Below are 144,179 nucleotides of genomic sequence, written 5' to 3'. Positions count from 1 at the left end.
GAAAGTGAACTGGGCACCTTCTGCATACAAGGCAGAACCTCTACCGCTGACAATTAATCATTATGTCAAATGCAGTCCAGGATAAGCAGTGCAAAATATTGTCTGGTTAACAGGCAAAATATTCTTCCTAAATATTCCCTAAGTGACTTGCTGCTCAAGCATTATGGCCCCAGGGACAGTGAACAGGTATCAAGACTGTTTAAAATGTGCAGATAAGGAACAGGTGTTGACCTTATAAGCCTCTTTATAAGCTTTGCCTTAGGTCACTCTGGAGTTCAGGGAAGGAGTGGAACTTCCATAACGTAACTGAAATAGGGGCCCACATAGAATCATAGAATTGTAGAGTTGGAAGGGACCCCCAAGTCCAACTCCCTACAATGCAGGAATCATGACAGATGGCCATCCATCCTCTACTTAACAAGTCTCCAATGAAGGAGAGTGCATCACTTTCTCAGGGAGTCTGCTCCACTGTTGAACAGCTCTTACCATCAGAAAGTTCTTCCTGAGGTCTAGTTGGAATCTCCTTTCTTGCATCTTCAAGCCATTGGTTAGGGTCTTACCCTCCAGAGCAGGGTGAAATGAGCTTGCCCCATCTTCCATGTAACAGCAGCTGTGGCGCTTGCCTCCTTGGATGGGTCATAAGGAAAGGGTTAAAATGGGTGTGATGTGATTGGCCAGTGAGAATGCAAGGGGGGAATAAAAGTTAGAGTGGGAGGTTTTGAAAGTTAGTAGAGTTGAGGTTTGGGAGTTGAAGAAAGAAGAGGGAGGAGTAGGCAGTGGGTTGGTCGAGTTGTATTGTGAGAGAGTGAGAGGAATTGTTAGGTGCAGTCAGATAGATAGTTGGGAATAATCAGTTTGAAGTTGTTAGGAACTAAGATTAAGAAACTGTCAAGAAAAACTAACTGAAACCATAAGCTTGTTCCTGCATTTAAAAATAAACTTGATTATTTGTTTATGGTAACAAGTGACTGGACTCCGTGTGTCCCCGTGAGACACGGGGTGGTGGCAGCGGAAAAATCGCAGTGGTGGCACAGGGTCAATAGACCATCAAACGTCCGGGGGCCCTGTGTGTGATCGCCACAAGATCCCTTTAGATATTTGGAGATGGCTCTCATCTCTCAGTCTCCTTTTGGAGCTCCTCTTTTGGTTTTCCAGAGAGTTAGCATGTTATTGCAAAGCAATGACTTCCTCCTCTCTGCAACTCCTAACCAGGTTCATCTGTCCTCTCTGCCCATTCCCCCTCTCAGGTTTGCTTTCCCCTCTAGGCCTTCTGACACTGGACTCATCCTCATTTTCTAGGGTTGCCCTCAAGAAGTTGGACTACAATTCCCACCAGCCCCAGGCAGCACAGTTAGTGGAAAGGGGTGGTGGGAATTAGAATCCAGCAACATCTGGAAAGTACCACATTGGCGACCTTGCTTTCCTAGCCCCGCCCCCTGCCTCCACTTCATTGGCCATACTGCCTGCTCCTTCTGTAGTCCCATCTATCTCTTCCTTTTTGCTCCCACAGGGGTGGGGGATCTCCAGATATTGGCGGACTACAACTGGCCATGATGGCTGGGGATTATGGGAGTTGGAGTCCAGCAACATCTGGAGAGCCACAGGGTTCCCCACCTCTGCTCTATAGGATCAAAGCAGCTTACCGTTGTTGTTTTGCTTACTGCTTGTGAACAGATCCTCTTTCCCATGTAACCGTCTTTCTCTGCCGTCAAGTCGACCTGGACAGCCTGGCTGGTGCTGAGCATTACTCTAGGTTTTCCTCAATACGACTGTGGCATTTTCAGTTAGACCTCAAAGCACTGAACTGGTAATAAAGAATGTTCGTCTTAATATTTATCTGTACATAATGCAAACTGTGTACCCGTAAGGCACAGTTCCACATTTTAAATGATTGCTTGTCTGTATTATAGATGAATGATTAGAGTCACTACATGGGAGCTGTGGGATGGAGATTCACCAGTCTGAAATTTATTTATATGACTCGGTGAATGAATCTGTCAGGAGCATAACTTAGAAATGTTTTTAAACCACAATTCCAAGTATCTCCTGCCTCTTTACATTGTATCAGCCCATTTGCCTAGAACTCTCCCATCTCTTAATGAGATAGATGGAAAATGAATGGGAACAGTCCTGTGTATGTAATTAATATTGTGTGGGTGAGGGAGGGAGGGAGGGAAGAGTATTATTAATGGCTTTCAGCTCATTTATAAATCTGCCCTACAATTGCCAACCATTATATCTGGGTCTTATGGGCCAATCCTATGAGTTGCTGCTTGGAAGCACTTAAGATCAGGAATATGGACCCTAACTTGAGAATGCAAGCATATTTGGCTCACACCTCAGGTTTCCTCTGTATTTGATTACGGTTCCCTTTATGTGTAACTGCTGAACATGTGAACCGATTCCACTGGCAAGCATTGGGATATTGGTTGATAATCGAAGCTCTGTCTGTGTTGATGGTCCACTATGCATGCAAGCCATCCCTAAATCAGGTGAGAAGCACACATGTGTGGACCAGTATCTTTTAGCAGCACCTTTTCCTGTAGATGGCATCCCATAATACCTTCTGCCAGGGTGCTTGCCTTCTACCGTGTTATAGGGCGACTATGCCATGCAAGTTATGGGGAACTTGTGCAGCACATGGTGACTGGACCTAACAGTCAGGAGTTCCTTTACCTTTACCTTTACAAGCAAATTGGTTCCTTAGCTTATCTTATTAGCTAAGATTAATGGCAAATTTAGTCTTTAAACACCATTGAATATTTGATTCACTGTTCTAGAGCTGAACATAATAGTGTGTGTGGTTTTTTTAAAAGGTAGACTAAGGCTGGAATTTCCATATAGTTTCAGAAACTTTGAGTCAAGCGAAACATGGAAGCTTGCATACCTGAGCTGGCTTTGTAGGATCTGCAGAAGTCATTGCGACAACTCACAAGCTGACTGCACTGAAGCTCCAGCCCTTTCTCCAGCTCAAAATGAGTATTTGTCTTTAAAGTACAGTAATACAAGCCAGCTGCCTATCAAGTAAAGAAAGACATTTGCACATCCAAACTTTTGTTGTTGTTTAGTTGTTTAGTCGTGTCCGACTCTTCGTGACCCCATGGACCAGAGCACGCCAGGCACTTCTGTCCTCCACTGCCTCCCACAGTTTGATCAAACTCATGCTAGTAGCTTCAAGAACACCATCCAACCATCTCATCCTCTGTCGTCCCCTTCTCCTTGTGCCCTCCATCTTTCCCAACATCAGGGTCTTTTCCAGGGAGTCTTCTCTTCTCATGAGAGGGCCAAAGTATTGGAGCCTCAGCTTCACGATCTGTCCTTCCAGTGAGCACTCAGGGCTGATTTCCTTAAGAATGGATACGTTTGATCTTCTTGCAGTCCATGGGACTCTCAAGAGTCTCCTCCAGCACCATAATTCAAAAGCATCAATTCTTTGGTGATCAGCCTTCTTGATGGTCCAGCTCTCACTTCCATACATCACTACTGGGAAAACCATAGCTTTAACTATACGGACCTTTGTTGGCAAGGTGATGTCTCCTTTTTAAGATGCTGTCTAGGTTTGTCATTGCTTTTCTCCCAAGAAGCAGGCGTCTTTTAATTTCGTGACTGCTGTCACCATCTGCAGTGATCATGGAGCCCAAGAAAGTAAAATCTCTTACTGCCTCCATTTCTTCCCCTTCTATTTGCCAGGAGGTGATGGGACCAGTGGCCATGATCTTCGTTTTTTTGATGTTGAGCTTCAGACATCCAAACTACAGTAGTCTTATTTCCACTTCTGCTACTCCTGTTTAATGTTTAGTTCTTGCTGTTGTGGTAAAGGTGGCCTTATTCCCACCCAGAGCGGCACCCTGATTTTCTGCCGTAATGATGAATCTCACATTATAAAGTTTCCAGATTTGATGTCGACAGCCTGGATCTATCCTCTCTGGAGCTCAGCCACATTTGTGGGAGTGGATCCTAACAGATCTCAATGGAGCCCTTTCATTTCACTCCCTCTTCCCTGCCAAGTCCTTGGCCAGACATGAGTGCATGGCAACATGCCTGGTCATCTGGGTGGGAAGTCCTAGATGCATATGTACAGCATATGTACATCCAGCCATCTGACTTTTCTCTAATGCCACACATAAGATTACTCATTGTACTCCAACCTGAAGAACTGACTCAGGGTAGGATCCCAGAAGAAATCGGAATAAAGAGAAGATTCCATTGCTTGGGAAGAGTGAATTGCTCAGTCAGTGTGCTTCATTGTTTAAAAGAGATTGCCCTAAGGGTTGGCTCACACTTATATACATTCTGTAACTCTAATAACAAATAAACTGCTGAAATTCACATTAATTTATTTACTGATGAAGATTTTGTGGAAACAGGTCCAGTGATCAGTCGTTCACTGAGTATAGCATTCATTGTATTTTGTAAAAAAAGGTAAAGGACCCCTCACAGTTAAGTCCAGTCACAGACGACTCTGGGGTTGTGGCGCTAATCTCACTTTACTGGCCAAGGGAATTGGCGTTTGTCCTCAGACAGTTTTTCCGGGTCATGTGGCCAGCATGACTAAGCCGCTTCTGGCAAGACCAGAGCAGCACACAGAAACGCCGTTTACCTTCCCACCGGAGCGCTACCTCTTTATCTACTTGCACTGGTGTGCTTTCGAACTGCTAGGTTGGCAGGAGCTGGGTCAGAGTAACGGGAGCTCTCCCCATCACAGGGATTTGAACCGCTGGCCTTCTGATCAGCAAGCCCAAGAGGCTCAGTGGTTTAGACTACAGCGCCACCCGCGTCCCTTTTGTATTTTGTAATCTTCCCTATTTATTGTCAAATTAACCAAGGATATTCATTTAGGGACTTCATAACACATAGGTTTCTACCCCCCTTTTTAAAATTAATAGCCAAGTGTATCAGTTCCTTGTACATTATCAAAAACTGATTGTTCCAGTTTTATACTGAAATAATTATATATATTAGTGGTCTTCGCAGATGTTTTTCACCTTTGGGGTATGTCAGTAAGATTTCGCCTCCTTTTTTCCCCTTCTTGTGGGTTAACACAGGTGAAATCCAAATACAGTTGTACCTTGGGAAGCGAATGGGATCCATTCCAGAGTCCTGTTCGCATCCCAAATAGAACGTAAGACACGACGGCGCATCTGCGCGTGCGTGGGTCACGTTTTACCGCTTCTGCGCATGCATGTGACATCATTTTGAGCATCTGCGCATGCGTGAGCAGCGAAACCCAGAAGTAACGCACTCCGTTACTTCTTCAACCCAAGGTATGACTGTAAGTCATACTTGCATACTGATCTACTCTGGGAATAGTGGGTTAGTGTAATTTGGGTAAAAGAAATCCTATTTGAATCATAGTAAACAACCTACTGGGACACAGGTGGCCTTTCCGTGTGCTGCTCTGGTTTGCCAGAAGTGGCTTAGTCATGCTGGCCACATGACCCGGAAGCTGTACGCCGGCTCCCTCGGCCAATAAAGCGAGATGAGCGCCGCAACCCCAGAGTCAGCCAGGACTGGACTTAACGGTCAGGGGTCCCTTTACCTTTACCTTTAAACAACCTACTAAGAAGGAGGCAAGCTGCATAAACAAAGGATCTCTTATCGGCCTTTGGTGCATATAAAAATTAAGTACATTCCCCTAAGAAATTTGTTGAAAATATTTCTTCCCAAGGATTCAAAATTACTGGATCTTGTTTGGAAAAGACTCAAATTGTCAAAATGGACTAATAAGTGGCATTACATGGTGTACGTCCATTGCTCTCTGTGCACCATTGTTTTGGTTGTTCCATTTTTTGTATCCATTTCTTGAGTACACTATGGTATATTTTCATATTTTGGATCTGTATGTTGCTTGTGCATTTCTGTGGTGAGCATGGCCAATGTTGGTTATCGCGTGTAGAGCACGGAAACCCATTTCAGGTTCACTTCAGTCCTTGGCATGCATCTGCGCATATAGAAAAGTTATGTCCCTTTCATGAGGAGATAGAGTTCTAGAGTGAAGCATAGACATGGAGAAATGTATTCAAATACTTGCATAGTCACATTTAACAGATGACAGTTAGGAGCGGTGAGCCCAGGACTTCCTCTCATGTGGTGCCATGACCTGGTGTATGAACTGTCCTTGTAGCTTTCTCCATAAGCATTTTACTCCTCTACACAAAAATGTAATCTGCCTATAGGATTTTGAACAAATACTTGCTGAAATGGAGCCTCACATCAAATTTCCATATTTTTACAGCACCCTTCAGAGTAATTATTATCAAGGGGATATGATTTCAAAGACAGGAATAAAAGTGGATTGCCTAACACCAAGGGACTTTTATTAAAACGTAGGTGTCCGACGCCTTTGAATATCTCCCTCAAATGTCAAAATAAATTAACAAAGTACCTTTTTAATGTTTGCTCATTTTGTTTGATAAATTGCCAGGCTGTGAAATTCCACTGGGCCTCCCAGTCATTAGGGCAAAAGAGCAAGTTCTCCTGTATTTCTGAGCTGAGCAAAATGATGATCAATAAAGGATTAGGGGCCTTTTTATTATTTGAACTTTAACATTCTTCAAGTCTGGATTTCTGCATCTTCAAAAGAATACCATCTTTTCATGGAAACTTACGAAATGTGAATTATTTATTTCTCCTGTAAATATGTAATTAGGCACATTTTTAGAATCTCTAATTAGTCCCTCACCCCTTAAACCCATAAGAAATGCTAATATGCCTCTAAGGTAATGGCAAGCTTTAAAAAAAAATAAAAGGGGGGGATAATGTAAGCTGTTCTTATGTGTAGTGTAATTATGTTTGCTGTCTGTAAAAAATTGGGGGGGGGGTTTAAAAGGACCCAGTGAGAATTACTGTGGGGGGGTGAAGAAGAAGGTTAGCTGCTCCTATTCAGGCTATAATTAGTAAGTGAAAAGATGTGAAGCTTTTGAATATGCTTCCTGCTAAGTTTCCAAAAGGGCTTAATGCTTGAATCCAGCAGAGACACTATATCGTAAATTTTGAGTTAGTGGGGATCAAATGGGTGGCAAAGCCTAGATACTTTTTAGGGAGAATAAATGCAAAAGAAGACAAGATTCCTATCATTTTAATTGTCACAAAAGGAGGAGTTTTATTTAAATATTTGCACATTGCCTTTGGGAGTTAAGCCCTCTCGTGGGGGCTTACATGAAACCCGCAAAACAATTTTTAAAATCCAGTTACAATAACTAAATCACTACAGTTGTAATGCCACCCGCTTTGAAACGAATGCATTTTAAGTAATGAAGAAGAGCAATTATGTCCCAGTTCTGGAGAGAGAGTTCCAAGGAAATGTAGCAGCTACTGAAAAGCCCCTGCCAGTCTGATGGTGGGATCCTGCAAAGGTGGCCTCAGCGGTCAGTCTGGATGTTTTCTAGCCATCTTGAACAGCAATCCCACATACGGTGCATCACAGTAGTAATACATTATTTTTAAAAATAATAATAATAATAATATTTATTAAATTTTTCCAATCAAACCAAATGATATATTCCAAATTATACAAATTATCCAGTAATCAAACAAATCCCAATGTTATGCCTAATTATAAATTATTATTGTTTTTTAGCTGACTTCCCATGCTTCGAGATTGGAGGAAATCCTAATCATCTCATAGTTCTACTGCATTTCAAAATATTACAATAATTCCCTTAATACATTCTGATGTTAATCCTTCATGATTTTCAACAGCCTCTGCGTTCATTCTGCAAGTGAGTTGAAGTCCAAATAAAATGTTTCTGTGTGGATTTTATGTCTTTACTCTTCTTCTTTATAATCCACATCTGTAGTCCAAGATTCCCCTCTGTAAATTCACATCCTCTCTTCGCAAACTGGTGCTTCTGCCGAATCAGTCCAGGAGCCTTCCACTGCAGGTAGCTGCCATATCAACACACAGTCCAGATAAAATCAAATCATGGCATCTGCCCAGTGTTGTTCCTTAACCAGCTGCTATTCAACCAGTAGTAATGCATTCTGAGCCACTTACTCCACTTGTGTTTCTGGAGATTTCATAGAGTCCAGGGAACTCCAGACTGCAAACATATTCTTTCAGCAGGAGTGGAATCCTTTCCAAACCAAGGTTGTAGGCCTCCATTCATTATTATTTTTTTAATGATATTTATTAAGATTTTCCACCATAGTACAATAAAAAATCAAAAAAGAGAAAAAACAAAAAAAGTTTAAAAACACATACAGTTCACAATCCTTATTTTCTATAACATATTTCCCTGACTTCCCCACACCTCTCCCTCTTGTATTCCAGGTCAGATTGTTGGTTCAACAAGTTCTTATCCCTATTTTCAAACCTTTTTATATTTAGTTCTTTTTTAAAAAAAGACCAATTTTGCCTTATAGACTTCATATTTATACATCATTGCTTATTCTTTAAACCTTTTTCTAAAGTCGGCCTAAATTCCCTTCCACGATTTCCCCAATTTTCATACAAATATCCAAACAGAATAAAAACAGAACAAGTTAGATTATACGCCCTTTGGATTCCCAAACTCCACCCCCCCTTTCCCGGTTTCAATCCCCAACAAACGTCCATCAGTCCATCTACTATCAGCCTGGAGACCTCACGTCCGAGGCTCTTAATTCTCTCTCAATTCCTCTCTGCCGGTTTTTTTGGTAGTCCTTGGTATTAAGCACCAAATCTCGGAGAAGCTCTAGTCCAATAGGGTCCATGTTTCTTCCAGCCAGACCTCCATACTGTAGGCCTCCATTCAGATCAGCAGACTTCCCTACCCACTGCCCTTCCATTATTATTATTTTTTTCTGGCTGCACCTTATTTGCTATAATCCATTCAGGGTTCCCACAGCATCCCAGTAGCTAGAAGATGGACGTCTTCTGTGAGAGTGAGGAAGGTTGAGGTAGAGAGAGCAGGGGCGCCTTCTCCACAGATGGAGTTAAGAACACAACCTGGAAACTACAACTAATCCAGAAGGCAGCAGCTAGACTGGTGACTGGGAGAGGCCGCCGAGACCACATAACAATGGTCTTGAAAGACCCACACTGGCTCCCAGTACGTTTCCAAGCACAATTCAAAGTGTTGGTGCTGACCTTTAAAGCCCTAAACAGCCTCGGCCCAGTATACCTGAAGGAGCGTCTCCACCCCATCGTTCTGCCTGGACACTGAGGTCCAGCGCCGAGGCCCTTCTGGCGGTTCCCTCGCTGCGAGAAGCCAAGTTACAGGGAACCAGGCAGAGGGCCTTCTTGGTAGTGGCACCCGCCCTGTGGAACACCCTCCCACCAGATGTCAAAGAGAAAAACAACAACCAGAACTTTAGAAGACATCTTGAAGACAGCCCTGTTTAGGGAAGCTTTTAATGTTTAATAGACTATTGTATTTTAATATTCTGTTGGAAGCTGCCCAGAGCGGCTGGGGAAGCCCAGCCAGATGGGTGGGGTATAAATAATAAATTATTATTATTATTATTATTATAACTTGAGGTGGAGCAGACCAACAACAGTTCTTTGAGGAGATTCTACTGAGTGTATGCTCAGTGTCCTACGCTCAACAGTTGCCATGTAAGCAGGCTGCAGCAGCTTTAAATAGCCATAAAATGCTTGAACAGTTTTGGCCTAAAATTTGCTGTGCCACCCGGAAAGTGTTTTAAGATGGACCATTCCAGTTCTCTACGCAAGGGCTGAAAACGTTAAGCCAAAAATAGTAATCAATGTTAAACACAGAGTAAGACGCTATGATGGCACTGCAGTGAAGACCAGCACCACAAGCAGATATGCCTCCACAAGTAGGATTGGGTTGTAAAAATAAGCCTTAAAACAGTTTGGCGTTATATGCTAAAATAGAAATTAACATATCTTTAGAGTTGCAATAAACAGAAAACCAAAAAAGCCTTTCAGGCTGATGTTTTGGAGTGGATTGTAATTCAGGGTATTACCACTCCAGTAATAGCAGGAAATATGCTATTTTAATCTGAGACTGCTTAAAGTGATGGAAAAGCAAACCTGTTAATAGAATGCATTCTCAGCACCCAGAAGTGTTATTCATCATCACACTATATTTGAGAGGCGGGAGTTCTATGCATGAAACAACTGGAGTGTTAAGTCCTGTCACCTGGCTTTCATGTTGCTGCTCTCTTGCCACAGCTAGGGAAATACTGGCAATTATGGTATTGTTTCTATAGAGGAATTTAGCATCAGGTGACATGATAATAAAAATCAAGAATAAGAGCATCTTGTCTGCGCTCTTGAACTGGAGAATGTTGTAGCTGGCAGATATTCTCTGGTCCACTCTCCTACATGATAAAAGGAAGAATCAAGCCCAAGCCACTGGCCAACAGAGATGTACAACTCAGTACAATTTAATCTTAATTGCTCTACTATAAATTATTATTATTATTATTATTATTATTATTATTATTATTATTATTAATTCAACTTATACACCGGCCTATACCCAGAGGTCTCAGGATAGTTCACAACAAGTCCCTATCTTTAGGCTGAGACACCGCAGGTAGTAGGTGTTGAGGAGCAGAAATGAGGGTGAGGTGTGGGGGGAGACAGCTGCGTGTGCCCCCTAAGCTGCCCTCTAGAGTGGCGGAGAACACTGTCCCATCACCAGTAAAGTTAAGTTTCTGTGATGGAAACAAACTGTCCTGTTGCTCGAGTGTCGTAGAACGAGCCGTGTTTAATGTTAGGGGTGCTAGGAGAGAGATAATACACATTTGGGGGTAGTTTGTCCACCTTTGGCGCCCACCCCGCACTCAGATCTCACCTGTAGCTCCTAGAAGTCATCAGCATGCAACAGCGGTCATCCCCCAGGAAATGGCTTCGACTGGTGAATTAAACCAGGTGAGGAGAGCCAAAGGGTCTCAAACCCTCAGTGAGTGATGGACTTCACCTGCGTGCAGAGACAGGCTCTGGCAGATTGAGTGGCTGAGAGCAATAGTGCGTCCAACGGTCAAGAAGGCAGTTTCTGCACATGCTGTAGAAGGGAGTGAGAGGCAAATGGGGCTCATCAACCTGGGAAGGTAGCCCACCTAGTAGAAGGAAAACTCTTATCTAAACTGCATATCTTTGGGAGATGAAAAGGCTAAGGAGTAAACCCTACAGAAAACCCTAAGGAGGAAGTCCAGAGTGGAGATCCCTAAGACAGTTGGGTGGTCCCTTGTATGCTTCCTTCTGGCAACTTCTGCAGCCAAGCTGGTGCCAAACATATCGCTCTCTTTCCTTTGGATCACGTCAGTGAGGTTGAGAGGGGGTCTTGTCATCTGGGCAGCCCAGGACCCCCATACACACTGCTCAGGCTTATGCCCTGTGAAGGGCCAGAGATTCCCAGTCCCTTAATTTTCAATGGTAAGAATCCATTGCGGAACCAAATAATTCTGTTAAATGGAATAATTCATTATCTGATGTTTTTCTACCTGCAAGCTTCTGTATTAGATATGCTTTTCTTTTAAGCCACCTATCTACCTCACAATCTTATAATGTGCGGTCTCCTCCATTTCCAGCTTATGGTACAGAAATCTAAAATAGATGACAAGAAAGCGACTCAAAGGTCATGAAACCAGACTGTTCCTTCAACTTTCTGGGAATAGCAGTGTTGCATCAAAGTCAATGATGCCCTTTGTTAAATATGGAGGAATCGCAGCTGACAAATCAAAAGCTACTTCTTGAGCCCAGTTATGAAGGATCTGTTTTTATCAAAAGGCACCTCTCCAAATTAGTCCTGTGTGCTGAGCCTCTTTAGACCAATTTTATAATATCTTACTATACCATAAAAACACACATTTGTCTATATTTGGTTTGTTTCAGTTTTGGCCTTTTTATTCCATGAAACAGGTTCTTTTAATGAGACCCAGAACTCCTGTGAGTAATTTTAATGTATTTGTATAGCCTGAGTTAAATTACAGTTCAGACGCAGCCCGAGAGCTGGCACAATATGGAGGAGATATAGCTTAAGAACACACCAGTGCACAACAGACGAATAGTTAACTTCCATTGGCTTTGCAACCATATCTGACTTAAACGCTCCTCTAAGGGGTAATTGTGAGCGAGTCAATGCATGAACCCTCCCCAAAGCTAAGAATGTCACAGCGACAGCACCTTCCCCAAGGCTGCGTGTCACCTCCAAAAGAATGCTAACCTCTCTCTCTTCTGTGAATGCCGGCCTGGAATCCAACTCCTGGATTTGTAGCTGTTATACCAATTAAGTCAGTCAACAAATGTTTTCTTAATGTTATCTCTTTTAGTCATTGTGGTAAACTGGGCCTTTTGAGCTTTAGGAAATGAGAATGGTCTTCTTGTAGCCTGCAGTGTGTGATATGTCCTGAGAATTAACCTTCCCTTTCCCTCCATCAAAGGGATGGGGCTGTGCAATAAAGTAATTTCCATAATTGCCTGCTGCAGTTACATTTATTGCTCAAGACTTGCCTTTCAATAAATATCCCTTGATGCAAAAGTTTCCTTGGTCAGCAGATCTCTCCTGTTCTCATTTACTTAAACCACCATTGGAACAGGAACAGTAGTATAGGCTTCTGTGGACTAGCGCCCACCTTGTCAGATGCAAGGGTGTCAGTTGGCAGGAGGGGGTGTGTTGAACAAATGATAGATAAAGATGGGGGGAGCTATAAACAGTACTGGAAGAAGCAAAGATCACCAGTGTTGAAGCAATGTTTCTTCAACATCAACTTTGTTGGACTGGTCATGTTGTGCGGATGCCTGATGATCGTCTTCCAAAGCAACTACTCTATTCAGAACTTAAAAATGGAAAAAGTAATGCTGTGGTCAACAAAAGGGGTTTAAAGACTGTATCAAGGAAAATCTTTAAAAATGTAGTATAAACACCAACAACTGCGAAACACTGGCCTGTGAGCGCTCCAGATGGTGAACAGCCTTGACCAAAGGTGTCATGGGCTTTGAAGACACTCAAACTCAGGACCCAAGGGAGACACATGCTAAGAGGAAGGCACGCTTGGCAAATCCACACCGTGATCAACTCCCACCCGGGAGCCAATTTCCCCACTGTGGAAGGACATGTGGGTCCAGAATTGGCCTCCACAGTCACTTACAGACTCATTGTTAAAAACGTGTTTATGGAAGACAATCTTACTCGGCTACGAGTGAACGCCAAAGAAGAAGAAAGAAAAGAAGGGTCAAATGGCCATGAAACTGAAAAAGTACTGTCTGTGACAATTTTATGGCTATCTAAGCAGGGCTTTTTTCGGGGGGCACAGGGGTAAGCATACCCCCTAAACATTTTATGAACCTTTGTACTTTTGTCCATTTACTGTATTTGTTTTTCCCAATTTGAACTACAATGGGACCTCTGGATGCGAACAGAATCCGTTCCGGAGCCCCATGCGCATCATGAGCAGAACACAACCCGCGTCTGTGCATGCGTGGGTTATGATTCACCGCTTCTGCGCATGCATGTGATGTCATTTTGAGCGTCTGCGCATGTGCGAGTGGCGAAACCCGGAAGTAACCCGTTTCGTTACTTCCGGGTCACCGTGGGACGCAACCTGAAAATATTTAACCTGAAGCAAATGTAACAAGGGTTATGACTGTAAAAAATTGTCAAAATGAGAGTACCCCTAAACATTTTTTTTTAAGGGAAAAAAGCACAGCTCTAAGGTGATGATGCACATTTTGCTACCATGGTGAATAACGTGCTTACCTTGTGTACACTTAAACTTTACATATTGGTACAGATTCTCCTTATTGCCTTCTGTTGCCAATTGGACCCTCCACTGTTGACAGTTTTTTCTCTATACCTGTCAGCTGGGGATAACACTTAATGCATTTCATTAAGTGGGCTAGTCCATAAAAGCTTATGTCTATAATAAATCTGTTAGGTTTCGGTGCCACAAGACTTCTTTGTTGTTCTTGCCGAAACAGGCGACCTTCCTAGGAACTATAACCATAGTGTACCAGAGCATGATCACTTATTGCTGATGGAAGTTTCCGCTTAGTTTTAACTTTTAATTAATTTGATAAAGTCATAGTCTCTTAAAGATATCCCATAACAGATAAATGCTACACTAATGTACGGCTGCCAGTAGGTTCCCATTAGTTAATTTGAAACAAGAACAAAACTCCATCAGTATATACATTTAAAACTGTGTATGAGAGGGATAGGCTTTTTGTAGCTGCATTCTTAGATTATCCATACATCCATATTTGCTTCCATGCCTAAACCAAGGCAATTTCTGTTAATCATAAAAAGAAAAAGATACCTCCCTTTTCTTTATCCTCCCAGTTCTCCTCCAGCACATGGAAATTTGGTAGCATCCACATTCATAATTACAGCAAATAAAAGTAGAATGTTCCTAAAGCAAAACCCTTCATTTTAACAACTTTGCTAATGTGGGAAGCAACTTGTGCAGAATAAATATGCCCTACAATTAGTTGTGTGCTGTCATTATTTATGGTTACCTTATACATAAATAAACTCAAGCCTCTGACATTTTCAGCCTGGGGGCTTCTGTCTCCATAGCCCCAGATCTGCAGACAGATTTGTTGTAAGTAACACTATCATCGTAATAAGTTTGAAAATCCATTATTGTTCAGATTCATCTGCTTTTGCATCTGCATAGCTCCAGGCTGAGCCTGTGGTTCTGATATTGTCTGTATGATTAACAGTCTTCAAGTCACCATTGCAGCTACAGCTCCCCAAAGCATGTAATTTGACTGAGGCTAACAGGAGGTGACTGGGCAAAAGCAGTTTCACCTGAGGGTGGCCGGGGTCAAAGGCCACTTGTAATAGCTTCTACATGCATCTCCAGACCTGTAAATGAGACCAGAGCCTGCCTCACTCGACTACACTTTCTTTGTCTTAGACGGATGCTCTAATCAAACAAATTACCTAGCTCGTGATCACAGTCACTGATCCAGAGATGTTTTTGCAGACGCTTGTCTGGAATGTTCCAAGTCTCCTCAACCATACAGCATTGTTTAAAAAGAAAGGCTAATGTGTTCAACCAAAGGTAATAAAAGATGTGCATTTTCTTGGTTAAACCAGCCTCAAAGAAATCCCTCGGGACACTGCATGACACATTTGACACTCTCTGCACAGCTTACTTAACTGAAGGGCATGTCTACTGCCTTCCAGTAACGGTGGGGGGGGGCGTAATATATTACAGACTGGCAATCTTCCAGAACCAAAAAAAACCTGAATCCTAATGCTCCCTTCCCTGCCCCCCCCCCCGCCGCCAGTTGCCATGCTAAATCTTACAACAAACCTGTAAGGTAGAACTGCATTACTTACTAGAGCTGAGGGAGGGGAGAGAAGGGGTTAAGAGTATGCCTCAGACTACATTGGTTGTACACTTGTCTGCCCAGAGAACTACTGGAGGAATATATTATTATTATTATTATTATTATTATTATTATTATTATTATTTCTATACTGCTTTATATTTTAAAGAAAAAAACCTCAAAGTGGTTTACAACACATTAAAGCATCAACTAAAACAATCCAGAATAAAACATCACTGAAGAAAGTCAAATATACACTCAAGGCATTAACAGGAAGCGAAAATGTTGTCTTAAAGATTTGAAAATAAAGCATTGCAAAGGAGGTCAACTACAGAATGCACATTTAACACAGCATAGTTAACAAAAAAAGCTACCTTCGACATTTCAAAAGAAAACATAACTGAAGGAAGTCCAATATAAAATGCACATTTAAAACAGCAAAATTAGCAAGATAATAAATATTATCACAAGTATAGAACATAAAGGCAAAGGGACCCCTGACCATTAGGTCCAGTCATGACTGACTCTGGGGTTGCGGCGCTCATCTCGCTTTATTGGCCAAGGGAGCCAGCGTACAGTTTCTGGGTCATGTGGCCAGCATGACTAAGCCACTTCTGGCGAACCAGAGCAGCGCACGGAAACGCCGTTTACCTTCCCGCCAGAGCGGTGCCTATTTATCCACTTGCACTTTGACGTGCTTTCGAACTGCTAGGTTGGCAGGAGCAGGGACCGAGCAATGGGAGCTCACCCCGTCACGGGGATTCAAACCGCTGACCTTCTGATCGGCAAGTCCTTGGCTCTGTGGTTTAACCTGCAGCGCCACCCCCATCCCTCAGTATAGAACATATCTGCTGCTGTTTGCTGCCAACCCTGCCAATGGCGGCTCATGGTGGGCGGCGGCTGTGGAAGCTGAGGCTCAATGAAATGGGTCTGAAGTAAGAGACAGCCAGGATTTTGTTTAAAAGATGTTTAAAAGACATATCTTGGATGCAACATTATGGCTGCAATCAGTGAAGATGCGATCTCTGTATATGCTCATCTGCACATGTGCAACAGCCATCTGAAATGTACACACCTCAGCTTCACCACGGCTTATGTTTTCCAGTTGGAGGGAATCTGCCTTGAGGGGAAATGCAACGTACAGCAGTATTTTTCAAGAAGGTACAGATACATACGGATTGTATTGCTAATGTTATGTGAACTTGGCATCAAACACCAGCAGTGGGAGTGCGCTGGAACCGAAGTAAATGGCCGTGTGTACACAGCCTTAGTCTTCTGCATTGTAACAACACAAATGCTGATTTAACAGCAGCAAAACAGCCTGTTTTTATGAATCAGTTCTAAAGGGCTGGTATCAGCCTTACCAATATTCATGTTCCTCAATGAAATGGCTATGCAAACCATTTGGAATATCTGAAACAGCTGATTGACTAACTTACAATTGTGTGTCAAGGTCCCCAAGTCACCCCTCAAATAACTCACAACACACACATAATTTTTGTTTAAGGTTTTTGGCATAATTTTGGCCACAACTTTATTGAAATACATAAATGTGAGTGCTTGTTTAGGCATTGGTTAAGACTATCTGTCCTCCCACCTGGGGACAGAACTGACTTCCGGACACCAACGAAAGCCAGTAAGGGAAAGCAATATTGGGGAGATATGGGGCTGAGGCATAGACCCTCACCTCTCCCCGCATGCTCCCCAGGGCTTGCCGGCCTTAGCCCCATTCCAGGGATTCGGACAAAAACATGGCAAGCCCCTGGATTCCTTTAACGGAATTCCCTTTCCGCAGCAACCTTGGAGGGGCAGGCCCAGCCAATCCTAACCCCTCCTCCAACCAATTGATAACCAATGCCTAACCACAACCTTACAAGTTGTGACGATTTTCTACGCAGTAGACAAAAAGCAGTAGGGACGCGGGTGGCGCTTTGGGTTAAACCACAGAGCCTAGGACTTGCCAATCAGAAGGTCAGCAGTTTGAATCCCTGTGGTGGTGTGAGCTCCCGTTGCTTGGTCCCTGCTCCTGCCAACCTAGCAGTTCGAAAGCACATCAAAGTGCAAGTAGATAAATAGGTACCGCTCCGGCGGGAAGGTAAACAGCATTTCCGTGCACTGCTCTGGTTCACCAGAAGCGGCTTAGTCATGCTGGCCACATGACCCGGAAGCTGTACGCTGGCTTCCTCGACCAATAAAGCGAGATGAGCACCGCAACCCCAGAGTCGGCCACGACTGGACCTAATGGTCAGGGGTCCCTTTACCTTTTTAAGTGTGCTGAGCATTGTTAGGAGCCCCCTATTCCCCCTCACAGAGCTCCAATTTCCTGAGTGGTTGAACAATCAAACCCTCTTAAGAGGGAATGCTGGCACTGTGGCCTTGGGACTCTCAGTGCCCTTAACAAACTACAGCTCCCAGAATTCTTTCGGGGGGGAAACTAACGACTGTTTTAAAGTGGTGTTATAGTCAGTGCTTTCAATGTAATGGTGTGGATGGGACCACAGCATGCTGCCCACTTCACACTGCGACATGAAAAGGAACAGATTAGGGGAGACATAATAAGGTGGGTGTGAGGAATGTCAGGACAGGCAGCTGTCAAAACAGACAACTAAAATGTGCACTTTGCTGCCAAGTCTGGATGAGCCCTAAGTTAGCCATTCAAGAGTGATCTTCCGCCCACTCCTGGTCAAAGCATATGGGTTCAGCTGATATGACCATTCCAAAGTGCTATTCTTTTCCAAAGTAAATGAAGTGAAGTGCAAATAATGCTCCACGGGGATACATAGAATATCCCTCCCAAATATTCTAAGACGCTTGACATCCTTAGGCATGCACTCTCATATGTTTACATGATTTTAAACAGGCTTGCGGGATCTGTACTGAGGCATGAATCTCAATGAGCTGAAACAAGCAGGGCTTTTTCCAATAGTGAATAATATTTGCATTTTAAAAGCTCTGACAAACCTCAGTTATGGCTGCACACATGCATTGTGGGCCGAGTATGTACAGAGAAGAATGAGTCGCAGCTATCCACTATCTAACTCAGACTCCTTTGAAGGCCAGTTCACATGGCCCAGTTGGTGTGATAATGAAATGGGTTCGGAAGATTATTCTGAATTTACACCACCCTAGTTAGCCCATGAACCAATCCTCATTTAGTGCTTCTTCTTCTTCTTCTTTAGCGATCACTCGTGGCCGAGTAAGATTGTCTTCCATAAACACTGTTTTAACAATGAGTCCGTAAATGACTGTGGAGGCCAATTCTGGATCCACATGTCCTTCCACAGTGGGGACATTGGTTTCCGGGTGGGAGTTGATCACGGTGTGGATTTGCCAGGCATGCCTTCCTCTTGGCACGTTTCTCCCTTGCGTCCTAAGTTCGAGTGTCTTCAAAGCCCATGACACCTTTGGTCAAGGCTGTTCTCCAACTGGAGCGCTCGCAGGCCAGTGTTTCCCAGTTGTCAGTGTTTATACTACATTAACCCAATTACAACAACTCCCATTCCTAAGAAGGACAGAACCCTGTTTAAGGCTTGGTCATACTTTGCTTACAGCTGGGCATCTGGCATGCTGGAGACCTTGGCTGTGCCACCCAGGAATGGTAGATTGTTGATGGGAAATGTGTTGTGAGCCCCACAGTGCTGTCAGGATGGGGTCTGGACTGTCAGGCCCTGACACAGGAGGAGGAAGAATCAGGTGTGAGGGGGCCTGAATGATGGGAAACTTGATTGGAGGGGAGGGGTCTCCTCTTTCCGCCTCCACTTTAACCACTTTGGAAGAGAAAGAAAGGGTGTCAGCTATTTCCCTTGACCTTCCTGTGGAGCAGAGAGCCTCACTGGATGTTGGAGTTAGCTGTGAGCAGCTGAGGGAGGAGTCAGTACAGGAAGCATCAGTGACTGAACGGAAGCCTGAACAGCAAGGCACAATCCTGTCACTTAAAACCAGCTGCTCCCAAAATATGGTGTGTGGAATAATTTAAATCTATGTTTAGTGTTTGGTGTAAAATGAAAAGTATAAAGAATTTTTTAAACAACAAACAAACCAGTTGCTCCCTATGCTGGGCATTTGCAATGCTAACGTTTCCACAGGGCAAACAAGTGTTGTGAGTCAGTATGCCGTGCCTCATCTTTAAAAGCTTGGTTGGTGGGGTACGAGAACTCATTGGGACGTCTTCATAGCTTCCATCCAGCCCTGAGCTTCTTGGCTTATTCCTGAAGTCCTGAATTGTGATGCCTGAGCTCTGTGTACTGTTACTTGCCTAAATAACTATCTATTTATTTACTGCACGTAAGAGCCTCTGCCTACTGTGTTGAGTGGCAGCAGGTTAGAATGAACAATATTGCAGCATATCGGTCTGTGGCTTTTTTTCACAACTGCAAAGTCCTCTTGCTGCCACAGAGGGTCTTTTGGAAGTTTCTTGTCAGGGCTGCTCTTTGGCCCTGGGTCTATGTTTAAACTGTACTAGGTCTGCCTCAGTCAGAGCTGTGACAGTCAAATGAGTTAGATGCTAGCTACTGATATGGGCATTTCAGCCTTTAATATGACCAAGACATCTTTTGTGGCTGAGGCTGGGCAACAGACCATGCAGATGGAACAAAGCACTCTTTCTTACTTCTTCCTGTCTATTCAAATATAAGTCTTAAAGACCTTGTCCATAATTTATCTGACGGTGAGCAGATTGTATATCAATATCTTGTGAAACCATGCTGTAATCTGATGTCCATATTCAGAATACCAGATTTTTTAAAATGAAAATGCCACTTTGGCCTTGACTGTGCTGCTTTAAGTCTACAAGGGCCACTATAAATACATACATGCAATTTATATTGTCTATTTATTATGCTGCTGTGCATATTATTTATTGCACACAGTCCATATTTGGTAGATGAAAAATGACTCCGTATCTAAGTAGGTGAGCAGAGTCAGGTATGAAAATACAGCCATGCATCCATGTGATCATATTTGGCATTCCTCTCCAAAGGCCAGCTCAGATTCTGAGTTTTCAAATAGGGTAGGAAAGGCTTGCCATTTGTTGTGCTACCCTACACCCCAGTATAGCTGTGCCACCCTTTCTGGCAGATTCATCACACTTTGCAAATAATGTAATTGTCTAGGAGAAAAGGAATTCAAATCCACAATTCAAAAATATTTCAAGAGCTGCAGGAGACCCAATTGCATTTCTTAACTTCCAAAAGGGAAGAAAAAGGCACACTGATCTCTCCAAGTGTTAATCAAGACCAGCCCTTCTGCACAGTTGGCATTTTAGTAAATTCACGTCATTTCTTTCTTTTTCTTTGTTGATTTGTCTAGGGGGTAGGAATTCATCTCTTTTCGATGCAGATTTTGTCATGCAGTTCACATCCACTTTTTATAGTTTACACTTAGTCAATGTAGAGGAATCTCAACCCTCTCTCCCAATCCAGCAATATGCTTGAGTAATCGCTATGTAACAATGATGATCTTACCCAGTGGATATCTGTGTATAAATCTGAGCAAAATTATCTGCTTGTGTTTGTGGTGCAAATGATCTCAGAGCTTCATTTCTGTTCAGAAATAATATCCATATTTTAAAATAAATGCCTGGCAACTTCCAGCAAGCTGCATGTAGCTCTGCAACCTCTGCCTCAAAAGACCAATTGGGAGCAATAGCACAAGATAATATAAAGGTGTAGTTGGCATATATGTCATGTGAACAGGATGAAGAAGATTCTGTGCATTGGCAAGGCCACATTTGAAAACACCATTAAAATAGTTCTTGCTCTATGATACGTTAAAACCAAGAATATGCACAAGATGACAAAATCAACCAGTTTAGAAATGCTTCCACCCTAATGATCTAAGTGCCTAAAACCAGCTTGTAGAACAGGAGAAACTTCTAAACAAGGTTAATGGGATTATTTGAATAAGGTCTGTAGGGAAGGGCCCCTAGGATAGAGATGGAGAACTTCCTTCCTCTCTAACTATTGGCCATCTTGACTTTGAAAGGAGCTGGAAGGCCACATGTTTCATGTTCCTGCTATGGAGCTGTGGGAGTTGGTCTTCATGGCACTCACAGTGTAATGCAGCTCAACATTAGACTTAAGAAAAATTCTGTGCAACTTTTGTCTCCTGTGTGCTTAGGCAGAGTACACAACCTGTCTCTTCTGTTTTATGCTTCCAGACCTCCTAAGCCAGGGGTCAGCAAACTTTTTCAGCAGGGGGCTTGTCCACTGTCCCTCAGACCTTGTGTAGGGCCAAACTATATTTTTTTTGGGGGGTGAATGAATTCCTATGCCCCACAAATAACCCAGAGATGCATTTTAAATAAAAGGGCACATTCTACTCATGTAAAAACATGCTGATTCCTGGACCGCCCGCAGGCCAGATTTAGAAGGCAATTGGACTGGATCAGGCCCCCAGGCCTTAGTTTAACTACCCATGTCCTAAGCCCTAGTCCTGCAAAAGTCATGCTTAAGTCCCATTGAGTTTTGTAGGGCTTAAGGAAGCTGTGGCATTTTCATTTATTCATTATAGGTATTTTTAGACTGCCCGTCAGTCATTCCAGGGAACAATCAGCAAGATTAGTTATTTTGTTTATTTACTTAAAATTTAGAGTAGGACAAGTATACAACAACGAACACTACAGTTCCAGTAATGTTGCATAATATGATTTAAAACAGTGTAGACACTCAATTTAAAATTGTCTCTGAACATTCGTGAAAACCAAAAGGTCTTTGCCCTGATTCTGAGAAGGTGAGCCGCTTTGGGAAGAGCATTTTACAGCTGGTGTGTTTCCACAGAGAAGGTGCTTTCTCCAAGTGGAACTTAGTATCACTGATTTAAAACAGACAAGCTCAACTCACTTTTATTTGGGTTGATTCAGGCCCCTCTGCTATGCTACCCTAGCAGTGGTACACCAAAAAAGAAAGAATCGAGAACATGACCTGTCTGCTACCCTGACCACAGAACGCTAGCAGTGCTTCAAATACTCCAGTGGCTTTACTGCCCTGATAATCCCCTGGGCAAGGATAGGATTGTTCTGTTTGCTGTTGAGAATAATGAAGTATGTTTTCCTAGAGGTCTTCACTATTCAGCAGAAAGCACACGAGGTTAGCCCTTGCACCATATTGTAGCGCAACACACAACATGGCAGCAGACCCTCCAAGTGTCCCTATTTTCCAGGGACAGTCCTGGATTTACAGAAGCCATCCCAGTTTCTGATTTGATCCAGGAATGTTCTGCTTTTCCTTAGGATATTCCTATTTTATCGGAGAAATTTTGGAGGGTATGGAGTTATGTGACCCTCCCCCCCCAAGCTGAGGAGATAAGCTAAGGATATACAGCCTTTAGAAGACATCTGAAGGCAGCTCTATATAAGGGAAGTTTTTTAATGTTTCGTGTTTTATTACGTTTTTATATATGTTGGAAGCCATCCAGAGTGGCTGGGGCAACCCAGTCAGATGGGCGGGGTACAATTATTATTATTATTATTATTATTATTATTATTATTATTATTATTTAGGTTGTCACTATTTTCGTAGGAGAAATGTTGGAGGTATGTGGGAGTGTGAATGGGCCCTCTGAATGTACTGGTGTATGTGCATAGAGGGGAAATTTCCCATGAGGGAAAATCCTGGGCCAATCACCATGAGGGTAAAGGCTAGCCAGTGTAGCCCCATAACTCCCTCATGCATGCTTTCTAATGGGTTGGTTGGTTGTAAATCACTTTGAGTTGTCCTGAGCTAGACTACAAATTCTAATTCTAATTCTTCTTATTCTTCTTATTTTGACGCTTGAAGCAATTCATGCGGACCTCGCTCAGTAGATCTTTCTTTGTCAGAAGAGTTTTTGGAGGCGAAGAAGAGCCTGCTTCTGCAATCTGATTTACAGTTATTGTATGGAAACCCATACAAGAAGCACCTAGATAATCCAACGCATAGGCCCTTGTACATGGATGGGGAATGGAAATCACTTTTAAAGTGGCTTCAGATCTAATATGCTTCCTAGAGTAAAATGTAAAAATGAATAAAAAGGAGCGGAATTGGGGCCATTATGTGGTTTTACGGATAATTAATAAAAACATCAATATTTTACCTAACTTGGAAACGTCTCTCAGACAAGAAGAATTGGTGTTAGACGGTTATTACAGCAGAAGCGATAGATCTTCCGGATCTTTCTTGCAGAATACCCTTTGCTCAAAGATCATCATGAGCACATGTGGGCAAGCTGCTTTCACTTTAAATGGGGAATGTTCACAAATAATGTTGCAGTTAGAATTTGATCCAATGGGTGGAAACAGGGAGAGAAATCTTTCACACACACATAAGATTTTTCACACCCAGAATGCGCTTACTTGGAAGCCTTGATGTCAGTGGAATTTGCTTTTATGTCAGTGTACAAAGCATCACTGCCTGTGTGTGGCATATGCATGCTTTCAATTTGACTCTGATAAAATGATTGTTTTTATTGCTAAAGCTGCTGTAGGTAACACAGAAATGCGCAGTGTTCTGTGTGATGTACATACAACAACTTTGTATTGATTCAGCTTGTGCTGTGCTCTTAAACTGCCTCTTTAAGACCAGGATCTTTGGAATATTTACAGGGGAACTACAAATTGCTGTCGTATTTCAATTTGGGGAAGCACCTTTCCCCTCTCAAAAATAAAAACCCTCCACCAATCCAAACTTCCATATTTTTCTTGGAAACCAAGCCAAGGATTATGGCTTTGAGTTCTAGGTGACATACACCATGTGTGCCCCATAGGAATCAGCAGTATGAACATGTATAAATATTATATTTTATTATGACCACTGCACAACAGCATAGAATCAGGTCGGTTTACGCCAATCTTTCTGAACCTGGAACCATCTAGATTTTTTGGACTCCCACCAGCCTTTGTCAGCATAGCCAATTAACAAAACTGATGGGAGTCATGGTCCCATACAACCAGAGGGCACCAGGCTGATGAAGGCCAGTTTAAGCCCATTGATTACAATTGGGTCAGCTGGACTCAGTGTACTCTTAATTATCCTGACCAGAATGTGGTCTTGAATCCAGTTCTCTACCAGAGGTTTTCATACCTGAAATGTGTTCTACCACCAAACTGCCCTTTCAAAGCCATAACATCGCCCACTGCATAATCATCACTTGAACCATACATAATCTTTCTTTTGTTGGACATCCTATGCATTCTCCAAATAAGTCATATATGCTTTCATTTTGTAGTGAGATTTGAGTTGTTTCATGTTCTGCTTTATCCAAGAATATATCACCAATTACAGGCTACACTCATGATTTGAAAATGACTCAGTAAAAGATGGCTGGCTTCCTTATATAATATCATTGATTGATTTAAATGCCATAGATTACTCTGAAATGGACAAAATATATAAGAAGAATGTGCCCTGCCAGGTGGCATGGCTACCACAGCGTCACTTTCTGCAATGCTACTGTGGCCATCAAGTAAAAATGTGGCACTGCTGTCTACGCTTAGATTTACTAAAGCCAACTACAGTGGTACCTCGGGTTACATACGCTTCAGGTTACATACGCTTCAGGTTACAGACTCCGCTAACTCAGAAATAGTACCTCGGGTTAAGAACTTTGCTTCAGGATGAGAACAGAAATCGTGCTCTGGCGGCGCAGCAGGAGGCCCCATTAGCTAAAGTGGTGCTTCAGGTTAAGAACAGTTTCAGGTTAAGTACGGACCTCCGGAACGAATTAAGTACTTAACCCGAAGTACCACTGTGCTTCAACCCTTTGCTCTAGGGAACATATCCAGTGCAATACTCCATGCAACCCTTTTTGCAGACAGCTCCAGTTCTCTGCAATGGTGTTCAGATGCATTTGCTAAAACCAGAGAGAGAGAATTGTCAATGTCATAAATGCTCTGCATAATTTAAAAGGAAAAACATCTGCAGTTGATTTAAATGTAAGTATAAATTATAGTTTCCTTCAGCACTCCTAAAACAAATAATGTAATGGAGCATTTGAGTTCCAGGGCTCCACTGGCAAGCTATATGTTTTTGTACCACATCTTCTGTTTATATATGTTCTTGCTTGTTTGACTACAAATTCATTAAGCAGCCAAAGCAGAAAAGCAGACCATCAGTGTTGGTCATCAGTTCTGGGGCAATTACAAACGCAGCTCTGGTATGTCGTCGTCTGTTGATGTGGATTCAAAAATGCTTTAAGTCTTAAGTCAGCAATGTGAAGCTCTTATTAGTCAACAAAATATTAACCCAAACTCTATTTTGCTGCTGCTGTTCTTACTAAAGTCAAGTTTGGATATTTAGATAGATTTATTGGGCCACACCGTTCTTTTTTAGAGTGTTCACACAGCATGAAATTGGTCCCTGGATCAACTCAGCTTGATGGTCTCTGAAAGCTGTTTTCATGATGTGTAAAAGCAATAAACACCCACCACCTGATATGCATCTTGTCTATTAGCTGTAGAAGTACTCTAAATTCTCTTGATTGAGCTCTCCAGAGGAGTAAAGGAGTTATAATTTAGCTAAGGCAGAGTTGTACATTCATTTGCGAAAGTATTAGTTTGTTCATTAAGGCCATCATTCCAACTCAAACTCTCACCATATGTATTTATTGTCCTAATCTGATTAAAGGTATAATAATCAGATTCCCTTATGTTTGTCTCTTTGGCTGAGGTTTAAAGTAATCTAGACCTAGAGCTGGCGTAATTGGTTTTGAAGATTTCCTCTATTTCTGGGGCGCAATGGCACCTTCAGGCAACCCCCAATTTTATCACATGACCAGGATATTACAGCACACAACTCTCACCATTTTCTGGGTTAAGGAAGTTGCAACAGATTTTTTCTAAAAGCAATTAGTGCAGAAATGAACACCCAAGTAACATTAGATTTAACTAGGCTTTTACATCATGTGAATGATCACATAAAATGTGGAAATTATCAGTCAAGGGAAAATTGAAGTTTTGTCTGAATGCAGCCATAGACTTACTTATGGCACAGCATAGTAGAAAATTATGCTAAAGAGTTCACGGAAAAGGTGTGTTTTGAGGAGGGATCAGAAGGACGTGAGATGAGGAACATAACACGGGTGTTCTGCGAGGAAGTTTTGGGGATAATAGGTAAAAAGGCAGATGACCTATATGAGTAAGGAGGAAACATTGAGACAGCTGAATTGCAATCCCTGAGGAGATTTCACCCCTCCCATATCCAAGAATCTGCTGATGTTCTCTGCTGATTCTCCAGAGAGGAGGGGCGGTTTCTGCTCTCTACTTATTCCGCTCCAGCCTCACATCAAAGTGTCGGGGAGAGAGAGAGACTGAGTGTTAGAGAGAGATCGTGTGTATAGATAAGGTTGCTGCTAAGAGCAGCTGCAGACACTCAGTGCAGTTCAGCTTTTCAGTTTAGACCTCATTTAGCTCTGCATATAGTTGTGTATTGTAGCTGTAGATAGAATAAAGAAGATATTCTACAGAGCTGCTCTCCGAGTCGTTTATGCTCTGCTATACTCTGCTATACTCTGCTGTGCGACGACTGTCTTCTTGTGGAAGTGAATCCGGTGCTCACAACTCTAAGCTGTGAGTCCACAGCACTTTAACCTGTTCCTGTGCTGAAGGTCGTCTCTGGAAGTGCTACCCAGCTCGCCTAGCCCAGTCGAGGCTGAGTGGATGAGTCCAGTTGGTGACACTGGCTCAAGGGTGATGCTGACAATCCCCTTATCCTTTTAGGAGATGGGATCCATTGAAGTATTCTCAACCAACTGGAAGTTATTGACAAAATGGTACCGCATCCATTCGCTTCTAGTCCCTATGTAATCAAAGATCCTCACGTATACTCCCAGGGACAGGGCACAAGTTATGAAATTGTTTCATAAATGCATTCTAAAAAACCTTAACTCAGGTTGCCATATTTGAACAGATTAAGTTAATGCAAACAGCAGATGAATTTTGCAGCAATGAGACAAATGTTCAGCTAAATTAAAGTTATTCACATGCAGTCTCCCAGGAAATATTTGCATGATATTTTACTAATTGCTCGGAAATCTGATTGAGCTAAACAAACAGAGGGGGAGGAGGGAGAAACCAAACAAAGATTAGCCCCAGGCCTCTTCAGTTATGAGTTCCCAAAGCCTATCTCCAGCCACGAAGCTTTTTCCCTCTCTGTGAGCCTGATGTTATTTCCCAGTCTCCCAATCACTCTTTTTCAGGCCCATTATCCTTCTGCGGACACTCACAGTTTTCCCCCGGTGACTAAATTTCTTCCAAAAAGCACTTGGTTTTCTCCCTTCCTTGGAGTCCAAATCTCCTCTCACAGACTTCAGGGCTGTCTGCTTTGGTTTCCTAACTCCAAGCACATACTGATACGCTGCTTTTATACTATCTGAGTCCAGCTTAATGTTCGTCAAACTTACTAAAAGTATTCAAAAAAAGACTGCTTTGGGGTTGTTGTTGTTTTGTTTCATTTTGGTTTTTGAGACCTATGGGCTCACCCACACTGAAGTTTAATGTGGATTTGAAGCTGCTAATGTGGATTTCATACTCTCTCCCTTATTTTTTTCCTTTAGGCATCCAAGTGGCAGACTCCACTTGCGTCCAACTAAATCAAGATGTTCCTGATGCACCGATAATGGGAAAAGGGGGGGAGAATCCAATATAAAGGACTTAACCGTCCAGGGGTCCTTTACGCTGTACGGAAGTGCCGTATTTTTCGCTCCATAAAGATACACCTGACCATAAGACACACCTAGTTTTTAGAGGAGGAAAAGGGGAAAGCCCTGTTTTGGGGGGGATCAGCTCACAGTTGTGCAGCTTCTTTTGCAAAGGGGAAAAGCCCCCTTTTTTGAGGATCAGCTCAAAGTTGTTGAGCTTACTTTGCAAAGGGAAAAAATCCTGTTTTGATGGGCTTTTACGCAGTTCTGCAGCTTCTTCAGGAAAGGAAAGGGAGCTGTTTCTACAGTTTCCAGACAGATAATCTAACCAGCCAGTTACATGTCGCTGGGGAAACGAACAGCCTCCATCTGCAGAACATTCAGTAATGGATGCCTGGGCAAGGGGGTGGGGCCAGAAAGGGAGCCAGCGATCGGCCGTGCATTCAACTCCATAAGACGCACAGACATTTCCCCTTACTTTTTAGGAGGAAAAAAGTGTGTCTTATGGAGCGAAAAATACAGTGCAGTGGTACCCCGGGTTAAGAACTTAATTCGTTCCAGAGGTCCATTCTTAACCTGAAACTGTTCTTAACCTGAAGCACCACTTTAGCTAATGGGGCCTCCCGCTGCCGCCGCTCTGCTGCCGCACGATTTCTGTTCTCATCCTGAAGCAAAGTTCTTAACCCAAGGTACTATTTCTGGGTTAGCGGAGTCTGAAACCTGAAGCATCTGTAACCTGAAGCGTATGTAACCCGAGGTACCACTGTACCATTGTAATAATGAGCTACTGAATGTTCCACTGAAATGACTGACTGATTAAAACTGTACCTTTCAGGAGCCTAAAACACCTATGTACCATTTGAAGGAAGTCAACTGAAGAATTTGGGAAGTCTCCGCAGCTCTCTACCACCTGTGCCCTTCAAAGCTGTCTGTGACAAACATTTCATACAAAATACAAGGTAAGGTCATTTAAAGAAGAAAAAGAAAAAAAGCCTGTCTTCCTAGATGCAGCGGTTCATTTTTAAGGACAATAATTTACAATTGACAGCCAATGGGGTAGGTTGGGCTCCACGGTCAACACACCATTACTTGTAACACCATTCTCACTGCAAAGGTAAGCTACACGTGGTTTTCTTGTAAAGTGAATAGTTGACATAGCTTGCTGTAAAAAGTGAATGCGCTGGATTTGTTGAGATCAGATTTGGTGAGGTGGAAAAGACAAATATGTTGTTGTCCTAGTTTCCCTTCTGCAGCTTTCAGAATTTTCCCCAACCTAATCCAGAGTCTTCTGAGTAGGAGGAAGAGAGAGATTTTCTGTTCCTGAACTATATGTTTCCAGGTTGTCATAGTCTTACTCTTTTCCTCGCCTCCAATTTCCTCCGGCTACTAGAGAAGCACAAAGAAAGGATATGTTTTATTGGGAATCACTTGAAATGAAGTACATGAAACACACCCTTTCCTGCTACATAACATCCCTGATGCCAAATCACAGAAATGAACCACAACTTCTTATTTCAATTATGGAAGACAGCCCAAAGTGTAATATTCTTTCAGGAACCATAAATTGTATTGCTGGAAGTAATAGCAATCTCCTTCATAGAATCCCCTAGGAATCCCTTTATTGTCTTTAGTCAAGGACTGCATTCATATGCCTGTTGCATGCACTTCAAACAAGATGAGTGTCCTAAAACTTTGCTGTAGGGTACAGACAATTGGAGAAAGTTCTAAAAAGCTGTGTTCATTGCTCTTGCTAATAACCAAAATTATAAGTTTTGGAAAGGCCCAGCTTGATTGCTTTGGACCCTGTTCTTATGTGGAATAAATAATTGAAAGAAGGAGGAGAAGAAATTAAAATGCAAGAATGTTAAAAAGGTAAAGGGACCCCTGACCATTAGGTCCAGTCGTGACCAACTCTGGGGTTGTGGCGCTCATCTCGCTTTATTGGCCGAGGGAGCCAGCGTACAGCTTCCGGGTCATGTGGCCAGCATGACTAAGCTGCTTCTGGAAACCAGAGCAGCGCACGGAAACGCCGTTTCCCTTCCCGCTGGAGCGGTACCTATTTATCTACTTGCACTTGACATGTTTTCAAACTGCTAGGTTGGCAGGAGCAGGGACCAAGCAACGGGAGCTCACCCCGTCGCGGGGATTCAAACCGCCAACCTTCTGACCAGCAAGTCCTAGGCTCTGTGGTTTAACCCACAGCGCCACCCGCGTCCCTAATGTTAACTATCTGTTAACTATCTTATTAATGTTAACTATCTGTAAATAGTTAACTGAAAAGGGGGGAAAGACAGGCAGTTTGCTTCTAGGTGAAGCCTGTGAGATACACTGTGTAGAGGTTCCTCAGCCTGGATCTAGACACATCAAAGAAATGTTTCAGAAACGCGTTGTAAATTCAAACAGGGAAAACAGGTAGAGAAAAATGGGACTCCACAAAACCATCTGGTGGCACAATGTTATATCACATATACAATGCATATAAATAGCTTTTCCTTTACCAATCTTGCTGAGTCCTCTGTTAGCAGTCCACCAAGACTGACACAGTTACTTAAGAAGTGTGTAGGTGTCTTGTGAGGTGCTTATTATCATCATCATCATCATCATCATCATTATTATCATTATCATTATTATCACAGTAGTCAGTGGACCTCAGCTTGCATATGAATCAGTAGAATCCCAAAAGTCATGCTGTGATGTCATACACTATTAATTGGATATTTTATCAGAGGTCCTTAGTTATACTCCAGTCAGATGGAACCTTTAATTAGTTAGATGGTTCCAGATGGAGACAATAAAAGTATGACACTGTTTGGAGAAGACTCTGAAGAGAGTCCAGTTGGAGAGAATGAAGAAAACTGGAGCTACAGTAGCAAGCAGGGGAAGGAGCTGAAGGACAGTTAAGAGCAGGAGTCTTCAACCTTTTTCAGCCGGGGGCCGGTCCACCATCCCTCAGACAATGTGGTGGGCCGGACTATTTTTTTTTGGGGGGGGGATGAATGAATTCCTATGCCCCACAAATAACCCAGAGATGCATTTTAAATAAAAGGACACATTCTGCTCATGTAAAAACACACTAATTCCCAGACTGTCCGTGGGCCGGATTGAGAAGGCAATTGGGCCGCATCCGGCCTACGGGCCTTCGGTTGCCTATCTCTGGTTAAGAGCTTAGTGTCCTAGGTGACAGCAAGCTGCTGTTCAAGAACAAGCAGCTGGGACACAAAAGCTGAAATCACTGAAGTTAGATACTCCAGGAACAGTCCTTCAGCAGAGAGAAAGACAAATTGTCAATTGGTGGCAGTGTGTTGACTCTCAGATCTACTTCTCCATTTCATCAGAGTCAGATAAGGCCATATGAACCCCTATTGTTTATTAGAGCCAATAAACTGAAGCTTTATGCCAGCAACGTGAAGTTTAGTTGGTCCATAGTTTATCTGACTGGGTAGGTGGTTTCCAACCTCTCCTGGATAAGTTTTTAGGCTTCTTGAGGATAAGGTCCACAGTTTTAAGGGTACCGGTAGATCAAGCATTGTCAATGGATATCCAGGTAGTATCTATCACGTATTGTGTGACTGGTACAACAGCTGCAACTCCTTCAGAGTGGAATTAGCTTGGACAGAGTTACCCATTCTCTAGTAATCTCTGCCTCTGATGACCTCTCAGAAACTTCAGTCAGCATAAAACCCAGTTGCTAGGCTGCTAACTGGGATGAGATATAGATTAGATGTAGATATACAGCACCAGTGCTGGAATGGGTACAATCGTTGCCAGTCTATTTTGAGGCACCATTCCAAGTCTTGTTTTTCACTAACTATAAAGCCTAAATCACCTTGGAACGCGGCTGTGGAAGGGCCATTTCCTACACAAGCCTATCTGAACCTGAACCCTCTGTTCTTCATCTGGGACCCTCTGCCAGGTCCTCCTCCTATCCAGGTTTCAGCAGGTAGTAACTAGAGAAGGGACTTTTTCGGTTGTGGTTCCCCTCATATGAAATGCCCTCCCCAGGGAAGCTTATTTGCTGCCTGCCTCATTGTCCATCTGGCCCTGTGCAAGGTTTTTTATTTATCTTTTGCCCAATTCAGAATGTTTTGCAGCTGATTTTGGATTCTGCTTCTTCTCCTCCTCCTCTTTATTCTTTATATCTCTTCTGGATTTTTATTGGGTTCCTGGCTACCCTTACTGTGCTTTTCTCTTTGATGTTTTGGGCGGAATTAAATATTGCACTACTCCAATCATTCCGTCGGGGGCAAGCATTTAAGCCTGCAAGGTGGTGTGATCCACCCTCTGCCTCCCCCCTTACATGGGGGCTTTCCCAACACATGCACCCTCAGCCAATGTTTTGGGTGGGGGGCACAGATAGAGGGAAGCACCGCTGCACAAGCTAAAGTCCTTGTGCACGCCTACCTCTAATAGAACTCATCAACTGAACCCCGCTCTTTTCTCTTGTGCTTTTTCTTAAAATGCAATTACCTGGGATTTTTATATTGCGGGGATCCTAAAACAAACAAATGGCTGGAGGTTTTAAGAAAGGCAGGGCCGTCTTAAGCATATCTGGCGCCGTGGTGCAAAGATCCCTCCGGGGCCGCCCCTGCCGTTTTCCAGAGTTGTCAACTTGTCGACCTTTTCCCAAGCCTCTGCAGGGATCGCTCTCCTCCTGCGGAGGCTTGGTTGATGGGGCACAGCTGGCGGGCATTTAGGTAAAGAGGAGGCCACTGGCAAGCCACGCAGCTCCCCTACTCGCTGGGGTGCCCCTGAGAGGCCAGCGCCCTGGTGCAAGGTGCCAGTAAGCCCAATAGGAAACACGGCTTTGAAGAAGGGGCTTGGTGGCTATCTGTCAGGGAATAATATACCTATTTTTCGCTCTATAAGACACACTTTTTCCCTCCTAAAAAGTAATGGGAAATGTGTGTGCATCTTATGGAGCAAATGCAGGCTGCGCGGCTATCCCAGAAGCCAGAACAGCAAGATGGAGCGCTGCGCAGTGCTCCCTCTCGCTGTTCTAGCTTCTGGCTTAGCCTCCTCAGGGCACGGGGAGCCTTCATCCCTCTGCCCTGCAGAGGCTTCACGCAGCTATCCCTGGCTTTTGCAGCCCCCCACCTCCCGGAAAAGCCTGCAAGAGACACGCTCCCTTTAAAGAGCCACGTGGAGTGTGTGTGGGGCTCTTGGGGGTTTTTCCCCAAGGAGGGAGAAGTGACGGGCTGCCCTTCTCCCTCTGTGGGGAAAAGCCTGCAATCGCCGCACACACACACCTCGCGGCTCACAAAAGGGAGCACTGAGCAGAGCCTAGGGTGTATACAGGCTCTGCTCAGCGCTCACTTTAAAGAATATTTTTTTTCCTTGCATTCCCCCTCTAAAAACTAGGTGCGTCTTATGGTCAGGTGCGTCTTGTGGAGTGAAAAATACGGTAATTGCATCCTGCATTTCAGTTCCTCTACTGAGCAGTAGGGTTGAATATGATGTCCTTCGAGGACTCAAACAAACAAACAAAAGACATGCAACTTAATTCCCGCCCCCATAATACTTCCACATGCATTTTGGAATAATAATAAACTGCCCCCTGCATTGGCCCTCCTGACTGAGCCCTGCCTGGGGCCAGGAAAGTGCTTAACATGCTAATATGCGCTTTATAAGGGAACAAACAGTATATTTTGGGTGTGCAGAGGAAACATTCCAGCGTAAATACTCAACTGGCAGCTAGTTGGAAACTTGCCACTTGAAGAGAAATGGCTCATCATGGCCAATGGTGTCAGGTTAACATTTTCAATCTGGACAACGTACAAATGGTGTTCTTGGAATGGAAATAGAAATAGATTAAAGTGATCTCTCTGCAGTGCAAAACCCAAAGTGGCATCCAGCTGGCCACTGGAAAAGAAAAGGCTGCTGCTATGGGAATGTGCTTAATGGCAGAAATATTTTGTTTTGGAGATAAGGATTAACAATAGGGATAGGAGAAGGAGAGTTCTTTAACACAAACCATATTATCCTATCTTGCAGCCCTTTCCATGAAAAGCAGTTTATCTCCTGTCTTCAGTGAGAGTAAGTGCACCTCATTTTTCCTTGGAAGAGGAAATATTTGAAGGCATATCTCACCATCTCGGATTATAATGCAGGTTTTTTGGGTCTTTTCAGAATGACAGTGGTCATCTGGGTTAAACGTGTTCATTGGTAAACATGCATTTAAAAGGAGGAGGAGGAGGAGCACAGGGATGAAGAGACGACCGAGGGAAAAGAGAATAAAACTGAAGACAAAAGAAATCATCAGAAAGGACTTCCAAGCAAGCGTAAGGCAATCTTTGCCAACCTGGTGCCCTCTAGGTGTTTTGAACTGCAACTTCCATCAGCCACAGCAAGCATGTGCAAGGCTTCATCCACCTGCAGCACCAACTCTGCATCCATCAGGTCCTCTAAAGAAGTATCGCCACTGACTTAACTGGAAGTATCTCCAATCTGTGTCAGTTGGTTATGATCTAAGTTGGATGATAAATGCAGGCTAGATATACTCAGAGACACTATTGATTAGAAAACAGTTGAAGAGCTAGGTAACCCAACTAAATGCTATGTCTAGATTTTAAAAAATGAGGAGGCAGCATGTATTGCATGGTCTTTAATGTATGTTCAAGGTTTGGGCTATATCCTCCTCATCAAATCACCTCCAGAAATCACAAGAAAATCCACCAGACAAAACTTCTAGTAGGACACAGAGGTAAGGGTAAAGGGACCCCTGACCATTAGGTCCAGTCATGACCGACTCTGGGGTTGCAGTGCTCATCTCGCTTTATTGACCGAGGGAGCCGGCGTACAGCTTCTGGGTCATGTGGCCAGCATGACTAAGCTGCTTCTGGCAAAGCAGAGCAGCGCACGGAAACACCATTTACCTTCCCACCGGAGCAGTACCTATTTATCTACTTGCACTTTGACGTGCTTTCGAACTGCTAGGTTGGCAGGAGCAGGGACCGAGCAACGGGAGCTCACCCTGTCACGGGGATTCGAACCGCCGACCTTCTGATCGACAAGTCCTAGGCTCTGTGGTTTAACCCACTGCACCACCCGCGTCCCTAGCAAATACCTGTAGAATTTATAACTTGGGGTATTTGTATTTATTACTACATTTATATTCCTCACAGTCATTTCCTCACTAAAACAGCACTGTCAGGTAATTTAGACTGAAAGATGGTGACTGACCCAAGGTCACCCAGTGAGCTTCATGGGAGAGTGAAGATTTGAACCCTGGTCTCCCAGTTCCTAGTCCAGCACATCACACAGGCCACACCCCAATAGAACATGGTTATAAAGCAGCTTCCTATGTTGTAGTGCAACTAGTGAACAACCAGAGTAACTAGTGAATCTCCAGTCCATTGTCCAACTCCAACCGCTCAAGGGCAAATGATATACCCTAACCAATTTGATATCTGTTTGGAATGGGGCATTTCCGTGTTGCCATGTTGCCAGCCAATATCAGTGACAGAAGCCTTCTATTGTTGCATCTAGACAGATGTGTGCTGTCCAATTGGAAGTAACTATGAGAGCTCTGGGATGTGGGTAGCCTGCCCAGAAGGAAGCCACTGTGCTCTAAGGTACTGCCACCCCAAACCCCTCCAAAAAAGGGGTGTGCTGAATTCCACAAGCACGCTGTGTATACTTTTGCAAAAGCACAGAAATTTTCCTTATTGCCCTAGAAGACTGTAGGGCAATCAAATTTGTTAACACTTGTAATTCACAGGCTCAAAAGCAAGCTAAGGAAAAGATTAAAGGGGCTTGACAAAATAAATACCTTTTTTCTGGTTGATACTCTCTTTATCTCTGAAACTCCCCGAGCAGCCCATCGAGTACCTCACATAATAAAAACTTCAACTTCAGCACTAATCCCTATTTATTCTGTCCTGTTATATTAAGATTGAAAACAATGCACTGCACTAATAGCTCAGTACACTTCAGTTGCATTTCCCCCTCTAGCCTTGTCCTGCTCTGTTCAGAGTGGGGAATATGGGCAGTGAGTGATGTGGAGTCAGAGCAAACCTGATGGCTGAGATGCCTTGCGTATGTCTGGGTCTGTAGCATTACACTTTGAGAAGTCACCACCACCACAATGCCCATGCTGTCAAAGAATCTTAACAGAGAGTGAGAGTGGAAAGCCGTGCGTGCTTAAGAAAAAGTAAAGGCGGCAGATGTGTTCAGTGGACGTCCCACTCCTTGACCTGGTTAAGCTGTGAGATTTGGATTTAAACTAGCTAAGACCCGGCAAAGGCAGTGGAACTAAATTGGGAGAATTAAATCCAAGTATTCCAAGTATTTAACTGCTTTGTGGCTATTCTGCAGGGCACAGTCCCAGCCTGAGTGGAGCCCCTGATAGAGAAGAAGAGCCTGCCTTCCTCTCTGGTCTTGATTCCGTTAAAATTGCCCACAGCCCAGAACACAGGAACTATTTCTGCATCGCAGATATATCAAAAGCCTGATCAGCAGGGCTCTGATCACAGTGGATTTCAGCTGTGGGATAAACAGTATTAGGAATGTCTGCCTCCTTTTGAGTCTCTGAATGAGTAGGGGTGACACATTTTCATAGATGCCACTCCTGTGCTTTTAAAGAATTGTCTGATGTACCGTATTTTTCGCTCTATAGGACGCACTTTTTCCCCTCCAAAAATTAAGGGGAAATGTTTGTGCATCCTATGGAGTGAATGCAGGCTCCTTGGCTTCAGTCAAAGCAACGCGAAGCCTCTGGAGCGCAGAGGGAGCGCTCCCTCCACGCTCCAGAGGCTTCAGGCGGCTATCCTTGAAGCCTGGAGAGCGAGAGGGGTCGGTGCGCACTGACCCCTCTCACTCTCCAGGCTTCAGGGATAGCCGCCTGAAGCCTCTGGAGCGCAGCGGGACCTCGCGCTGCGCTCCAAAGGCTTCAGGTTCCTTTCGCTGAAGCCGGGAGAGCAGCGCCCCTTCAGCAAAGCTGGAGGAGAAATGGAAGGGGCTCCGTTTGTCCTGCTGCTTCGGTGAAGGGGCGCTGAGCAGAGAGGGAGAGAAAAAAAAAATCTTGTTCTCCCCCTCTAAAACAAGGTGCGTCCTATGGTCTGTTGCGTCCTATAGAGCGAAAAATATGGTACATAAATTAAACAGGTAACTTCCTATCACCTCCAAGTCTTCCTGCTATGTACAGGAGAGCAGTTGTTAAATTTAAAGAAAGGAAGGAAAGATGTAGGCAAAAGGGAGTGAGGTCAAAAACTGTGGAGCCCAAGAACAGGATTCTTGAAAGTCATTTGACTACAAATTTAGAACTTCTACATCAGGAAATTTAAGACTATGGTCAAGATTTTTACCAATAGGCAGTTTCTTGCATTCTCCGCCCCCCGCCCCCCATTTACACAGGTTTATTCTGCACCAATAATCTGCATACCTCAACTGGAACAAAAGCCAAATGGGAAACATAGACAGTACCATAAGGAAGTACACAGCACATGCATATGTGTTTACTATACAAGCATGTGCATATCATGTCCTCCCTGGGGCGCCCGCAATAATAAATATAATACACACAAATTTATAAATGGATAAAAACATTTTATATCAGTAGTATTGAGAACTCATTGATCCCAGAGCAGAGTAAAATAGAGAAAGGGAGACAATGTCTATTTTTTGACCTTTCAAAATGCTGGAACCAAGATCTTGAAAAATACAGAATTGCTCCTTTGTATTTGTCATCAAAGCAAAAAAAAAGAAAAATGAATGCTACATAGTTGGGCTGCTCTTTCTCTACCTAAAGCTTTGCTTTTCGGGAAGTGGTTTGAGGGAATTAGATGTTTTCTATCAGTAAAAGGTTCAGAGCAAAGACTATGCATTTAGGCTTCTTCATTTTCATTGTTCTTTTTCACTTTTGATAGCATTTTTAGGTTCATTCACTGCCAATTTTGTTTCACTCTGAAGTGTCAATAGCCAAGGTGCTCTGAAAGTAGTACATCTCCTGGAACATAAAGCTGAAATAGAAATATAATTTTTAAAACCTCTGCATTTGAAGGTTTTATGGAGGACAGGTGCTCTTTTCATTATGTTGCTCCAACAGCCAATTCTCTGCCCCTCTTCTGGGGTTCTTTTTATGTATTTGCTTTTATTTTGTTCAGATATATATATTATTAACAGGGAAATCTCCCAAAGGTTGCCGTTAGGCAGTGTCAAACCGCATGGTTCAGGGCTGGAACCTACACCATCTTACGAACCATGGTTTGTGAGGGACTGCCAAACCAGCACATCAGTTCATGGTTTGAAGTCGGTTTGCAAGCCACAGTTTGTGCAAACTGTGGTTTGTGATATGTCTGGGTTCACAAACTGTTAACCAAGTAACCTGCTACATCACAGCAAGAGGACTGATCTTATGAAGCTACTTTTGTTGTTGTTGTTTAGTCGTTTAGTCGTGTCCGATGCTTCGTGACCCCCCCTGGACCAGAGCACGCCAGGCACTCCTGTCTTCCACTGCCTCCCGCAATTTAGTCAAACTCATCCCGGTAGCTTCAAGAACACTGTCCAACCATCTCGTCCTCTGTCGCCCCCTTCTCCTTGTGCCCTCCATCTTTCCCAACATCAGGGTCTTTTCCAGGGAGTCTTCTCTTCTCATGAGGTGGCCAAAGTACTGGAGCCTCAGCTTCAGGATCTGTCCTTCCAGTGGGCACTCAGGGCTGATTTCCTTAAGGATGGACATGTTTGATCTTCTTGCAGTCCATGGGACTCTCAAGAGTCTCCTCCAGCACCATAATTCAAAAGCATCAATTCTTCGGCGATCAGCCTTCTTTATGGTCCAGCTCTTACTTCCGTACATCACTACTGGGAAAACCATAGCTTTAACTATACAGACCTTTGTTGGCAAGGTGATGTCTCTACTTTTTAAGATGCTGTCTAGGTTTGTCATTGCTTTTCTCCCAAGAAGCAGGCGTCTTTTAATTTCGTGGCTGCTGTCACCATCTGCAGTGATCATGGAGCCCAAGAAAGTAAAATCTCTCACTGCCTCCATTTCTTCCCCTTCTTTTTGCCAGGAGGTGATGGGACCAGTGGCCATGATCTTCGTTTTTTTGATGTTGAGCTTCAAACCATATTTTGCACTCTCCTTACGAGGATATGGAAAGCAGACAATCAGCACCATTCATGGATGGCCTGCTATGACAGCAGTATTCATCTGACCTCCCAACAGCTGAGTCACTTTCCTGGGAAGGGGGACAAGTGAGGCTGCACTGCAGAAACACTGGCAGGAAGGATGGATTTGCGGAGTAGCATGAACCCAATAAACATTTGTGAAGAATCGGAATAGATAAAATACAATGTAGCAATCGCCTATTACAGAAAGCAGATTTTCCATGACCATCAACTACTGCAGCAGAAAAAGCTTATGAGCAATGCAGTGCAGTGGTACCTCGGGTTAAGAACTTAATTCGTTCTAGAGGTCTGTTCTTAACCTGAAACTGTTCTTAACCTGAGGTACCACTTTTTTGCTTTTGTGGGTGCCCAACACCACCAGAGAAGGAAGGAGAAGCAACTGCAGTGGCTTCAGAGTTCCGATGAGATCTTGCAAGACACCCACGAGATCGTGCAGAGGCTTTACACAACCTTCCTGAGATCTGTGTAAGTGAGGCAGAGTGTCTCCCTTACCAGGGTCCAAGGAAGGTTGTGTGAGGCTTCTGGAGGTCTCACGGAGCTCTGACAAGATCTCACCAAAACCTGGAAGCCTAATAATAATAATAATAATAATAATAATAACTTATTATTTCTACCCTACCCATCTGGCTGGGTTTCCCCAGCCTCTGGGCTGCTTCCAACAAAAGATTAAAAATACATTAAAACATCAGTCATTAAAAACTTCCCTAAAGAGGGCTGCCTTCAGATGTCTTCTAAATGTCAGATAGTTGTTTATTTCCTTGACATCTGATGGGAGGGTATTCCACAGGGCGGGCACCACTACCAAGAAGGCCCTCTGCCTGGTTCCCTGTAACTTCACTTCTCGCAGTGAGGGAACCGCCAGAAGGCCCTCAGTGCTGGACCTCAGCCATGTGAGCCTTCCCGTTTTGCTTTAGGCAGGAAAATCGGACAGCCCCCCCCCCCATCCTAATGTGCTGGCACAGCCAATTTCAGAATCCTTAGCGCTTGGCTTATTTCTAAATGACCGTAGGAGCAATTCATTATCGCGCCAAGGTGATTGTTGGAAGTCCTGTGCAAGATCTTCTGCTCGTACACTGGGGCTTCCCCCACTCCTCCCTCTGTGTGCTGTTCCAGGGGCTCTGCAAAACCCTTCCAGAGCCAATTTCAGGGAACACAAAGGGAGCAGAGAGAGGGGAAGCCCCATGACACAAGCAGGAGTCTTTGTGCAGTGCTTCCATTTACGGGATTTAGTTGAACCCCACCCTGTATGAATGGGTATATCTACATCAAGACATAAAAACATAGTTCATCTGGGTATCTCTTGGTTTGGTTTTTCTTTGAGAACTTGAGAGTCTCCTTCAGCCATTCTAGACATATTTAAATATAAATTTATAAAACAAATAATAATACAGTGAATCTCTTTGTCCATATTTATATTCTCTTAAATCATACTATTGAAAATTTCCAACAGCGTTTTAACTGCCTTCTAGCTTAGTATATTTAAACCTCTGAATGAATTTATTGATGGTGGCAAAGAAAAAATATGTAGGAAAATGAATGAATTCCCTTGAGATACATGGTATGTCATGAACTTCCTGAAGTTATTTTCAAATGTTTCTGCCAGCACCAATAAATCCCTCAAGTTTCAGAATAGACTGTATTAATTAAAGAACTGGATTAGGTGTTTTAAAGTTGCTGAAAGTTATATCTGCAATCGGTCATGTTCGGAGTGTATGTTCAAGATGAAATATCTGCTATTTTAACAAGCAGACATACAAACCAGCAGCAATAGCATTTCAGATGTTTGATTAGTCATATTCTTCTTGTAATTTTGGTTTACAGGATGTGTGTTTATTATTTCCATATACAGCATGCATGCACACAGAGTCTAAGACTCTCCTAAACATATTGACTCTAGTTTTGGGTTGTTTTTTTTAAAGAACTCTTGAAATCTTTATGAGAACCATTTTCATCCAACTTTACCGCTTCTGTTTCTTTTTGCCATGTGCTAGTCATGAGGCGCCTTCTTTGAAGGGCTCTTGTGCACTTGTAGTTTAGGACTCTTTAAGGTTTGGATCCAGTATTCATCATTACTATTACTATATCGGAAATAAAAGAAATATATCAAAGACAAGCATACAGTAAAGTCTCCTCTGTAACCAGAGGTAGCACTTTTTAAAGTTTATTCTGAATCTTTTGCGGAAAACTGCCTGCATATGCTTTTCTTTTTCTCTAGCATAAGAAAAATTAGACACTTGCTCATCGTATTCTGAAGTGGACAATATAAACCTCATAGCTTTAAGAAATTCCCCATATTATCTGCTAGAAAAGTAAAATTTTAAATTGATTTTAATATTGTAATATTGATCTGTGAGGTGGAAGACGTAGTGAATGAATATTGTGTGTTATTGTTGTACCCTGCCTTGGGTACTAATACTCCTGCTGCTGCTGCTACTGTTAATATTTTTATATGAGATGAATAAAAAAAAATCACATACGTGTGGATTCCTGGACTACCACAATAATAGCTAAAAGTCCTACCAATTAAAAAAAATTATAAACTCCCTGAATTTGAGCTGTTTTAATCCCTTTTAATGGGGAAAGCCTGCATTACTATGCACGGTTATAATTTGGAAACAAGTTCCACTGAAACTCCATTGGGGGGGTTGAAGTGCCAATTGTTTGAAACAAAATTACCTCAGCCTCAACCTGTTTGTGGATAGCAGCCTAAGAATATGGTGCAAGTCACTAATTTGGAAACAGGTAATGTACCAAGGCGCACATTTTTGACATGGTAAGTACTAGACGTTCCCACAAGGAAAGAATAATGTAAGTTTCCCAACCCCTGAAGGAAACATAATCCTGAGTTTATATCAGATGCTTTATGGAAGTTTATTGGAATATCCAACAGGGTTCATGTAGTGTGTCACAAGGTAAAGCCTGTTCATTGGTGATTTAGTAGCAGCATGTGCCAGTGTTACTGTAATTTATAGAACACAGATGGTCAGGGAGTTGCCCTGCTGACTTGTACCTCAATAAGAAGCGAAGCCCTGCACGTTATGGGCTGTGGATACCTCTAGTTGACTTTCCGAAATTATACGCTGATACAGAGATCTCCCCTAATGTTAAAAGATTCCAGGAACCCGCAATCTTGCAATTAAGAGGCCTATTTGCGAAAGTGGGGGCAACTGCAAACGAATAACGTTTACAAAGGCAGATACAAATGAACTACATGAAAGGAAAATGAATTGTAAGAATTATAGCTTCCTTTCTCCAGGGTTGAGATTTTAAACTGATGCTTTCTGTCATCTGGTAAATCGATAAGGGGAAAAGGTTAACGCTATTATCTTGAGTCTCTGCAAAATAAGCATTTGGTTTTAGGTTTTAGTTTAGTTCACTGTTTGTTTGTTCCTTATAATTTAATGGATGTGACTCAACCAATGTTAAGCACATCTAGATCATGTTAATTTCAATGAAAGGGTTAAGTGTATGCTTAAATATTTCTTGTATAAATCAATGGGTGTTAAACAGCACAATCCTATGCAGTTCTACTCAGCAGTAAGTCCTACTAAGTTCAATGGGGCTTTAAAAGGTAAAGCCCTCCTGACAGTTAAGTCCAGTTGCGAACGACTGGGGTTGCGGCGCTCATCTCACGTGCTTCTATGGGGCTTAAGCGAGATGAGCAATGATAATAACACTTTGACCCTGATCATTTTGCAAGAAGCATATTGTTGCAGTATTTTTGCTATAATGTCCTGTTGCCGGGTGCTGATTTTTAGAACAATAGTATTTGTTAAAGTAAAAGCTAAAGGGACCCCTGACCGTTAGGTCCAGTCGTGGCTGACTCTGGGGTTGTGGCGCTCATCTCGCTTTATTGTCCGAGGGAGCCGGCGTACAGCTTCCGGGTCATGTGGCCAGCATGACTAAGCCGCTGCTGGCGAACCAGAGCAGCACACGAAAATGCCATTTCCCTTCCCACCGGAGCAGTACCTATTTATCTACTTGCACTTTGACGTGCTTTCGAACTGCTAGGTTGGCATGAGCAGGGACCGAGCAACGGGAGCCCACCCCGTCAAGGGGATTCGAACCGCCGACCTTCTGATCGGCAAGCCCTAGGCTCCTGTGGTTTAACCCACAGCGCCACCACGTCCCTATTTGTTAAAGTACCCTTATTCAAATGAACATTTGTAGAACTTATATGAAGTGAGGAGAGAGCAATTTAAGCAGCTAAAGAAGAAACTATATTAACTCACATATTAGAGCTCTTTGGTGCAGGGGGGCGGGGTGTATAATCTGCTTCATTGTATTTGTTTCAAATAATTAGCATTGTATCTAGATGCTGTTAGTGTTCTTCATCCTCTGCTTTCAGACAGAAAGGAAATGTTGCAGGTGAAATGAGAACCAAGTTGAATAACTGGGCAGCTGCAAACACAAGCAGCAGGAACACCTTTTGCATTACCAGGTGATGATGTTCTTGACAATTTTGCTACAGATCCCCAGCTGGGGTGTGTCAGTTTCTATTTTCTCAGAGCTGTGCTGATTTACACCAGCCGAGAGCCTGGTCCATTGTCTACTCCATTACTTTTAGCAGGCAAATCATCTTGCTATGGAATGCATCTTCTGCAAGCAATTTGTCAATGAACGTATTGTAATATATATCTATATATACATCTATTTATTTATCTCAGTGTGCATGTGTATGTACACACACACACACACACACACACACACACACACACACAAATGCTCACTCACCCTGGACAGTGTTAAAAGAAGCTCCTATATAGATTTCTTGCCATTAATATTGGTCATTTCTACTTCTGGAGGGAACAGTTTCCACTTCAACTTATATTAGCAGCCTGGAACTGATACACTTTTAGTTGCACTACCAAAAGCTTGGAAGGCCTTGTTTTTCTCAATGTAAGTTGAAGACTTCTGGTTCCTCAGAACTTGGATTCTCCAAATTCAGGTGCTTCTTTTGAGAAATATTGTTTGGCAATATTTAATGTTATATTCAATTACCAAGGCTAAGCTAACAGTGTATAATAGATCATACATGGGTTTCAGAAAATGTCTGCACCATGGCGGAATGCCCCTTAAATATAGAGACAGACACCTGAATACATAAAGACTACTGGGTGACCAGTAAGAATGTGGATTGATTCCACATTTTGAACACATAACTATAAAATATATAGAGCACTCTGGTAATCAAAGGCTAAGATCAAGGGAGGTTGCATTTGACATAATATGAGGGACAGAATTAAGTTTGAGCTTTGAATGAATGATATTTAAATAACATAGATTCCCATGTAGATTACTTGTTCTGCTTAATGATGCTGATGAGAATATACACTGAATATTTGGGGTAAATGGGGAATGGGCAAGGAGGATTAGATTTAAGAACAAAATAAGCCCACACAGAGAAAAGAACCAGAAGGAGAGCTGTAAGGCAAATAAAATTGACAGCCTCTCAAAACTCAGGTGGCACTTTCTCTTTCCAGTTAATTACAGTTTTAATTACATGGCTTCTTGTGACTCCTTCATACCTAATAAAGTAGACTCTGTGGGGCGGCAAAGTTGGGTTTTGCTTGAACTGCAGGTGTAAGGCTCAGCATGAGACATAAATCAACTTCTTAAACATGTTGCCAGGATATGTTCTGGCTTTTTCTTCCCATTCACTTGTAAAATTATGGCATCTTTTCACCATTTGTCCTCACAGAACCGTTCAAAGGGGCTGTGTGTTGAATTGCGTCTATATTTTCACTGTGTCAGAATATTTTCACCTAACCATATTCTATAGTCCTGGGGCCACTTTCATGATGTGCAAAATCAGCTAAACACATGGCAAGATGGAAAGTGGATGGTGGTTGAATGAATGAGTTCATTTTCAATAAAGCAAGAGGAAAATCAACCATCTGCCCCCTATACCACCTTACTGATTTGATGTCAGTTCAAAGTAATTTAAATATAAACAAATCTGCAGCCGATCTTGAGTTACCATTTACCACGTGGTAACTTACCTACGTACAGGTAGCAATTTAGTCATCCAGGCATCTCAACTGTCCTACCAAGTTGGTGAGTATCTTACTGCTTTGGTAAATTTCTGGTCAGGTGCAGAAATGTGGCAAAGACTTTTTCTTCTCCACTTGGCAAGAAATTACAGCATTAAATTTCCAGTTTATTTCATGCGCCAGTTCTAGGACTCTTTAAAATAAAACTGAAATCCAATTGGCACCGTAATTTAAAGTGTTTTGCAAGGAAATCTGTCTGGCAGTAAGTAATGACAGCTGAGTGGTACTTTTTCATAGGTTTTTTTCCTTCTTCAAAACTGCTAGGCACTGATTGCTAATGCAGATTCGGAACCTATAGAATTTCTCTGAACACAATCAAAGGTACTTTCTCAGTTGTGAGGGGTTTTTTTAAAAAAAAATAGCATCTGCAAGATTGCCTAAATCAAATCAGAACCACAATGCTGGTAGTGAGAGCAGACATTAAGGAGGAGCCAATGGAATAATGGAGCAGCGGAATCAGTCAACCCCCACACCCACCTACTGTGGCTACAATTATTAAAGGTGGGCTTTTGTGTGTTTGTTTGTTTTTATAAAAAAGGTAATAGTGAAACTTGGAGATAAAATTACATCAGGCCTGTTGTCACATAAAGTTTGGCTCTTCGCGTGCTGTCAAAGCAGAGAAATGTGGGGAACAAAGAGAGAACAGCCTAAGAAACCAATTTAGTGAAGAAAGCAATAACACATAAGTAAAGAAAGCCAGGTGTAGATCTTAAGCAGCAGCAAATGATCTTTAGGGACATCATTAGCTGATTAATTTAACCTTGCTATTATCACTATAAAAATTCCACTTTGGGAAGAAGAGTTTAATGGGGAAAGTGGCCCACGAGGAATAGTGCGAGACTGGAGCGTAAGCAATTTTGAGTTTTCTCAACTCTGCTTGACTTGTGGGGAGATTTTAAAGAAACATGATCTTAACGAAATTTAAGGAGTTGAAGAGGATGCACGTGTCCATTTTGTATTCTTATGGGAGCACTTCTGCAAGAAGCAAAGATAAATGTGGAGGAATGAAGCAGCATGGGTCCAGGAGGTTCATTATTTTAAGGTTGTTGGCAAACTGTTCTCCAATTATGGTTATTGAATACAAGATTCTACTCAGTTCCACCCAATAACACAATCAACTGGAGAAAGCAATTTTTTAAAAACTTGACATAAGTTTTTGGAACTCCAAGCACAGTTCTTTCAAGGCCATAGTTAACATCTTAATCAGTTTGGGGTTTGGAGGAGAGGCTGGGATTTGTTCTAACCCAATTTGGGGGGTTTTCTGCAGAAGATACTCTCCTACTCTGCATTCACCCCAATTAAGTTCTTGTAATGTACTGACTTCTAAATCTAGAAATCTAAGATGATTCTGTTATCACCAGTTACTGATATTATGAAGGGCCACAATTTCTGTTTTGTATTCATATAAGCTCTAATTGAATTGTCACAGGCTGCACTTTATTCATCTCATTGGCAATTTAACTTCAAACTTTACAAAGTCTTCTTTCTATATGCCCAGTTGGCCCCACCTGCCAACTGAAGATTGCATTTCATGCATCTGATGAAGTAGTAGTGTCTAGTCCACAAAAGCTTATGATTCTGTTGGGCTGCCTGCCATATTCAATACTAGAAGATTTTTAATAAATGCATACACACTTCAGAAATGGTAAAGCCATGGGAACTAGAAAGACATACAAAAGTTAATACATAAACCCTTTGGGGGTTTTTGTTTTGTTCTTTTAGCTGAAGAATTTTTAGAAAAACAAGGACTTTGAGGCCATTTGAGACAGACAAGGAAGATACCTAACATATCAGCAAAAGCACTATAAATGGTTTGCCAGTGATAAGCCCATTGTAAGTCACTTTGGGTTGCCCTGAGCAAGATATAGTGACTAACGAATACAACAAATAAATAAATTCTGACAGTTACCAAAGCTGGATCCATTGGAAGAAGTAGAAACTAAGGCAGGCATAGGCCAACTCAGCCCTCCAGATGTTTTGGGACTACAACTCCCATCATCCCTAGCTAACAGGACCAGTGGTCAGGGATGGTGGGAGTTGTAGTCCCAAAACATCTGGAGGGCCGAGTTTGCCTATGCCTGAACCAAGGCAAAAGTTCATGAAGTCCTTTTCTCACACTGCTGGCTGACCTCCAGGAGGAACAACCTGATCATAAGAGTACATGATCAAATCTTAACGAGTAATAGGCAATGTTGGAGGTATAGGCTGACCTGCTAGAATTACACAATGAGATCTTACACAGAGGGCTTCAACCATGCATATGCATTTAGTGTGAGAGCTTTTTGACAGCCACTTGACTAGCATGGGAAAGTCCCATTCCCCAACCCGACCACCACTTCAGAGTAGCTGCACAGGACCAGTCAAGTAAACCATTGAGTGGATCTCAAGCAATAATGATCAAGAAAGCCCCATGCCTACCATATTTGAATGCATGGCTTGTACTGTCGTGCAGGAAGAGATGTATTGGTTGAAAGTGGCCCCAGGTTTTCTGAACAGATTGAGATGGGGGGGAGGAACAGTGCCTGTTTTTCTCTCTTCAGTTTGGAAATAGGAAGGAATTGTGTGTTTTGGCCACTTGATCTGTAATTTTAAAACTAAAATTTATCATGACTTTGTTCCTGGCGACTCTGACTACAAAAGCATTTGGGTAACAAAGCAAAATACAATTCATGGGTTTAACCGGCTTCAAAAACAAAGCGGAATATTGAATACAAAGAAATATGGCATTTGCACAACACAGTAAGTGTCTATTTAACAGCTAGTGAATGGTTCAAGTAAGAGATTGAGCTGTGAAAAGAAATCCCAGATTCATCTCTCACTTCCTATTCACCCCAGATAGGATTAAACAAGCCACATTCTCTCTTAGCTTTGGCCACCCACAATTCCCTACATGTGATGCATTAATAAGTGTTGTTGTTTAGTCGTGTAGTCGTGTCTGACTCTTTGTGACCCCCATGGACCAGAGCACGCCAGGCACTCCTGTCTTCCACTGCCTCCCGCAGTTTGGTCAAACTCATGCTGGTAGCTTTGAGAACACTGTCCAACCATCTCGTCCTCTGTCGTCCCCTTCTCCTTGTGCCCTCCATCTTGCCCAACATCAGGGTCTTTTCCAGGGAGTCTTCTCTTCTCGTGAGGTGGCCAAAGTACTGGAGCCTCAGCTTCAGGATCTGTCCTTCCAGTGAGCACTCAGGGCTGATTTCCTTAAGAATGGATAGGTTTGATCTTCTTGCGGTCCGTGGGACTCTCAAGAGTCTCCTCCAGCACCATTAATAAGTATTCTTATGATAATATATTTTTCAGTGTGGATAGAGTTTCATGGTTCTGAGTTTTACTGGAGTAAACACTATTCAACTTTGTTCTAGTTAAGTGGTATGTTGGCATCTGTCTGTCTTAGGAAACAATGGAAGAGTGCATAAAGTCAAACTGTTGGAGAGTTACAGTGCCTACTGTGGCTGTAGAGATCAATATGGGAGATGTTTTGTTGTAGCTGGGGCAGATGAGGGCGTGCAGTTTTGCTGCTACAGGTGCACCATGGCATTTCTACTCTTGGTACACTTTCCAGAGGACAGTCCTCCTCTGGTGGGTACACAACTTGACTGGCTGTCTCTAACCACTGTGATCACCTGCAAGGGATTCCTAGATGGCAGGGTTAATGTTGCTTGCCTTCACGTCACATTCGCAGGCATCTTTGTGTAACAAAAAGAATAACATCTTGGAGGTCCCGAGCCTCAATGAGATTAGACTGACCTCGACCAGGGCCAGGGCCTTTTCGGCTGTGGCCCCAAGCTGGTGGAACACTCTGTCTCAAGAGACCAGGGCCCTGCAGGATTTGACATCTTTCCGCAGGGCCTACAAGACGGAGCTGTTCAGCCAGGCCTTTGGTCGGGGTTCAATCTGACTCTCCCCCCTCCCCATTCATAAGAACTTGCATGAAAGCAACCTCCCAAATTTTTCTCACAGGCTCATATAAGTTCAACACAAACAGGTGGGCCTGATGAGCATTTAAGGTACCCAACCCTAACCTGCGGGTTGCCATCTGATTGGATTTTACAGTGGTACCTTGGGTTACATACGCTTCAGGTTACAGACTCCGCTAACCCAGAAATAGTACCTCGGGTTAAGAACTTTGCTTCAGGATGAGAACAGAAATTGTGCAGTGGCGACGTGGCGGCAGCGGGAGGCCCCATTAGCTAAAGTGGTGCTTCAGGTTAAGAACAGTTTCAGGTTAAGAACAGACCTCCAGAACGAATTAAGTTCTTAACCCGAGGTACCACTGTATTCTGATCCTGATCTGATTTTAGGATGTATTTTAATTTATGTTAGCCGCTCTGAGCCTGGTTTTGGCCAGGGAAGGCAGGGTATAAATAAAAATTATTATTATTATTATTATTATTATTATTATTATTATTATTATTATTAACAGAGTTGGTCCTGCAACAGGTCTAGTGCCTGAAGCCAGTTCCCCATAGAGCATATCTTTGGGAATCCTGCCATCTTCCATTCTGTGGACATGTCCAAGCCAGCACAGACGTCACTGAGACTGAAGTGCAAACAAACTGGGGATGTGGGCTTAGGAATTACTATAGCACTGAAGTTATAAATTTCCACAACATGCAGCACATTGGGCTGCATCCTAACTTTCCTTTCATGGGTGTATTTGGCATACGATTGATTGTAGTCCCTTAGAGCAGAGTGAGTCCATCCCTGCATGAGAACAGCACTGTCTGTGCCGAATTTTATTTTTTATTTGCATTTTTTATTGATTGGTAATGGGTGGAATGGGACGCGGGTGGCACTGTGGGTTAAACCACAGAGCCTAGGACTTGCCGATCAGAAGGTTGGCAGTTCCAATCCCCACGACGGGATGAGCTCCCATTGCTCGGACCCTGCTCCTGCCAACCTAGCAGTTCGAAAGCATGTCAAAGTGCAAGTAGATAAATAGGTACCACTCCGGCGGGAAGGTAAACGGCGTTTCCATGTGCTGCTCTGGTTCTCCAGAAGCGGCTTAGTCATGCTGGCCACATGACCCGGAAGCTGTACGCCGGCTCCCTCGGCCAGTAAAGCGAGATGAGCACCGCAACCCCAGAGTCAGTCATGACTGGACCTAATGGTCAGGGGTCCCTTTACCTTTACCTTAATGGGTGGAATCCAATTCTGCTGTTCCACACAGAATGGCTTTTGATCCAGCAGCTACATCAGCTAATGGAGAAGGAGGGAAGTCTATGTCTGCAGATCTTTCCCATGCTGTAGTGCCCTGAAAACCTGGCCCTGAATGGTGTGGACAGTAGTGCAAGAGTTTATGAGGGATGGGAGAATGGAATAGAATTCTCTCCCTTCCTCTTAGATGTTTCTGCTGGAATAAAAGTGAAATGGCAGCATTGCATGTCATCCACATATCACAGAGATATGTGAAGAACAAAAAATCTGACCAAAAGTGTGTTAGGAAAACCTAAGTTCCTCATTGCAGGGAAATCAAAGTAAAATGAAAATTACACACACCCCACCCAAAAAAAAAGTAAATAAGAGGTCCTGAAAGGTAGGTCTTAGTACAGAAAGCTAAAAGGAGAGTATATTGGAGCAAATGGTCTGTAATCCCCCAGTGCTACAGAGCTATTGAATGTTGAGGCTTGGGCTGGGTTGAGCTTTTGGTCTTCAACAGCTGCAAGAGGGCATTCAGCATAAAACCTTGTAATTTGCTTCCAGGGCTAGTTAAACTAAATGGCCCATACTTATGGAAAGGAAACACCAAAGAATTATGAATATAACTGAATTAATGATTTCGGCATATCTTCACGAGATGTTTTTACTATGTACCCAACTCTCATTAATGTTCTCAGTAACATCCTTCAGAAGTTGGCAGTACGGAAGTCGCAGGAATTTTAAATATTACAGATGCTGGTTTTAAAGGAACAAATCGCTCAATCTATAGAGTGGTGCTATGCATTAGATTTGCACCCCATTAAACCCTTCTCTATAGTGGTGGTAAATCTGGGGCTCATTAACATTTAGAGATCCAGTTTGCTCATAGCCAGATGACTCCATCTTATTCTTTGAGATGAATGTGCCTTTACCAAAAAAAAAAAAAAATGTGATAATTGATTACAGAGCAGTGCTATTTGCAAATTCATTTTATTGGCCTTTCATTAGCTCAATACTAGCTCTTGCAGAGCATTTTTAATTAGTGCAGTACAATAAAAGGATCAGAACAACTTTATGGTGGATGCTATTAATAAGAGAAAAGGTAATTTTTAAGTAACCCTTGGGTGAACTGGTGGGGGGAAACTCCACCCCCATTTCATGTTTGAAGAGGTTTTCTGTAGGGTCTCTGTAGGGCTCTTCGAATTTTACCAGCTTTTCTAAAAGGGGTTCTCCATAGGTAAGATTTTTTAAATCCCAGACCACATTTGAGTTTGAAGTTTTAAAAACCCAGCCTCCATTTTTTATTTTTTATTTTTGCTTAATTCAGCACTGAGATGTGAATGTCCTGAAAGTATTGCATGTTTCATATGTACGAATAGATAAACAAAAATCTGAATAACTGATAAAACAGGACCCTAAAGCTGAAACACATTCTGCCCTGGGCCCCGCATGTTTATAAATGACTAGGGCGAAGGAACAGAGGAGATGCTCATCAAAATTGCAGGTTTCCCCAGTCTGGGGCTTAGCTCCCTGAAATTTCACTCTCAGTGTGGACTTTGATGTCGAAAGCGATCCTCCCTGAAAGGAGACCAGAAGGAAACATAAGCAGCAGGAAGTACAAAGAGAGTTCAGCTCCTGTCACCAGTGTGCTGCCTTCTACCCTAAAAATCTACACCTCTCCAGCTTTGTCTGGGTTAGAGCAGACGAGCTTTAAACAAATACATCTGTAACCATCACATAGTCTAATCCTGGTTTAAACATTCAGTAAGGAGCTTGCAGACCATCTGCTATAGACAGAACTACCGGTATGTCTCTTTCTATCAGAACACCAAGGCATCCTCTGACATTCCCCTTAGGGCCTCTGCTCATCCTCCAATGGGACAAGTATATCAGCGGGTCGTATAAGACCCTTAACAACAAATAACAATTGTTAGGTTTATCCATAAAACTTTTGGCTTACCCTGGGCTATCACCAAGCAAAATCAACTATGGCTCGTTGAATTAACTGGATTGATTTGATTTGCTGTACTTCTACGCCGCTTTCCATTTCATATGACTCTCAGAGCGGCTTAAAAGGTAAAGGGACCCCTGACCACTAGGTCCAGTTGTGACCGACTCTGGCGTTGCAGCGCTCATCTCGCTTTACTGGCCGAGGGAGCCAGCGTACAGCTTCTGGGTCATGTGGCCAGCATGACTAAGCCGCTTCTGGCAAACCAGAGCAGCGCACAGAAAAGCCATTTACCTTCCCGCCGGAGCGGTACCTATTTATCTACTTGCACTTTGACGTGCTTTCGAACTGCTAGGTTGGCAGGAGCTGGGACCGAGCAACGGGAACTCACCCCATTGTGGGGATTTGAACCGCCGACCTTCTGATCGGCAAGTCCTTGGCTCTGTGGTTTAACCTGCAGCGCCACCCGCGTCCCCAGTGCTTACACACAGTAAATAACAATAACAGAATAAAGCATAATAGAACATCACAAGTATGGCATATATAATATAAAGTAATTAACACATCATCTATAAAACAATTACAATATATTGTGAAGCCCATTGTGAAGCCAGCTCAAGCAGATGCTGCACCAGTGGGGTCCTCAAGGTCCACCTGTAAGGTGCATGTTGAATCTAGGAGCCCTGCCCAGGTGCCCACCTAACTCTTGATAATCAGGAGGTCCATTCCCATTCAAGGAGTCCAAGATGAGCCTGTCCCTCTGGAGCAGCCTTCCTCAACCTCGGCCCTCCAGATGTTTTTGGCCTACAACTCCCATGATCCCTAGCTAGCAGGACCAGTGGTCAGGGATGATGGGAATTGTAGTCTCAAAACATCTGGAGGGCTGCTCTGGAGTGTCGAGACACAACTGCACTCAGTCCATGCAATGCCTCCATGCTCAGAACATTGATACTCATTGATACTCTATGTCCTCTGCCCAAAAAGTTTGTTCCCCACTCTATCTGGGTTTGTTCCGTGCTCCCCAGGAAGCCACACAAGATACTTAGGGAAATTATTTTCCACCCAAGGTAGGTTAATTGCTTACCTTTTGTGTTATCGGATGGCCAACTTAAGTGTACCCCTTCCAGTGAACCACTCAGCTTCTATTCCCTCAAAAAATTCCACCTTTCAGCAGATCGGAATAAATTATTCTCAGAAACTGTGGCTAGATTTCTCTTTCTGGTTGCAAAAAAACCCAAGGAAACCTCCCCCAATTAAACCTTTCCTGTCCAGCTGCTGTTCTCGTGCATTATATCTTTTTGTAAACTGCTTTGAGGGGTGTGGTTTTTTTACAATCAAAATGTGCATAAATTTAATGAAAGAAACAAATAAAATTACAGTTTTTAATCTGATGCTTTTAAGGCATGGTGCGTGAATAGGCTTACACACCACCAGTTTATGGCTTCTGGAGAATTTGGCACAGGGGGCAGAAAATGGCAGGCCAGCACTGCAGCCTGGCTTCTGCTTTGGAGCGTAAGTGCTACGTGCATTCACCTCACTGAGACAACAGCAGGCCGGTGCAGGCACAAGATACGCATGTATGTGGACTGCTAGGACCAAGTGCAATAAATAAGCCTGTCCAATCCCTTCCAAAAACCCTGTGCAACTAAGAAATCATGTCTTCATTTTGCCTCATCTCAGGAATATACATCTCAATAGAAGACTCTGTCCAAAATATTCTTCCTCAAATCAGCAACAGAGGAATCAGCTGAGGAATCAACAAGGAGGATTCTGTCTACATGGTAGTTGTGTAAATCTTTTTACTCTCCGTTTTCCAAAGTTACAGATGCAAAATCCAGCAGTCTGGGACAGCATATAGATTTATGACTTGGGATTTATGCACTGGCCTGGATAAAACGCAAGCGGATCTGACTTTTGAGGGAAGCAGACAACACGGGGATTCAGTCTACAAAAGTAGGATTTGACTGTGGAAAGCCTTCCTTCTGACAGACATTCATGGGAGTTAATGGCATTTTTTTTTTTCAACTTTCCAGAAGGCTTTTGGGAATCAAGCCTTTGTGAAACTTATTTTCTTAGTGATTTTAATTTTCACCTACTTCTGCACTTCCTGGTTTTGACTTGGATTGAAAGCTGAAATACCACAAAAAAGTGATTCTCACCATATTTTCTCAAGTCTGGTTTCAGTCAGGAAGTAGTGGTAATCTTACAAAGAAAGATACCTCTCTCAAGACAGTTTTAGCTCAATTTCCAGAGTTTTAAAATGGTACTGATAGGTTTTGCTGAGGCTTAGATAAGCCCTGAATATTTTTAGGGTTATCCAGCCAAACACTCAGACTCTAAGTTTCATATGAATTGCCTCTGACAATTTCAGAGGAATCTGATAGCTATAAACCAATTAGCTTTATTCCCTTTAAAAATATGACAAATTACCTAAGAAAACATGAAACTTGCCTGTATATACAGGGGGGGAAATCTTATAGAACTTTCCCATTTATTCATGGATAGGGTTGTAAAGTGAGGGTTACAAAGTTTGCCAATCGAATGTTCTCGATTTATACTGATAGTTGGAATGGATACAACAAATGCACTCCAGACACCTAAAGTACATCCATATGCACATACGGGGGCTTTGCCAATTTTTGCTTCATACTGCAAGGCCTCGTCTGCATCAAATGCATCTCCAGGGAATCCTTCCCCACCCCGCTAATTTTCAAGAGTAACTTTTCAATGGGCATGACAAAGGCGTCTGTACGCACCTATTTGGAAGCTGACCATTTTCTTTGTTGGACAAAAACTGGCAATTGTTTTGGTGTAAGTGACAAGAAGGGACGCAGGTGGAGCTGTGGTGTAAACCACTGAGTCTTGGGCTTGCCAATCGGAAGGTCCTGTTGTTCAGTCCCTGCTCCTGCCAACCTAGCAGTTCGAAAGCATGTCAAAAAGGCAAGTAGATAAATAGGTACCGCTCCAGTGGGAAGGTAAACGCCGTTTCCGTGTGTTGCTCTGGTTCGCCAGAAGCGGCTTAGTCATTCTGGCCAAATGACCTGGAAAAACTGTTTGCGGACAAATGCCAGCTCCCTCAGCCTGTAGAGCAAGATGAGCACTGCAACCCCAGAATCGTCTGTGACTGGACTTAACTGTCAGGGGTCCTTTACCTTTTTAAGTGACAAGAATTTGGGCACGTGCATTTCAAAGAAGCCTCTTGCATTAATTTAAACATTTAGTTTTATACTGATGGTGGTCAAATGATGACGCTTGACCAGGAATGACCCCAAGGGGTTAGTGTAGGGTAATGGGCGCTCCTGCATTTCACATGGCCAGCTTCCAGTAAGAACCCAGTAATGGTCTCCCGCCTTCCTGCCCCCCTTTCAACCACCAACCCCAAATTGGTTTTTGATGAAATTGCCCCCCATTTTCATTCATCTTCATTGACTTTGGTATGAACTTCCCTGTAAATATTTCTTGCATCCCTACCTGAGCATTTAAAAAGTTTGTATATATTCATTTTAATTATTTAAGAAATTTCTATACTTCTTATTAAGGAACGTGGGTGGTGCTGTGGGTTAAACCACAGAGCCTAGGGCCTGCTGATCAGAAGGTTGGCAGTTCGAATCCCCACGACGGGGTGAGCTCCCGTTGCTCGGTCCCTGCTCCTGCCCACCTAGCAGTTCGAAAGCACGTCAAAGTACAAGTAGATAAATAGGTACCACTCCAGCAGGAAGGTAAACGGTGTTTCTGAGTGCTGCTCTGGTTCGCCAGAAGCGGCTTAGTCATGCTGGCCACATGACCCAGAAGCTGTACGCTGGCTCCCTCGGCCAGTAAAGCGAGATGAGTGCCGCAACCCCAGAGTCGTCCGCGACTGGACCTAATGGCCAGGGGTCCCTTTACCTTTACCTTATACTGCTTATTTATTCATATTTCTGAGTGGTACGCATAAAAACAATTCACAGAAAACCTATTCATTGAATTGTAGAGTTGAAAGGGACCACAAGAGTCATCTAGTCCAACCCCCTCCAATGCAGGACTCTTTTGCTCAGTGTTGGGCTCAAACCCATAACCCTGAGATTAAAAGTCCCATGCTCTACTGACCGAGCTATCCCAGCAGTCAAAATTAATTGCCCAAACAGGGACATGGACCCTGGACCCTCAGATTAAAAGTCTGATGCTCTACCGACTGAGCTATCCAGGCAATAAGACAATAAAAATAATCATAAAACCAAATATTACCTTAAAATGCCTGATGGAACAAGAAAGTCTTATTCCTGGGCCTGAAGTTCAGTAAGGAAGGTGCCTGTCAACTCTCAGCTCCACCGTCTCGAGCACGGATTCTGGTAGTTACGAACCATGCATCTGAGCCATGGGAGACCACTAACAAAGACTGTCCCCCAAACCTCAGTGATAAGGCCGGGACATAATGGATCAGGCGGATATTAAGATAACCTGGACCCACACAGTAAAGAAAAAAATGCAGATTAAAAGCCAATTGTACTTTAGAGAGCTTTCCTACTGAGCATTTAAGCAAACGTTTAAAACATTTCTGTGGTGCAGATAATTTTACAATAGGGCAGAACATAAACCAATACCTGCTTTAGAAGACCCAAAATTTAAAGTTAGGTAATTACCTCAGGTCAAATGAATTAAAATCCACATAGAGAAAATGCGGAAGTCTTATTCATCATATCAGTAAATATTAAGAAGCTAGTTACAGGTAGGTAGCCGTGTTGGTCTGCCGTAGTCGAAACAAAATAAAAAAATTCCTTCCAGTAGCACCTTAGAGACCAACTAAGTTTGTTATTGGTATGTGCTTTTGTGTGCATGCACACGTCTTCAGATACACCTGAAGATGTGTGTATGCACATGAAAGGTCATGCCAATAACAAACTTAGTTGGTCTCTAAGGTGCTACTGGAAATATTTTTTTTATTAAGAAACTAGTTATTACTAATTTCTTGGATATGTATTAACAAATTATCATTTGCGCTATTTGTCTGTCAGTCATTTCCACCAAGGGAACTAATATTGATATGACAGTTTCATGTAACAATCTATTTTAAATGTAAAAGTTTTTCAGTTCTAATACGTATGAAATCAAGATTTAACTTTAAAAAGTTAAATTAAAAACCCACACTAATACTCTGAAATGCTTGGAAACCTTGAAAATGTTCTTCTAAATCCTTTTGATGGAAAAGGAGTAGGCCTGGAATGTTTGTGTGTGTGGAAGGAGACAACTTCTGTCATATGACTGAAAACCTTTAATTCAACAACTTGCCAGTATGTGCCAGAACTAATGACAATTGATTTACATTTGTTTCAAGTAACTGCAAAAAAAAAAAAAACCATACTGGGGAGGGAATTGGCCTTACAATAAATTGTATGCTCTCTCTGCTATGGTTTTCTGCAGAGGGCTGCCAAGTAACTGAAGTTTTCACTTCTTTTTCAACTGAGGAAGGGAAAAAGGCCCTTAGTGTAATGGCTTCTCTCACTGGTACATCTGCAGTATGTTACACCTCACCTGAATCAAAGTGAAAAAGGAAAGCTGTCTAATAGCAGGTCCTATTTACACCAGATATCAGAGAGCAGGAGAGGTGAATATGAGAGCAGTGCGAGGAAATGTCAGCCTGAGCTGAGGAGGGAAGCCTTTGTGAAGTTTGGTATGTTCGTGTAAGAGCAAAATGTCAGTCAATTCTGCTTTCTTTGCTCAGGGAACACCAGCCAACACTACAAGGAGGCAACTGCAATTCTTACCTAGATTGCTTTGTGAAATGCTGACATCTTCTTCCCAGCTTGTTCTTGATCCCAGCATTAAAACCTATCTACTCAGGTGCTAGGAATGGGCAGGTGGGGGTATCCTGCCATCATGGCGGTTGGCCAAAGTCACCCAAAGATTTAGATTATTATAGGATGTCAACAATTTGCATACATGTTGAGAGGTGAGTGTCAATGATGCATGTGCCATTTGGCAAACCTTAGCACCAAATCTTATTTGATGAAATAATTGATTATTATTGGGAGAGGGTTGGTAAGGTGGTTTCAGCACTGTCTCATTGGGTCCTTTAATAATAATAATAATAATAATAATAATAATAATAATAATAATAATAATAATAATAATAAATTTATTTGTACCCCACCCTTGTAGAAAGGAATTAGTGCTGTTCTTGGGGTTTCTTAAATTGGTGAGGAACTGGGTACCAAAACAACCGGTTGCAATTGGGAGACACCAGAACAGCGTGCAGGAATGTAAGTGCAATGGCTTTGTTTGTTTTCCCTGTCTCGAAGGCAATAAAATGCATTTATTTTACTCATTTGTATATAAACAGTGGGAGGAGAACGGTGATGATTCCAAACTCATCTTTTAGAGGCCAATGTTCAGCAAGAAGACTTCTCTCCTTCTACTGCCTTACGGAGAGGTTTGTTGGCATTTTAATTTTGTTTCTAGGAAAACGCCTGGCGTGCTACAGACTCTGTTTGTTCTGTCTTTCCTTTCTTTCCCCTCCACATTGCTTATCTGAATATATATGCCTGCCCTTTGCTCAGATTTATGGGTTGGGGCAGTGCTGTGTGTATTTACAGTCTCCTGACCTGAAGACCTGGAGCTGAACAAGCGAGGGAGGAAACCAGGGCCCGTTCCATAAACAGAGACAGATATGAGGGGGAGGAAGGAGGCGCTGCTAGCACTTAACATTTTTAACTTCTTGACCAAGTGAAGGAATTAGCGATTAGATTAGAGGCAAAGAAAAATGAGAAACACGGTTAAAGATCTTTTGGGGGAGTAAGAGATCTGTTTGGGATCTGGGGTGTATTCTGCGTTTCTTAAGAGAGAACAAACGCCCAGATAGCCATAATGAACTTATTCAAGTTGTTAAAAATAAATAAATCAAGGTATGAACAAGATTTCAAAAGTTTTAAAGGCATTTCGGTCAGAGACACTCTTTCTTTAGGTGAAATAAAAGGAAATCTTTTAAATGCAGGCCAAGGTGGAAATGCAAGCTGTTACTGAGGCAGAGTTTGGTCATTATGAATATCTCCTATTTTTCATGTTTCTTTCAGAGTTTTGAGTCAAGGCTTGTTTCGGATAAGATGAGCTGAAGCTAAAAATGGGGATGTCTTCACATTGTAGGCAGCGAATGCTGAAAAAGTGACAGTGATCTGAATTTGTAAAGGAAACGTAAGTTTGAAGAGAACCTGCAATTCACGCAATTGCAACACCGTGTTACTGTGATGAGCATTTTGGATGAAGCACTAAACAAAATGGCATTTGTTTATTTCAGATTCCCTTTCACTATAAACAAACCAATGACTAAGTATCATAGATATATCTAAGCAGACACCAATATTTGAATATTTATTTTACAAACATGTCATAAAAGTTTATTTTACAGACATTTCTTAAAATTGAAATTGTCTTTTTTTGGTCCAGGGGCAGCAATTCTGCTGTAGTATATTATTTCCCATTACTTCAAAGGTGTCCTCGTTCTATTTAAAACAAGTTGCAGGCACACTTGCCCTCTCTTTAAAACCTGGATAATCCGTTTTAAGCTTTGCTATTTGAGAGAGTCTGCTTCTCACTCATCAGATATGGCACATTCAAATGCATTAAATTTCAGGCTATACTTTTTACAAGTACTCATCCTGGGTGAGTGGAAAGAATTGGTTCGTGAGGCGTTATTAGCTGTGAACCCCACACCTGGGTAGCAAACTCAGACGAGTCTACAGTTAAGAGATTGGGTCTACTTTTTAATAAATGTAAGAATTTGGTATTGTTCGCACTGGTGCAAAACTGAGAAGGGCTTAATAAGCAAATGGATGACTGAGGCAGAAGCAGGTGAGCAACGTAATGTGCAAAAAAACAACCACCACATTCCTCCCTGGAATTTGTTTATTTTTAAATGTTTTAGGGTCAACATTGCGGCTCCCTGCTTGCAACGAAGCAGGCTTGCAAATGCAGGCGAGGGAGGCTCTGCCTGTGAGAATTTTGGAGGTGATTACTCAGCTTCTAACCTCTTCTGCTTTATTGTTTGTGCCGTTCTCCGTTTGCCAATCAAATAATTCTGCTGCTGGGCCCCCCCCCTTTTTTCGTATGGTGCATCCCGTAGCAACAGTACATTTGGCTGCAACCATTCCGAACGGAGACCCATCTCTCTATGCCAGGGGAGGGGGGGGAAGCACCACAAAGAACATTGAGATGAATTACTCCATTTTATGAGCCATAAAAGTTTTATTCATCTTGACACTGAAACAGGTTTAGGCAGTGAGTTGACACGCCTTAAATAAATAAGTGGAATTAATTCCCCTGCTCTTGAAACAATAGGAGCATGCCTGTACAGCGGGACAGCTGCCCACGTTGTTTCTCGTTGCAGCTTGATATTGATATTATTTGTGTGTGTTTCTGCGCATCTTCCTCTGGGGTCCGCTTGATCCACTTCAGATTCTTAGCCTGTTTTATTAGAGGTTGGAAAAGGTTCAAGACCTGGTTGTACCAGCGCTCCCACCGACAGCTCAGGAACCAGTTTGGCGTCTGGTTTGTCTGTTGTTTTACTGCTGACCTTCAAATCAACTTTCACCCCTGACCCTCGGAGACATCTATCATGACAAGAAGCTGTTTAACACAAATGGTGCCCATTTATAGGGGAAGAGAGTCCGAAAATTTCCTTTTTATGAAGAATTGGGGGGGGGTGCGCTGCGTTGTGTGTTTGCAGTATTATTATTATTATTATTATTATTATTATTATTATTATTATTATTCTACCCTTTCTTTTCTCACTCACCACAGGTGAAATGCCTCCTAGCAGCTGGCTTATGAAATAATGTGAGGGGAGGCCTTAATGAGCTGAAAGCACTCTCAGCTGGAGATAAATATATGCAAATGAGATGCACAAACAAAGGCGCCTGGACAGAGAAATATCTGCAATTCCGGCAAAATGCTGCCTGCAGCTCGAAGATGAACAGCTTTGATAAAATGGTAACAGAAAGCACCTTTTTATCCCGCAGCTTGTTTTACATTGCAATAGTGACATTGTCATTGTGACCCATCGGAGCAGGGCAGAGGTTTCTGCGCTGTTTGGAGCAGGGGGGGACAAGGGGGTGGGAGTCTTTAAACACTTGTTTTTAAGACATTCATGAAATATAATCAATGTGCTTATTTTGTTTTGGAAATGGGTATTTATTTTTTTTCTCGCTGGAGATGGTCAGGTTTATTTTACCTCTTCTTTGAGGACACTGCATTCAATACTGTGTTGTTTTGGGTTATTTCACCTGCCAGTAAATGTTGCTGCATAAGGAAGATTAATTTGTTGTTTGAGATTTTACGGGGAGAAAACTCCCAAGTGGACAGCTAGTGAGAATCAGCATTGGGGCAAGAGAAGGTGTGGAGAAAACAGGCACTTTAAACGTTTGCGGGGAAAGCACCCAAACAGGCAACATTAATGAAGGCAATCACGTCTCTAAATTCAAAGACAGACATGGAACATGCTGATTTTAATAAGCTTTTAAAGGCAGTCTCTAACTTTCCAAAGGCTTCCTTTGCAATGTGATTGTTTGGGATTCATATATTGCCAAACACATTCACTTAAATATGTTTCCAAAGCATACGGTGGAAGTACCATATCTTTAAGAAAACGTGTTGGCTTAACGTCTGAACTTTTTGCAGATTTAAGGACATTCTCAGAACAACACACTCTGCATGACTGAGCCATGTAAAGTTTAACTTCAACCCATCTATTTTTGCTTAGCAATTTTTGATATTTAAATCCTCGTTGGATATAAAAATATAATTTAGAAGCTTGTAAAAAAAAAGTTGCATGAATCAGTAATGTATAAATCTAAACATAATATACTGGTACCTAACCTTGTAAATGATACTTTTATATGGACTTGTTCATTCAGGAATTGTCCTTCAATTTTTTGTACATAGAAAAAAAATCATTTTAAAGTCTGGGTGTTTGCAGCTGCTACTACGAAAGTTCCAAATTTTGGAGTCTCAAATCATTCCCCTCACCACACACACATTTAGTTATCTGTTTGGGAGAGCTTCAAAAAAATTTTAATACAGTCATATAGATACAGATGAAAATAAGCATTTCCACGTGCCTTGTGCCTGTGTACACATGTATGTGATATTTTCATAGCATACAATACTCTCTTATTAATCCTAGTTTCTGTGTCTTTGGAGCTTCAAGAGTTAAACGAAGCCTGGGTGTATTAAGGAGGTTTTCTCCTCCCACCCAGGTTTGAAGCGACTGCATTATTACATTCAGTTGCTGTTGTTTAGAAAGGGCAAACAGCATCTTAGGCACAGAACGATGAAATTACAGCTGAGATTTAGGTTAGCAAAAGCAGCCTTCCGCAGGCTTTTATGATTCATTATTTCCCATTAAATACAGTATTAGAAATGTACACCAGATAGCTCATGGTTGCTGCTCTCAGAGCACATTATCTATATTACACAGGCCTGGGGAGCAGAATTAGAAAACTTTTGGGGAATGAGCAATATGTGTTTGCTGATAGAAGTACCATATGGCTCATCTTCATCAATTGCTTTCATTGCGACTCGGATGCTGAAGAAATTAAAGTTTTATTTGATGTGGCACAGCTTAATGAACTGTCTTCTGTTAGGAAAATTGAATATGTTTCCTGTTATTTGAGTGCAGAGCCCTCACGGTTTGCAGCTGATGAGGGATGCATTATGTATTGTTTATTTAGCATTTTAAAAACAAAAGCAAAAATCCTGAAGAAAAAACTGTTTTGCATTGAAGTTATATTTTCAAATTTTTATCCGTGTATTGCTTTACCTCATCCTCACATTCAATTTATTTTCTGCTTATTGTTTAAATGCCAGAATGATTGTATGTTTTAAAATGGTCTTTGATATGCAGTGTATATTATATATCTTGTCTAATTCCCACATTATCATTTTTAAGGAATATAGAATCACCATTAATAAGAAGGAAACACATCTTATCAGTTTGATTTGCTTAACTTTTGATGACGTTGTTTCCATCCCACCACGACTGAGGAGTTTTAAATGCTTCAGCAGTTTGTGTTGAGATCTGGTTTCTATGAACATAAATGCCAAAAATGGGACAAAGGAAAAATCTATATGACTGTCCCCAGAACTCTGAAAATGTCTGAACATTTTCTAAAGGAGACATCTGTGGATTGCAAGACATTGTTATAAAGTTGCACCAAGCTGTTAATGGCAACATGGTCAAAATGGTAAGGGAATATAATGAAACTATTATCCAATGGTCTCTTTCCATTCAGGTTAATTAAGTTCCAGCAACAGAGATGAATTTGGCATAAAAACTGTAAATATAAAACGTTTAAAATGGTGAGAAGCAATCAAACACAAAAGATAACGTTTGACATTTGTAGCAAAGTTGTATATTACGGTAGTTAAGTCACTAATTAGTGGCTCAACACAGACATGTTTTAATTTGGGGGGGGGAGAGGCATTTGAATAACTGGAAATTTTCCAAGGTCTTTGAGAGTCAGCTTTGATCAAAGAAAAGGAACCCCCCTCCTTCTCCTAAAGCTTTTCTGTACTTGCATATCAACCATAAATAAATAAACTTTAAAAATGAAAACGTTTAGATGAGCCCATTTTTCCACATCTTGCAACACTCGAGAGTTATTTTTTCAAATGTAAAAAGCTATTTGTCACTTGCCTCTTCCGGTTTTTAATTATTTATTTTATTTTTGATGGAATCTGGCAAATACTACCATTATACAAATTCTGTTGGAATCCAAATACTATCCATTAAAAGAACACTTTCTGTTATGTTTATAGTATTTGTGCCAAAACTTGCAGCTTTTGCTCAGGAAAACTTTTACGACTGACATCACAAGGCAGTTCATATGAGGAGTGTCTTTGTCTTTTGCTGAATAGCTGTTGGGCAATTCCAGGATACTACATAGAAACCTGTCTTGGAGAAGAAATGGTGATATCCTCCTTTGTTTTTCGTGCTACACTTGCCATCTTTAAGCAGTCACAACTGTCTTTCCCTGTGATCTAGAATTAACTAAATTGCAATGAAACAGACGCAAACATGCAGAGCAAGGGCTGCTGAAGCCACACAAAAAGTTTGGTTTAAAACAGTGGCGTTTCTTAGTGAAGAAGATGGCGCGTTTTATGAAACCCTGTTCCATGACAGGCACCTCCTTTGAGGAACACTATTATGCATTGTTATCAGCGCGGTGTAATTTGACTGTTGACAAAGTATCTGTGGCAGTGAGAATGAAAGCAGTTAGAAGTGTGTCGGATTGTAATCAAAAAGATGCTTAGCTGTGCAACGCTGCTTCTTGAGCAGATTTGAATCAACATTGCCTTGAGGGGACATGCACATACAAAAAAAAAAGTCCATTAATTTTTAGTGAGAAAATTAGAGTGGCACTTGATGAAGTGAAATTTGACATGCGTTAATTGCTCCACAGCTCTTCTAATTAGAGATTTTCAAATTCTTTTACTCCTGTCAAAGTGATGCCACATTGTCTTAGTGGACAAAGAGTAAAATTGCAAATTGGGCGGATCAACATGGAGTAATAAGACTTGCTTGTGCTTTATTTTGCTAATGTCAGGATTTGAATTTTGTGGCTCTGCTTACAAAAGTGAGGCAGGAAACTAACAGAGAAAAGAGCATTTTGTTGCAACATATATATGTACAATAAAACAACTTTCAGTTGCTGTCTCATCAAACCTGAATGGAAAAGGAAAAATACAATGTACTGAATTTTGAACTACACCTTCTTAGCCTAATTCACGGCTTAGTAAATATGAATTGCTGCTATATTGAATTTAACAGGGTTAAACCTGATGTAAGTCACAGTATCCACTTCAACTGGGCTGTGGATCAGGCTGCTAATAGCTTATCTTAAGCCGTATGACCTCTTCAATTCGATTTTTGTCTGTATTAAAACAAATAGGGAAGTGCAGGGGACGCATTGGTTCTTAATGTACATTTTAAATATGCAGTTTAATAACTGAAGACAAACAAGAATACAGTGAAATTCGCATTTTCTCTAGGGCAGAAACACAAGTAAGCTGAACCATGCCTCTGGTGTTATCTTGTGAAATAGTAAATGTACAGTATTGCAAATGCAAAATGGATCTTAAAGGGTGATTTTAAAGATGCTGCTCTTTGCTAGCCCTTGAACCCTTTCTTAATTCATTAACTTATTGAATTTTTTTTTTCAATTTTCCATTTTCGTGCAATAACAATATTAATGCTAGGGCCAAGGCTTGATTGGAGCTAAATTACTTGTTACCTGCTGGCATTTATTTATATGGCATTGAATTATAAAGCTTTGCTATTGTCATGCCTTGGGCGAATTGTTTATGACACCAGTAATAGGAGTAATTGTTATTGTTGAAATTACCTGTCAGCTCCCCATAGCAGTGGCCCTTGTCCCACTGACAAATAGTGACAGGGGAGAGGGATCCTCCACGCGTCCTCCTGATGACTTCTCCTCTGATAATAAAGAGTGCAGGGCCTCTGATAATTTGCCTGTCACTGCTGAGTGTGGCTTAGAGAGAGTTGGCCAAATTGTTGTCATTCACTTTGACAAAGACAGCAAAATGCTCTTGAGCAGGAGGGAGGTTTATCAAAATAAATGAAATTGCTTACACATCCTTTGTTTAGATTCCACCCCCTTCCCAGTGCCTTTGTATGAGCCTTTTAAAATTGCAATACATTTCTTATCATGGCTACTCGAATCCTCTGCGTGCCACAAGAAGAAGCCTTTGGCAACTTGCTGTCTGCTAAGCAAGAAATATTCTCAAAAGGCGAATCCACCCAGAATGGTTAGTTACACTGAGCTCAATAATTATAAGCAAAATGTTTGGTTCTTTTAAACCAGCTGTTTGTTTGTTGTTGCATGTTGTCATGTGTGTGTTTATCCCCCACACCCTCCGGTTTTGGTTTTTTTTATATATAACTTCAGGCAAAAAGCTCATAAACAGATTACCGCTTTTAACACTGAAATTGCAGTGATGCTCAGCTTCTGCCTCCTTAAATCATGATGTGTTCCTCGGAAACCGGGACTCTTCCTACAACACCATGTGATTCCTGCACAGAAATTAGTATGTCCTCTAGAGGAAAAGCTTTAGCATCTTAATAAGCAAGGACTGTTTTCAGTCACAGGGAATTGGTGCTCACAAGGAATGCTGTGCAGCGAAGACTTTTGCTTTTCTTAAATCCTCTGCCTGGCCGGTGGAATTGGGATGATGTGGGCTGCAGAGAATGGTCGTATCTGTCAGATGTTTTTAACCAATTGGATTGTGCTATTACTGAGAAGTGTGCTCTGATTTCTTCAACACATTTGCCAGCTTATAGCTGCCAAAGCTGATCGTACATTTACGATGTTCCAAACAGGATATCCTTATAAACTCCCTCTCGGTCCAGTTGAATGGATGAGGCCGATCCCTTCTTTTAACCCATTGTTCTGTGATAGCAATAATTACCTGTATCTTGGTCTCCGTCAGCTGGCCAGATCAGTATACTTTGCCTCAAGGGCTCCTTAAGCTTGTCCTTATCTGATGAGGAAAACCTATTTAACAAGTCACTGTTGTTGCATAATTTCCTTGGCTCTGACAATGTGGTTTTGTGGATGTAAATATCTGCAGATGAGAGCTGACTGTACACAGCTGGGACAGGCATTTGTTTACACGGATGCTGTTTCTTCTGAAATCAGGTTTGAATCCTGAGAGAACTTGTGGGTGTGATGCTAATCCACTTCACATGGCTCAAGGGGGATAACCACACAAGAAAACAAAATGTTTGATCCACAAACCAGTTAAACTCCCCTGCTTGGATTTTGGCCTGTCAATAGCAAAGCCTTAAACTGTCTATTCTAGAAAATGGTCTCATTGGAGTAAAAAAGGAGAGCTCCAAAAGTAAGTGTTTTATATATGCCAATTAGCTGTAGAGGATTTTCTTGAGAGTCCTGTGGAAGTTAGCAGGACTAAATCCACCTAAATCTAATATATTAAGCTGCTTGATAGACATTCTGAGGGAAAAAATGATTTTAGCAAAATTATCAGGTACATTGATTTTTACCCTCAAAATGAGCATAGTGAGTTAAAAGCCGACAGCATTCATTTAAGTGGAGAAATACTGTGATTTGTATGTAAAAAAAAATGAAACGTCCTACATTTGATTAAAAACACTTTCTTAAAAAAACATTACAGATATTTGTGGATCAATATTTTAAAGATTCCTGTTTCACTTCATGTAATGAAGAGGATATATCCTTAAAGTGCTGAAAGGCTAATAAAGCCTAAGATTCAGGTAGCTGGTTGTTGTTGTTGTTGTTGTTGTTGCATAGTATAATCTGGAGGCGGGGGCTAGTTGAGAGCAACATATGTAGTCCCAAGAGGAAAAATACAATGGAAGATGAAGATATATATTTAAAAACTTGACATATTTCATTGCTTCACTTATCTGTACCAGTTGATGTATTCTTTTATTAGGTTTCCTAGAAATCTGTGCCATGTTTTTTTCTCCCTAAAATCACAATACATCTTAAATGGATTGCATTATTCCAGCTCACTTTGACGTGCACTTATTAACTGTACTTCTGCTTTTATCTTTCCTCTCCCTGCCCCTCCAGCAAGCACTGAACTATATATAATTGCATGTGGAAATGCAAATGTAAACTTTTAAACAATAAAAATTGGCTATGAAGGTGTATTATTAAAGTGAAAGAACAGCAAATCCATTCCTTTTTCCTTCCATGAGGGATCTTGCAACCTTCCATCCTTGTCAAGGGAGATTGGACGAATCACTTTTACTGTTCTAAATAAGGCAATGCAATGTTAAGAAAAACGTCAGAAACAAATCTCTCCGGATTAAAGTAACATTTCTGCATCATGTCAGCCTCAATAGCCATGCTTAATTTTTTGCATAAATTTGGTGAGCTATTCCTTGCTTAATGTTCAACATATAAACAAACAACAATTATTATTATATGTTTAAGATTGCTGTGGATGATAATACACAGTGAGCATTGTTGTTTTTCTAACCTTGTGTTATTTTTCAGGATGCATTTTGTTATAGGCTATAAATAAACTGTAAACTATACAATAACCCATAAAAGAAACTTTATGTAATTTAATATGAATGTGCAGCTTAGGGAGGAAAGGAGGGGGATGATAAGTTCCCCCCCCCCAAGTTACTCCCATGTTATTTTTTTGAATAAACTGGATTAACTGTACTTAGAACAGCAGATAAGGAACATATTTCTGTTGGCTGAAAACATTCTTGAGGATTTACACAATCATTGCAATGCGTTTATGATTTTGGAGCTGCGTTTTCATATTTATGGAGTATGGAGCACACATATAATAAAGAACATTCACCTACCAAAATCTGGAATAAGAAGTTCATAAATTTAAAAAACGTAAAATTACATTTTAAAAAGGGCTCCCTCCCTCCCCCGCCCCATGAATCCATGCTGAGAGCACCTGCTCTAACTCCTGATTTGTTGTAACCTAAATCTTCTACAGAAGTACAGACTCTGAAGCATCAGGCTTGCGAAATTATAGATAATAGTAAAACCAAATGGCAAACAAAATATAAGGTTGACTCTTTTAGGCAAATGGGTTTCAGTGGCCAATTCTTCCCCCCCCCAGCCCTGCTGCCCTAAAAAATGAGAGGTGTTTTTTTTAAAAAAATAAAAAAAGAATTTAGACAAATTTGCCTCTTAACCTTTAAAGATTTTCTGCCTATGCCTGTATGTCCTTTATTGCATTAATTTTTTATTTAAATTACACCATTAACTGGATATGAATTTATCAAGAATACATATATTGATTTATAAAACACTATCATTAATTATTATAATAGCTAGATGTGGCTGGTATTACAAAGCCATTTAAAGGTTTTTAATATAACTCGGACATACATAGATAGATAGACATTATGGACAAGACTACAATTTAAACTGGCTACCAACAGTTAATGAAATCCATGATTTATATTCTGCTTGAGAGACTGATTAGGTTGTTGCTTTGTAAAACTATTTACTTTTGTGTCATTTTTCAAAGAACGTCTCATTTAAAAAAGAAGAAGCCAAATAAAATATCATCCCAAATTCACCCAATAGTGGTTTAAATGCTGGGAATATTTTATAATAGGAGTTTGGATATGTATCCTACATGCACATTCCAATTTTAGTGTTCTGTACAATTTCACATGCTCCTCTGCTGAAACAATTTTCTCTTTGGTTTTAAAAGATTATCACATGTATCTTACTCTGTAAAGTGCCCTGCTGATATAGATTTCCTAGGGTATACAGAGATATAAATATAGATATAATTTTAAATTGTGGAAAAAAATGGGACTTACCCAAATGCTGCATAACAGACAGTCACAGAAAAGAGTTTGATTTAAATTGCAATCTGAAACAAAGAGGAAGGGAGGCACAAATAAGGAATGATCTAAAGAAGGCCAAAGCATAGAAGACTTTCATATTTCTGACAGTGCGTGAGTCAGTTATGCAGCAAAGCTTTACATCTTTTCATTTTCAGTGTTTCTGAGCTGCTTGGTCGCATGAATCTCTGTATATGAAACACTCCTTTCTGAAAAACGTGTGTTACCGGTATACTGTGCTTTTGCCGTCAGCTAGGCAAACCTAAAAGCTATCTGAGGAGATTATCTTCATCTGATGAGTCTAACAATTGTCAGCCATCCCTTAGGGTTAACCAATAGGCTCTTTCCAGGCTATCCTATGTATTAACCATTCTGATGCTGAAATGTTTTTTTAATATATATTTATGGCATTTGGCCTTTCCCCAGGCATGGTGTGTTGGTTTATATGTATGCAGAACCCAGTTAAGTTAAAAGACTACTTCCTTGCATGTGTCTTCAGCCATCATGTGACTTAGGCATATGCCTTGAGTGTTTTAACGAACCAGCCAGCTTCCGCTCAACTCTCTCCAAATTATCTGACCTTAAATAAAATGCGAACTCTTACAACTTGATTCTTTTCTTTCCAGGTGATATTAATCCATAGTCCCCTGTATAACAACCTTACGAAACATATTGCTATTAGATTTTCAAAAAAGTTATTTAAAGATGGTGGCTCATCTTTCATCTGTATTCATATTTAGAGGAAACCTCCTTGGTTCTGGGAAACTGCTGATTGCAATGCAACAGGATGGAGCACATTGGGCATGTGGCTATCCACAGGGGGCCGCTGGGTTGTGTAGAGGACCTCCTATATATGTACTGCTGGCTGTGAGTTATACAAGGAACACCCAGTCCAGGATGATAACATCGTAATTGTGGCTGCTGTGAACTGGCCACAATGTGGACTGGCTGACTCACTTCTCACTACTGTCAGCCCCTGGTCAGTATAAAAGGCTTCCCAGCCTCCACTCGTCCTACAATAGTGAGTGTCGAGCCGTGCCTTAATACCGACATGGACTGCAACACATGTGTTGCGGTTGTACCACTGTGCACATCGCCAGGCCTTCTGGGCACAAGAACCTACGCTGCATCACCCTTGCCTTTAGGTAGCTGGCCAAGAATGACATGGCACATCCATGCGCGTAGCTAGGATTTATGTTATGGAGGGCTGGACACCCACCTGTCATCATCCTCTGTCTAGCAAATTCAGAATGAAATGTCTGAACAACAGTTGTTTTAAATTACTCTCTTTTGACACACACACACCCCACCAAGCGCTCAGAAAAATCTGTCAAAACCTTTCTACAACTTCTACTTTTAGTTAAGTGTTTTTATTTATTAACGATGTGGGGGGGAACAGCAAGCCCCCTGCCCATGGGCACATCATAGTTTTGGTCTGATAACAGGGATCTCCCCATCTCTATGCTCGGCAACACTGGTGTGCTGAAATAGCATTGCAACCAAGTAACTTGTTTATGCAGGTGACGACCTATATCCCATTAAATAAATGCTAAAGTTTTAATATGAAAGTCATCTTTAAAGGAAAGAGATCCTGTCCCAGATGCCACAGGTCCCCTATTTTCAAGAGGGGAACATCACACTTCATGGTATATCCATATAACAGAAGATGACAAGAAAGACAGACCAGGGAAAAATGGTGCGCATCAAAAAATATGTAGCTCTCACTCTGTATATTCCTTGTAATTTGAAGGTGTTGGTTCTTGGATGTTGTAGAAAATACATTTTTGGCGCAAAAAAATAAATTTATCTAGTAATTCCTTTACAGCTGCATACACAAGAACAGACACTGGCAGGAAACCACTCTCTAAAGGTATCTGCAAAGTACTCTTTAAAATGAGATTTAATCAAAGGAATCAACCAAAGTCTCTAGAATTATTTTCAAATGAATCAATTGAACAGATAGAAGCTAGAAAGTTGAGATGGATTGTGTAAAAGGGTTATTTTTACCAAATGGACTGTGGATTTTCCTGAAATATCCCACACCTTTAATGTAATAAAATACTCAAATGTTTCATACTTTTTAACACTGAGTTTGTGTGATTCATCTGGGATGTCTTTTCTTATGTGCATTTATTTCTCATTAGGGATCATCTGTCATTCAGCATCCTGGACACAACGTAACAATAATTTTATATTAATTTTTGCCTTCAGGATCTGCAACCTCTTTCCCAATATTCTTAACATGGAAGCAAATCCAGCTAATATCAGTGAAACATGCTTCAGACTGAATGAGCCTGTGACCACAGCCTTAGGACAAATGTCTTCAAACTTCTAAATGCAGAACACTTTCTTTAAAAACATGTCTTGAGATTTGGGGTAATGGTCCACATTACACAGAGACTACCAAAGCCCTCCCCGCCCGGATGAACCGTCTTGTGGTTCTAGGATTGGGCTACCCAGGCTTCAGAAAAGATCTTCAGCCATTGCAGCCCATGGACCAAACATTCACTTCCGCTGATTTGATCTGCATTTAGTGTTTCCGTAGATGAATAATTTCAGCAACCACAGCAGACAGCTGCTGATCACCAAGATATATCTCGCAACATGATGCAATTTATGCACAACTCGATTTGTAAGGGACCTTGATGGCCGTGTAGCAGAGCCCTCTGCTAAATACAGGATCTGTATTGGAACAAAGCGACTTGTTCACACATGTTAACTGTGGCCATGCCTGTACCACATAGGAAAGTAAAGGTAAAGTAAAGGTAAAGGGTCCAGTCGTGACCGACTCTGGGGTTGTGGTGCTCATCTCGCTTTATTGGCCGAGGGAGCCGGCGTACAGCTTCCGGGTCATGTGGCAAGCATGACTAAGCCGCTTCTGGCGAACCAGAGCAGCGCACGGAAACGCCGTTTACCTTCCCGCCGGAGCGGTACCTATTTATCTACTTGCACTTTGACATGCTTTCAAACTGCTAGGTTGGCAGGAGCAGGGACCAAAAAACGGGAGCTCACCCCGGCGCGGGGATTCGAACCGCTGACCTTCTGATCGGCAAGTCCTAGGCTCTGTGGTTTAACCCACAGCGCCACCCACGTCCCTTCACATAGGAAAGTACTGATGTAAATTGGGCTACATGCAAGTGCACAAGGCACTGGCCGCTTTATGGCCCTGGCAGGCAGAAGAAGTGTATTCTCACCATACAAATTGCTATTGGCTGCAGCCGGTGATGCAGCCCAATTTCCATAATTATAGCTGGTCTGGATCATACTGGGGTGGGGAGCTTGTGTGTGTGAACTTGCTTCCACTATGTTCTAATGGAGAGATTATGCATTCTCAAGTGTCTGATTTAGTCCATTCAAACCTTATGCCTCTGATCACAGCTACCTGATGGTATATTTACACAGGCTATAAAAGTACTAGCTTGATAGACTTAGCTGCTGCCGTGATCATTTCTTTCTTTCTTGCCCAACACCTTGGTCTCTTTCCCCTGTTTGTGACCTGCACTTTTTTCTGGACCAGACACAGGCAGGTTGAGAGGTAATAAGAACCAGATGGACATAGTGCAGAAATTGCCCAAATGTGTATGAGAATGTGGGGAGCTGTCAGGCATGGAGAGAGGCTGGAATTTTTCAGCAATAAAATGGGATTTATCACCCACTCTACCACAGTCATTGCCGACAACCGTTTACCTTGACAGGAATCCCATAGCAATAGGCCACTCTGATGCAGATTTTTTTTCCTCCCAAAGAGTGATGATTGGTATTTGTTCTAAGGCTCAAATAGCCTGCACTGAAGGTGAAGCATTAGGCCAAAGTCCTGTATTCCCTACTGAGGCAAATGGACCTGCTAAAATAAGTTCCTTCCACAAGAGCTGTGTAATTGAAACCAGAGTGAGAGAATTTGATAAATGGCTTGACCCTGAAGGAATGTGAAGGTCATAAATTTTCATTGCGTTCCCTTCCACACACACACCCTTTATTTTTTTAATATATTGATTATAGTTAGTATTTGTCTCAGGATTTTTCAACAAGCTTTCAGATCATCAGACATTGTCCAAAAGCAGTAAAGTGAAGGGTGGGAGGTTAAACAACAATTTTAAAAGCTTCAGGTGGTTCTTTACCCTTCGCTTTTGCAAGGATGGAAAAAGACACCCAGCCCAGTGGTAATGACGGTCGTCATCCTTGTATTACATTAATTAATGCCATGGAGTGGGGCTGCAGAAAATGCAATTCAACATAATAATGAATATTATATTTTCACAAATCATGGTGAACTTTACAAATGCACAGGGCAAAAAAAATTAAAAGGTTTGCATATCATTGCATATCACTTTTGTATTGTTTTATTGTTGTTAGCCACCCTGAGCCCGGCTTCGGCTGGGGAGGGCGGGATATAAATAAATTTATTATTATTATTATTATTATTATTATTATTATTATTATTATTATTATTATCATTTGCAATAATCTGAATTTGATTTGATGTCTTATCAAGAGTGGCAATAATTCCATTTTATCTTTTAAAAAAAAGCTATGATTCTGGGTATTTGTTGCATTAAATACACATGTTTTAGATTTTAAAAAGGTAAAAAAAAAACCAAGAAAGGATTCAAGAGGTGGGGGAGAGAAAAGGAAGGAAGCAGAACACACACCAGCAGCTTTCTTACATCTGCCACTATCACTAAGGCTGAAATTATACATGCATTTTAAAGTGCTTTAATTATCACTCAGAAATCTTCCCCCACTTCATTTAATGTGCATTATAACAATTCACCAGTTATGTTACTCCTGATTTAAATATCTCACCCACCCTGCAAGGTCAACCCCCCCCCCCCCACTTGCCTATCCTGAAGGCTGCCTGCTATCCCACCTTCACCCTCCAAATCATGGTAACACGATCCATTCTATCCCTGTGACAACTCTCCTGAAATGCCAGAAATATTCCCTTTGCTCATCCCATTGCCATGTACTCCACTATTCTCCCTACTCCACAATGAAACTGACATAAGGGAAGGAGAGGGAAGCTGACATAAGGGAAGGAGAGTTCCACTGGTGCTCATAATTGATTGATTGATTGATTGATTGATGCTGTGCCCACCATGCTGATACACACACATGTCCCTTTGAAGGAAAACAACACCAAAAGCTCCCTTTCCCCTCCTCACAGCAGCAGCAATGGCGGAAAGGAAAGGAGTGGACTTTGCTTAGTGTTAATAAAACTGCCTTGAAGCTGCTTTCTCCTGAACTGGTCAATTTCAGCAGAAACCACATGAAGAGGACAGATTGGGGACATCTGCATTGGTGATGCTGACAAAGTATTTCCCTCCTGCTTCCATACAGGGGAAACAAAGGCTTTTCCAAATGTGTACAGTTCTATGGGAGGTGGGGAGAGTGATGGGTGGAGGACTGAAAATGCACTTCAGATGGAATGCTCTGGTCAGAGGTCTGTTTAAGAACATGAGGCAAGTGAATTTGGAATAACAGAATACCTACACACCCAGTGGGAGAAAGACTTAAAAAAAGTGACATGCTTTAATTTTAATGAAATCTGTTATATAAAACAAGCTAAAATAATAGCTGCAGAGCATAATCTGTTACTACGATTATGCTTCATAGTTCATTTCCTTTTTATGCTTGTGGGTATACCTGGAGGTGGCGCTGTGAGTTTCTTGGGCTTGCCGATCAGAAGGTCAGAGGTTCAAATCCCCACAACGGGGTGAGCTCCCGTTGCTCAGTCCCAGCTCCTGCCAACCTAGCAGTTTGAAAGCACACCAGTGCAAGTAGATAAATAGGTACCACCCCGGCGGGAAGGTAAACGGCGTTTCCGTGCGCTGCTCTGGTTTTGGTGTTCTGTTGCGCCAGAAGCAGCTTAGTCATGCTGCCACATGACCCAGAAAGACTGTCTGCGGACAAACGTCGGCTCCCTCGGCCTGTAAAGCGAGATGAGCGCCGCAACTCCAGAGTCATTTGCGACTGAACTGAGCCCCCAACTCACATTCCTCCACACACACAAAATGCTCCGCATACAAACTAGTGAAGCAGAACTTTACTTACGGAATACATTTCTATCTTGCTTCTCCATGGCTCAAGATGGTGTAAGAATAGAGCATAGCACTTACTTCTCATGAAAAAGGCTGCAGGTTCACTCCAGGTGAAACACTGGGCAGCCTCTGACATTCAGTGTTGATGATGCTGAGCAAGGTAGACCAATGGTTTGGCTTGATATGAGGCGCTTTCCTATGTTGCAAACCTGAAGGCATCATGTGCACTTCAGAGCTCTTGAACCCAGAAAGAAATATATTTTAAAAAATAAAAAAATTGTCCAATAGCACCTTGTTGTTTAGTCATTTAGTCGTGTCCGACTCTTCGTGACCCCATGGACCAGAGCACGCCAGGCACTTCTGTCTTCCACTGCCTCCCACAGTTTGGTCAAACTCATGCTGGTAGCTTCGAGAACACTGTCCAGCCATCTCGTCCTCTGTCGTCCGCTTCTCCTTGTGCCCTCCATCTTTCCCAACATCAGGGTCTTTTCCAGGGAGTCTTCTCTTCTCATGAGGTGGCCAAAGTATTGGAGCCTCAGCTTCAGGATCTGTCCTTCCGGTGAGCACTCAGGGATGATTTCCTTCAAAAGGGAAGCAGCACCTTAGAGACCAACTAAGTTTGTTCTTGCTATAAGCTTTCGTGTGCATGCACACTTCTTCAGCTACACTGAAACAGAAGTCACCAGACCCTTATGTATCTGAAGAAGTGTGCATGCACATGAAAGATTATACCAAGAACAAACTTAGTTGGTCTCTAAGGTGCTATGGGACAATTTTTATATATATTTTGACTGCGTCAGACCAATACAGCTACGTACCTGAATCTAGAACCAGAAATAAATGAATATGACTATGAATATTTTCACAAATCCAGAACAGCAACACACGACAAGACCAAATATGCATGTCATTATACCTTGTGAATCTATTTAACTTTGATGCTGATTTCTTAATATATATCTATACAAAAGCTCCCAGAGCATTTTACATTAAACATAACTGCAGCACTAAAACAGCATTTCAAGACAACACAACATTCATCAATAATATACAAAAATAATGCAAGAAATTAGCAACAGTTCCATAAGAACACCAATAAAAGCCAAATCAGCTTTTACAATTCTAAAAATCAAGATTCTCGCCAAAAGAAAATAGGATTTGCCTGCTTTCTCACAGAAGGAGGAAGGGCGGACAGACAAATCTTCCTGAGCAAGGGAATTCCATAATGGAGGTCCTGCTTCGAAGAATTCCACCCACTGATGGTAGGTGACATTTGTAACAGGACCAGATCTGAAACTCTTAATGAAAAGGTAGAACTTCAAGAACTACGATTTCTAGAAATGAACAAAAGTGAGAAATGTAAAGGGTATCCTTTGTAACACTTTTGTTTGTTTGTTTTCTTGCAAAATAATAGTAATAACAACAACAGTAATAATAGTGTTTCTGCTTATATTTTCCAATCTCTTAAAATGAAGAAAATCAGCTGGAAATAACAGCCCTACTTGAATATTCCATTTCCAGGTTTGCATGCAGTTTAAGTTCTTAACTATTACCCGGGGGTGGGGGGGCTGTGAAATATCATCCAAGAAGGCAAAGTAAAATGGCCCGTTAGAATGAAGGTTCTCATATGTTTCTGTATAAATATTTTAATAAAAGTTGTAAAATAATGTGCATTCCTCTGTTTTATGCAAGACAGGCTTAGGATCTGATAAGCATATAATGCAGATTGAATGTATGTTTCTGGCTTGATTCCTCCTCGCCACCAAACACACAAAGAGAGAGAGAGAGATTAAAATGTTTCTTTGCGCTCACACTCAGGGAAATTTTGTGGCCAAGCTGTTTGAAAGAAGGAAAAAAGTATAAATCTCAGAAGTATAAATAAAATATGAAGAGAAAATGGCTTCAATCACTAACATTTTTGTAAACTAATGTTCAGCTGATGCAACTCAATTTTATTTTGCATCACATTAGTGTCATGGTGGTAATGACTGGCCTTTATTCACTAACAGTTTGAGTCAGCACTTTGAGACATTTTTCAAATTAGGTCATACGGCAAATTTGTAGCTGATACAAAGGTTGATTAAAAAGAGAGCTCCACAATTTTAAAGTGATGTTGTGTAGGGAGAATGAAACCGTGTGGGATAGTTCCAGGAAATGTGAGCTGCTATAAGCTTAGCAAAAAATAATGTATGGCAATAGGGAGTGGAGAATATTTCTACAGAGTGCTTGAAGTAATTCACATTTACAATTTAACCAAGTCCTCTGTGTATTATGCCAGACTTTTATTATGGGCCCTGAAAACAAGCAATGAATTACAATAAGGACACAGAGAGATCATCTGTCTTCCTGTTACAATGAAACGCAACCCTCCTCTTTGCATTCCTTTGATCTTGTCAATAAAGATCATTTCCCAGTCAGACCCGTCTTACAGAAGTTCCAACTACCTAAAGTCACAATAAGAGCACTTACCTACAATGCAGCAAATCTGAGACTAATTTGCTGTGCATATTCATGCTGAAAAATTAGCACTCAGGTTGATTCATTACTTGTTGCTGGCATAAGATTTCTCAAAAGAGCTCAGCTCTGCTTTAATCCAGCATCCTTAGCATCCGAAAACTTGGGCAAATATCACTAGCAGGGGGAGGGTGGAGAATGCTAGGTGCTCAGTATATTTGAAACACATCAACCTCTTTGAAAGACGTGATGATTCTTTAGGAATCCTGGAGTGTACCAGTTATTTTGTTACCCTAACACAGGGATCATTGCCCTTGCATTGATGTTGTGTAATCTCTGAAGCAGGGCCGTTTTACCCGTAGACGCTAGTGGTGCGGGGCGCCGGGGCGCCAAGTTCTGGAAGGCGCCAGGCGAGAGTCCAGGGAACACCCAATGAGTGCACCGAGCGAGGCGCCAAATTCTGCGGGGCGCCAGAAGGCTAAAGAGGAAAAAACCAAGCTGGCGCTTGGCGGGAGTGGCGGACGCGCGCTTGCTTGCTCAGCGCAGGCCTGCTCACTTGGTGTGCTCACTCGCCCAATGGGTTGAGGCACAGGCGCGCATGGCACCCATCCTGTTGGCGTCTTCATCTTCGAGCCAGGCATCAGGCACCACGGATCTTCATGGGGCTGGCTCCCCCGGCCCACTCGCCGCCTTTGCCCACCATGCCTGGAGTAGCACCACGCCTGGAGCATTCACCTGCCATGGCCACCATGACATGAAAGAGCCAGTTGAGCCGGGAGGTGCCATGTCCAGCCTCCGCCTCCTCACCACCAGAGCTGCCCTCCAGCCACTGCCCGCCTCCTCCAGCCCCACAAAGCTGGGCACGTCACCGGCAGCGCCATCCCGTCCCAAGAGGCTTCCTCCGGCGCTGCTGGTATTCCCACCCTTAAAAAAGGTTGACAACTCTGGGAAACGGGGGTGGGGGCGCCGGAGGGATCTTTGCACCATGGCGCCGGATATGCTTAAGACGACCCAGGTCTGAAGGCCAGCTCAAGTGGGTATACCCAGCGCAGGCAAGTGATACAGGCAAAATGGATGCATGGCGACAGAAGATATTCCAGTTTCTGGCGTCTGCTGGAGTTTGCACTGTTGCTGTGCTTCTCACAAGGCTCATGACTGGTTCAGGATGAGCCGCTTTAGATGTTTCTGCAGTCTGCTCCCTTGCATGTTTCCCAGAGCAACATCACACGTTGTACAAGTGTCATAATGCAACACACACAGACGACTATCACATGCTTGCAGCCGAAGCACCAGTTCAAACATTTTAATGTCCGTGCTCATTTTTAGTGTGCCCTTTTCAGGTGATATCCTCAACCAAGAGGCTGCAGATAAGCAGAAGTTGAAGCTTCCACCTTGGATGGCCTCCTGGAGGCCATGATTTGACGCTGCTCTCTTTATAAAGGCTGGGGGCACATTTCTGAGCACCAGAAGCTTGAAAGGGAGGTGTGGAATAGTCAGCGCTTTTCGGAGGGGTATGCAAGGGTACACAGTACCAGCACCCTTTTTCCCAGGAAGAGAAGCACAGGGAATAGTGAACCTATTGCACCCTTTGTATAATTTGTTGTTTTTTAAAAAAGATATTTATTAAAGTTTTCAATTTTTTATACAAACAAAAAACAAACAAAAAGATTAAAAAAGACATATAGTTCATAAAGTATACTTTTCAATAACAAATTTCTCTGACCTCCTCATACCTCCCCTTCTTGTATTCCATTTCAGATTGTTTGTTCAGCAAATCCTTAACTTAAAGCATTACAGCTTATAATATCACCTTATTTTCTATCCAAACCCTTTTTTTTTCATCCATGTTCCTTTATATCATTACAGCTAGAGACCGCTCAATTTCAATCCAACATCAATCAGCATTCCTTAATTTTACAATATTTCTGTAAATAGTCCTTAAATTTTTTCCAGTCTTCTTCTGCCGACTCTTCTCCCTGGTCACGGATTCTGCTCGTCATTTCTGCCAATCCCATACAGTCAATCAGTTTCATCTGCCATTCTTCCAGAGTGGGTAGATCTTGCGTCTTCCAATACTTTGCGATGAGTATTCTTGCTGCTGTTGTAGCATACATGAAAAAAGTTCTGCACCCTTTGTATAATTTGATTGAGAACTGCTGCTGCAGCTGCCTCTGCGATGACTTGGAAGTTTCCAGTATTAAGACCATGCTGCCATCAGTTCCCACAGCCACTGGGTAAACTGTGGGATGTAATCCACTGGGAGCAGTCAAGTACAACATTCCTTGTTTTGTTAGAGTGGACATGCAAGGGAATGTTTGGTCCAGCCGGTCGAAACTTCTGTTCCTCCTGGCCTGGAGCATTCTTCCTTGCATGTGACTACAGTGGACCCTTCGGATACGAATTAAATTCATTCTGGGGGTCCGTCCACAACCCGAAAAGTCCATAGGCAGAGGTGCCGCTTCTGCACACATGCGGGGCACGGTTGAGCACTTCTGCGCATGCGCACATGGCAAAACCCATGTTCGTAACCCGAAAGTTACCTATCCAGAGTGGTACATAATTAGAGGATCCACTGTAGTAGGTGGGTGTGACCTTTCCAGACCTGGTAAAAGGCCAAGTCACGCTGCTACTTTCCTCTATTCGACCTTCCTGTTCATCCTGCCTGCTTCTGCATCACCTGGACTGCACTGCTGGTTGCCACAGCAGTTCCCCAGGTTATCTCTCATATGGGGTAAACCTGTTTGTACATGTTTGTAACTTTAAACCTAACGCCTGCCTTCAGGGATCACACTGTGCTCTGCCTGATCGTGAGTAAAACTACTTTTTGTTACTTATGAAAAAGACTGTGGTGTCTTCATTTTTTTAGGAGGGATTCAAAAGGGGTCTTACCAGGAATGTTAGAACATATCTCAATCTGGACAAGCCAGATTGAATTGCTTGTTGTCTTGAGAAACTCATACGAGTTTGCAACCGCTTTCTGCTGCGTAAGATGGGGAATGCACTCTGCTAAGTGAAGAAACTTGCTAGCGCAAGTTAGGAAGGATATTAATAAACAATATATCCTCTCCTGCCACCCTCAACATTCCCACATAAATTTCATTCTGTTTCATTGTGATTGTAATAACCAGTCTGAGCACACTTTTAGCTTGCCTGCCCCCTTCATCCTGCCTCTCCTCTCCTTTCCTTTTGAACTTATGGTTGACCAGGCAAAACAGTTGCTTTCCCCATATTTTTTCCTGTGGGCCAACAGATATTTCCGGTGGCTTGAGGAAGTCCATGTATGCTACAAATATCACAGCATCTTCATTAAACATAAAATGGGCACACACAGTGACTCCACAAAGGACCCATAACATTTGCAGGTAGCCCAACATGCGGGTTGGTTTGATCAACATGGGGGGTTTCTGTGTTGGTGCCACACATTCTTGGTCATTTCTGGGACAAACACATCTGGGCTGATGCATGTGAAAAAGCAGCTTATGTCATCATGTGCCCCACACCGAACCACTGCCGCAAAGCAGCAGTTTTGGTAGCTTCCATGACATTTCACCATAACATTTCAACTGGCATTGAGAGCAGGCTTTTCAAAATATGTTTTGTACATTTGGTATTAGCGGAGATTAAATTAAGCATAAATATTTTTAGAAGTAAAGGGGAAAGGTGGGGGGAGCAGAGACCTCTTGAAAACGAGAAGGCTACTTTACATATGTTCTCATATTTTGTCTGCAGCAATGTCCCTGAACTCACATTTTCAAAAGCAGGCAGCTGACTTTCTATCCTGTGTTTGATGTCAGACTCAGCAGGAAACCTTACAGTTCTCAGTATGTTTCTGGATTCAGTCACTTCACCCACAGTCCTCTGACAGTACAACACCTCAAATCCCTCAGAATGGAAAGGCCCGTTTTATTCCCAGTCACTTTCAATTTGCATCCGAGGCTGCACTGCAAGTTTTACTAGATGTGAGTTCTTGGACCAAAAATAAGCAAGAGAAGCAGACCACAAGTGGCAAAGGTGGCGTGAGTGGCAAAGATGACTTCGACAAGAGCTAATTTTGAAGAGTACCAGTTTAGGAACACAAACAGCTATCTGTCACAACTGTTTTCAGTATTCAGAAGTGTTTAGAGCCTTTGACCACTAAAATATGGTGCTGCATTTGCAGCAGTTTACAGACACTCCTGCTAGAATGTTGCTTTCATTTATTTGTTTGTACCAATTGAAGTAGTTTCCAAAGACTAGCAGGAAAAAATTAAAGGCTACTGTTTTGGTGGAGAACTTTCTGGGCAAAATCATGGAAATATCTGATTTTTTCCCACCTGCTGTTCTCCTGAGAATACTAAGTGCTCACGTGGCACTTTCCTTCTAAATTGTTCAAGCATCTCACAGACATCTCAGTAAATCCTTGCAGCAGGCATGTCAGAGAGGACGGTCTTTTTATTTGCATATTCCATGGCGAAGGGGGTGAGGCTGAGAAATAGCAGCTTGTCCTGTGAAGACATGGCTGAGGGCTTGTCCACACTTCCACTTGTCCTGTGGATCTGAGCGATTTTCCTCTTCCCCCAGCTTCCTAGGCAAGGGCCCCAGCAGTTTTCTATTTGTCCCGCTGCTTTCCTGGGGAAAACCCACCCTTTAGCACTAAATCAGGGAAAAGCTCAGTCTAAGGAAAACCCTGCTGGCATTTGCTGTGATTCAGTGTTAAAGATTGAGCTTTTCCAAAGGGCAGGACAGTATGGATGAGCTCCATGTCTGAGACAAACTCTGGATTTTCAGTGCAGAGATCACAGCCTTAATGGCTATGCCACACTGACTCTCAGTGTAGCATCCACATTCCAGGTGTACAAGGAAAATCAGACCTTAACGTATGCATTCCATGAAAGGCACTTCATAATATCTTTCCTTTAGTTCTAGATTCAGGTAGATACCCATGTTGGTCTGACACAGTCAAAATATATATTAAAAAAATTAAAATGTCCAGTATCTGAAGAGGTGTGCATGCACATGAAAGCTTATACCCAGAACAAACTTAGTTGGTCTCTAAGGTGCTACTGGACATTTTTTAATTTTTTTTTAGTATATTTCGATCTTTCCTTTAGTCCTTGAGAATGTGGCATGTGGATCCTTGCAAGCGAAAAACATCAGCGGTTGCACAGGAATAATTCATGAATCTTTATTAGTTCCTCCACTAAAGGTAAAGGACCCCTGGACTGGAAGGAGGACATCCTGACCTTCCTCTGTGGTCCACAAACCACAGCATTCATCAAAGAAGCCTTCAGAGATCCAAGCTGAAATCCTGAGCACTCCAATTTAGGAATAAATCCCACTAGCTTCCATAAGAAATTGCTTCCAAACAAGCATGCATATGATTAGGCTTGTGCACCACTTAGAGATGAACATGATCAAGTGTCTACCAATTGAATGAATGAATAAATAAATAAATAAATAAATAAATAAATAAATAAATAAGGTTAACCTGCAATGTGCACATAGCCTTATTCAGGTGTTCAACATCACGCAACAGCACAGAAGGGTGGCAAGTGCTCCTGCCCATTGTGCCAAACACACCTCTACCCTATCCACACATTGGGTGCATATCTGCAGCAAGGCATCCTAAGAAATGAACACTGGATGCCCCTGTGAGCTCACTGAGCTACGTCGCTGCAGAGCCAACCTGTGCTGAACCTCCAAAGGTCATTATTTCAACAATTCATAGGTGGTTGGAGGCAAAATGAAGTTTCTACGGGGGGAAAGGAAGAGAGGGAAAGGATAGGACTTCACTGTTAAAAAAAAGATTCAAGGGAACAGAGAAGTTCCTTAGGGACTGAATGAGGTGACCAAGGGCTCTATCTATTGTACAGAGGCTTTTTCTTTAAGCCCAGTATTTGCTCACAGTTGTGTAGGACAATCCTGCATGCCCTGCAAAGCTTCTCTATAGGGTTGCAGCACCCTACAGAACAGCAAGAGAGGTGACACTAGGCGCTGCAGGGTGGCCAACACAATCCCAGAAAACCCTTTGTCACACAGCTCCCATTTTCATAGACTACCTGTCTGTCTTTAAACCAATGTCCTGAAATCCAATGGTTGTTTTTGGTCTGCCTGTAAGTGGACAGGATCTAGGCTGCCAGAGTCCCTCTGACTTTAGTTGAAGGACACCCAGCTATATGGCTGGAAGAATAAAGTTCTTTGTTATTTTTCTAAATGACCTGGGAGGGGGCTGTACTTGTTGCTATCAGCTCTTGTCAGTAGACGAAAACCATGTTGTTAACTAAACGTGTTAATGATTTCCCCCCCCCCCCCAGACTAGATACTGCTACATTATAGAGGTGAAACATGACTTTTGATGATCAAGCATGAAGTGATTAAATAAGGTTAATCCTCATTTTATATGCTAATAGGAAATTTATAATCTCCACTGCCTATCCAATTTAGCTGTTTTATTCTCTGTTGTTAAAAAAAGTATCTCTTATTAGTGGAAGAGAATACCCTTACGTTACACTACAGATGCTATTTTAATTGGGCTCAAGAGTATTGTGTGTAATTAGTCCACTTCTTTAATATTTCATCTATAATTACATGATTAGCAGTGTGCTTAAATTTCATAAAGGCTGCCAATTTCAGTGTCATTTCCCCCCCCCCCCCCAAGAAAAAAGTGGACTAGTTTTTGGCCTTCTAACTGCACCAAATAAACCTGATATCAGAAGAAGAAGTCCAAGTTGGCAATAATTTTGACAAACGCTCACTCACCTTTCTAAAAAGTGAGGTTCTGGGGCATGAGCAATTGTCACAGTCACACTCTCTGGCCTAATAATACACACTTATGTAATGGCTACTTATGGTGCAATAAGTCACTTTGAAGATTCACAGACCTAATGTCCTTTTAAAATATATATAATTCCTATGTCCCTGGGCTAAATTTTACCCCAAAAAACCCAGCTATGTTTCAGGAATGAGCAGGAGTTGATGAATCTGAGCCTTAGTTTTATTTTATTTTTATTTTTTTGAAAAGTTTTTATTGTTAAAATAATTCAGCATTAATACACACATATTGCGAATATACAAGCATACAAACATACATTTCATACAATCCTTAAAAATATTCAAACATACCTACATTCAGTCACACAGATAATTCCTTTTCCCCTCACCATCCACCACCCCTCACCCCACCTTTGTGTTAGACTTCCAATCTACTCAATTGCAATTTCTTTCCACTTCTATTACTTTCTTTCACACACCTTTAACCTAATTTTATGCTTCTTTTTCTATTACACATTGTTATCCATCTTATTTAGTATTTAAAACAGAACTTGTTTATTCTAATAGGAGTTCTGATTTTTCAATATGGTTTTGCAAGTATCCTTTAAACACCTTCCAATCCCTGTCTATCTTCTCTTTTGAGATCCTTCCAATTTCTCCCATTGTTTTGGATATATTGTAGTGCTCCAATAATTTGACAAGCCACTCTATTTTTGTCGGTATAATACCACTTTCCCCATTTTTTGCAATCAATAGCCTTGCGGCTACTGTTGCGTACAAATATAATGTCTTGTCTTCTTCCTTTAGACTTCCTGGTTTTTTGAGCCTTAGTTTTAAATTCAGATGGCGTGTTTGAGAATGGGCCATCCCATCAGGTTGAACATTAAAGTGCTGGTTGCAAGCTATAGCTAACAACGCCTGGTGCTTTAATTCCATTGCAAAAATACCCACTCCAGGCATGTTTTGGAAGGCTAGAAACATTTTTGGGCCTAGGCAAATCCATAATGTTCACAGTGGCATGTTCCTCACTTGATGATGGCAATACCAAGTGATAACTTGCATGCTTGAATGGATTGTTTTGGATGTCACACTATCAACCCATGCCACCTCCGAAAGAATACTTTTCTATGGTGTCAGTTCACATATTGAGCTTCTAGTCATAAAGGACTGCTTCGCATCACTTGGTTGCTTTGCATTTAATTACTGTACATGCAATGTTTTGTGTCTCCATCGAAAAACATTGTGATTGCAGACAGAAGACTCTTGTTTCAGACTCTTGATTTAGACGTGCAAGTCATCACGTGGTGTTGCTTCAGTCACATGGTGAACTGATACCAGACATCACAATATGACAATGTTGACAATGCCTGCTGAAGAATTTCACACAGCACTTTTCACAAAGTAGCGCCTGTGGTCTGGTGGCCATGCCTGCCAGCGGTATCCCAGAATCCTTTTATGAGAGAACTGCTCAGTCTCTGAAGCAGAATATGCTCCCTGGCACATGAACCATTTTCCTTCTATGTCAGAAAGCAGGAAGACTTTGCATGTTCAGACTTTGGATCGCAGCCATCTTCACTCTTTCTCTCCCACTAGAATGAAGCGTTGAAGAGCCCCATTTCCTTGTTAGCACCCAGTTATGTTTACCTTAAGGCTTAAGGTTTAGTTTATGAGTAATCGAATAGTCTACTTACTGAGACACTTCCATTCCAAAATATGATCTCTTTGCCAAAAAGAATGAAAGAGAAAGGAAGGAAGGAAGGAAGGAAGGAAGGAAGGAAGGAAGGAAGGAAGGAAGGAAGGAAGGAAGGAAAGAAAGAAAGAAAGAAAGAAAGAAAGAAAGAAAGAAAGAAAGAAAGCTCATGTTGGTTGCAAGCAAAGGGAAAGGCCAAAGGGAAATTATTGCTATTTCAGACAGCCGCATAAATTTTCTTCCTATTTTTAACCTAGCTTTTAATTTAATAAGTTTTATGACCCTTATATTAAGTACATATGTTTTACAAGACACTGTGTCCCTTGAGTCACCCTAGATTTGCTCTGCTATAGCAGAGCTAAATGAATGAATACTGTGTTTTTGATTTCAACTCACCCCTTCTTTGATCCTTTTACCCCCCCCCCCCCGCATGTCTCACTATCGTTGCACACACACACACACACACACACACACACACAGAAGATTTGGGTTATCTGCTCTTCTACAAAAGCAGAATTAACAAATTGGTATTTCCTATGAAGGCTATAGCATCTAACTCTCTCAGCGTTTGCTATGTTATGTACAAGAAGGTAATGAAAATCATGCATCGTGTGACGGGATTTTAACAAGCATCTGATCATTTTCAAAAGGACAGAGGGTCAAGGTATTCTTTTATAGTTCTTTGAGTATATTTTGCCTAATGTGATCATTAAAAACCAGAAACAGGAGAGGGTTTGGGGGGGTTGTTTTTCTGTGCTTTGCTTTAAGTTTAAAAATATAGTCATTGGCCCTGATCATATATAGGTTATTTTATTGTATTTTATGTTGAAATATGCCTTCTCTTAATGGGAAAGAAAGATATTTAATCCAAAAAAAGAGGCGGGGATTTTTGAAGCATGTAAATTTTATATTGTAGTTAATAGATGACTATGCTATTAAAAGTTTACCAGGTCATGATCACGAGCTATGGATGTTGTAAACGGAATATAAGCAAATTTAAAAAGTCTATCAAATTACCTAAAGTATGTCTCCTTAAGACCTAGATAGCTATTCTTTGAAAAAGGTATTTCAGTACTAATAAACTGCAGAGGAAAGAAAAACGATCCAATACAGCTCTTACTTGATTGGGTTGGTGCTGTTTACTTACCTAAGTAATGGGATCTGTAGAACTGTAACTTCCCACTGCTTATATTTCCATAGGGGGGCATTTTTACAGAGTTTGTGCATGTGTTGTGTGTTGAAGATATTTACTCTGTATTGTAAAACTTAAACCACAGAATGGCTGCAATTAATTTTTAGTTTATCTTCCCGCATTCCTATAACAAGATTATTAAGAAGTGTGTTCTAAGTAGATCTGAGTAGCGAGTGGCTCAGAACATGAACTTGCCAAGTTTTCTGCACAGTACAACATTTGCACTTTAAAACACAGGACTAAGGAAGTCAAACGTTGCATCAGAATTTAGCTTTGCTGCCAGACTTTAACATTCTTTGAATTTATATGGAAAAATAAAGCCAGCTTCAATAAGATTTTTTAGAAACAAATACTGTCAAGCTATGACCGACCTTAAAAAGCTGTTCAGCATTGTTGTTTTCAAGAAAAAACACAACCAACTAATCCCCCTTAAAGATCTGCATAAGATATTGTTGTGTGTATATCAGAGGCCACTATATAGCCTTGTATATATTCAACTGTCTAGATGTCAGTTGCTATATTTTTATTGTTACAGGAAACCATCCAACATCACAAACAGGAAAGTTTTCAGCTTTTTCTTCGCTCTTGGCTTCGTCTCTTTTAAGGCTAAAGGCATGACCTTAAACTAGATCATATTTTAACTCTATTTGGTAAACACTTTGGCACCTTGTATGTGTTTTTTAAACACTCAGCCTTGTTTGGGTCTATAAAACTGTTGACCGGACCCCAGCCATTGTGAGTTATGGCATTCGAGGGCTTCCATGCGGGTACAAGTACTGGCATTAAGTTCTCAAAGCCATTTTAGGTCCCAGCAGTTTTAGTCTGTCCCAAAGAACTCTTGGTCACCTCCCAAGGGACAAATTGATGTCAAATTCTGCTGTCTGTCAGGATTAAGTGCCTGTTTGCTTTTTCACTAACATGTGGTTTCAGAACAAAGCAGTTCAAATCTCCTCTATTCTTAACAAAGCATCTCAAATTGCTGAGTAAAATTCCTTAATCCCCCATCTTAATCTGAAAACACCAGCAGCACATGGTAACAGGTTTTCTTCTTTCTCTTTTTTGCCACCATAAACTATCATTAGCAAGGGTCTTTTTTCTTTCTTTCTTTCTTTCTTTCTTTCTTTCTTTCTTTCTTTCTTTCCTTGGCTAACTCATTATTCAGCAGCTTATTATCTGCAAGGGCACGCTGAGCCACTTCAGTCTTAAGACTAGATTTGGCTGGTCATTTTTCTTCCTTGTCTCTTCCATTCTAGGGAAAACGCAAAACTTAAAGCATGAAGCTCAGTAGTTCTGTTGCTCATTTCTCTTTATCAGCAACTAAGCCATCTACTTCTCTCTCAGTTTCTTCAAGGGACTGTTAGCATGCAAAACTGCCTTAGCTGTCCATTGAAAAACTGATGCACTTCAGAAAAGAACCTGCAGACTCAAAATTCCGTCGGACCTCAATGAACTCCTTCCACGTTTCCTCTTCTTTTCATTCATTGATAATTAAGATCAGCTTGAGTTATAGGTCCACAAATGTACAAAACTAGAAAATTATGCATTGGAATATTATATCTATATACTAATAGCAGATTCAAGAGACGGTGTGTAGATATGAGATCAAGAAGTTTACTAGCGTTGCAAAGATATGGTTCAGGGCTTAAACAGAATTATGTACTTGGCAGGTGTGCAATTCCTCCCCCACAAAAGCATAGGCTCCGCAACCTGCACCGCAGTCCACAAATGTTCAAGAATTACCCTTGAAAGGGAAATGAGAAGTGGTTTACTACTGTGGTGTAGGGGTAAATGTTGATGTATGGAAACTCATAATGATAGGCTCCATAGCCATGTCTCTTAGGAGAAGGATAGAATCAAAGGAAAGTAAGAGCATATTGAACTGACAATGGGTGACTTAGTTGTTGCCCTGATGGAACTGGGCTGAACAGTCCTCGGTTCACATCCCTCATTACTAGTGTGGCATAACTGTCCAGTCATGACCGACTCTGGGGTTGCGGCGCTCATCTCGCTTTACTGGCTGAGGGAGCCAGCGTACAGCTTCCGGGTCATGTGGCCAGCATGACTAAGCCGCTTCTGGCGAAACAGAGCAGCGCACGGAAACAATGTTTACCTTCCCGCCGGAGCACTTCCTATTTATCTACTTGCACTTTGATGTGCTTTCGAACTGCTAGGTTGGCAGGAGCTGGGACCGAGCAACGGGAGCTCACCCCGTCGCGGGGATTTGAACCGCCGACCTTCTGATCGGCAAGCCCTAGGCTCTGTGGTTTAGACCACAGAGCTACAGTTACCTGGGAATAAATTCCATTGAATTCAGTGGTGTTTACTCCTGACTGCATAAGTTCAGTTGAGTTTGAACAAATGATCTTTAGCCAGCTAAAATGCTGCCTTTCACTTTTAATTAGAAATGCGAAAAGTCTTGCTAAGAAGCGGGGGGGGGCTATTTCTAGCATGTAGCTGGAACTCCTATTAAGAAGAGTTTCATGCTTTAAGGTCTGCTTGGTTATCTTCCACAATGTCTGATCCTGGCTAATCTCTCACCAAAAGGGAAATTTAAAACCTTATTATCACCTCATTGACTTGAAGGGAGATGATGTCATCATCCTTGCTAGAAGATTGTATCATCTCTTGGGGAAAGTTCCCAAGTTGTGCTCACACTCTGGCTCCATTGGCTTAGTGCAGTATCTAAGCATGGGAGCCAGGAAGCTTTCAGTTGAAATTTCCCAACAGTGCTCCTTGTTTCCCATCACCCCTGGAAAAGCCAGGGCAGCGAAGGGAGGTCAGGTAATCACGGCTGACAACTACTGGTTTTTACCATCATCATTATTCCATTTCTCAGCTTCTTAACTTGCCCAAACACACCTCTTGAAATAGCTAAAAAGATACACTGCAATAGAAAAGAGTAAAATTTAGGTGTGCCACTATTTCTCAACCATCTCCATCCCCATTTGCAAAATATGGATAGTAATACTGACTCCTATCTTAAACTGGGATAATGTTTATCAAACACTTTGGACGTTCGAAAGCACAATGATTGCCCATGTATTTCCCCCTTGGCCTTAAATAATTTCCACAATTCTGGTTTCATTCTATTCAACGTGATGGGCTGGATACACTCACCTGTTGCCGCTGCTTCGTAGGAGGCAGAGGCGATGGCCATTATCATTACCAACAGTGCAAATGCACTGGCAGGAATGCTGGACTGGATTGGCCAGTGCATATACAGCACACCAACCTCACCGCCATCTTCCCCTCCCAGTAAGCAGCAGCAACTCACATGCCAGGAAGTCAGTTAAGTGCCTCTGCCCCCACCACAACCACACCATCTGATTTATTTGAATAAACACACCTGAATCAAAACCAGAGAGTTTCACGGGGAAGAACAGGCTCTATAACATATGTATGCATCAGTTAGGATTGTCAGTTTGAAACTCTTACCCAAGATCTAATGAAAAAATGTGGCAGTGGGGGCTCAAAATCCCTTTGTAGCTCACAATAAGGATGGACCAAAATTTCACAGCAAATACTTACAGTGGTACCTCGGTTTACAGACGCTTCAGGTTACAGACACTTCAGCTTACAGACTTTGCTAACCCAGAAATAGTACCTCAGTTTAAGAACTGTGCTTCAGGATGAGAACAGAAATCACGCTGCCGTGGCACAGTGGCAGCAGGAGGCCCCATTAGCTAAAGTGGTGCTTCAGGTTAACAACAGTTTCAGGTTAAGAATGGAACTCCAGAACAAATTAAGTTCTTAACCCGAGGTACCACTGTATTTGAAAATCTCCTTTTTGAAGCTCCTCCTGAACCACTGAAGAATTTCATTCCTCCCCTGAAGGTTATTTGGCAAAATGGCCTCCTCGATTTTGCCTTTCGTGAATTTTGGGCAAAAATTAAAATAATCTTAAACATGGCTCCTGTTTTAATATTCTTCTAATATTGTTGAAGAAAGTTGTGGCTGTGGCCCCTGCTTGTTTCAATCGTCTTTTTTTTTTTAGCTCATTGCTTCCTTCAAACTGTAGCCAACATCTGTCCTGTAGCATCACAAGGTCATCAAATGATTCATGAATGACTGGAGGTGTTCTTCTGAGGGTGAAGACACAGTGGGTTTTGCTAGTTGGTTTTAATGGAGTCCATGGATTGGAAGCCTACAGGCAGCAAACATGGCAACTAGTGGAAGATACTAGGTGAATTGTGGGAGCTCCAGAACAAATCTTTCACTCCAGACCATGAAAGGGATGCAGTAACCATTTGGCAAAAACTGAGTTGATCTAGAATCAGGCATGGTCCTCATTATTTTCATTCTTTGCTAAAAAGTAGCATGCACATTCCTTGCTGCTAATGATGACACGATTCATTATAGGTCCTTTTTGATAACAGGAAGGAGGAGGCTTCCTTATAAAAGTGGGGAGGAGGTTATTCTAAAATTGTTCCCGCTGCCTTGGCATAGGAGCCCAGTAGACTGGTCAGTCTCTTCCTCACCAGCAGAGTGAGAGAATGTGAAATTCCCGGTGACAGACAAAACCTTTAGAAAAATAAGGACCAAGAGGCCCGATGACCTTTCTAAAGAAAGGGGGTGCACGTGTGTGATATATTGGCAAGAAACTTAGCACCTTGCCTTGAAAAGAAAACAAAGTGACCACCAGAATCCAAATTTACTGAGTGGGAATCGAGAAACTTTGTTTATTTGTGGGGAGGACAACCAGGGGGAAGGATAATGTTTATTCTTTCAGCTTTATCTGGTTACTGTCACCTTTCAAGCAAAGTCTAAATGTGAAAATGTAGCCTGCTAATATTTTTGTTAGCCAATAGCGTTACATCAGTCACAAGTAAATAACAGAATGGTTCCTGGTATCTGATGGCTCAAAATGTAAGATCACTTTCTACTTTCAGTAATTCTGATTAAATTATAATTCTAATTAAATTAATATGGCATATAATAAAGATCAGCCTCCACAAAAGGCACTGAGCTTACCTACCTGCCTGCCAGGCCCAGAATGCCTTTATAATGGTCTTGACTTCACCTGACTCTATAAATGCATATGGAACTAATAATCCTTTCACAGCAAGAAAATATTAGACATTTGCTCCAAAGCTGAACATAGCAAAGGTTTATTAGAGCACTGCATTCAATAATGTCCTGGGATCACAGAGCATTATGCAATTGTTATGCCTTATCTTTTCTTCTCCTCCCTCTCCCTCTCTTTTCTGAAGTGTGTTTTCTCTTGATGCTTTCTTTTCTGCGTGATTAGTCATCCAGGAAATGTTTAAATTACCAAATATATGGTTTAAAAGATTGATAGACCAAATTATATTAGTTTAATACAATATGCTGGGCATACGGAAATTAGAAGCCTTTATGGTATATTTTGATTCATAAATTGTTCCTTCGTCCTATTTCGTTTGTCTGCAACAATGGGGCTCCTTTTCCCTGCCTGATGTCAGACTCTCAGATTGAGTAACCAAGCAAAAATAAATGACTTAGTCCTTGGTTCAAAGAAATAATGGGTTACCAGCATAATTAATTTTATGTTTAATTACTGTAGAATGAAACAATTCAACAATATCCAATCAATCCTTAGAATGACAGAACAGAAGGTCAGCAGTTGCTAAGTCAATTGTTTTGAAAGAGAAATTTATGTCTGGTTTTCTTTTATGTGCTGGTGAAAGAAATTGGATAAAAGTGGTCAAGCAAACATTAATTAATTTATATAAATGGTATGCTGATGCCGTGGCTAAATCACAGCCTCCCGGTATGCAAACCACAAGATGACAAGCAGGCATTGTTGGAGAATTCCTGGGATAGCTGGCCCTAAAAGGTTCTGCTGTTCAGGTGATTTTTTTTCATCCAGACCAGATTTTTCCATTCTGACTGGTTCATGCCAGAACTATGTTCCATCTAAATGCACCCTCCCCCAGTCACCGGCAACTGTTGATAACGATTGATAAAGTCATTTTCATGGATAGGTTTACTCAGAAGCAAGCCTTATTTATTCCCATATAAAGACATAATGGACAGCAGCATCCAGTGGTTTTATCTTCACAACAACCTCGCAAGGCAGAGCAAATCTGTATGCCACCTTGCAAATGAGGAAATAAAACTGAAATATAATGAGATTTTGAAGATTTTCAGGGAACGTGTGACATTTTCACCCTGGGGTGGACTGTATGGAGGAGCTTTCTATCCTGTGTACAAAAAACTTAAAACATTTATATTATCAAGACATTGCCTACTCTAAACAGAGCTAGAAAAGTACCTTAATATACAAATTAAGACATTAAACAATAAAATTTATAAGCTAAAATTATCACACGGCCACTAATATATTAAAAAATAATGTTAATTAATACAATGTGCAATTATATTCAGAGTTTGGTGATAAAGATAGAATATAGCTTGATATAGGATGTAGATAGGGTCAAATAAATTCATCTCCTTTACAGTTGGTGGCTACCTTGGCTATATAATTTGCTCCAATTTTCCTAGCAGCAGCAGTTGCAAAGAGTGCTACACGCCAGGTCACATACTTATCTGTGTCAGTGAGGAAATATAAAATCATGTCAGAGGGGTTCTGGACAGGGGACCTTGTCATTATATGTGCTAAAAATCATTCTCTTGCTTCATTATATAAGGGGCAGCACAAGATATAATGCATAAGGTCCTCTATTTCAGGACATCCCCTAATGCAAACATGTTCGTTTGTTGGTATGATTCTGTGTACATTGTGGCAGCCTTTGGCTATGTGCAATAAAACTGACTGACTATCCTGTGTACTACAGCCTTGGCAAGTTGCTTCAGGAAAGTTGATGAAATCCCAGTCCCAATAAAGCCATAGGAGTTTTGCCATAGTTTTCTGTTTTCCAAAACACATTTGCTTGGAATTTACTGTATTTTTTGCTCTATAAGATGCACCAGACCACAAGACGCACCTAGTTTTTGGAGGAGGAAAACAAGAAAAAAAATATTCTGAATCTCAGAAGCCAGAACAGCAAGAGGGATCACTGTGCAGTGAAAGCAGCAATCCCTCTTGCTATTCTGGCTTCAGCGAAAGCTGCGCAGCCTACATTCGCTCCATAAGACGCACACACATTTCCCCTTACTTTTTAGGAGGGAAAAAGTGAGTCTTATAGAGCAAAAAATACGGTAACTCCAAATTCATGATGTGGGTCAAGTCTTGCATAAAGGAGTTGGAAAAAGTTGCACCTGTTGAAATTCCCTTTACTAACACAACTATTACAGGTACAGCTTCCCTCTGTTGCATCCCAGTCGCTTTCATCGTCCATTCTCCTTTCATCCTGTTCCCAGGGCTACTACCTGAAACCTCTTAGACGCAAGTACACTTAAACATGAGCTACAATTTGATCTGACTTTCAATCTGTGTTAAAGGCATCTCCACGATTCATGGGGAGAATAGTTATCATATTCTGGGTCTACGAGGATTTTCAGCCAGGTAAACAGAACACATATTTCCTGGTGCTCAGTCTTATCGCTTTAACTGATTTCCCATTGGAAGATGTAGCACACAAAATTCCAGAAATTACGCAACATTGGAGGGGAAGAAACACGCTGTTGTACATAACATCTTAAAGCAGGATTACAGCATAATCTAATATTTTCTCAGGGCTGTATAACATATATCAAGTATCACAGGAAATTGTGTGGTTACAATGGATGTTTCATCAAAGGAGTGTGGAATCTTGGCACTTTTAAGTCCCATTGATTTCAGTGGATATGCAGATGAAATCAATGAGACTCAGCTTCACTTGGCTTTTGCCCACAAAAACCCTACTTGATTTCAAATATTAATAAAGCAACCAGATTGAAGTGTTCCTGGCACAGAAGAGCTGTGATATGCAGATGGTCCTTTAAACTTCATTTTGAATTTGGTAAGTGCTAAAATGCCCTATTGGGTAAGCAAAGCCCCATTTCTTTATTTTTTGTTCAGCACTTTCCATACAATATTAATAAAGCAAAACACACTGAAAACAACTGTTTAAACAAACATATTCCAAGGAGGATTTTCCCTTCTACTTTAATGGTTTGCCCTATACCAACAGGAGGAGACGTTTGTTGGCAAAATGATTAATTTTTACAAGCAGGGGTTTATATTAGAAACATTGGCATTAGCTTTGCTGCAATAAAAAGCGAAATTGATATTTTGGGGCACCGGCTTCCTTCTGATCGCTTTAAAACACGAGCGCAAAGTGTTACTTAGTCGGCTTTGGTGAAAAATGAGACATCTGGTCAGATCACGTTAACTCACAAGAGGAAGCCCTCTTAACAACACAATCCTGTGAATGTCTACTCAGAGGAAATCTCTACTGAGTTCAGCTGAACTTTTTCTCTGGTCGCGTGTATTAGATTGCAGCCTCAGCCGGCACAACTGGGGATCAAAACACGAGAATACAAAATAAAGACCAAATGCCTTTTTAAAAAAATCAGCTCTCCAGAAGGGCTACAGGCAGACTTCCTTCTCGTGAGAAATGGCACATTATAGTGGGTGCATATCTGCTCTTTACGTACCCTGAATAATGAGGCCAATTGGGATAACTCGCATATTCAGGCTTGAACTTGCATCTGAATAAATATGCATCGGGATGGAAGGGATTTGGCCTGGCTAGGATGGCCAGCTGCAGAAGAGGGTATAATTAATATGATTTAATTTCTATACTGTCCTAGTCTGAGGATCACAGGGCACTTTACAATATAAAAGCACAAAAGTACATAACATAGTAACAAACAAACAAAAATACCACATAGAGAGTTTGTAAGGCCACAGATTGTTGAATTAGCCAAAGGCCAAGGAGAAAAGAAAAATGTTTTCACCTGGCACCTAAAGATATATAATGATGGTGTCAGGTGAGCCTCACTGGGGAGAACATTCAACAAATAGGGAGCCACTGCAGAAAAGGCCCTGTTCTTATGTTGCCACCATCCAGACCTCTCACAGAAGGCACATGAAGAAGGGCCTCAGATGATGATCACAGGGTCTGGGTAGGTTTAAGGCATTATGTAGGGTTGCCGTATTTCAAACAGTGAAAATCCAGGCTGTTTTTTTACTTTTGCCCAAATTTCTTGAGCTTTTTGGGCAAAATCCCCCCCCCAAATGGAAAAACAGCACTTCTGACATGGGCTGCCATATGTCCAGATTTTCCCAGACATTTTTTACCAATTTCTGCCTGGACACTGCTGCCGACTGCAGTATTCTGGATATGTCCAGATGTATGGTAACTCTAGCTTTATGGGTCAAAACCAGCACTTTGAATTGGGCCCAGAAGCTACATGGCAGCCTGTGCAGTTGGGCCAGGATTGGGGTTATATGCTCAAACTGTCTTGCCCTGTTGACAGCCTGACTGCTGAAGTTCCCAAAGGATTGGGCTCCTTCCCACGCCTTCAAGGTTATGTAGAATAAAAAAAATCAGTGTATGTTTCGTACTCCCCTCCTCCCTTCCCTCCATTGCCAGCTAGACTGGTCAGATGCTCATACTTGTCCTGCAAGCTACACCTGGTGAAACCCAATCTTCTGCACAACTATTAAAGGTGCAGGACCCCTCTTTTCCTTTGCCCCTGGCCTCCTGTTGGCTGGCCCAGCACATGATGTAGAGATACTGAATAAATAGCTATTGTAACCTTGTTGTTGTTGTTTGGTTGTTTATTCGTGTCTGACTCTTCGTGACCCCATGGACCAGAGCACGCCAGGCACTCCTGTCTTCCACTGCCTCCCGCAGTTTGGTCAAACTCATGCTGGTAGCTTCAAGAACACTGTCCCACCATCTCGTCCTCTGTTGTCCCCTTCTCCTTGTGCCCTCCATCTTTCCCAGCATCAGGGTCTTTTCCAGGGAGTCTTCTCTTCTCATGAGGTGGCCAAAGTACTAGAGCCTCAGCTTCAGGATCTGTCCTTCCAGTGAGCACTCAGGGCTGATTTCCTTCAGAATGGATAGGTTTGATCTTCTTGCAGCCCATGGGACTCTCAAGAGTCTCCTCCAGCACCAGAATTCAAAAGCATCAATTCATCTGCGATCAGCCTTCTTTGTGGTCCAGCTCTCACTTCCGTACATCACGACTGGGAAAACCATAGCTTTTACTATACGGACCTTTGTTGGCAAGGTGATGTCTGCTTTTTAAGATGCTGTCTATGTTTGTCATTGCTTTTCTCCCAAGAAAGCTCTTGTCTTAGGTGTGTCTCAATTGCTGAGTACTTTCCTTCTGTTTGGGGGGTGTTTCGGGGTTTGTTTGTTTTAAGAAATCTCTTTTGTCCCGTCCCCCCACTAACTTGCTTTCAAAAATGGGGGGGGTAGGACTTGCCTACACAATTCTGAAGTGTTCTGTATAACAGTGCAACCAGTGTGCACTTTTTCCTTGTCTCTCATCCGATTACAACAAGAGCGTATTGTAATATATGCCTTCCATAGACTTCAATAACACAGTTCAGGGAAAATGACAGGTCAGCAGGCCTTGTTTCAAGTTTATGAACTGACAGGCCACTTTCAATGACAAAAAGAAAATGTAACTTAGGCCTGTTTAAAAGCAGCGATTGTCAGATCACATGTTCAGTATGTCATGCGAAACACACTTCATTAAGGACCGAATTACTTGACTTGTAACATGAGCTAAATTAAAGTCAATGTCAGACTGCATAAATCACACATTTAAATGTATTGCTTAAGTGCACTGAAACAGTCATCGTCGCCCTTCACCCCACAAGTAACCCAAAAATCTGGGCTTCATTTTTTCTTAGTTGCAAAGATGACAGATATAGAGGCTATTCCCCACTACACCCCTTTGTTAGGACGCATAATCTTGCTGTCAAAAACTATTGAAATTTGAACAGCAACAGTCCACTGCCACCAACAATAAAGCAAACGTACCCCATAGTAGGCTGACAATTTACAGAGGGACTTATATAGGGAACATAAAGAATAGCCATCATGTGACAGGGCAACCAAACCCAAATTTGCTTTTATAGCAGCTTAAGTTCAAATAAGATCCCAATTTCTTATAATAAAAATTGATCCTGTTGATTAATATTGTAGTAAAATGCACTCTAGATATCTCAGCTCAAGTGTGGTGAGTCCTTGAGAAGGAGTCAGAAGCTTCAGCTGGAAGGGTTTGTTGCTGATGCATGTTGGAAGCTGAGAACATATTCCTCCACTTTTGTGGCAACCTGTGATTCTCCTCTGGCCCTAATTCAGGGTGCTGATAACCTTTCAACTCTCCATCTGCTTAAAGTGTTATTAGGCCTAGGTAAAGGTAAAGGGACCCCTGACCGTTAGGTCCAGTCACAGACGACTCTGGGGTTGCAGCGCTCATCTTGCTTTACTGGCCAAGGAAGCTGGCGTTTGTCTGCAGACAGCTTCCGGGTCATGTGGCCAGCATGACTAAGCCGCTTCTGGCGAACCAGAGCAGCGCATGGAAACGCTGTTTACCTTCCCGCCGGAGCGGTACCTATTTATCTACTTGCACTTTGACGTGCTTTCGAACTGCTAGGTTGGCAGGAGCTGGGACCGAGCAACGGGAGTTCACCCCGTCACGGGGATTCGAACCGCCAACCTTCTGGTCGGCAAGCCCTAGGCTCTGTGGTTTAGCCCTAGGACCATGCATTTGCAGAAACTGGTGTGGGCCCCAATCCAGAGTGGGAGCCTGCTCCAGAATGGAGCTCCTGCACTCCCCCCTTCCAAGAAATGAAAATGGACAGTATAGTCATGTCATTTTAACAGGCGAGTAATGTGGTGAGTGTAGCTGAGACCTTACGCCAGCCCATCATTCCTGGCAAGGGGGAGAACACAGCTTCTCCTGCTGCCACTCCCACCGTTCAGTGTCCCATTATCTCCGACCTTCTGCTTGTGTGTGTATCTTTTTTCCATATAGAAAATTACGTTTGTTACTTTTTTCTAATAATGGTTATCTCTGACTTTCTATGGACAGTGGTAACGGTGCCATTTTAAGAGTTTGGATTTTGATATCCCGCTTTATCACTCCCCGAAGGAGTCTCAAAGCGGCTAACATTCTCCTTTCCCTTCCTCCCCCACAACAAACACTCTGTGAGGTGAGTGGGGCTGAGAGACTTCAGAGAAGTGGGACTGGCCCAAGGTCACCCAGCAGCTGCAGGTGGAGGAGCGGGGAAGCGAACCCGGTTCCCCAGATTACGAGACTACCGCTCTTAACCACTACACCACACTGGATCTCATTTTATCTTCTCAACAGTCATCCAGAATGCAATGCCCAGGAAATATGTTTAGTTCTCCCTGGATTTCCCTCACCCCTTCCTTTCTTTTTTGGATGGGGGGTGGCTGACACTCGGGTGCCCGCATAGGGTTTGTTCTATTTCCTCCCCACACACACTTCTACAAATCTCCAATATCCCTGAGCCTATTGATGGCACCTCCTTATATGTGTGTGCTGTCATTTTGTCTTATTAAGCAATGGCACCCGTTGGAAAGAATGGAAACAAAAATAGATGATATTGTTAATAATTAGATAGGTATGCCTTTATAAAAGATTAATCAAGATGGATTTGGACTGTTTATCTATTGGATGCGTATATATTTAAATATCAGATTCCTTTGACTCATTTATACTTTTGTGAATCACAAGCAGCTTTGCTGTAATGAGAGAAATGGCCCTGATTTTTAAGAAGGCCTGAAGTTGCTTACAGGAGCATTGAAACTAGAAACTCTTCATTGATTTTATTTCTGCTGTTCATGAAATATATCAGCTGCAACTCTAAATTCTTTTACAGTCCGATTCTAAACTTATTAACTTGGAAATAAGTCCCATTGATTTAACTAGAATGTACCTCTGAGCAAGTCTGCGTAGAATGTCAGCCTTAATTGGGAGTTTCTCTTAACTAATGAGTAAGAGTGTTGAGGACTGCAGGCTTATCTTTTTTCTCTCCCCTGAAGAATGAAAAAAATAACAAGGAATGATTATTTTTAGCTGGATTGTTCCTGTGTTTTATCTTTAAATGGGTGCATGAAGTCAAGTGATGGAGAGGGTTTTTCCTCTGCTGTCTGCCATCTGGGTTATGTCTGGTCAACGTCGTCATGGAGGGGAGGAGGGTGATATGTGGGAAGAAATGGAATCTGGCAAGGGAAAGAAAGAGAAGCTCAAAAGTTAGGGTGAAAAAAGGCCAAAGTAACTTTGTTACTTAGACTGCAATCCGGTGGTCCCTGAGACGCCTTTCCAGGGACCGTCAGATTGCTGTCTAAGTAAGGAGGCTGGTCCATCACAGCAAATGGAGAGCTGTCCCACCAACCAAAGTCTTCCCTCAACCTTCACCAGATGAGGCTCCACCTGAGAACAGGGTTGTTGAATGGGCATTTATTGGGTAGTGCCTGGGATATCATCAGAGATTATGAGCATGAGTTATTTGGTGCAGAATCTCTGCCCATTGCAGATCTCTCTTGTTGTTGTTGTTTAGTCGTTTAGTTGTGTCCGACTCTTCGTGACCCCATGGACCAGAGCACGCCAGGCACTCCTGTCTTCCACTGCCTCCCGCAGTTTGGTCAAACTCATGCTGGTAGCTTCAAGAACACTATCCAACCATCTCGTCCTCTGTTGTCCCCTTCTCCTTGTGCCCTCCATCTTTCCCAACATCAGGGTCTTTTCCTTGGGAGTCTTCTCTTCTCATGAGGTAGCCAAAGTATTGGAGCCTCAGCTTCACGATCTGTCCTTCCAGTGAGCATTCAGGGCTGATTTCCTTCAGAATGGATAGGTTTGATCTTCTTGCAGTCCATGGGACTCTCAAGAGTCTCCTCCAGCGCCATAATTCAAAAGCATCAATTCTTCGGCCATCAGGCTTCTTTATGGTCCAGCTCTCACTTCCATATATCACTACTGGGGAAACCATTGCTTTAACTATACGGACCTTTGTTGGCAAGGTGATGTCTCTGCTTTTTAAGATGCTGTCTAGGTTTGTCATTGCTTTTCTCCCAAGAAGCAGGCGTCTTTTAATTTCGTGGCTGCTGTCACCATCTGCAGTGATCATGGAGCCCAAGAAAGTAAAATCTCTCACTGCCTCCATTTCTTCGCCTTCTATTTGCCAGGAGGTGATGGGACCAGTGGCCATGGAGAAATAATATCCAAAGCTGCAAGTTGTACTCTGAAGTCAGCCCCTCTCTGTTTTATGGGATCTCCTCTGTAGTAAGCAGGTTTAGGATTCCGGCTTTAGCATCACATTGAGACTGCACTCCTGTGCAGGCTTGCTTGGGAGTAAGCCTCCATTCTACTTAAACCTGCAAAGGATCAGGCTGCATGCCTAAAATGTAGCAGGGACTTGATTGGTTTGGTTTGCGGGATTCCCCCACAATAGACCATTCCTAACAATATTCAATAGTCAGGGGATACAGAGTGTGTTTAATAGGAGAATGTTCATAGCACTTGAAGGGTTTGAATGTTTTATTCGCCGTGTAGAAAAATTCCCTTTGAATAGTTTTACAGGGATTTTTATGGAGCAATTACAAAGCAAGATTCTTGATTAAATATACAAATTCATGTAAAGATTCAGAATGAAACAGTTAATGAGAGCCAGGATTATAGTTCTGCCTCTTAACACCTTTGAGGCTGGTATCACTAATTAACACAACATCACTTCTCTGCTACTGAAATACAACCATTCCCCACCCCCACACCTCTCTCTCTACACCAGAGAAGTCGAAGAGGCAGTTGTACAGATGACTGGCAAAAACCATCAGCGCATAATGTGAATAACACACAAGTTTATTGAGCTATGGCGCCCAAATTAAAACCTACACTCTCCAGAAAGGCCTTCTTAATATCAGTCAGAGAGATTTACAATTCTTGGTCATTAATGTATTTTCCAAAGGATCTTCTGATGCACTGAAAGATGATTGTATCAGGGTTAATCCAGCTGCCAGTAGAATTGCATGTATCTTCCAGTCATCTGTGGCTTAAATCAGCAGCATATGACATTTGTCATGTTCCCACATGCTGCGTGCATAACCTGGGTCCTTCTGTTGTAAAAGAAAATTCACACCAATGGTATGGAGAAAGGAACTTTACTGTTGGAAACAAGAGCTGATTCCATGACAGCATGCGAGAAGAAAGAAAAGTTTGTTATAGTATCACATTGGTGGCTAAGATGACATTTCCTAACTCAACATTTTCCCTACAGAAAACATATTGCAACCAAGAGTGGTCAAGAAATCCTCTAGAACGACTTCTCTTTGCCTTATTTTTTTACTACAGAAAGCTGAAGAGAAATACATTCCAGCTTAATATTTCCTGTCATATTTTCAATCTCGCTCTCATAGAACAGAGCTCTCTTTTACTTATATTCTTGTTGCTCATTTAAGACTTTTTGCATTTTTTTATTTTTTATTTGCCTATTCAATGAATAGAAGCTCTACTGCATAACAATTGAAGGGTTCATCTTTGTAGAGTATGTCATGCTTGTGTTTTCCATACTTCACCAAAGTGTATTTCTTGCTTTATCCATTTTAGTGCAATCTTTAACAGGTACACACTTTATGAGAGGAAGAAGGAAGGAAAGAAAGAAGGAAAGGAGAAGCATCAGCTCAGGGTAGTTGCGCAAAGTCTTTTAGTGTTCATGCTTTAATATCATTTTAACCAGTTGTGAATGTTAACAAACATCTTAATTAATAAACAAACAAACAGTTGTTATGGAAATATGTCTTCACATTTGGTTCAGAACCAAAGAGGACATCATTCTGTGGCTTCCGGCATGACTTTCTTTTCTTTTCTTTTATCAATAACTAGTCTGGACAGCTCTTCAATTTTTGAAACTTTTTGGAGCAGTTGTGTTTTTGGGATTATGGCCTTTTCGTAGCCAGTGAAATACACCTGTAAAAGGAACCATTGTAAACCTAGGGCTGCCATCCGTCCAGGAAGTATGTCTTTGTCCTGGATCTTAGGCGAGTCATTTGAAAAATCACGTTCTTTTGGCGTTCGTGTTTTAAGTAGCTCAACAACTTTTGGGGCAACCTTAGTCAACCACCAGTATAAAGTTTGCAGGACAAGTGAGCAAATGACGTTCAAACAGCAAAAACTTTGAAGCATTTTATGTTTGCCTATATCAAATTTAACCCGTCACATTATTTCCTTTTATATCTGTATTGCAGGTTTGGGAAGGACATCAATGCATGTTTTCTTCTCTTCCAGCTGCTAAGAAAGGAAGAAGATGCAACATGACTGGGCACCTGGCAACTGTGTTCAGTCCAGAATCTGTTGCTTTTCCAGATTTGGTAAAGAGGCCTGCCTTTTCTTCAGCTGAGCAAGGACACCAAACCAAAAGCAATAGTAAAGCACTAGGATTACGTATTGCTGGAAATTTTGCTATCCCATAGCAGATGCCATATACATCAAAACCCTTAAGATGAGCTAAGACAGACTTTGTTTGTATTATTTAAAGCATTTATAGCTTGCCAAGGTAGCTAATAGGCTAAAAACAGTAGGTGTTAAATACTTTTTAAAAACGAAAATAAAGTAAATTATTGAAGGCAGAGTTAAATGCCCAGAAGCAGCAGAACGAAACATACATTTCACAGCAATAAAGAAAAAGAAAACCCACGTTAAATTCTATGATTCTATGACAATAGGGGTAGACTATAGTTCCCATCAGCCTCAGCCAGCTGCAGGGAATTGTGGTCCAAAAATTCCGGAGGGCATCCTGTTGGCTACCCCGACTTAAAATAGTGGTAATATAGAAACACCAACCGATCAAACTTCACTGTTAAAATGTCCCTAACAGACAAGGAGGAAGGTTGGCAATGAAATCCCTTGGCCACATGGCACAAAACCATGAAAGAGATGGCAAGTTCCCTGAGGATGGAGTTCCAGAACCTTGGCATCGCTCCCAGCTTCATTTCAACACTGCCTCTAGCTTTCTCAATTCATGTCCAACAGCCGAATATAATAGGAGTGGCCAAAGAGAGGCAGGTCAATGTGAGGCAATGTGAAGAGCATAGAGAAGGTGTTTGGGGCACTAGTGAAGAGATGGTGCAATGAGGGGCACAACAGTAGGCTCAGCTAGGTCAGGCCCAGGATCCATTTAACAATCCTAAAACATTTCAGGAATTGGTTTGGAGTGCAGGCAGTGGGTTGTGAAGATTTCACACACAGCTCATAGATGCAAAGCCTTAAGTCTTCCCTGTCCTAGCTTGCTCTGTAAGTCCATAGATGTGTCTTTGAAAAATGATTATCCTCATCACTATTACCAGCACAGTTTCTTCTCTAAACTGCCAGTCGCATATTATAAGTTGCCCACTGAGGAAACCAAAGTCCCAGAATTTGGGGTGCCCGGGCGGCTGGACCTGCATGCCCACTTCTCAGAGGCATCAACACCATCCTCTCTGCATGATGAAGAAGCACCCAGCTCTACTCTTGAGTGGGTGGCGTTATTTTTGGCCGTATGAAGATTACCAAAGTGGAACCAAAGAAAGTGACAGTTACATTTTCACATCCTGCGCACTTTCTGCCTGAGAATCTGATTTTTGGAGGGAACCTCATGAACCTCATGTGCGCACAGTCCCGTCTGAGCATTTCTCTGGACAAGGTCAAGTGATCTGTGGTCAAATTAACATAGCTTGCACTCAACTGATTTTCTTCCCTTTCATTTCAACCTCCGCATTCATGTGCCTTTTCCAAGCCAGCATCCTTCGAAGAAGCTCAAAGGAACTTGAATAAAGAAGTGCCTGTCTCCACATGGTTTGCCTTCCCTACCACATTAAAAATAAAACACCCTTTATGCATAACTTTCAAGTGAACCACAATTCATGACAATGTTTTTCCAAGTGTTTTACTTGGTTTGGATGAGTTTATTTTTCCTGCAGTGCTAGGAGTGTGGTGCTGACTGTCTCACAGTGAGAGACAAACTGGAGTGGCTGCCAGGATGTCATAAAGAAATCAGGTAGCCTAGGGAATGGCCTCCTGAAGGAAGGGAACTCATTTATCTTGAACAGAAAACCTCCCTTCATGGCTGGCTCCTTGTCCAACTCTAAGATACACTTAACCTATCAGCAATGGGAGATTAAATACCCCCTTCTTCCCATGGGTCAATTTCATCACCTCCATGGGTGACCTCCCCGTGCCCCTCTCATTTTTTTGTTTTGTTTTGTGCAAAAAAACATACTTATCCCACTTCTGTTGCAATTATAATGAATGGCCACATGGAACATATCACAATGTAAAAGGAGCAGATTTACAAAAGAGAAAACTGGCATTTGTGTTCTGAACTCTCATTGATATATTTTGGAATGTAGCCATGCATGTGTAAAATTTCAGGAGGAAAAACACACACATTAACTGGATATAACTTAATCGGGAATAGTAAAAGCACTAAGCTATTTCACATTCTAGCTTTTACTTCATCCTGTACTGCGTTATCTTGGGTTTTCCTTGGGTTTCAGTGTAGGAAGCTAAAAAATAATACTAACCCACCCCCAAAACATATGGGTTAGGAAACCAAATGTTCATTTTTCCTAGAGGAAACAACTAGTGCAGTCAGTCCACAAACCTCTTGCCAAGGTATGCATGGATGGCTGACATTAAGGGATGTGAAGCAGCCTTTTCAGGAGGTACATGCCTAATGTTGCCCTTGATGGCAGAGTCCCAACACAGGCACTGTGGCATCTTCGGAAGGCTATTTGAAGGTTGTTACCAAAAATTATAATCTTTACATTAGTCTTCTGGTTCATGTCCACGTACTCCAGTAGGCCTATCTCATTCTTCAATACCTGAGAAACACATTCTAAACAAGCCATCCCTAACCTGGTGCCCTCCAGATGTTTTGCACTGCAACGCCCATCATCCCTATGGCAACTTTAGCTAATGGGAGTTGGACGTCTTCAGGGCATCACGTTCAGGAGGCTGTTCTAAGCAAACTGACCATGTTCTGGAGAGGGGAAACGCTTTAAATACATTGGGTGGTACTCAACTAACTTTTCTCAGAGTAGACCTATTAAAATTAATTAGCATGATTAAGTTGGGCCCATTAATTTCAACAGGTCTACTCTGCGTAAAACTCAGTTGAAGATAGCCACCCATTATCTTAGTACCCATAGACCCAGGAGTCAAATAAATATGGTACAAGATGTGTGAACCTTTGGGTATGTTCTGGGAGCGATATCTGAATCTTGTCCTATTAAAAAAATGCACCCATGGGCTTTTTCTTTCTGCCTCCCTGCAAACATTTTAAAAATTAGAATAAAGAAATGTAATGACAGCATGGCCTTTAAAATAATTTGTTTATAGCTGACAAACTTGTTGTCAATATGCTTTTGCCCAGTGAGCCTCATTTGGACTTATCTGACATGTTATTGGAAAGCATTAAAGTGGCTTATTGATTATTTTACAGTAGAACTAAATGGCAATTGTTTGGACTTGCCAGTGAATAAGCTACAAGCCCATAATATTATAATTTTTTAAAAAAAAATTGAATGTAATGAGTCACTTTCACATTCTCCTTGCCTACTCTTAGAAGTAGACACAGCATTGTTCATCATGATGGATTTTTGCAGTCTGATGGGCCTAGATGTAGACTTATGACAAACAACATTACCAGTAAGTAATTTTCTCTTTACTTCATATAAACAAATGTCTTTGATACACGACAATCTCAGGGGTATTCAGGTTTCATGCTTATTTTAAGAACTTTTGTTTACTTTGTGATCTTCGTCGACCATTGACATCCCATTTAATTTTGATGACCTTGTTTATTTTACAGCAACATACATTAAAAGTGTTCCTTTAGGTAACATTAACATTCTCAATTGTAATCCATCACCTAAGTTAACAATAGCTTTAGCTCTGTGGTGTACGTAATGGTTAAAAGCTTTAATGCAGATAGCAGTCTACATAATGAGTGGGAAAGGTCTGATCAAACAGATTTGCTTGGTTGCTTCTCTCCTAAGGGCCACTACAAATGTGACAAGTTATCTACATGAATATCACTCCTTGCTGGGGGCTGGGGTGGGCGGGGGAGAGTGGAAACAGAATAATCATGTGTGGCAATTGAAACATGCATATGCTTCACTGTGCTGGGAAACTGCAGTTGGCCGGGAGTTTCCTGGCACATGATCACAATGAAACAAAAATGCACAATGTCATATGAGACTAAGTACGTGCCATGCTCATACTTAGCGCTCCTCCTTTACGACACCAGAAGCAGCTCTAAGTGGTGCTTCATCTGGAAATCCCTCTTTCTGCTATTAGAGCATCAACTCATGACATATGCTGAAAGAGAGAGAGAGAGAGAGAGAGAGAGAGAGAGAGAGAGAGAGAGAACAACTTTAGGTGGACACTGTGGCGATCCCACAGGGCCCCCAGACGTTTCACCGTCTATTGATCTCTGTGCCACCACTTTATTTCTCGCTGCCACCACCCAGGCCCTACCTGGGACAATACTGAGTCCAGCCAGGGTTAAATAAACTTCTGTTTATTTATTGCAGTTTAACAAGCGTGTGGTTTCATAAACGGTCTCAGTCAATTACAATCATGGGGTGCCTATCCAGACCTATAACTTCCGCTACCTGCTCTCACTCACTAAACCACCTCTCAGATATTTACTTGTCTTCCTAGCCCCTAACTGTTCCTGACTCAGCTTATTTCGCTACACTAACCCACAGAGTCTATCCCAATTCACTCCCACTCCAACCAACCACCCAACTCCCAACGAACTCCCCCTTCCCCCCTCCCAGAGCTGGTTTTATAGTCCCTCTGACTCCACCCCCCTGGGTTCTGATTGGGTAACCTGTTTAACTATTTCACCTCCAGCACTCTCATATGTTAACGTCACAGACACAAGTATGCGGCAGGAGGAGGTGATATTCAGTACACCTCTCCCATGTGCTCCTTTGTCTTTCAGTTTTTGTTTCTTAATAGATTTCTCCTCCCATCCCTAAAAGGTCCTTAAAGATTTCCCAAAGTCCTTCCAGCAAAGATCCACAAGCAGAGCTGGCCCACCCATGATTGGGGGACAGTTGGGAGAACTGCCTGCTGCTTCACCACCTCTGCTGCCTGCTCCTCCCTAGCCTCCTTTTTTCTCCCCACGGGGCAGCTTCCATGGGTCCAGAAGGAGGCAGCTTCGGTGGGAGCAGCAGGGTTCTTCAGTGGATGGCAGATGAGGAGAAGGGGGGCACCATTTTCTGTTTAGGCTCAAGTGGCAAACAAAATGTCCCAAGCCAGTCCTGTGCACAGGCACATATTCAGACAGCGTGAAAGGACTATGCAGGGGATGGTTAGTGTCCTGGGCTGGTTGGATGCAGAGGAATAGTGGGAGGAACTAGCTGGGAAACCACCAAGGGAAGAAGGTTCAGAGCCTGGGGAGTGGCGGGAGAACAATGAGAAGCGGCCACAGGGAGAAGACTGGGAAGGGCAGGTGTTGAAAGCTGAAGACGTAACAAGGTTTAGTGAGCTGGGAGAGTCGGTGGCAGAGAGAAGTCCAGAATTAGAGGCAGAAATGGGAGAAGGGAAATAATAATAATAATAATAATAATAATAATAATAATAATAATAATAATTTATTTATTTATACCCCGCCCATCTGGCTGGGTTTCCCCAGCCACTCTGGGTGGCTTCCAACTGAGTGTTAAAAACAATACAGCATTAAATATTAAAAACTTCCCTAAACAGGGCTGCCTTCAGATGTCTTTTAAAGATAAGATAGCTGCTTATTTCCTTCACATCTGAAGGGAGGGCGTTCCACAGGGCAGGCGCCACTGCCGAGAAGGCCCTCTGCCTGGTTCCCTGTAACCTCACTTCTCGCAATGAGGGAACCGCCAGAAGGCCCTTGGCGCTGGATCTCAGTGTCTGGGCTGAATGATGGGGGTGGAGACGCTCCTTCAGGTATAAGGGCTGAGGCCATTTAGGGCTTTCAAGCTCAGCACCAACACTTTGAATTGTGCTTGGAAACGTATTGGGAGCCAATGCAGATCTCTCAGGACCGGTGTTATGTGGCCCCGGTGGCCACTCCCAGTCACCAGTCTAGCTGCCGCATTCTGGGTTAGTTGTAGTTTCCGGGTCACCTTCGAAACCAAGAAGCAGAGATAAGTCAGGCTGGTGAAGAGTCATGGTTACCTCCCCCTGCTGCTGCTACAATCCCCTCTCCTCCCCGGCCTCCCAGAACCAGAAGAGGGCTGAAACACAGAGAGCTGCAACAGGCTGCATGCAGGGTCAGTCTCTGATTGCTTGGGGAAAGCCCTGGAGAAGGGGGGGGGGAGCTGTGGGGCAGCAGAGACTTTCAGTCTCGGTAACTGATTCGTATTAGATGTGAGCTGCTGTACACATTGGACCTGACACTCAGCCAGATCTGTGAAAATTGTATTTCTGCTAAGAAAGAGCTAACTCCAACTTTTAAAGGTGTGATTTACTGCCAACTCGCTCTTTGACCTTTAGGCTGTGCATGCTCCCATTTCACCATTCATTCCCCCCTCTCTATGAACCATACGGTTTATTCATGCTCCAGAGCAAAAGCAACTTGCACGGCCCTCATTTCATACCATGCCTTTTCACATTATCCGTAGTAGCAGACATCGTGGTTGGGAGGATACACTTACTGGCCTACCACCAGCTGAGTTGCTGCTGTTTGGGTCTTTGGTCCTCAAAGTCCAAGCTGGTCTTCCTGCCACATCCCTGGCCCCCTTGCTGAATGGCCAGCTGGCCAGTGCTTGCTCACTCCTCACATTCCTGGGACGGTGAGCAGGCTCAGACAGAGGGAGGCAGGCAGAGCAGCACCGCCTGGTGCTCCTCTCTGCAGGCATCAGGGAGATTTGCCTGCCAAGGGGTGCTTCGGCCCCAGTGCGTGCGCATTCCCCCCAACCCTTGCCACTGGCAAACCACATTATGACACTGTGTTAAACATCCCCACCATGCCATCTGCTACTGATTAACTGTCAGATGACCATGCCTTCAAATAGGTAAGCAACAGGATTCCACTGGGCCTGTAGAAATCCACAGAAGTGTTGAGCTTAACCTTAACTTCTACATGTGCTGAGGAGCCAGTGTGGTGTAGTGGTTAAGAGCGGTAGATTCGTAATCTGGGGAACCGGGTTCACGTCTCCGCTCCTCCACATGCAGCTGCTGGGTGACCTTGGGTGACCAGTCACACTTCTCTGAAGTCTCTCAGCCCCACTCACCCCACAGAGTGTTTGTTGTGGGGGAGGAAGGGAAAGGAGAATGTTAGCCGCTTTGAGACTCCTTCGGGTAGTGATAAAGCGGGATATCAAATCCAAACTCTTCTTCTTCTTCTAGGCCTGGTCACTGATTATTCTGCTCCAGTTCATACTATGTAAAGGTAAAGAGACCCCTGACAGTTAAGACCAGTCGCGAACGACTCTGGGGTTGCGGCGCTCATCTCGCTTTACAGGCCGAGGGAGCCAGTGTTTGTCCACTTAAGCAGACGGTTTTTCCAGGTCATGTGGCCAGCATGACTAAGCCGCTTCTGGCGCAACAGAACACCGACACCAGAGCAGCGCATGGAAACACTGTTTACCTTCCCGCCGGAGCGGTACCTATTAATCTACTTGCACTTTTTTGGGTGCTTTCAAACTGCTAGGTTGGCAGGAGCTGGAACAGAGCAACGGGAGCTCACCCCGTCGCAGGGATTCGAACCGCCGACCTTTTGATCGGCAAGCCCTGGGCTCAGTGGTTTAGACCACAGTGCCACCCGCGTCCCATTCATTCTTTCATTCATACTTTGTAGAAGTTTCAAAAAACCTGTGTGAATTCAGTGGTGTGCTAAAATGGGCATGAACTTTTCTTAGCCGGTAGAGATTACAACCAAAATCCACAAAATCCATTATTTCCTATGTGAAAGAAAAAGCACATGTATGTAGGGGCATTCTTCTTCCTAATGAAAGAGGACAAGATAAGAGACAGGGTGGCCATACGTCTGGAATTTCTTGAACACATCCAGAATACTGCAGCCAGCGGCAGTGTCCACCCAAAAAAGCACAACAACTTTTCTGTTTGGATTTTCACTGTATGAAATATGGCAACCCTATAAGAGACATCAAGTTGAGCACATAGATATATGTTCCAGGCCATTTTCTGCAGGGTCAAGGCCACTGGGGAGATATTATGGGAGAAAATGGCCTGGCATCTGTATACAGCAGATATGTGACAAATGCAGGTTGTGAATTAACATTTAAAGCATATAGTGATCAGAGCTATTCAAGGTGTTGTAAATATCCTCACAGCAGGGCCCAATAATTCATCTATTAAATATTTACATTTGATTCACCATTTTAAAAGCTGCATATGTTACATTTCTGGTTTCAAACCCTCTTCTCCTGGAAAAGCAGGTTTTTTTGTTGTGTTTATTACAATTTCAGTTTGGTTCAAATGATTTTTCAGCCAGCGGCCATAGAAGATAATCAATCATTTATTTGTATGCCTCCTTTCCAGATGCAACATATAAAACAATGACATAACTACAAACATAACAAAACATCAAAAAGTACACAACCAAATTGAAAAATTTCCACATAAATCATAAGCCTCAAAATAATAATAATAGTAGTAGTAGTAGTAGTAGTAGTAGTAGTAATAATAATAATAATAATAATAATTAATACTCCACCCATCTGGCTGGGTTTCCCCAGCCACTCTGGGCGGCTTCCAACAGAACACTAAAATACAATAACCTATTAAACATTAAAAGCTTCCCTAAACAGGGCTGCCTTCAGATGTCTTCTAAAAGTCTGGTAGTTGTTCTTCTCTTTGACATCTGGTGGGAGGGCGTTCCACAGGGCAGGTGCCACTACCAAGAAGGCCCTCTGCCTGGTTCCCTGTAACTTGGCTTCTTGCAGTGAGGGAACCGCCAGAAGGTCCTCGGCGCTGGACCTCTGTGTCCGGGCAGAACGATGGGGGTGGAGACGCTCCTTCAAGTATACTGGACCGAGGCTGTTTAGGGCTTTAAAGGTCAGCACCAAGTAAGGGAAGTGGGTGCAATTGGCAGGCCTTTTCTCTCACCTCCATTACCTAGCTACCTGTGAGGAAGGTAACTACCAGTATTTCCCCCTGTTTTAAAGCAATTGCTGAGCACGTGCTAGTTCTATCATGGATCCTACTGACTTATGGTGTTTTTCTGTTCCTGTTCTCTAAACAGTGCATGGTTTGGCAGCAAATCTTTACTGATTAAGGGCCTATGCCTAATTGAAAACCTGTGAGCTTCCTATCAAGAAATCTACCCTTTGATTGAGTAGATAAACCCAATTAACTCCAGTTGGAGAGGACTTCCAATAATATTTTCACTTAAGCCCCACAATATTTCATGAACCATGCATGCAACTTGCCAAATATCTTTAAAAGATTTTGTGAAACCCCAAACATGCCAGCTCCCCCATCCCAGGAGTGTGAAATCTCATTTTCCAGTTCTCTGCTCAAATTTAATGAGCCGCCTCCTGTTTAACCTCCATGTGAGAAGGTTTGGAAGCACCCAGGGAAATTGTATTTTTCCCCCTTTGTAAACAAAGCGGAGATTTGGAAAAGTCCCCAAGATGTCTCTTTCCTACTTGTGAAGAGCAAATGGCTTTCATAATTTATTTTAAATGAAGAATTGAATTAAAGTTTATTTTATAGTGAAACAAGAAAAGTTCAGAATTCAAACGAAACAACAGGGATGAGACAAGTCTAACCATTCAACGTGAAAATGAGCTACTAAACGATGCTTCATAGGATTCCCTTTCCTGTCATTTTTTTTTTAAACAATCATTTCATTCATTACAAAATATACACTTATCCTGACACAAATATTATCTCCAAAATGTAAGCGTCCTCTCCTACTCATTGCAATTTGGAGTGGTACAAATAGCAGGCTTCACATTCATGAGTCGGGTTTGGGTATTTCCACATTAAATTGAAATTTAATTGAAATACCTGAATTTTACTTGTGATTTTTAGTCAGTTTCTGCACAATCCTTGTGACGTTTAGTCAGCTTTGCTTTCACTTTTCTCACATTTTGTTACTTTAGGTCTTATGTAATTCCCATTCACCCCTCAAAACATGAGCCAGACATTAGCTCCTTTCTGCTCTACAGGCCATTGCTAATATTCTGGCAACAAACCTTCTGTGTCCAGATCTACACTTTGAGGTCACTGCTACAAGTCATATGTACGCAAACATTTGACTTGGAACGGAGTCTGTTTCTTTTGTCAGAACTGAAAATGTATTTCTTTCAAAAATGGCAGACTTGGAAAATTAACCAGCCAAGCACAGCACACACACATCACAAATGAGGCTGAAAGCAACGGTACCCTCTGGGGCACCATACTTAGCTCTAGTCAGAAGATGAAACCTTCAGAGCCTCTGAGCATGTGCAGATGCCCACCAGGCACCCTTTGGATCCCAGGCAATTTACTTCTTTGTTTATTTCCTATGCCCTACCCATCCACTCCCAATCCAGGAGAATATCATACTGCTTACGACATCAGCTTGAAATTAAATTTACCATCTTAATTTGTGTTTAATCAACCTTTTCACCCAGGCGCTCCAGTGTCCGTGAAGTTTCCTTCTCAAGAGTTCCAAAATTAGACTGTCTGTTGAGCTCCGTGCCCTGATCCAAATCTGGTCCTTAAGTCACATTCTGTTACTTCCTAGCAACCGCTGACTGATTAATCGAACTTCAGCCTGGAGCAGGTCTTGGCCGCCGCTTCTGTTTTCTGGTTTTATTGTTTTTTGGATAAGATATACTTTGTGAAAACATTAGGGATCTCAATTAAGCAGCTGGGTGACTTATAAATATATATTTATGTTTGAAGCCTAAGTGGCCATAGACTTCCCTACTGTTTTACTTAGCTAACAAAACAACTCTATCAAAGTAAGTATTATTCCAAAACTCAACTTCCTCTGCAGAATGCTCCCATGTGTTCCATCAGTTTGGCTCACTGATGAACTACATCGTTTCTTATAAACTGTCCATGGCCCATAAATTTCCAAGCATAAAGGCTATTGCTGTGCTGTACAAATCTACTGAGGATTTTCCCCCTACCGTTTGATTTTGTTGGGTTGCAAATGAGCTGGTTAAGGATATTCCTCTTCAAGCTTTTCCTCCTCCAATGTATTATTTTGACTAAATGCATCTTTGGGCTTTCCTTCTTTTTTCAGATGAATAATGACCATTATTTTAAAGCTAGCGAGACGCTTTCCAAATGGAAATGGAAATGTAGCTTGTTTCCGAGTGAGGGGATGAGTGAAAGCTGGAATTTCCCATCGCTCTTTCCAGCTTGTGTTTTCAAATATGTCGTGGGAGGGGGAGATTATTGGTTTGTTGTTGTTCTTATTTTTATTATGCATTTTGTGGTTTTATATTGGAAATTTATGTTGTGAAGCACCCTGAGATCTGTGGATGAAGGGTAGAATAATAATAATAATAATAATAATAATAATAATAATAATAATAATAATAATAATAATAATGGTGTGGTGTTGCCTTGGTACATGGTCCCTCAAGGGCTGCCATTTTTTTGTAGCATGATGCCTGTGCCTTTCAAAAATGCCTGACAAGGCTTGGGTTTCTTAGATTTATATGTTGCTTTTCTCCACAAAAAGTTCCTAGCTGATTGACCAAAAGAAAATACTAAAAATACATAAGCGTAGTCATTGTCAGTTTATTTCTATACCAAATTTTCCACAGTAAATACTGTCATCAAAGCAGTTCACAGAAAAATCAAAGTCTAAAGTAATATCAACAATAATAAGACGTATGATATCACTGCAATATAACACACACTCAACAAATAACATTTCATTGAATATATAGAGACATTTAAGTCAGCATACAGCTTATTAATTGTCAAGTCAAAATATCCATTAGGCAACTCCCTTATAAAGGCTGCTAGGACTGGAGGGTGTAGCTACACAGGTGAAACCAACCCTCTCAAGGTGGCCATCAGAGAATGACTCTTCCTTCGCAGGTCTTCCTCTTGAAAACAGCTCTTGCATGAAGACTCACCCCTCACACTTGTTCTTCCTGCAGCAGCTCCCTTCTGGAAGCTCTTAGGACTACAACTGTTTTGAATGAAACAGAGAGCCTGTCCATCCAGTTTGCAGTTTAAAGCTGGGCACTTTCAGAACTGGAAGTAGGAGACAGGGCAAGGGGAGAACTGGGCTACTAGCTGCTTATGTAATGATGGCCTTTGACTGTGCATTGACAGAGCCATTTCCTAACTGATATGGGGCACTGCTGGCAGGGGGGCACCAGAAACAAGCATAGTTGTCTCCTCCTTTGTTTCTTGATGGCACCTTTTCTGACTCCACTGATGGGGTGCTTCAAGGAGAAAGAGGTGGGCAGATGTACATACAGACCTGCAGACATTATTATCATATGAACTGAAGTCATGTTTAGTTGGGTAATCTGATGTCAGCCCAGCAACTCTCAATGAAGCCTTATACTTTTAGACAGGCAGCTGCCATTCAATCTAAGTCACCCTAAAGACCCACAGGACATCCAAGCAGAGGAGATGTTCACATATAACCTTGGGAAAGCGCAACAGTTTGAAGGAAATGGCTGGACGTCTGTCCATAAGTATCCACGCTGAAGAAGGAATTTGTAATACGTGTACCATCATTATGGTTGCCTAGGAATGAGGCTATTGTGGTCTGGTTCAAGGTCAGCCAAAAGGTAATGCAAAGATTTGGGGTTGTGTCCATTGGTAAGCATACTTCTCAGAGCCCCCTGAAGTTCATTAATACTTAGGTCTGCTCTAAACAGAACTTATGGGGAGGCAGTCTTGGACAAAAGATGGACTAGTCTGTACTGAAACGGTACTGTAGGAAGTAAACACACATTGGAGCTGAATAGCTGTTCAGATAAGCAACAGTAAGGTAGTGAGAGTTTTAGATACAAGACAGCAATTTTTTTAAACAAAAACACAACTACATAAACGCACTGTCATTATCCACTTACAGAATACATATTACAAGGTCTTTCAAAGGGATGCAAGTTCAAATTGTAGTTCCTGTCTATATTAAAGTAAAACAAGCAGGCTGCTGCCAGTTTTAAAGACAGTCGCTTATTATTTCATACACAGAGACAACAAAACTGCAGTTATAGAAAGAAGGGTAGCATTTGCGTGCTTAAAAAGAAACTAAAGCCCTTTTATGATCTATGCTAATTTTCAGCTGCCACATTGATCTATTTGCATCTATGTTCCTGAGAGGGAGGACATGTCCTGGGAAGGGAGACTGTAGAAGGAGGACGCCAAAACAGCCAAGATGTGCATTCTGGAGGGAAGAGGAGAAAGTCCCAGGCAGTCATCAGGGGGTTTGGGCTGGGTGTTCACCAATATCCAGAGGATACCCATCTCTACCTCTCGTTTAAATCAGAACCAACGAAGGTGGTGAATGTCCTTTGTGAGTGTCTAGAGGCAGTTGGAGGATGGCTGGTTGTGAAGAAGAAGAAGAAGAAGAAGAAGAAGAAGAAGAAGAAGAAGAAGAAGAGGAGTTTGGATTTGATATCCCTCTTTATCACTACCAGAAGGAGTCTCAAAGCGGCTAACATTCTCCTTTCCCTTCCTCCCCCACAACAAACACTCTGTGGGGTGAGTGGGGCTGAGAGACTTCAGAGAAGTGTGACCAGCCCAAGGTCACCCAGCAGCTGCATGTGGAGGAGCGGAGATGTGAACCCGGTTCCCCAGATTACGAGTCTACCGCTCTTAACCACTATACCACACTGGCTCACCAATTGAGGTTGAATCCCAACAAGATAGAAGTACTGTTTCTGGGGGACATGGGGCGGGCAAGTGGGGGGGGACTCCCTGGTCCTGAATGGGGTACTTGTGCCCCTAAAGGACCAGGTGCACAGCCGGGGAGTCATCTTGGGATCACAGCTGTCCATGGAAGCACAGGTCAATTCTGTGTCCAGAGCAGCTATCTACCAGCTCCATCTGGTATGCTGGCTGAAACCCTACCTGTCTGTGCACTCTAGTTATCTCCCACTTGGACTACTGCAATGCACTCTATGTGAGGCTACCTTTGAAGGTGACTTGGAAACGACAACTAATCCAGAATGCGGCTGCCAAACAGGTGACTGGGAGTGGCCTCTGGGACACTCTGTATCCAAGCTCAGTTCAAAATGTTGGTCCTGACATTTAAAGCCATAAATGGCCTCAACCCTGTAAACCCAAAGGAGTGTCTCCACCTCCATCATTCAGCCCAGACACTGAGGTCCAGCTCTGAGGCTTTCTGGCAGCTCCCTCACTACACAAAGTGAAGTTACAGGGAACCAGGCAGAGGGCCTTCTTGGTAGTGGTGCCTGCCCTGTGGAACGCTTTCCCATCAGATGACAAGGAGAAAAAGAACCACACAACTTTTAGAAGACATCCGAAGGCAGCCCTGTATCAGGAAGTTTTTAATGTCTGGTGTTTTACAGTGGTACCTCTGGTTACGCACTTAATTCGTTCCGGAGGTCCGTTCTTAACCTGAAACTGTTCTTAACCTGAAGCACCACTTTAGCTAATGGGGCCTCCCACTGCCGCCACGCCGCCACTGCGCAATTTAGGTTCTCATCCTGAAGCAAAGTTCTTAACCTGAGGTAATATTTCTGGGTTAGCGGAGTTTGTAACCTGAAACGTATGTAACCTGAAGCGTATGTAACCCGAGGTACCACTGTATGATGTTTTTATATGTGTTGGAAGCCACCCAGAGTGGCTGGGGAAACCCAGGCAGATGGGTGGGGTATTATTATTATTATTATTATTATTATTATTATTATTATTATTCTGAAGGAAAGTAGGCAGTATCCTGAAAAGCCAGGATGTAAGACAAGCCCTGCTGGGTTGGGCCAAAGACCCAACTTACCCAGCATCTTCTCACAGTGGCCAACTAGATGCCAAGAAGCTGACAATCAGGAATATGAAGAGATGGTTTGTGAAGTGTCAGAGTGTGGTGGGGAGGGGGGAAGCAAAGCAAAAACAGATCTCTAAAGAATAAGCAACTTGACTTTTGTGTCACTCATAAACCAATTAAAAGTTACTGCAGCAAACTGACAGTTCCCATGAAACAGGGGGATAAAGATGCAACACAAGCCAGAGGCACTTTTCCCTTCGGCCGTGAGGAGCCACAACTCAGGATGCCCAGTTCTGTTCTTTGCTGATTTTACAGCCATGTTTCCAGCTCCCCGCCACCACGATAAGTGTGATCAAGACACCGTCTCGCCTTGTCACTCCAACCCAGAATCTGTCTTTTCACCTTCACACTTCTTCTTCTTCTTTTGCTCATTAAGCAAACAGTGCGATATTTCTACTTTTGTTACTCTCTTTGACACAGGTTTAACAGCATTTCCCCATCCAAGTCAGCTTTGTAGTAATGCGTAAATAATTGGTTTTGTTGTGTCAGGTATTTAGATGAAATGTGGTTAACAAATTCAGGTGAGAAAGGAAAACTGAAGGGAGTGAATTGCTTTATTTTAATTTTTTTAGCATTTAAATGTAGTTGTACTTTCCAAGTTTGGAAGAATTCTTGTTTCGGTTTTGTGTACACCATCTGTAATAACTAGATTGTTATTTAATATTTAACCTGCCTTTCAAAACCATGTAGGGAAGAATGCAAGAAGCATAGCAAAGGGCTGGTATTAAAATGATAGCTATTCAGAATAATTTTGAAAATACAGCAGTTCAATCCCATGTTTATAGCAAGTAATAAAGCCACAGGAACCAATCCTGTGGATTTTTACTTTTCAGCAAACCTCCCTAAGATGATTGAAGCTCATTCCAAAATAAGGTAGGCAAGCATTTTTACTTTATACATCTCAGCAGTTGGGGTTGCCATATTTTGAAGAGCAAAAAGGAGGACAGGAGAAGGTGGCCGTGCCAGGCAGAAGCACGCAGGAGCTGCAGCGCTGGCACAGGATATCCTTGCACCCCATTCATGTTGTCACCCATTATGCACACCCCAAGCACCTATTCACACACGAAGCTCCCTGGACCACCCCACAGTTCTCATCTTCCTCCCTCCATACACACCACACCCCATCCCACCAAGTCCCCACACTAGATGTCTTAAGAACTTTGCAGATTGCACGCATGAGTTGCTGTTTCCAGAGAGTTGAAGGTTGCTGGAGAGGAACTGTGTCTTTTGAGGTCTACATTCAACCCACTTTTGCCTACAGTAGTCAGCTTTTGCAGGGAAGGGTTTATTACTTCAAGACCTAAAGTTTTACTTACTGATAAGTGACAAAAGAAATAGGTGGGTGTGGGGTTTGTTGTTGTTGTTATCTATTGAAATTGTGTGATTTTTTTAAATTAAACAGTTGATTTTCTTTTTCTTAAACTGTGCCTACACCTTGTGAATAATACCTCCTTTGAACCACTTTCAACCATTAATGCTCCTGTGTTCATCGACAAGTAGTTCTGGAACCTAGGGGAATGCAAGAAGGCCCATCATTCCTACGCCCAGGTTGATGAAAACAGCAGTATTAATCTTCAATTCACTCTCTGCCTCCCATCTCAGACATATAAAACCAGCATGTGGGTTGTACCAGTTCAAGGAACAGGTGGCAGCATGTTTGATCAAATTCTCCTTCACATAAAACTTCCCTCCACACAGAAAACTGGATGCCAAGCGGAAGGGTTGTAGTCCATTATCCTGCCTTTTTATTCTGCCTTTCACACTGAGAGCCAGTGTGGTGTAGTGGTTAAGAGCGGTAGTCTCGTAATCTGGGGAACCAGGTTCGCATCTCCACTCCTCCACATGCAGCTGCTGGGTGACCTTGGGCCTGTCACACTTCTTTGAAGTCTCTCAGCCCCACTCACCTCACAGAGTGTTTGTTGTGGGGGAGGAAGGGAAAGGAGAATGTCAGCCGCTTTGAGACTCCTTCAGGTAGTGATAAAGCCAGATATCATATCCAAACTCTTCTTCTACTACTACTTATGCTCCTGCCATTAAGGCAGTTCTTAATCAAAACCAGTGGTGCTGGAAGTGGAGGGAGGACTTCACACCTGACCTTTCGTGGGACACGTTGCTGCCCCTGATGATGTCAGCAGCTTGTGCCTGTGACCAAACTACCTTCTGCTTGGCAACTGTGTGTTTGCATGCGCAGGTCCCGCTTGCCTCTGTCACTGCAGTGTGGCCACCCGTGTCCCTTTGCCCAGTGAAATACATCACTAGCAACCATTGCTTGACACGCTAGCAGGGGGTCTTGGTGTTTAGGGAAGCTTTTCATCCTGTGCAGTATGCCCAGGGGACTTCAGTCTTACCTACATGATCCACCTAGGAAGGTATATGTATGCTTAAACAGGTTTTGATGCATATCACACAGAGGATGAGCAACATTATTAGCCCTTGTGTCCATGGGGAATTGTGAATAGTCAGAAATTCTGGCACACTGTGAATGTTAATTTCATTACTGCAAAGGTCCAGTTTTTCAGCCAGCTAACCCTTTGATCAAAGTTCTGGTTGGGTAAGGTAAAGGTAAAAGGACCCCTGACCGTTAAGTCCAGTCGCGGACGACTCTGGGGTTGTGGCGCTCATCTCGCTTTACTGGCCGAGGGAGCCAGACAGCTTCCAGGTAACGTGGCCAGCATGACTAAGCTGCTTCTGGCTTTTTCTTATTTTTCTTATTTAAGTTGGTTATTTAAGCTCATTCATGTTTGTCTAGATGCATGATTGTACAAAGATTTCATTTGCAACAGTATGTCACAAACGACATAACACTTAAATAAAAAGGATGTTGCGCCAACATTTTAGGCAGATACACAAGTTGAGTTATTCAAAGATTTACACTCCAGAACACATCTTAATCTCATACTACAGATGAAAGAAGCCATTATGTTCTTTGAACACCTCTTTCATGTGTTAAGAATTCTGCACATTCTAAACATGGATCAATTTTGCCACCCTGAAAAGAAAAGGTGCAAGCAAAAATGTACTTACAGCAGCAGTGTTTTTACAGTACAATCTTCTCCATTATGTAAATTGGGAAGAAGAAAATCGAAATGTCAAACATTGTTACATCTGATATGAAACTGTGCTGCATTCAACTGATGCATTAGTTGCTGTACCTTTCAATTAAAACATCGCCGAGTGTTCTAAAACTCTAAAATGGCTGCTAATCAATTAATCTTGTCCCCAGCGTCTGTTGTTCTATAATGTCTCTTGATTGTAACATTCATGGTTTTTGAAAAATGACCCATTTGACTATGAATTTCAGAACAAGAAAAAGCCCGTCTGAAGTGTGTCTCCCACTGCAGACTTTACTTGTGCACTGATTAATTGTTCCTGAAAAGTGTGCAGATGCATTATCAAATAAATTATAGCTGACTGTGGCAATGAAGAATTAAAAGGACCCTGCTTCAAGGAATCTTGGTGACATCATCATAAACCTGGGGAGCAAAGAGCAAATGGTTTATGGTGTCACCAGAACCTCTCTGTGTATTTCAGAAAGGGTTCATATTTTCTCCCTCGCTCTGCTTTTTAAAACATCATTCATGCCACTTTAAAAAATGCATGCATTTACAAGTCTCTTGCCTCATTCTCTTTTGCTTGGCCAAGGCTGTGTACACACTATAACCTTTAAAGCCCATTCAAAGAACCTTCTTTCCCTCAAAGAATTATGGGCCCTGTAGTTTGTTATGGGTTCCTGTGAATTGTAACTCTGTGTAGGGTAAACTACAGGGCTCAGAATTCTTTAGGGAAAGGAATGTTCTTTAAAGGTATAGTTCATATGCAGCCTTAGTTATCTTATTGTTATTGATTTAGTATAATAATATCTCACCTTCGCAGACGACCTGATGGTCACCACATCAGACCCCATAAACACAGCAACCACCCTAACTAAAGAACTCAACACATTAGCAATGGTGTCGGGCCTACAAGTAAACTTTGCAAAATCTGAGGCTATGTGCCTCAACACACACACACACACACACACACACACACACACACATGCCCAAAAGGAATTCACCAACATCACAAAGATAAAATTCTGCTGCACCAAATTCAGGCACCTAAGGGTGCAAATAACAAAAACCTCAGCAAACTTTACCTCCACAATTACAAGCCCCTATGGTGACAAATCAACAGAGACTTGAGGAAATGGAACAACACTCAGACAAAATAGCAATGATAAAAATGATCACCCTCCCAAAACTAATCTATTTATTCCAAACCCTCCCAATCTGGATTCCCCACCCCAATTCCAGAAGTGGCAGAAAAAACTACACTCCTTTATTTTTTCACACAAAAAGCCAAGAATAAGCCCCAAATACCTCAGAAGGAGGATGGGGAATCATATTACATTGCCAACAAAGTACACCACATAATCCTGTATATTCTAGGAGACGAAACAATGGGTCTACTTGGAGAGAGACACCATCGGAAACATCCCCACAACAGCATACCCATTTCTCCCAAGCAAACTAAAGAAAATCCCCACCACACTGAACAGGTTCACACAGTCCATGCTTAAAGTTTGGAAAGGAAAAGCAGACAAACTCTCCCGATTCTCGTCCCCGCTAACCCCCCTGGCCTACCACCCACTATTCCAACACGCGGCACAAAACCTCCAGATAAAAACTTGGCCAACCAAAGGCCTACACTGTCTAAAAGACTTCTATAGCAACAACAAACCCATACCAACACAAGAAATACAGGACAAACTAGGGGACACGCAAATACCTTGGCTAACACATCATCAACTACATGCCTTCTTAAACAATGCAACAGTAAAATCAGCAGCCACTAGGCCCTTGACCACTTTCAGAAACCTTCTCCTGAAAGCAAAGGGACATAGTAAAGGTATGGTATCCACAATATACAAAATACTGATACAAAATCCCACAAACCCCCTTGAGGCAATCAAAGAACAATGGGAGCATGACATAGGCTATGAAATTCACCCCACTCCATGGACTAGAATGTGGTCTAAACCTCCCTTCAAGTCCATATCAGTCAAAGGAAGGGAACTCACTCTGAAACTCACCTACAGGTGGTACTTAACACCACAGAAACTGGTGCTGATATGCCCAGGAACCTGTGCGCTGCTCTGGTTCGCCAGAAGCAGCTTAGTCATGCGGCCACATGACCCGTAAGCTGTACACCGGCTCCCTCGGCCAATAAAGCGAGATGAGCGCCGCAACCCCAGAGTCGGCCATGACTGGACCTAATGGTCAGGGGTCCCTTTACCTTTACAACTGAATATCATTCACTTGGAACCTCTCATAAACCAGAGAGGTTGGTGCAGTATGGCAGCTGTAGGGCATCACCGCTGCCCCAGTGGTGCAGGGGCAGACGAGGATGGACAGGAATACCAGGCTGACTACACTGGTGTCCCTGTGAAGCCTAAAGCCCCATACTATCCATTTAAGTGGCAGCAGCACCACAGAGGGAAGCTCTGCAGCGCTGCCCTCCTGCACTGCCTGCTCCTATCATGGGTGGCGCCAGAGAGAGGGCGGGGCCAAGTGCTCCCCCAAACAAGGAGCTCACCCCCAGACACTTATTTGTTCCCCCGCCCTACATTGCTGGACTCCTGTCATTAGCTCTTACTGTTATTTTCCTTTCAGAGACATGTGGGGCACAACTCACATACCTAGCAATATACCTTCCCCTTCTGGGTCTTCCTTCCCACCCACCCACCCATATTTCTTTGCTGCCACTGACTCCTACTCATAAACTTCCCAGAGGCATTTTGCAGACCATTGTCGGACCAGAAGGTTGGACTTGGTGGAAACAAATGACTTGCCCAAGACCACCCACTGTGTCCCATCACAGGAAGAGTCTGAGCCCCAGATTGTTTAGTTTTAACACCTGTTTAGCAGAAGGTGCCTAGTGATGCTGAGAGACAAGTGAGTTGACCACAGGTCGCATGCTGAGGATGGGGTATGTATCTTCTCTAAACAATTCCTCTTCCAGTTCATTCCTCCGCCTCAAAAAAAAAAAAAAACTTTCAAATCTCATCTCCCCAAAAGGAAAAATAATTTCGCTTGTGGACTGGCCAAATAAAATCCACTTCAACTGATGTAGCCCCCAGCACTCATTTCTCATCTGCCTCCAAGAAAGTAAGGAAAAGAAACTTTTATCCTGAAGACTCTCTTCTCTTCCAGCTTAAATTCAGAGAGCAAAGGATGTTGAAAGATTCCGGCCATCCAAGCAGCAGATATCTACCAAGAGTGCCACCTCCACTCTGACACAAGGCCAGCACCTATATACAGGGGCAGATCTACTATGAAATGAATGAAGTTTAAACCTCAGGGCCCCTAATACCAAAGGGACATGACTCTAGTCCATGTTGCTTAAACATTTTGGGTCTAGTAGAAATGCAGAAAACCCCTAGAAAGTCAGGCTCTGGGTTTATAATGGCAGAAAGGAGGGCTATACAGTTGTACCTTCATTCTCAAACTTAATCCGTTCCGGAAGTCCGTTCTAAAACCAAGATGCAATTTCCCATAGAAAGTAATGCAAAATGGATTAATCCGTTCCAGACCCCTAAAACAGCAATTTAACATGAATTTTAGCATCTAACGAGACCATTGATCCATAAAAGGAAAGCAATAAACAATGTGCTGCAGTCACACAATCAATCAGTAGCTGAACTGGGTTCCACACAGTGACAAAAAAAAAGAGCAGCAAAAAACAAAAAAGCAAAATAAATAGCCGAAACAGACAGAACTCAGTGTAACACTCAAAACGGAGCACATTCGCAAACCAGAAGACTTACTTCCAGGTTTGCAGTGTTTGGGTTCCATGTTGTTTGAGTAGAATCATAGAATCATAGAGTTGGAAGAGACCACAAGGGCCATCGAGTGCAACCCCCTGCCAAGCAGGAACCAAGGCGTTTGAGAACCAAGGTACCACTGTAGAGACATCAGAGTCTACCCCCGCCTTCATAATAAAACCAACTGAAGAACTCTAAGGCTGCCACGTGGAAAAGTCTGCATCTTGGCTGCTTCCTGTTTTGTGCATGAAATACAGAAGGTGTTGACCTTCCATGGCTGTCAAAGTCAGTCCTTGTTCATAAGTATGTGAGTCACATTTATGTGAAACCTATATCATATGGCGATGACTTCGGCAAAACTCGGCCCAGCTGGAAATCTGCTCCAAGCCTTTCCCCCACCAATAGGCCTGGCCTCATGCTATGAAATGCTTTCATGTCATTCTAACATGCTGTAGGAATAATTTCCCCGTCTGTTTTCTTGTGTTCACATGTGGTTGCTTGAAACGGTTCCATGAAAATTGCACTGCCAATTCAGATAAGACAATGAAATTTATGGATGAGGGTAGACCTAAGTATTAATTATCTTTCGCACCAGTGTTTCAAGGGAGGCTCACAAACCCACATGATATCCCTTTCATGCTAAATGTTGCCTTCGGATCTCTAATTTAGCTGAAAGATGTTTTAAAAGTCATCTTGCCAACCAGCTCCTTTCTGGCAAAACATCTAAGAGGACTCAAGAATGTAAGTTAATCCTTCTTCCAAGGTTAGTTTAGCATGCCCTCTCTTCAGCTTCTTGGAATCACCTCAGTTCAGACAGTAGCCAGCCCAGGGAAGCAGGACGCCAGCACCAAATTCTGTCTCAGGCATTGTCTATTATTACTGTTATTTCCATCACCACCACCACCGCATTATAAAAAAATTAAAGTTCAGTATTAAAAACAGCTAAATTCTTAAGGAAATCAGCCCTGAGTGCTCCCTGGAAGGACAGATCGTGAAGCTGAGGCTCCAATACTTTGGACACCTCATGAGAAGAGAAGACTCCCTGGAAAAGACCCTGATGTTGGGAAAGATGGAGGGCACAAGGAGAAGGGGGCGACAGAGGACGAGATGGTTGGACAGTGTTCTCGAAGCTACAAGCATGAGTTTGACCAAACTGTGGGAGGCAGTGGAAGACAGGAGTGCCTGGCGTGCTCTGGTCCATGGGGTCACGAAGAGTCGGACACGAGTAAATGACTAAACAACAACAACAACAAACATATCACAGTCACAGGAAATGGGGTGGGTCCTAAAGCAAACAACATCTTGAATATCAAAGACCAGGACACTTCCCGACGGCTGTATTGTGAAGGTATCAGATGAACCTCTGTGCAGCGGAATTCCACAACTTAGGAGTCTCCTGACACCTGTGCCCACCATGACAACACATGTCCTATTGATTAGTCACTTATTTGCTTTAACCATGACATTTATATCCTGTCTTTCCTCCACAGTGGTTTTTATGCTTTTGCTCTCCTCGTTCTATCCTGACAACAGCCCTGTGAGGTAACATAGGTTGGCCGGAGTACTGTCAGTAAACTTCATGGCTGAATTCAGATTTGAACCTGGGTCTTCCTTCGTTCTAGTTGGAGATTTTTGTCACCGAACTAAGCAGGGTGCAGAATGGTTTCGAATTGGATGGGAGACCCTGTGTTGAGATACCACATTGCAAGGGCTTGAATTAAATGACCATTGAGATCCCTTCCAACTCTACAATTCTATTATTCTATTGTTATATACACACACATTTGTTGTTGTTGTTTTGGTTTTACCTGTTTCCCTTTTATAACAGCTTATAACAGCCCAATATCTCGTCATGTTTCCATATGCATATTTCTTTGGAAGGAAAAAAAGTAGCTTAAACTTCCTGCAATTACCAGATATTATGAAGCTTCATTCCTCAGTCAATCTGGCTGGCAACCTTAGGGGACAGGTTATTCGAAGAAGAAGAAGCTTCAGCAACACATTTTGATCACTGTAGCAACAATTCAAAGATGAAAATTTGAGGAGAATTTGGTTCTTATTGTCATTTAAAGCTTAATGATTTAATGGTTTATTCTCTTATTGATGTGAAGAGGATTTATGTGATTATTTCCCATTAACAGTAATGGGAATTGTATGCATAAATCCCCTTACAGAGTGATAGATTGGGGAGCCGTGTGTGTGTGTGTTTAATAAAAATACTTGTGGCCAGGTCAGCTATATTAATTCAAAAACATTTACATTTTTCATGAGTCTTAAGTTTGACATTGCCTGCTAATCTATGGCTCATAAAGCCAAAGTTCGTTGAGCAGAGAGATAGAAATGATAATAGATCTGTCTCCCTCAACCCTCTCGACACCCCCAACAGAAAATTGTAAGCATACTCAGTTCTACAGAGCTTGTCTCCAGCCTAGTTAGGTTTGATGGGGTTAAAGTGTGTCACTTTTCTCTTATTCCTTCAGGCAAATCTTGCCCATACACCAAGAGAATGCACACCAAAGCGTGGACCATCACAACCCAGGTTGTGAAAGATCCTGCAACAGCTTTGGGGATGTTATTCTGTGAAATATACAAACTGGGCTGGCCCCATGCCTGCTGTTTGGGCTGACATGAGTGAAAGTACTCTACACCTCAAGACAGAGGAGATTGTGAGCACCGAAACTGGTGACAAACATCCAAAATGGCTGCTGCCTGGCTTAGGACTTTGTGAACACGGGTTTTGTTGAACAATATCAGTAGCAGGATATATTGGAGAATCCACATCTTCAGTTTTTCCTCGCTTGATTACAGGCATAGGACCAGGACCAGCCCAACCATTAGGCAAAGAGGGACAACCGCTTCAGATGGCAGATGACCTGAGATACGCTCCCCAAGGACACTGACTGTGTCATCTCTTCAGTGCCAGGCAAATACATTTTTATTCACTGGGCATTTGAACAGCCCTGGTGGCCTGACATTTAATAGCTGCTGGTGCCTCTCCTTTGTTGTGCTGCTTTAGATTGCTTTTATTTGAACAAACATTTTTAGTATTTTATATTTGCATTGTTTTACTGAATTTCTCCTGTAATCTGTATTTTGCATTTTATTACTGTAAATCACTTCAGATGCCTCTGTATGTGCAAAGTGATATATAAATGTAATAAACTAGCTAATTTATTGGGGTGTCTGTGTAGTAGTAGACACCCTGCCTAGTATAAGAATAAAGGTAAAGGACCCCTGACAGTTAAGTCCAGTCACAGACGACTCTGGGGTTGCGGCGCTCATCTTGCTTTACTGGCCGAGGGAGCCGGTGTACATCTTCCAGGTCATGTGGCCAGCATGACTAAGCTGCTTCTGGTGAACTAGAGCAGTGCACAGAAATGCTGTACCTTCCCACTGGGGCAGTACCTATTTATCTACTTGCACTTTGACGTGCTTTCGAACTGCTAGGTTGGCAGGAGCAGGGACTGAGCAACGGGCGCTCACCCCATTGCGAGGATTTGAACTACCGACCTTCCGATCGGCAAGCCCAAGAGGCTCAGTCTGGTTTATTTGTATTAATTAGAAATCCCTCATGTTGCTCCATATCACAGCAAACTTAACATAGACAGCATCGCTAATAATTGGTGTTGGGGTCGTTTGGATTAGTAAAGTTGTGCTGCATCGGAAGTAGTCATATTATACACCAGTTTATTACCTAGCTAAGGGAAATAGGTTGGCAGATGTTAATAAATGTAGCTGACAAGCAATGGAGAATAAGTTTTGGAAAGATGACATCTGTGGATGAGACAAATGTCACCTGCCCATAATAGGTTTTGGATATAGGCACCCCAACTTCCCTTCTGCTCTGACTGGGAAAAGATTTCTTAGCTGACTTTAGAAAAAGTACCTCCTAATTTAATTTGAATAGACTAAGGAACAGGAATAGTCAAAGCTTGTTTTGTCATAATTAATTTTAAAACCAGAAATTTGCTTAAGCAATAGCTAATTAAATTTTGAAGGTCTAATATTAGATTAGGAAAGAGCATAATGGTATCAACTGCATATTAGATTATCTTGTGTTCCTTCTCACTTACAAGTATTTCTGTCTCGGTTGTTGATGTTGATCATGATGACAATTGATGACGACAATGGTGTTATTGAAGGGTAAGACCAACGACGTTCCAAAATACAGTAGTAAACCATAAAAAGGGTGACTGGGTGACCATTCTCATAAGATAATAATTTATTCCTGTCTTTAAGAATGGAAAGTTCAACATCATTGTGGGCATTTCCTATCATTAGGCAAATACAGATTCATCTCATCCTGGAATCCTGCTACTGACAGCATGCACACACAAACACACATTTATTCTGAGCATGCCCAGAAAACAATATTGCAAAGTTATGGGTCATGCGCATAGAGCAATGCAATTCTGACTGCCGTGTGTGAGAGATGACAAATCACCTCTGGCCCAGTGGCGTGGGATTGTCTAGCAAAAGGATGCACCTAAAGCCCTTCTTTCTGGAGGTGGAGGTTTAAACACTTTAGTTTCAAATTCCAAAAACTTTATTGAAGGTCTTACTTAGTCACCTACATGTTGTGACAGCCAATTATTGGCAGGAAGAAGGAGCTTTGCTAATATGCTAGAAGGAGTGCAGAGTTCATGGGCAATTTGAAAGTGAAGAAGCAGAACCCCCAACAAACGTGGAGTTTGTTCAAGGTTCCAGACACTCCATTTCACACAAAAAAGACCCTCTGTTTTAGGGTCTCCCCTCCCCAAACAGTCAGCATTCAATGCACACAGATCATGCCCAGAGTTTATTGGGCTAGTTTATTGCCGGGGAGGACACACTGGTGCCCAGTCTCAGTTACATGGAAATGTTGGGTTTCTCCATGTATGCGCAGCTCTCACATCTCTTCCTAGGGATATTTGGAAACAGATTCTTGGTGACTTGTCTAGAAAATGAAATGGTTCTGTCTGCCCTGCAAATATCTATGTTTCCCTTCTGCCATCGTCCTAGGAGCCAGTGTGGTGTAGTGGTTAAGAGAGGTCAACTTGTAATCTGGGGAACCGGGTTTGCGCCTCCGCTCCTCCACATGCAGCTGCTGGGTGACCTTGGGCTAGTCACACTTCTCTGAAGTCTCTCAGCCCCACTCACCTCACAGAGTGTTTGTTGTGGGGGAGGAAGGGAAAGGAGAATGTTAGCCGCTTTGAGACTCCTTAGGGTAGTGATAAAGCGGGATAACAAATCCAAACTCCTCCTCATCTTCCTCTTCTTTTTCTTCTTTCCTATTTTTTTTAAGTAATATTTATTAAAATTTTGAAAAATTACAAAAATAAGAAAAAATAATAAAACAAAAAATACAAAATACTGAAAAATTAAAACAAATAAAAACAAATCAGTTTTTCCATATCTTATCTTTCATTTGCTTGTTTCCTTGACCTCCTCACACCTCCCTTTTTCGTATTCCAGTTCAGTTAGTTAACTCAGCAAATCCTTTCCATCTTTGTTTTCATCTTAATCATTATCTTAATATATTGTAACTTTACATTCTCACCTATTAACAACCCATTTTTACATACTCCTTTATAACATTACTGCTAAAGCCACATCAATTCATTCCGACATCATTCTAACATTCATTAATTTTGCAATATTTCTTAAGATAGTCCTTAAATTTCTTCCAATCTTCTTCCGCTGTCTCTTTCCCCTGGTCTCGGATTCTGCCGGTCATTTCTGCCAGTTCCATATAGTCCATCACCTTCATCTGCCATTCTTCCAGAGTGGGTAGATCTTGTGTCTTCCAATGCTTTGCAATAAGTATTCTTGCTGCTGTTGTGGCATACATAAAGAAAGTTCTATCCTTCTTTGGCATTCTTTTTCTTCTTTCCTAGTCAGTCCATTCCATTCCGTCCCCAGCAGAGACAGCATCTTCTGGGCATGCTCAGTCCTCACCCGACTCCATGGGGGACATGGCTTTTTGAGAATAATTTATTTTAAAGGATGCAGTACCAAGGAACAAAGAAAAATACTTGTACACAATATTTGCAGAATGCCTTTTCCATGCTTAGTACTGGCAAAGACAGAAAATACCTCTAATAAAAGAATTGTTTATTACTAAACTATGGAACTTAGCAGTTACCCTGTGCCTGCTGAAACTTCCCCCTTGTGCATAGATATTGCTGTTTGGGCTCCACACATAATAATAATAATAATAATAATAATAATAATAATAATAATAATAATAATAATAACCACCAAGAGGCCGCTGTGTGCCCCCGATGGGTCCCTTTTACTGGGGCTTGCAGAGAGCACACTCCCAGGGTAGTTTTCCGGGCTTCTTCAGTGGTCTAATCTCTTTTTTTTTTATAAGATATTTATTAAAGTTTTCAAATTTTTTATGCAAACAAAAAACAAACAAAAAAATTAAAAAAGACATATAGTTCATAATACATACTTTTCAATAACATATTTCTCTGACCTCCTCATACCTCCCTTATTGTATTCCATTTCAAATTATTTGTTCAGCAAATCCTTAACTTAAAGCATTACAGCTTATAATACCACCTTGTTTTCTATCCAAACCTTTTTTTTTTCGTATTCCTTTATATCATTACAGCTAGAAACCACTCAATTTCAATCCAACATCATTCAACATTCCTTGATTTTACAATATTTCTGTAAGTAGTCCTTAAAATTTTTCCAATCTTCTTCTGCCAACTCCTTCAGTGGTCTAATCACAAAGCCTTGATACGTATATTGATATTCACTAATAATAATCCAAACCAAATCTTATTAGAAACAACTTATTGCAATTCTAAATATTCAATTAAATCAAAAATACATATCCATTATACGTGAAATCAGACACTACAAAAAATTATACAAATATACTTACATTTTATAGAGAATACTATTTCTTGGCTTAAGCTTAAGATTTAAGATTTACTTAGCAAGGTTACCCTATTTGGATCTGGATATAAATACACTCTTTCATTACTAATTGCTCAACAGGTGTTTAACGTTAGCGAAAAAGGAGGGGAAGGAGAGGATGAAGGGAAGGGGTGAGGTAGATACTGACAATACTTACATCTCATGTGTTTCACATACAGTACATCATATGTGTTTCACATGGCAGCAGCAGTGGGCGATACATTCCTTGGAGGGCAGGATGCGCCCTCAGCTTGCCTCATGGGTGGACCAGCCCTGGAGGAGATGGAAATTTGTTCCACACACCCTGCAGGTCAAGCTTTCCTGAGAACCACCCCATCCCTCCTATCCATGTCCCCTTTCTACCAATTGTACTTTAGGGTTTATATTGTGGCTTAATCTTACTCTTTGGGGTGGTGTGAGGATTAATTTGTCAATGTTTTGCAAAGAGCCAAGAGTCTCTCTGTTCTAATAAAATAATAATAATAATAATAATAATAATAATAATAATAATAATAATATCTTTATTGTCATTGCCCCCTCTCAGGGACAACGAAATTACTTGACTGCTCCATAAAAACACTAATTAAAACAATACAGTATAGTACAGCAAGGAAGATTAGATGACTTTCAAAGTCCAGGCTTCCCATTCAGGGCCGAGATCGCTCTGGAGGAGAAGCTGTTCTTAAGACGGCTCGTTCTTGTCTTCATCGTCCTGTATCTCCGTCCCGACGGCAGGAGCTCGAAGAGACAGTGACCAGGATGTGATGGATCTTTTACTATGTCCAGTGCCTTCCTATGGCACCTTGTGGCATAAATCTGCTCTAAGGTGGAGAGTGGGCAGCCAACAATGCTCTCTGCTGCCTTAACAACTTTGCACAACCCCATCCTGTCCTGGGTAGTACAGCTTCCGTACCACACACATAAGCCATAAGTGAGCACGCTCTCAATGGCAGAGTGATAGAAGGCAAGCAGCAGTTTCTGCGGAAGATGGTTTTTCCTTAGAATTCTCAAAAAGTACAGTCTCTGCTGCGCCTTCTTCACAAGCCCCCTTGTGTTGACACTCCAGGACAGATCCTCTTGTAATTCAATGCCCAAAAATCTGAACGTTGTTACCCTCTCCACACAGACCCCATAACAGCAATAAGCAAAGAGGCATTGCCGAATTGTAACGTCTCAATGGAATTATTTGTGTTCGTTATGTATCAGCTGAATTTAACAGCTCAGTTAGTCATTACCTGGTAACTTTATTTATAAGAAACTGCTTATTCCTCTTTCAAAATCATAGTACCGTTTCATTTTTGTGAAGTCGGGAAGCTTGGTAGATTCCCCAGAAAGGATTATAGGCATTTATATGGGCAATGAGGATGTAACACAAGGAAGAATCTTTTACAGGAGATGTGTAAACCTTTGTGCTTCAGGGCAAAAGCTAACTACTAGCTAATGAGAGTCTGAAAGATACTTCTATGTTCCTATAATCATCCATTATAGAGTTACTTGCTCTTTCTCTTTGAAGTATTCAGTCCTGGCCATTTCCAGGGGCAAGACATTGAGACCCACTAAACTAAGCCAGAGATCTGATATTGTGCTCCTATTCCGATAATCCTGTTGGGGTTTTTTTGCATAAATCCAGGGTCAGAGTCGACAGAGGAATTAAAAGCAAAGAGTTGGGAGGCAGTGGACAAGCTCATCAATTAAGGAGTCAAAAGAATAGTCAGGGCAGGAACACCCGACAGCGCCTGGGACTTACGTCATCTCTGTGTCACAGGTATGTAGACGCACACAGTTTTATGCCGTAAGTGCTGTACTTCATATAAGAATTAGATTCTCCTCTGGGTCATCAGAAAAGCCTTCAGTACGCTGATTAATTCATTAACTTTCAAAGGTGAATAAATAACCAAGGCTTCAAATTTTTATCTCTTTGGCCTTCCTATTCTGTTACCAATCGCAGATATGATTATGGAACACAACCTTGACATGCTCTTTTGCACCAGCATGTGTGCTGCGAAGCACACTGGTGGGAAAGTTACCAGCATGTGATGAAGTTTTATAACCATGTTTTATCAAATCTGTCATTCTCTGTCAGTGGGACTGTTATCACTCTGAAAGGAGAAGCAGGGCAAAGCAGTGACGTACAAGCTTAGTAAAGTTCATTGTTCTTGACCGTGGATGTCAAACTCTGTCCCTTTTTCCTCCTAAAACTTTTTGTGTGGCATTTTGCTTTGCTTTTAGTAGTGGAGTTTAGCAAAGGGAGGGATCTTACATTTGGATACAATGGTCTTTGAAATGAAATTAAATAAATGCTAGAAGCCAGGAGATGAAAGTCTGGTGTGTTCATTCTCTATCCCTCTCCCTCACTCTCCCACCAAATAACTCATTCATGGTAGCAAAACGCCATCTTCTATTGTTCAGGAATACCAAATATTCAGGGGAACTGGGGAGGTCATTCAGATTTCCATGCTTAAAGGGTGGGTCTTTTCATGGTGGAGAAGATAAGGAGAGAAGATCCTTACATGGCAAGTTATCAGTCCCTAGGGCAAACCAAGAGGTCAAATGGTATGGAGTGGACATTTATTCCAAAAGGGCATCAACCTGAATTCTCCCAAACTAGTGGTGTCCAAACTTTTTTCAAAGAGGGCCAGATTTGATGGTGTGAAGGGCCGACCAAAGTTGTTGACCTTTTTTTTAGGATTGAAGTTGTTGAGGGTTTTTTTTAGGATTTTACCCCAGGAAATAAACTTGGAAACTGCCACAAAGGACAAATTAAACCGACCGGCGGGCCGGATTAGGCCCCGAAATGGACTTTGGACATGCCTGTACCTTCTTTCATACCTTTCTAGCCCTCTTCATTGCAACGAAACAAACTGAAAACGTAGTTGTCTCTTATAATGAATTAAGGCGTATCTATCATGTTAGCTGATCAGTAAAGTCCTGAAATAGATTTAACATTCAGCTGACCTGCAACATCTCCTCTGAAAACCTCAGGGGACCAGCTTAAGTGGAGCAGGAGCCTGTTTGACATGATTCAAATTGTCCTTCAAATACCTTGTCTACAAGCAGGGGTGTGAGCAGATACACACGTTCTTTCTTGACCTGGGCATTGGTGGTGGTGGTTATTCATTCCACCTGAATGGTGCTGTACAGAGCAGCATAAACTAACAGAGTAAAATAAACAAAGAAAGGAACCAAACGGAGGGAAGGGGAGGCAACTTAAGGAGAGGGAAAAGAGACTCCTTGACTAAAAAAAAAATTCCACACCCCAGGGGTGGCCCATCCCATTTTACCACCTGGGGTGAAACGTGATGGAAACATTTCCCCTTGAAACCCACTGCCAAAGCCTCATTTACTGGGGTCGTGTGGCTGCAGCAGCTTCTAGTGAGATCAAGTGAGAGTTCCATAAAAAGGTAAAGGGACCCCTGACCATTAAGTCCAGTTGCGGGCGACTCTGGGGTTGCGCGCTCATCTCGCTTTACTGGCCGAGGGAGCCGGCGTACAGCTTCCGGGTCATGTGGCCAGCATGACTAAGCCACTTCTGGCAAACCAGAGCAGTGCACGGAAATGCCGTTTACCTTCCCACCAGAGCGGTACCTATTTATCTACTTGCACTTTGTGCTTTCGAACTGCTAGGTTGGCAGGAGCAGGGACCGAGCAATGGGAGCTCACCCCGTCGCGGGGATTCGAACCGCCGACCTTCTGATCGGCAAGCCCTAGGCTCTGTGGTTTAGACCACAGCGCCACCCACGTCCCATATGAGTTCCATAAGATCTTGCAATAGTTTTGTGAGATCTCACAAGATCTCGCCAGAAGCTGTCGCTGCAGCTGCGCAATCCTGGCAGCAGCAACAGGGATGAGCTTGGCACCCAAGGTGGCTGCTTCCTTCTGCCTCGTGGGTCGGCCCAGCCCTGCTTCCCTCAAAGAATCCTAGGATTTCTAGTTTACTCCTCAATGATCTATAATTCCCAGCACCCTTAACAAACTACAGTTCCTAGTATTCTTTGGGGAAGTCATATGCCTTAAATATATGGTCTAGATGTGATTTGAGAGCGGGGCAATAGGGGGGTACATATACATTGAATGCACATGACTTCCCCCCAAAGATCCTTGGACTTGTGTTTTTTTAACAGCAATGGAAATTGCAGAGCTTACAGTGAGAAACTGCAGTTCCCATGATTCTTTGAACCATGTGCTTTAAATATATGGTTTAGATCTTCCCTAACAAAGCTACAGAGAATGAATGTGACCAAACACAGTTACTCATGCTTATGTATCACTGTGTTTCTCTTTGGCATTTGCATTTGCTTTTTAAAAAGCACCTTAAATCGTATCTTTTAATTCATTTGTTTGCAGCTGAATTCCTGCTCTGCTTACCCCTTCCATTTCGTTGCTGTTGCTCCCCAAGCATTTCCCCTGCCTTAATTTCTTTGTAACCTTCCAGTTTCTCTATTTCCCCTCTCTTGGAAAAGCTGCCCATCTTGTATTGAACGCCTGTGGGCAGGAATGTCTGTCTGTGGGCTGTTGGGTGGGGGAGAGGGGACACCTGATGCGCCTTCAGGCACAGTGAGGAGCGAGGGAAAGGGATGGATCTGTTGCTTGCCTTGCAAGGGATTCTTGTAGGCAGAAATACATATTTTCAATACAGCGTGGGATTTCAATTTGACCGTGGTTGCTTGGTTCAGTGGAGGCTAGTGCATCAGGGCAAATGGATCCACCAGCCTCGGCCAGCCGCCCACCTTCCGGCCTTCTTCCATACAACCTATGGGGAGGGGTGACTCTGTCATTGCCTCCAGCTCCCCCTACGACTGGGCTCCTGGCCCTCCACTCCACCAGTCCCAATGCACACCAGCCATCACTGATTTGGTTGCAGCCACTTTGGAAGGGTAGGTGCAAAAGCAGAGAACAAATCAATCAGCTAACAGCCTTGCACATTTGTGTAGCATGAATTTGCTCTCTGCTTTGCTCTGTGAGTGTGACAAAACAAGGCATGATTCCCCTTACAGATTATTGAAACCAAAGGACTAAACCCCAGACTTGGCCCTCCAGCTGTTTTGGGACTACAACTCCCATCATCCCTAGCTAGCAAGACCAGTGGTCAGGGATGATGGGAATTGTAGTCCCAAAACAGCTGGAGGGCCAAGTTTGGGGATGCCTGGACTAAACGCTGCCCTTGTATCCCTGGGATAGTGAGTTATCCCTACATAACCCTACAATATGTCAAAAGGAAGGAAGGAAGGAAGGAAGGAGCAGGTGTAAAAGCTGGAGAGATCAATAGACAGGAGCAATTTCTGCCTCATTTACTCATATATTTTGGAACACCTGAAACAACTTAAATGAATGCCATTGTGTGTGTGATGGTAGAGAATCCCACTCTCTACCACAGTGTTCTTCTGTGCTGATATAATCAAACAGTCTAAAAACTCTGTAATAAAATCCCAGCACCATGGAAACCCATGGCAGAATTTGCATTATTATTAAATAATACCAAACTTCCATCTCGCAAATTAGAAGAAGAAGAGTTTGGATTTGATATCCTGCCTTTCGCTCCCCTTCAGGAGTCTCAAAGCGGCTAACATTCTCCTTTCCCTTCCTCCTCCACAACAAACACTCTGTGAGGTGAGTGGGGCTGAGAGACTTCAGAGAAGTGTGACTGGCCCAAGGTCACCCAGCAGCTGCGTGTGGAGGAGCGGAGATGCAAACCCGGTTCCCCAGATTACGAGACTACTGCTCTTAACCACTACACCACACTGGCTCTCGCCAGTGCCAAACCTTCAACCTCTCACCCCAAAATCACACGAAGCAGCAAGTACAGCTGCATTGGGTGCCGCATGGTTTTGCTTAAGCCAGAGAAAGGCAGTTTTGCAAGACTTTCACCAACACTCCTGATTCATAAGCTCTTGGTTCCAATGCAGTTGCGCTATCACAAAGGCATTCATTGGGGTCATAAGTATTTTTCCCCCTCTCTTTCCCTGCACCACCATTGCCAAAACTCTCTAGAGAGAGAGAGAGCCACATGCACAATGTTAGCATCATTAATTCAAGTGCACACAGCTTAGCCATGATTCACTCTCCAAACAGCCTTCACGCTGCGGTTTGGAGCACTAATTTGGCTGACTCACTTGAACACCAGCCTTTTCAACACAACTTCAGCGACCAAAGGAGAGCCCTGTTCAGACATGTTGTTAAAAAGATAGCCTAACTCACCAGCTATTGGTGGGGTTTTCCTGTATCCTGTCATCTCCCCTCAGCTGAGATGCGGCTGGCAGAGGACTTACTAACAGAGTTGAGTTTTGCAGTGCAACAATAGCAGGAATAGAATGGTTTCTGTTTAAGGAGGGGAAGGAAGCAACTGGTTCCTATTACATATAAAGCAAAGCCATAGGTTACAGCACAAGTTTTTGTCTTTGGTTTTTTGTTTTGTTTTCTTAAGCAGCAGAAGGCCCTGCTGTAGTTTATAGAGGAACCAGTGCAGTGCAAAGTGCAACAGGCTCATCCTTCGACCAGGCAGCAAGGTCTGTAAAGATTTGCAGGAAACAAGATCCTGGCCAGAACATTGGCAGGCAGAAATTGCAGCTTCTATGCCTGCTGGGTGTATATGCCTTTGCACCTAAAGAGACAGAGAAACCTAAACGCAAGAGTCTTGCAGGACCCACAACGTAGAAATGGGTGTTGACCCTAACTCAGACCACACAGGGAAGTGCATAAATCAGAGGCATCGTGGGCAGGACCACGGGGCACTAGAAGAAGAGGCCAAGCTGCACTCGCCCTGTGTTGACATGTGGAGTTAAAATGCTCAGCAGAAGTTGAACTTGACACTGAATCCGTGTTGGAAGAGCACACTTTACCCTGGATATAATCGCATTGCAACTCTGAGTTTCGAGAAACAAGAAAGCTGAATTTATTACAGGAAAGACATGCTTGCTGGAGCTAGGGATCTTCCTTATCTAACAAAGGTGGAGAAAGTGGTGCTTGCTCTTACATCACAGGTTAAGTCAGGAAGGACAGTCTAGGAAACATGAGGTTCCTCTCTGTACTTGCTCTTTCCCATGCAAACACATCAGCCTCCAGTGCAAGCTGAGTTCCAGCGGGGGTGGTTTTAGGGTAGCGCGACTGGTACATGGGTGCCCAGGGTGCCACACTGCAGGGGGTGCCACAACAATGCTGAAGAACGGAGCAAGAGAGTTCGGGGCGGCAAATTTTAGCATCGCACAGGGCACTGCTGAAATTTGAGAGCCCCAAGTTCATGGGTGGCGCTGTGGTCTAAACCACTGAGCCTAGGGCTTGCCGATCAGAAGATTGGCGGTTCGAATCCCCACAACGGAGTGAGCTCTCATTGCTCAGTCCCAGCTCCTGCCAACCTAGCAGTTCAAAAGCACATCAAAGTGCAAGTAGATAAATAGGTACCGCTCTGGCGGGAAGGTAAACGGCGTTTCCATGCACTGCTCTGGTTCGCCAGAAGCGGCTTAGTCATGCTGGCCACATGACCCGGAAGCTGTACGCTGGCTCCCTCGGCCAGTAAAGTGAGATGAGCGCCGCAACCCCAGAGTCATCCGTGACTGGACTTAACTGTCAGGGGTCCTTTAACTTAAGTCCACCACTGGTTACATTCCAACACACTGAACTTGCAGAAGGAGTTGTGTCACTTGAACCACCCTTTTCTAGCTGCCCGCCCCCAATTTGTCCCCAGCTCCTGCAGAAATTGATCAGTCACTGCAAATGGAAATGTGCTCTGAATGTGCATCTAGAACAAAGACCCCGGTCATTGCTGCATCGAAACAAGGGTGACTGGAAGCTCCCCTTTGTGCCTCCTTGAACCCTTGAACCTGGGAAAGAGTCTCCGCTGCTAGGAATTGAGTCCAACAACATCTGAAGGGCACCATGTTGGCTACTCCTGGATGAAAGCAAACACAGGAGATGGGTCTGCAAAAGATGGAGAGAATGAGGAATAATCTGGAAAGTAAGGAGGTCTGCCTCAGAGACAGATTTTGGGATGCATCACTAAAGGGCAACAGGCGATCAAGTATTAATTTATTGTCATATTTTACCACCCTTGAGGGCACTATTTAGGCAGTCCGCCTCAGGCAGCAAAATGTCTTGACTTGGATCATATTTCTTTCGATGGGGTTCACGAGAGAGGAGGGAGGGAGGGAGCGAGAGATTGGACTGGATTTTTAAAATGTTGAGGTGTTAGAGCATTCACAAGACTTTTTTAAAAACCAAAAATAATGAACACCAGTTACACTAAACCCTATTTCCACCACACACACACACACACAAACTACTGCAATGCGCTCTACGTGGGGCTACCTTTGAAGGTGACCCGGAAACTACAACTAATCCAGAATGCGGCAGCTAGACTGGTGACTGGGAGCGGCCGCCGAGACCATATAACACCAGTCTTGAAAGACCTACATTGGCTCCCAGTACGTTTCCGAGCACAATTCAAAGTGCTGGTGTTGACCTTTAAAGCCCTAAACGGCCTCGGTCCAGTATATCTGAAGGAGCGTCTCCTCCCCCATCGTTCTGCCCGGACACTGAGGTCCAGCTCCGAGGGCCTTCTGGCGGTTCCCTCACTGCGAGAGGCCAAGTTACAGGGAACCAGGCAGAGGGCCTTCTCGATAGTGGCGCCCGCCCTGTGGAACGCCCTCCCATCAGATGTCAAAGCGATAAACATCTACCTGACATTCAGAAGACATCTGAAGGCAGCCCTGTTCAAGGAAGTTTTTAATATGTGACATTTTAGTGTATCTTTCATCTTTGTTGGAAGCCACTCAGAGTGGCTGGGGAAACCCAGCCAGATGGGCGGGGTACAAATAATAAATTATTATTATTATTATTATTATTATTATTATTATTATTATTATTTTGTGACCATTTCTCCTGATTGCCTCTCTTTAAAGGCTGAGTTCATAGTGGGGTTTGTGCCCTAAATTTTGTTTTTACTCATTTCCAAAAATGCAGATGATCTCCTAGCATAGAATTGTATGTTGCTTTGAGTCAATTTTTTTGAAAATAAGGGGGAAAGTAGTTTCAGATAATAGTATTTTTTTATCTTATCTGAAAGTGCTTTCCCTCTTATTTTCAAACACTCCTCGTTTACACATACTTACTAACCCTAAACCTGTAAACTTGACAATAATTCCTACTTATTTCAATGGAGATTACTTCTAAGCAAGCATGCTTAGGAGAATCTTAGCACATTTACCACATTATAATTAAATTTATTGGGATTTGCTTCACAGTAGACAGCCATTAAGATTATGCTGTAAAACATTGCTCTTATTGTTTTGTTTTAAATGGGAGTCAGTCACGAGAATTTTAAATGGGACATTTGGCCATTTTTATCAACAATTTTCTTTCAACATTTCCAACTGCTTATCAATATAGCACAAAAATATGGCATGGCTGTCTCTCTTTTGCCAAAGTTATCAGAAGTGGAGAAACATCTCTGAACACGGCAAGCAGGTAATGTAATTTGTGTATTGCTTTGTAATTGCTAACAATACTACCATGGGTGTAGCCAAGGGGCCCATCACGTAAAACAATAGAAACACCTAACTAACTGACCAATCACGTCGGTTCTGCCCCCCAAACAAAAGTCCTGCCCCCCCCCGAAGTCCTTCCTCCCCCCCAACAAAAATCCTGGCCACGCACATGAATACTACCGTTACTGCTATGTATGCTATTTTCGCAATCAGAACTTCAAGAAAGCAAATATTACTGGCGAAATGATGGCTTCTACATAAACACACACATGCAGAAAAGATGGAAATTCTCAATTGTTCATTCTAAGCATATTCCAAATTATTGGAAGTACAGTAATCAAATGCACTTCTCCATTGCTGAGGACTGTGCAGTTTTACACCCTCATAGCCTTGGAGAATTATTGGGCAGGGAGAAGGCTCTTTTCGAAGTTTCCATGACACATGTGTACAAATAGTTTAATATTTGATGACTGATATGTGTCCTCTCAGCATTAACTATGCACAATTACCGTGGCTTTTTCCAGCCAAGGCATCGGACACCATAACCCGGTTTTAAATTAAATCTGCAGCTATAGCCAAGTGACCTTCAACTGTGTTGTGGAACTGGCAGATTCCAGCAGTTTCGCGTTTTCAAAAGGACACGGAGAAAGACAGAGACGCCTATGTCCAAGAAAGAGGTCCCAGTGTGAAAGGGAGGGAAAGCCCCTTCTCTGTGTTACTTGGGTTTCTCTAATGTAGCTTAATTACTTTTAACCTCTGGAAACAATTAGGTAACCGTCCTTTGAAGTGAGACAGACAACTTGTCAAGCTGAGGGCAGCAGAATGCCAATAATTGTTTTCTTTATATGCACTGTGAATAGACGTGTGTGTGTGTGTTGGAAAAATGAATTGGGTCAGGCGCACCCACGAACCTAGTTATGGCAAATGTTGGGTGCTCAGGATTTGGAATAGATTTTTGATGAGCTAGGTATCGTTTGTGCAAATCCCGGGAACAAATCTGTTCCGGCTCCACACAAAGCAGTTAGAACTCCATGGCATGGAAAGCATAGCCCCCCTGCCTTTCCTGGGAAAACCAAATAAATGAAAAGCGCGAGGGCGCGCGCAGGTCTGCAGGAAGCTCAGACTCTCGGTTTGCAACCTCCGCATCTCCTACAAACGCCAATCTTCTGTGATCTGGCCTCAGGATTATGGCAGTTCCGTCTCAGGTGCCTTTCCTGAGCCTTCCTCGATCAAAGGGAAGCCCGAATGTCAGCAGTGATTGTGAGCTGAAATAAGATAGCTCTGAACCGAGGAAAGCGGCCTGGGGTGCGGGGAGGATGGGCGCAGGGCGCGGCGGATGCGCTGAGTATCTTTGGACAGCGCATCTCCTGGCAGAGACGGGGCGGGACGCGGCCCCGCTCGCCGGGACGCCTCGTTCCAGGCGAACACAGCGCCCATTCTCGGATCAGATGACATCAGGTGGAGAAGCGCGGACCCCTGAGGCCGCCTCGCCGGTTCTGACCTCGGCAACCCCGCGCCAAGGTCGTGCCTGCCTCTCCTCCAGGCTGGGAGCCGCTCAGCTCCGAGGAGGAATTCGGGTGTGGCTCCGAAGCTGAAGCGAGCGCCACCTTCTTTCCGGCTCCTCAGAGGCGAGCCGACTTGGCCAGAGGAGACTTTCAAAAGCCCCCTTTGGGCGCAGTGTTGGCCTGGAGTTTGGGGCACCACTGACCTGGGGAAAGTCTTCAGCGCCCTAAGAAACCACCGAGGCCAGTAGGGTTTAGGATCCCAAAATACATTTGGGCTATAGAATCCGCCGCGGCCCATGGGCGCGGCTTGCGCACATGCTTAACCCTGGACGGCGCTTGAGCAGGACTGGGGGGGGGGGTCGATTCCGCGGAATTCAAAGCGGAGGTCGACAAAGACCCCCGGGGTGGGCAACAGGGCTGATACTGGGGCAGTCCCCACCCCCGAGGCCTGGCACCGCACAAGGCTAAAAAAATAATTTCTTTTTAAGGGGGGGGAACCGGCCCCACAACCGCTGTCGAACAACACGCCGCCGCATGCCCTCTTGGCAGTACTCCACCCCCCCTCCACCCCCACTTCCTGGCCAGGGGATTCCCCCGCCCCGCCGGGCTCTCGGGGCTTTGACCGGCTCTTTTGCGCATCAGCCAGCCAGCAAGTCCCGGCGCGGTCCCGAAAACCTTTCCCGTGCCGCGCGGACGCCCCGTCTGCTTGGGCGAGCCGGAGGGAAGAGGTTTCTTCCTCCCCAAACACCGCCCCCCCTCCCTCCCCCTCTCAAGACAGTGGCGGCGGCTGCTCAAGGCAACATCTCTATTTTCTCCCTCTCTAACCAGAGAAGGGAAGAGAAAGGTCCCCCTGGAGGCGCGCGTCACCTTGGCCATGTAGCAGCCTTGCAGCGCGCTCTCCCTCCTGCTGCGCCGCGGGGGAGGCCACTTTCACTTTCCGCTCTCCTTGCGCGCCCGCGTGCGCTCCCCTCAGCAGACGAAGAGACCAGCTCTTCGTCGTTACCTTCCCTAGACACCCCCGGCAATAAATAAATCTCGCGCGGTTCCTTCCAGCCGCCAGAAAACTGCGG

At 42.6% G+C, this 144,179-nt stretch overlaps 2 long non-coding RNA genes and 1 other non-coding gene across 5 annotated transcripts; 2 read left to right on the top strand and 1 right to left on the bottom strand.

The window, feature by feature from the left end:
- Positions 1 to 56,218: 56,218 nt before the first annotated feature.
- TRNAK-UUU (transfer RNA lysine (anticodon UUU)) lies at positions 56,219 to 56,291 on the bottom strand. Its single transcript has one exon. It is a non-coding gene; the product is annotated as a tRNA-Lys (tRNA).
- Positions 56,292 to 59,138: 2,847 nt separating this feature from the next.
- LOC128409926 (uncharacterized) lies at positions 59,139 to 71,551 on the top strand. Of its 2 annotated transcripts, none has more exons than XR_008329342.1 (3): positions 59,139 to 59,269; positions 60,875 to 65,899; positions 67,708 to 71,551. It is a non-coding gene; the product is annotated as an uncharacterized LOC128409926 (long non-coding RNA). The 2 variants fall into 2 exon arrangements; XR_008329343.1 differs by lacking the exon at positions 59,139 to 59,269 and adding an exon at positions 60,061 to 60,790.
- Positions 71,552 to 86,862: 15,311 nt separating this feature from the next.
- On the top strand, positions 86,863 to 111,519 carry LOC128409927 (uncharacterized). Of its 2 annotated transcripts, none has more exons than XR_008329344.1 (4): positions 86,863 to 87,063; positions 103,729 to 103,811; positions 107,045 to 107,127; positions 110,815 to 111,519. It is a non-coding gene; the product is annotated as an uncharacterized LOC128409927 (long non-coding RNA). The 2 variants fall into 2 exon arrangements; XR_008329345.1 differs by having other exon boundaries at positions 103,689 to 103,811.
- Positions 111,520 to 144,179: the final 32,660 nt, after the last annotated feature.

This window comes from Podarcis raffonei, chromosome 3, assembly GCF_027172205.1.
Source record: "Podarcis raffonei isolate rPodRaf1 chromosome 3, rPodRaf1.pri, whole genome shotgun sequence".
Classification (NCBI taxonomy): domain Eukaryota; kingdom Metazoa; phylum Chordata; class Lepidosauria; order Squamata; family Lacertidae; genus Podarcis; species Podarcis raffonei.
This window is presented reverse-complemented; position numbering and strand designations above follow the sequence as displayed.